The 120,916-nt window shown below is 41.9% G+C and overlaps 8 protein-coding genes and 1 pseudogene across 19 annotated transcripts in view; 5 read left to right on the top strand and 4 right to left on the bottom strand.

Annotated features, from left to right (window-relative positions):
- Nucleotides 1-3,516: 3,516 nt before the first annotated feature.
- On the top strand, nt 3,517-13,916 carry il2rb (interleukin 2 receptor, beta). Its single transcript, XM_069149630.1, has 10 exons — nt 3,517-3,847; nt 4,640-4,737; nt 4,886-5,018; nt 5,243-5,309; nt 5,434-5,527; nt 5,766-5,911; nt 6,726-6,906; nt 7,185-7,284; nt 7,996-8,074; nt 11,395-13,916. The coding sequence occupies exons 2-10, from the start codon at nt 4,653-4,655 to the stop codon at nt 12,130-12,132; spliced, it is 1,623 nt and encodes a 540-aa protein (XP_069005731.1). The 5' UTR covers nt 3,517-3,847; nt 4,640-4,652; the 3' UTR covers nt 12,133-13,916.
- A 3,067-nt stretch (nt 13,917-16,983) lies between these two features.
- Nucleotides 16,984-25,782, top strand: c1qtnf6a (C1q and TNF related 6a). Of its 2 annotated transcripts, XM_069149628.1 has the most exons (3): nt 16,984-17,359; nt 20,071-20,274; nt 21,984-25,782. In XM_069149628.1, the coding sequence occupies exons 1-3, from the start codon at nt 17,155-17,157 to the stop codon at nt 22,535-22,537; spliced, it is 963 nt and encodes a 320-aa protein (XP_069005729.1). In that variant the 5' UTR covers nt 16,984-17,154; the 3' UTR covers nt 22,538-25,782. The 2 variants fall into 2 exon arrangements, with proteins under 2 accessions (XP_069005729.1, XP_069005730.1); XM_069149629.1 differs by lacking the exon at nt 16,984-17,359 and having other exon boundaries at nt 19,894-20,274.
- chst12a (carbohydrate (chondroitin 4) sulfotransferase 12a) lies at nt 25,779-35,521 on the bottom strand. 3 transcript variants are annotated; one of them, XM_069149625.1, is made up of 5 exons: nt 35,448-35,521; nt 32,178-32,871; nt 31,263-31,415; nt 30,796-30,975; nt 25,779-30,094 (listed from the first exon to the last, which is right to left on the bottom strand). In XM_069149625.1, the coding sequence occupies exons 2-5, from the start codon at nt 32,541-32,543 to the stop codon at nt 29,546-29,548; spliced, it is 1,248 nt and encodes a 415-aa protein (XP_069005726.1). In that variant the 5' UTR covers nt 32,544-32,871; nt 35,448-35,521; the 3' UTR covers nt 25,779-29,545. The 3 variants fall into 3 exon arrangements, with proteins under 3 accessions (XP_069005726.1, XP_069005727.1, XP_069005728.1); XM_069149626.1 differs by having other exon boundaries at nt 35,440-35,464; XM_069149627.1 differs by lacking the exon at nt 35,448-35,521 and adding an exon at nt 35,021-35,346.
- A 2,052-nt stretch (nt 35,522-37,573) lies between these two features.
- Nucleotides 37,574-54,513, bottom strand: card11 (caspase recruitment domain family, member 11). Of its 4 annotated transcripts, none has more exons than XM_069149621.1 (25): nt 54,290-54,513; nt 49,952-50,151; nt 49,541-49,678; nt 49,019-49,195; nt 47,172-47,320; nt 46,779-46,958; nt 45,949-46,095; nt 45,392-45,517; nt 45,044-45,253; nt 44,711-44,869; nt 44,388-44,457; nt 44,086-44,291; nt 43,842-43,948; nt 43,657-43,697; nt 43,427-43,550; nt 43,099-43,300; nt 42,606-42,732; nt 42,282-42,525; nt 41,862-41,946; nt 41,292-41,387; nt 40,970-41,087; nt 39,886-40,071; nt 39,140-39,261; nt 38,544-38,659; nt 37,574-37,989 (listed from the first exon to the last, which is right to left on the bottom strand). In XM_069149621.1, exons 2-25 carry the CDS (start codon nt 50,139-50,141, stop codon nt 37,785-37,787), a joined length of 3,525 nt encoding a protein of 1,174 aa, XP_069005722.1. In that variant the 5' UTR covers nt 50,142-50,151; nt 54,290-54,513; the 3' UTR covers nt 37,574-37,784. The 4 variants fall into 4 exon arrangements, with proteins under 4 accessions (XP_069005722.1, XP_069005723.1, XP_069005724.1 ...); XM_069149622.1 differs by having other exon boundaries at nt 44,726-44,869; XM_069149623.1 differs by having other exon boundaries at nt 45,059-45,253.
- A 1,359-nt stretch (nt 54,514-55,872) lies between these two features.
- ap5z1 (adaptor related protein complex 5 subunit zeta 1) lies at nt 55,873-65,281 on the top strand. Of its 2 annotated transcripts, XM_069149617.1 has the most exons (18): nt 55,873-55,970; nt 56,241-56,378; nt 57,801-57,981; nt 58,307-58,457; nt 58,737-58,849; nt 58,984-59,158; nt 59,656-59,715; nt 60,981-61,121; nt 61,265-61,302; nt 61,872-62,034; nt 62,215-62,393; nt 62,498-62,640; nt 62,727-62,839; nt 63,780-63,907; nt 64,028-64,125; nt 64,227-64,359; nt 64,578-64,792; nt 64,871-65,281. In XM_069149617.1, exons 1-18 carry the CDS (start codon nt 55,930-55,932, stop codon nt 65,121-65,123), a joined length of 2,463 nt encoding a protein of 820 aa, XP_069005718.1. In that variant the 5' UTR covers nt 55,873-55,929; the 3' UTR covers nt 65,124-65,281. The 2 variants fall into 2 exon arrangements, with proteins under 2 accessions (XP_069005718.1, XP_069005720.1); XM_069149619.1 differs by lacking the exon at nt 59,656-59,715.
- A 59-nt stretch (nt 65,282-65,340) lies between these two features.
- Nucleotides 65,341-77,100, bottom strand: mmd2a (monocyte to macrophage differentiation-associated 2a). The gene is made up of 7 exons (XM_069149620.1): nt 76,810-77,100; nt 71,376-71,457; nt 70,354-70,514; nt 68,796-68,870; nt 68,589-68,690; nt 68,407-68,476; nt 65,341-67,214 (listed from the first exon to the last, which is right to left on the bottom strand). Exons 1-7 carry the CDS (start codon nt 76,836-76,838, stop codon nt 67,014-67,016), a joined length of 720 nt encoding a protein of 239 aa, XP_069005721.1. The 5' UTR covers nt 76,839-77,100; the 3' UTR covers nt 65,341-67,013.
- Nucleotides 77,101-82,351: 5,251 nt separating this feature from the next.
- Nucleotides 82,352-90,799, top strand: wipi2 (WD repeat domain, phosphoinositide interacting 2). Of its 3 annotated transcripts, none has more exons than XM_069149615.1 (12): nt 82,352-82,584; nt 83,464-83,546; nt 84,614-84,783; nt 85,727-85,823; nt 86,293-86,390; nt 86,630-86,722; nt 86,868-86,938; nt 87,115-87,222; nt 87,348-87,512; nt 88,547-88,654; nt 88,762-88,859; nt 89,363-90,799. In XM_069149615.1, the coding sequence occupies exons 1-12, from the start codon at nt 82,511-82,513 to the stop codon at nt 89,473-89,475; spliced, it is 1,278 nt and encodes a 425-aa protein (XP_069005716.1). In that variant the 5' UTR covers nt 82,352-82,510; the 3' UTR covers nt 89,476-90,799. The 3 variants fall into 3 exon arrangements, with proteins under 3 accessions (XP_069005716.1, XP_069005715.1, XP_069005717.1); XM_069149614.1 differs by having other exon boundaries at nt 82,353-82,584; nt 87,115-87,228; XM_069149616.1 differs by lacking the exon at nt 82,352-82,584 and adding an exon at nt 83,068-83,131 and having other exon boundaries at nt 87,115-87,228.
- Nucleotides 90,800-92,206: 1,407 nt separating this feature from the next.
- LOC138197855 (myosin-16-like) lies at nt 92,207-104,271 on the bottom strand (annotated as a pseudogene).
- Nucleotides 104,272-108,630: 4,359 nt separating this feature from the next.
- Nucleotides 108,631-120,916, top strand: part of smurf1 (SMAD specific E3 ubiquitin protein ligase 1) — a 13,976-nt gene continuing 1,690 nt past the window's right edge. For 2 of the 3 annotated variants that reach the window (XM_069149612.1, XM_069149611.1), the window contains exons 1-18: nt 108,631-108,952; nt 114,167-114,205; nt 114,786-114,894; nt 115,168-115,301; nt 115,484-115,549; nt 115,697-115,772; nt 116,004-116,215; nt 116,314-116,398; nt 116,960-117,106; nt 117,601-117,838; nt 117,941-118,044; nt 118,782-118,896; nt 119,037-119,215; nt 119,376-119,513; nt 119,607-119,727; nt 119,864-120,065; nt 120,712-120,796; nt 120,885-120,916. The exon at nt 120,885-120,916 is cut by the window's right edge. In XM_069149612.1, coding sequence (XP_069005713.1) covers nt 108,898-108,952; nt 114,167-114,205; nt 114,786-114,894; nt 115,168-115,301; nt 115,484-115,549; nt 115,697-115,772; nt 116,004-116,215; nt 116,314-116,398; nt 116,960-117,106; nt 117,601-117,838; nt 117,941-118,044; nt 118,782-118,896; nt 119,037-119,215; nt 119,376-119,513; nt 119,607-119,727; nt 119,864-120,065; nt 120,712-120,796; nt 120,885-120,916 — 2,137 coding nt within the window. In that variant the 5' untranslated portion in view covers nt 108,631-108,897. The remainder of the gene's footprint in view (nt 108,953-114,166; nt 114,206-114,785; nt 114,895-115,167; nt 115,302-115,483; nt 115,550-115,696; nt 115,773-116,003; nt 116,216-116,313; nt 116,399-116,959; nt 117,107-117,600; nt 117,839-117,940; nt 118,045-118,781; nt 118,897-119,036; nt 119,216-119,375; nt 119,514-119,606; nt 119,728-119,863; nt 120,066-120,711; nt 120,797-120,884) is intronic. The other variant, XM_069149613.1, reaches the window with a different exon arrangement.

Raw genomic sequence — 120,916 nt, 5'->3', positions numbered from 1 at the left:
GTAGAATTTTGAGGAAAAAAATGAATTAAATCCATTTTGGAATAACATAACAAAATGTGGAAAAACTGAAGCGCTGTGAATACTTTCCGGATGCACTGTAACTTATGTTGAGTGTGGTCAATTTAAAGCAGGTCAAAAAGAACCATCAAGTCACTTTCTCAATTACAAATCATGTTGTTAATGTGCCTGTTAGCCTGGGAATGCTTGTTGGAGTGCTAATTTCACTCTTACACAATATACAATCTCAGTATGGTTCAGCTCAGTGGTTCTGAACTAGTCTACCCTCAGGACTCACATTTTTCCTTTGTCATGATGCCGTGACCTCAAATTTTGCCTGAACACAGCCTCACAGTGCTGCTAGCATGGCTGACTCTTAATTTAGTTCAGCTATCTTTTGACCTCACATATGACTGGTGAGATCAATGTCAACTATTACAACAGGACCATATTTTTTTTTTGATTTATTTTGATTTTATACACTTTATTAATCCCCGAGGGGAAATTTCTTCACTACAGCAGGGGGGCTCTCAGGGGGGAGCTGCTGCAGCAGGCTGCCACGAGCGCGGCGCCAGGTAACCTGACCTGAGGTGCATGTTTTTTTTGGATGATGGGAGGAAGCCGGAGAACCCGGAGAGAACCCACGCAAGCACAGGGAGAACATGCAAACTCCGCACAGAAAGGCCCAGGACCGGATTCGAACCCGGAACCTTTTTGCTGTGAGGTGACAGTGCTAACCACTGCACCACCGTGCCGCCCTTAATATTTGATATTAATATTTGTTCATGTTAATAAGCAGGCTGGTGCATCACAGGATATTAAACTCAGTCAGCCCTGGTAATACTTACAGGAATTGTATATAGTTAATTGTTTACTTCTCCATTAGATGAGTCAATAAATCTTTCATGACTTTTTCTTATAGCGCTGCAGGATATGCACTACGAGTGCACTAACCCTTGTTATTGTTCTCACCTTCTCTCCACTGAGCCCCCCCCCCCTCCAACCACCCACCCACACACACACACACACACACACACACACACACACACACACACACACACACACCTCCACCCCCCTGCATCTTTGTGGTATGTTGATTTGAGAGATGTTTTCTGGTTGCGAACATCACCATAGTCTTCTTAGCAGGCAGTAGCGGACTTTGACCTTTCGATGTGTGCCGTCTGCTCTTCCTCCCCCCCTGCACACTGAAACCCTCCCCGGCCGTTGTGTCTCGTGCTGTCTCGTCTAGCTGCTGATGACAACTAGAAGTAACTGCAGGAGCTGGTAGCGGCTGCATCAGATCACCCTCTGGCCTACTGCAGGCCTGAACCCACTCAGGAAGACAAACTCGGTAGCTGCTGACATCTCACTTCAAACACATTGTGTCACAACAGTTGTAATGCGTGAATGCTATGTGGTTTGCAGGCCTATATGTGCAGTATGGAGGCATTTTGCGCAACATGGCCCATCGTTGAACTTTAAGACGGAAGAGGAAGACTGCTAGATACTCAAGCATTTTCCAAACTTGCATTGATCTGATCATATCTGTTCGCAATAATCACAGCACTCACACGTTGGCATTTCACTGCGAAATGATCGTACACGATTGGGTGAAAATATATTCTTACAAATGCTTCTTTTATCTTATCTCCCTCCCTCTCCCTGCTTTTGCATCATGACTTTATGATTGATATTTAGCTTGATTGGCACACATGCAAGGATTCTTTTTATGTTTCATATACCACTGTATCACAGAGGTGCCCGAATGATGAACAAGAGTTGTTGCTTGTTACGGACAGGTGACTTGTAATGCCCTCCTCCCTATCTTGTCAACTTAGCAAAGACGTCAAGCTTAATGTTAATGGAATTATATTTTTTACAAAAGCCCAAACTGTACATTAGAAGTGGAAAATAAAATCATCGTGTGGCTTTTTGACCAATAGGTTTGCACATTCTCCCACTTATTAGTGCAACACAACATATGTGTAAAAGTCAGTGCTGATTATCACCCTGATGAAGGCCTTTGTTGGTCGCAACACTTTGGTCATTCTAAATCAAGCAGCAACCAACAGTGACCTAACCCGCTGGTTTGTGAACTGCTTTTCTGAAGCCGCGAGTTCGGATTTTGTCCGTCGCCATCTTGCTTTTTTGGAGCCAGAAGTGACCATATTTGGACAAGGTGGGGAGGAGCAAGTGGTGAATCTGACCTGATCTGATTGTGAATCTGACGACACTACGCTCTGCTCATCTGTAGCAGAAACCTGATCGCACCACTGGCCTATCAATCAAACAGACATGCCCCAAAAAATGCCACTTTTTGAGGCCTAATATCTAATAAATGACGGGATTATTTTCAAATGGACCATCAGGAAACTAATAAGCAGTGACTTTAGCAAACAACACCAAATTGACTCATGGAGGAAAAATTATTGACTTTATATTTAATGAGAAGTTGAATGGCAGTCTATGGAGCCAGAGCCTTTTTGGAGCCTTCCCCTAACGGCCCTCGGTGTTATTACACTTTAAGGGACTTCCACATTGGCCTCATTTTTCAGACCAGGAAGCTACTTCCACTTTAGTATACGATCTATGTTCTAAATACATATTGCAATGTAAAATCACTGCATTTTAATTTTACACAGAACCAACAGTGACCCTTGGATTTTTTTTTTAAGGTATTTTACATTTCTGATTGATATCAAATGGTTCATATCCAGCTGCTCTCTTTCTCTCAGCTAAAATTAGCTTCTTTTTTTTCTGCAGTTACTATTCAAAATAAGACACAAAAAGACAGAACTCCATAACCCTCTTGACTTTTCTGACTCCAACTTCTCCCTCAATAATTTCCATATAGCCCTTTATGTATTAGTCCCCTCTCATGGGTGTCACAGTCAGCCTGATTAACAGATGGACGAACTCCCTTCCAGTGAGAGGAAATCTGTTGAGGCCTGCGGCTCCAGAAATGAAATGTTTGGTGACCACTGAGAGAAGTGCAGGTTGCAGCTTCAACTTTCAACCCCTCTTCCTCTTTGCCTCTACAGAAGCACTTAACGACTATATACTGCATGTGCCTGCAGTGGCTGCGGCTCTTACAGCAGTGGTTTTGACGCTGTATAACTTCTCTGTTTGTGTTTTTTGCAGTTTAAATAACTCAGTGATTCTAAATATGGTAGCTTTAGCCTCTTTAATCTTTTGAATCTTCTTTTAAAGCTGAGTTTCATTGACATAAACCCACTTCAAAGAACAACGCACAAGTTCCTTTTATATAACCTGACTTTTTGTGATTGAAACAGGATGTGGCGTTGCTTTGTATTTCTTGTTTTCAGTACAATTAGTAGAACCTTAAATGCTGTGATGGGGCCCAGGTGGTAGCTTTTGGTGGTGAGCAGGAGGAGGTGCTCTGTTCTACACAAACACACACACACACACACACACACACACACACACACGCAAACACACACGCAAACACACACACATGCGCTCCACCCCGGCCCGTCCTCTCTCACTATCACTCACCACTGCACGAAGCTTCCTGTAAAGCCCTTAAACATAGGCTGTGGTTACAAGTGGAAAATGTCACTGGGCACTTAAAAGAAAAGAGTTGGGTGAGAATGAGGAGAGAAAAGGATGGGTGTGAGTGACAGAAGAGAGAGAGAGAGAGAGAGAGAGAGAGAGAGAGAGAGAGAGAGAGAGAGAGAGAGATTGCACAACAGAATGAGACAGTGATGTGCAAGTAAAAAGACAGACGGACAGAAAGAAGCAAAGGAAATCTTCTCACCAGTCCAGACGAGGAGACGACAATGTGTTTCCTCTTGTTGACCACCTGCTACCAAGACTGGCACTGAAGGAGGTACTGAATTACTTTTTAAACTACTGCTCAAAGAATAACAATACTATCAGAATAAAAATAATAACTTTTCCTGTAATGGTAGTCTATATAGACATGTATTATAAAAGCTTAATGGTTGCTGTTATAGCTTCAAACAAGTGGTTGTGTTTCTTCCTTATATTCATGTACTACTGTAACACATATGCTTTTAAAGTCACTAATCATCCTACTCAGTTCAGACTTTGATGGAAAAACCAGCCTCTGACTCATCTGTTGACAAAAAGGATCAAATCTGTCTTCTTCAGGTCACATAATTCGTTCCCTGATGTGTTTACAGATTCAACATGAAGTCAGCCTTGTTAAACTACATTAAGTATGACATTTGAATTAGCTGATACAGGAAGCTCTTACTCTAACACACACTTAATATATTCTCTATTTCGTATTAACACAGGTGTCAGTGTTTTCAGTCAAGTTTCAATTGTGCTTGCTCGCTGCTGCCTTCTCAGGATGATTATTTTTGCTTAATGTGGATCTCGTATTCACTTAAAAGCGTACAGGTTTAGGATGATGACAGTTGGGTGATGCAGTTTCAATTTCCAGTCTTCAAAGAAGAGTTTCTGTTGAAAACAAGTTAAAGCTTTGGATGACTAGCAGTACCCGGTTTGACTTTCATATACCAAAACTGCTGCTTCTAGTTAAAACTGTTTTGTCGAATTGCTTGATCTATTGTCTTTTCTGCTGAATTTTGTTATGGTTATCTTCATTTGGATTCTCATTCTAATGTACGTGATTGATCCTCTCTGATTACAGTCATAACTCAATCATGGCCATCGGGATGTTCTGGTCCTTATACATCCTGATGGTTCTGTTCTCAGTGTGTGCAGCCCACTCTCACACAAGTTCACACGGTATGACCACATCAAGTTATACCTTGATCCTGTGTGTCTGTGTTAAAGCCTAAAGCTGAATAAACAAAATCTTTTGTAAGTGCACACAGAGATCACCGGTCTATCTCAATCTGAAGACTTCTTGTCTCTTGTGTCTCTTTCTCTCAAGGACTTGTCTGTACAAATGACTTCGTCAACAATATCAGCTGTACATGGACCAGCACTCCAGTGGCTCCTGGTGTGGACTGTTGGATCTCTGGTGTGAAGAAATACTGGATCATCAAGGGCATGACACTATTGACGTGAGATGTTACACATAATGTGCTCATTATTGTTTGCCCAAATCTTATAAAAAAAAAAAATATATATATATATGTATATATATCCATATATATATATATATGTACCTTTTTATGTAAATAATGTGAAGAACAAAAAAGTGCTCTGTTTAGGGAGATGAAAACATTGCAAGGTTAGTCACAGTTCATCAAATCTACAACATTATTGTACTTTTTTTGAACTATAGCCAAGGGTGCAAGCTGAAACAACATAGAGACTCTCTTCCAGGCTGCAGTTTTGTCTTTGAAAATAAAGTAAGTCCCCAGTATATATATTCAAAATAACACGTTAGCATATACCATGACGTTAGAAATCCATAGTATGTCCTTGTTTGATCAGTCACACCATTTCACGTTTTAATCTGTTTTGTCCCTCCAGGGGTTCTCTGACCCTGAAGTGATGCCGAACATCAGCATGAAGTGCAACGGCACGTTGATGGACACCCTCGAAAACTATAAGCCAAAAAATCACAGTGAGTTGCTCTTACTTTTTCAGTGTACTTCAAACATCCTTCAAAAATCTGCTTATTAAAGACAGTTAGTATCATGTTTTGCTTTAAAATGTTTGAAAAGTGAGGAGAAATAGAAAGGGTTTATGAGGCCACCTGAAAAAATAGGAATAATTGGTCAACCTTTTTAAATGATGGGAATTGGTCTGATGCACTTTTCTTACACGTACTGTGTGCGTGTGTCTGTGTGTGTGTGTTGCAGTTAAAATGAATCCTCCCGGTGTGCCCACTGTCAGCATCAGTGCTAATGAAACCTGGATATCATGGAGTCGGGGCAGCCCTGTCTCTGAATTTTTCAAGTCCTTTGACTTTGAAGTTGAGATCAAACAGAATAACCAACCAGGGAAGGTGAGCACGTATACACATTACACATATGAGCTATATGAGCATTAAAGCAAATATTAGGCACACAATAATGACTTTACAAACTGACAGTGTGACAAATAAATGACACGGAAAAACAAAATACTCCCCCGTGAAGATTTTACTGGCAGGGAGGTGAATTTGCAACAGTTCTTTAAAAAAAGGTTTAAATAAATTTGTGTAAGTTTATTATTCAGTAAAAAAAAATAAAATCATGGATTCAACATTATCCCGTGATGATGATCTTACCTTCCTCCTCCTCGCTTGGCAAAAGAAGGAAAGAGTTTAATACATTAGCCGACCCTGCTGTCACACTGTTTCCTACTTACTACCAACACTACTACATCCAAAAGTAAACTAAATACATTATATACTTGCAGGGCGATAGCTCAGAGAAATTTATCTCCTTCTGAGAAACAAGACAAAACATGTTGCTGCATAATACTTGAACAAAACAATGTCCCCAGTTTGTAAAGAATGTACGACTCTACCGGCCTTTGACTGTCAGGTTGTACATAAACAATTTTGACAAAGGTTTTATCACTTGTTTTTAAAGCAACAAACATTCATACCATTCATACAGCAGTGCATTGCTGAGGTATTGGGCCTAAATTCACATTACTATATTTATTTTGTTCAGTTCTCTGGTCACAGCAAATAAAACACAAGGGTCATACAAATGCAACATAACAGATCGTGCTTCTCACGTAAATCTCTGTAACAAATGACTTTAGATTGTGGTTGTTAATTTGCACCCTAATTTTTTATACTATGCTGAATTCCCATTTGTCATCACAAGGCCAGAACTTCATCCACACAAAAACAAGAGCTAAGATTACTGAGCTGGCAGCTAAAGGGGCCCTGGCAGGTCAGGGTGAGAGTCAAGCCCACGAACAGGATTAGCAGCCACTGGAGCAACTGGAGTCCGACAACATCCTTGGTGGAAGCGACTGACAGGGTGGATACATCTGATAACCAAGGTAGTGACAAGAAAAACATACATTTTCAGGTGGTTTAAGTTACAGCTCAGCTTTTCTGGTGTCAGTCTTAACAGTATTACAGTTCTAATTTTAACTGGGATAGATGCACCCTCTGGGGTCCTAAACTGATCCTGGATCAGCTAGAAAATGTAGGCATTCAATCAAGTTCAGGATCTGCAACAAGCAAAAAAAAAAAAAGTAATGTGGCTTTGTATCCTTGTCAGCTCTGGTAGGGGAAAAAAAAAAATGCATTTTACAATGTGTGCTCTGTGTTTCAGAGCGGTGGCTGGATCAGACGTCACTGGTAATCGGGGCACTGACCATCTGTTTCACCACTGTTTTAATTCTGGCCTTTTACAACAGCTGCAAGACCAAGCGGTGAGTATCCTGTAGCTATGTGCAGCAGTGGAAGAGGTATTCACATCCTTTACTTGAGTAAAAGTACCGATACAGCAATGTAAAAATACTCCATTACAAGTAAATGTCATGCATGAAACATCCTCCCTCAATAAAAGTACACAATTATTAACAGAAAAAAAATAGTTAAAGTATCAAAGTAGACTTCCTGGTTTGGCCTCTGACTGATATATTATTATATATGATATCATTAAATTATTAATACTAAAGTATCCGTGTGTAAGCAGCATGTTACTGTTGTCTTGTGGAGGTGGTTTGAACTACTTTATGTGAGAGATCGTCAGATGATTAGTGGGAGAGGAAAAGAGAAAAAAACAAAGGTCTGATCCACAAATCTGTTTTTCAGATTTTTGACTTTTTCTTTAATTTTTGATTTTTGGTGAGATATTGGATCATTTGAACATTTATTGAAATTAAACCATGTGAGATGTTTAGAGAGAAAAATCCCTATTTGGGACATCTGAAATGTGACCCCGGCTACACTCAGTGTTTTGTTCAGACGCGGCAAAAGCCAAAAAGGCTGCAAACCACTGGTATAATCTGTACCTATAAATTGCTGTTTAGAAGTTTTTATATTTCCCATTGAGTCAAATCTGTGTGTGTCTGAGTGTGTATGTGTGTTTGCACGCAGTGCTGTGTGTGTAGTCTAAAGGCTCACTCATGTTGTTTCAGGCTCCTCAAAGGAAAGCTGGTACCGAACCCTTCAGAGTACTTCTGTACTCTCCACTCTGTCCATGAAGGAAATCTGAAGGTAAAAAATAAATGTTCTCTCTGATCTTTTTGCCATTATATCCTACTACATGCAACATTTTGACACATGTGCTTTGAAGCCTGCAAGTGTTACCACAAACTTTAATGAACTATTTATAGTATATACTGTGTAACTCTGGTATTCATGCGGCTTCAAACTTTCAGTATGATGAACTGCTCACTTATTGAATTTATTTATTCATGCTGTTGCTCTATTATGACAGATAAATAAACACAATTGTTGCACACATGAATCAATATTTCAGTAAAGAACAAAGACTCAATATTTAATCAGTAATATAATAGCTGGTAACAACAACTAAATGTTACAGTAAAGAAACTTGTTAGACCTTCTAACACTCATCTGTGCTTTCAACATTTATTTGTAAATTCAGATTCAAACAAATTACAACCTACAAGTAAATATTTTTTTGCTACTGATGCACGAACCACAACTCAAGAAGGGCCTTGTAGATTAAAATATTCTATATTCTGTTACCTTTTGCCACTGAACACAGAGTCCGATGAAAATTCAAAAAGTGCTACAGCTAGATCTGGAGCAGCAATGTCAAAGTGTTGTTGTTTTCTTAACCTGCTTTACTGTAACAGAAATGTTTTAGTGAAAATTACGCAAAACCATTTGGCCTAAATTCATAAAATGTCACGAATGTTAGCTGCTCACCAAAAACTATGATTCAGGGCCACAACAAAAGTAGTAGGACATTCAACCACACTTCAGTCAATAGACTGGGGCAAATGGTTGGGTTATCAGGGACACCAGGCAGACATTGTAAAATTGGTATAAGCAAACATATTCTCTGCTGACCCACGTAGAGTTCCCCGAGGGTCACTGCTGGGTCCAGTTGTATTGTCAGTTCATACATTAACTCTGTCAGTGGCTTTAAGTTTTTGACAAAGAAGCATGAGGCTGAGGTAACACTGATGATGTCATTTATTGACGTCAAACAGGACACTATGAAGCATACACCAATACCAAAACCGAACTGAAAGCAACTGGCTGCTTTTCACATCCTCTCTGCTGCATGTAATTAGCTGGAAGAGCTTACTTACTGTAAATGGGACCGAGACCATATTAGCCACTAAATATTTACATAAAAACAACACTGCAGAAATAGAACACAAAGATTACATATTTACATAAATATATATTTTTAAATGATTTGATAACACAATCATAACATAGTTTTACAAATCAGCATTACTTCTGCCTGTCCTCCCTCCTCTCCCCATATTACAATGGTTTGCTCCTGGAGCTCTTCAGCAGGCATGGTGATGGGCCTGCATCACCCTGTTGGCCCCATGCATGGCTGAGGATGAACCCCGACGGGTGGAGGACTGCCATTATTATAATGAGAAACTAACTGCTCCTGCTAGTGTGAGAAGAATCATTTTTCAACCAAATTTATCCAGTTTATCCCGGTGGTTGCCTCCTGCTTCAGCCTCTCGGTGAGCCTCACCATCATCTGCAACTTCTTTAAAATATTTGTCATTGTAACCCCGTCGTCATAAACCTCACCCCTGCTCTTCAAAGTCCATGTTTCTGACATCACTCATCAGTTTGATTGACAGTGGGTTTAGGTTTTTGACAGAGAGGCATGAGACTGAGGTAAAGCTCTGAGCACAAATAGTGGCATCTCCTGATGTCACGCAATACATTGAGACCCACCAACATCCACAGAAAGCAGCTGGCTGCCTATTATAACCTCTCTTTTACAGGAAATTAGCTGGAAACTATTTGGATGGGATCAAGGCCGTATGAAGCATTAAATATTTATATAAAACTAGCACTATTAAAAAATAAAACAGATAGAATCAATATTTACACAAATACACACTCGTATGAATAATAAATACCACATATGCTCAACATAAATACAACTCAGCATATACTTCTGCCTCTAATGGAACCCCTGCATATCATTATACTCTCAGCTACACTATACAAACTATTAGCCTGGTTACATGGCCTCGTAATGGATGAAGTATTACGGAGCCCCTAAAGCAGGGGTGTCAAACTCATTTTAGTTAAGAGGCCACATACTGCCCACTTTGATCTCAAGTGGGCCAGACCAGTAAAATCGTAGCATAATGACGACAATATTTCTCTATGTTTAAATCATTGGTGAAGGTTTTTGGATGATAAACCCTATTTTAAGGTCTTTCTACAACAAACTAGAAACATAAAGAGCAAAAACTCAGACATCAGCCCACTGCTTATCTGCCCCGGCTCTCCTCTGCAGATGCCCTCGCTTTGTGACACGTTTGACGTCAAACGCGTCACAAAGCGAGCAGCGAGCGCTGCTGCCTCCGGAGCAGACGTCGCATTTACGCTGTTTTTGAAGCAATTATTGGATCGATTAAAAAAAAAATTACAAAACGTTTATACTCATAAACCTCCATATTCTCATAGAAATGCAATTTATGTCTTTCTGTAATTTTCACACTTAGCAAGGTCATCCGGCAGGCCGAGCTGGGCCCCCTGGCGGGCTGGATCCGGCCCGCGGGCCGTATGTTTGACACCCCTGCCCTAAAGGGTCACAGGGGAAGATTTTTTTCATGACTACTTTTGCGTTCCCTCGCAAGACTTTTCTTCTTCCATTCACTCTGAGCCATATGTCTGTTTGCATTCAGCTGCTCTGGTCCTCATGAACAGTAGTGTGTTGGTCCATGTCAGCGATATCATTCAGATACTACGGGAATTAGAGAGGATGTGACAAGTTGTGCATTTAGTGCTCATCCCCGACAGTATTCAGCTTCTTGTTGTGCTCAGAGCTGCAGCTGCTCTGGCTGCTGTGGGTGAAGCTGGGTTATATTGGTTATTGTTTGGACTTTAACTGCTGCTGTGGTTCAGGCTGTAGTGTTGTGTAGTGTCGCTACTATTGCGGGTGTAAAGCAGTGAATGACTTTATTTAAGTGTCACAACCCCACAAAATGACTTAATCAGAATTTGATCACTTCAATCCGATAACATTTGGAAAGTCTGAAACATTTGTTTTGCTCAGTCCCATAGAGAATGCCCAGTAACCATTCATCTGTCCAGTGTGGGAACGTCTCACCAGACACCACATTTTAAAAACTTTGTATACTGTGAAATACAGAGAGATGTATATGGTAGGCATAGACTCAATCAGCACTGTGAACTTGTTTGGCAAGGGCATAAATGTAATGGACGTTTATTTTTTTGTAAAAGTCCTGCACTCCAGTTTTAAATTTCAGGGTCATGCAAAGCACAGGATGATACACAATGTCATTCTTCAAGTATACTTTCTAATCTGAATCTCTCTTTTTTTTTCTCCCCAGAACTGGCTGAATCCTCTGTCAGTATCTGAATCCTTCTTCACAGCCCACCCATGCGACCAGATCTCCCCGGTGGAGGTGTGTGAGGACTGGGATGTGGTCCCCTCCACCTCTCCCTCTGCCAGCTCCACCAGCGCCCTGGTTCACTTCCAGAGCTACCCGTCTGCTGACTCAGACACCAGCGGGGTCGTTGACAGTTCGTCCTCTTCGTCTTGCTTCTCGAACTTGGGCTACTTCCTGTCCAGCTCCTCCAGAAGCTCAGCTCAAACTGACCCCAGTCCGGCCTACTTCACCTATCAGGATGACTTCACCAATCTGCACAGCAGCCACCACCTTCACCCCTCCCTCTGCCCTTCAGTCACCACTGGCCCCACCTACGAGACTTTAAAGAGGGAGCCGCAGAGTCCAGACTCTGGTTTTGCCATCAGAAAGAAAAATGAAAAGGACGTGTACATTGAAGAGGAACAGGTTTTGGATGATCAGAAAACTCTTCTCATCTTCCCTCTACATCTTCCTTCCCAGATGTGTCCCTCCTCCACCCCCCCAACCCCTCCTTCTCTTCCCACTATAATGCAGATCTCCTCTGACAGCCAGCAGGTGGACATACCTGAGACAGCTGATAGTGGCTGGCTTGTGACTGGTGCCATGTGCAGGTCTTCGTCCATGCCAGTGGAGTCCTGTAAAACTGGCTATCTGACTCTCAAAGAGCTGCAGACAACATTCAGCAATAAATCCATATGAAGACTTTCAGTTAGAATCTCTGCGCGCTCATTTTAAATTAAATCTGTTAACATAACAAGCAAGAGGATTTAATTCTAATCTGATTGTAGATGCATGCGTCGCCAACAGAATATCAGACATTTTTGCAGAGTTTTGACAAAGCAAAATTATAACTCTTAAAAATGCAATGAGCTTTCTGCGAGTTCTGAATTGATTAATTTTTTTTTTGTTGTGTGTTTGTTACCTTAAAGTGAGCCCCTCATATCTACATAGGGAGCAAGTCCTCTCCTAAAGACCATGCTGCGTTGCACCGCAATTTTTCGACAGTAGCCCAGAAAGAACAAAACAAATCAGGCTCTATAGAGGTTTTGCGTGACTCATGGGCCCGTAGATTCATGCGAGGGAAGTTCACTTGATTACAATCTGCAACGTCACCAGTAGATGCCTCTAAATCCTACATACTGCTCCTTTAAAGGCATTAATAACATTCCAGTATTAACTGTGGTGCATGTTCCCTTACAGGAAAAAAACCACATAAATTTCACATGTGCAACATGTGAACACTTGTGACCACATACTCATGGGATTGTGCCCATGTGAAACATGTATTTTGCACATTGGAAGGATTAAGTTTTGGAACATTTGCATGCTGCTGAAGCCCATGTAGATCCCCATGAGAAAAACCTTTACACATATTTTCGCCATGTTATCATATGTTGCAACATGTGGTTAACAACATCATACGAGTGATCACATGTGGAAAACATGGGGAACTTGTTTTATCTCTCAGAGTTTCTGTAATCAATCAAGTAAGAATCAAATTAATTTCGCCATAACTAAGAACAGTAACTCAGTACACTGTTTATACACATACTGACTGGTATGTTAGGACATTACTTAACTAATACAAACAGTATGTAGAATTGTGTACAGTGTAAAACCTCACCATTGACTCCTAACAGGTACTTTAAACTCACCATGCTTTCTTAATAATGAGCTTCATTTGCATTTGTGTTGAAAATATATATGCATAGTATATACACAGTATAATAACATGTAGCAAAGGATGAAACGAGACGTTACTTTAAAATAAGTGCAACCATCAGTCATTTAGAAAAACACAAAAATGTCGTTTTGGAGTTTACTTTTTATTACTTTAACTTCATTCTTCCACAGACATATATTTTGAAAGCTCTTTCAAACTAATAATTTCATTATACAATTTAATACATTGCAGTGAACCTGATTTTGAATGTGCTTTGATTATGTAAATATTAGCAAAATACTTGAAATGAAGTGTTGTGTGTTATGTGCTGCCTTAGAATCAAGCAATGAAAAGACTTTTTAGTACATGATGTTTAATTGCATGCATGATCTACACATGTATTAAAATGTATGCGAATGTAAAATGTGTATTGCAACATTTAAGCATTTAACTATGTTTCTGGTCTACACTGATCTACTGTCAAGAGAAAGGCAGCTGGTTTGCCATTTGCAGTGGTTAATAGTATTACTTTTATTTTATTATTATCATTTCTAGATCTTCTGTCTTTTGTTATTCAGAAACAGATCATTCATCCTACAATAAAACTGTCAGGAAAAAGTTTACCGTCAGTAAACATTTTTATTTGTGCCACAGATTCAGCAGAGTATTATTCAGACTTCTCACTCTAAATTCATGTTCTATAAATCATTGAGGTCAGTGATAAATGCTACTGTCTTGTCTCTACACATGCAGTATATATATTTCCGTTGCACTCAGTGACATCTGTGCAGAGACCAAACTAAATAAAAGCTCTGGTAGAAATGGGTCACCCTGTGACTTCCTGTGTCGTTGTGGAACGAGAGCTGAGGGGTGGGCATGTGCAGCGACTTGACAGAGAGTGTGGGAGGCAGCCTGAGGTGTGTCTCTGTTTGTGTGTTTCTGTTTGTGTGTGTGTGTGTGTGTGTGTGTGTGTGTGTGTGTGTGTGTGTGTGTGTGTGTGTGTGTGTGTGTGTGTGTGTGTGTGTGTGTGTGTGTGTGTGTGTGTGTGTGTGTGTGTGTGCGTGCGTGTGCAGTTTTGAGTGTTTACATGTCCTGTCAGGTGGTCCTGGTGGTGTATGTGAGAGTGAGCGTGTGTATTAGAGTGCGGTTTGACATTTAACTCTGACACAACCGGAAACATCCGCTCACCTCTCTGAGAATTTACAATATTTAGTCTTGTCAGTAAGAAACCACACAAGATGTTGCTTACCATCAGCATTTCTACAGACTTCATCTTAATTTCACAGCAACTTCGTACATCATGCTTCTTGCCTAAATTATGTCACGCATCCTCTTTAAATTATCAACAAAATTATCAACATGTGCATTAAATATGTGTATATCTAATCAATCTTCTCACTCAAAACCTATTTGGTGGCCAAACTGAGAAGTAATGTAGTTTAAGTATCTAATCTGTCCAACTCTAAATAGAATATAGAAACTACACATTCTCCAGAAATATTCACATTTATACATCTAAATAACTTCATTAATGAGTCCTAACAGAACAAGAGTTGGCATTAAAAACACATCAAAAAGAGAGAAAAAAAAATGCAGTGTGCAGTAAAAAATTTAGTCCCCAATTAAACAAATAACAACGAGTTTATTTTATAAATTTGACAGACTTGGACACAAATAATTACATTTTATCTTTAAAACTGACAAAAAAAAATAATGATTAGTTGAAATAAAAATATCTTTCGGTATGCACAATCAAAAGTACAATCCAAAACTAATATGTTTAAATACAGATCAACGGTGGACACAGGTATTTTCTACCTGCGGATATTAGGTGAAATTAACTCAGTATTGTGCACGCGTTATAAATTTTGGCCCAGTTATTTAAAACTCATTTATGTTGAAATTTTACTCTGCTCGTTGCCACGCACTGAACCAGCTTTGACCCAAAAGAGAGACAGAGAGAGAATGAAAAAACAACAACAACTAGATCCTGCAGAAAAACCACATGGTTTGTTTTGGATGCAACCCACTGGAATGGGAGGACGAGAGGTTGGCGTGACCATGAGTGTCACCCTCTTTATGTGGAGTAGAAACAGATTATTGCTGTCAGGGAGAGGAGGAGACAGCGCAGCAGTCACGCCTCCACAGGGTCCAAGGAGTTTCTCAAAAAGTCTAACTTGTACTTTAAACAAGCATCACAGCTTTACAATCCTGCTTTCAAAATGGCTTCTTTAAATTATGAAGAAAATGAAGGAAAAAAAAATCTGGCAACCAACAGGACAGAGTACACTGTGAATAGTAAATAGTCATCTTATTATGAGTCATTAGGTTCATAAAATACATGAGGTCAACAAGAATACTTGTTTAAGATTCAGAATAGCTTCTCACCAGATCTATTTATTTGGCCTGAGCTGAACCACAAGAATGCTTTGAGGTCTGCAATTTCAACTCACCGCTCATGTTCACATTTGAATGCAGGTTGGCCATAATTACTCCAGCCTCAAACAATACGTTTTGCAGGGGGAAAAAAACGAGAAAATGTTCCTGGTACCACAACATTTTTTTTCAAAAGTACACAGTAAAATACAAATGTCAAAACGGATTAGTTTCCCTCTGGGGGTTTGAGTGCGTTTTATGATTTGCAACAATGAGCAGCTCTGCTGTGGTGAGCAGTTGCCAAACCCTGGAGGGTCAGAGCAGCTGGTTCACCACTGAGGCCGAAGGTCAGGGGCTGTATTCACCACACCGGGTGTCTTCAGAGAAATAGATGTGTGCAGTCTGTTTGTGAGATGCTGTTTCTGCAGCTCATACAACAAATGATACTTCTGATTTGAGACTGCAGTGTTCCCAGATAAAATACCAGCTGAGGGAAAATCAGTGCAGGACCACTGACACTGAGGTCACACACACACACACACACACACACACACACACACACACACACACACACACACACACACACACACACACACACACACACACACACACACACACACACACACACACACACACGGAGATATGAAATGCACTGGAAAGTTAGTGTGTGACTCCTAAAGATAGCAGATATTAAATGTTTGCAGGCAGAGCTCCATCAGGTGGTTTTCAGTCTCTTAATCGTTTACGTTGGCCGGAAAAGCAGAGGAATGTTCTCCTGATCTTAAAGCATAACAGTCTACGAAACCCAGGTGCTAATGTTCAGCAGCTGTTCACGTAATATGTAACATGTGCATCAGCCTACTCTGGTTCTGGGACAGGACTGTAATCTTCATACAAACAACTGCAGCAGGGTTCATAAAACCTGGGATGTAAGTCGCAGACATCCGCCTCTTCATCGTCTGGTGATGAGGAGGTCTATTTATTTACTAAGGGCTTCCTGTTATATATGTTATATCATGTTTTATTTTGTTGGTTTAATTCCTTAAAAAGTGAAGCTTACAACAGCACATTGTTTTCTAGTCGTTATGCTAAACTAAGTTTAGTGGTGCTGTCTCTGTCTCTCCCTCTCTCTCCCTCTCCCTCTATCTCTCCCTCTGTCTCCCCCCCCCCCTCTCTCTCTCTCCCCCCTCTCTCTCTCTCTCTCCCTCTCTCTCTCTCTATCTGTCTCTCCCTCTCTCTATCTATCCTTCTCTCTCTCCCTCTCTCTCTCTATCTATCCTTCTCTCTCTCTCTCTCTCTCCCTCTATCTCTCTCTCTGTCTCTCCCTCTCTGTGTCTCTCCCTCCCCCCCCCCCCCCCCTCTCTCTCTCCCAATCCCCCTCCCCCCTCCTCCCCTCCCTCTCCCCTTGCAGCTGCAGTTAACGTGATGTTTGGAGGATTGCAGGAATTCAGCACAGCGGAAGTGCTGCCCCAGGGAGAATGACCAGAAGTTTCCTCTCCTTGTACTATTAACGTTCACCACTGAACTTTATTGCTGCTTGGTCAGATTCAGCATTTGGCAGTTAGTAAAGATAACTTTTATTAAAATGGAAAAGATTACATAACTTTAGTCTCCCTGCCTGTAGTTGGCGTCTAACTTTTTTTTTTTGCCACCGTTGCCACCGTTTCCAGCTGTTATCCCAGATGTTACTGTCACATACAGAGACAGACACTTGTTGCCATAGATTTCACGAAGGGGGGGGGGGGGATCAGAGGATTTACGGATTTCCGCTCTGGAAACACACGCAGAGATCCAGAGAGAGAGAGAGGGCTGCTAACTCAGCACTCTGCCTCTCGTCCATCCTCCGTCTCCTCGGCGTACTGAAGCGGCAGCAGAGACGTGACCGAGGTGAGAAGCATTATCCCATTCAGATCTCACGTATAAACCGGCTGAGCGCGGGTGCATGAGTGCGAAGTGATTTTGGGGGTTTAATAACTTAAACGCACCGGAGAGCACCTTGATGATACATGGCAGTCTATTCAAATGTACTTGTGCTTTCACTAAAGTTGCACTTTTAAACGTGTAGGGTGAGCTTCCGTAATGTGACACTGCAGGCTTTCCTTAAACAAATGAATGTCGATAAGATTTCAAGTTTAGCCCAAGCTGTGATATTCCAAAAATCACGTGACTTCTCAAATGTCTCATCGTTTAAAGAAACAGGAAACCCAACATGCAGACTACCCACAACTCAATGACTTAGTGTTTAGTTAAAATTGATGTGATATATTTCTTATAATAAACCCATCCTTCTATTTTTTCTTTTTTTATCAGGATGTGTTTATGACATATTTGTTCATAAAAAGTATTATTATATTGATTAAATATGCTGTATGTTTTTTATTTTAATAAAAAAAAATATTGTTGTCCCACTTTAGGAAATGTGGTTTCAGAAAGTGGGACACTATGATTCGCTCAATGTAAAAAAAAAATCAATCTAAAAGTACTTCAGTCAGGCACAAATATGTGGAGATTGTGCCATAATATTGGCTGTTTTAGTCATTGTTATAAATATTTAAAGTGAAAGAGAAATAACACATTCAATAAATGGAGTTGGCTGCATGTCTATTAAAATTGTATCTGACAACATGTGCCACTCAGTGAGGAAGTGGAATTTCCTGGTCAGGTTTTCACTGGTGGTATCCAAGCAACTGCCTAATTTTCATCCAGTGGCCTTTCACACATAGCAATTTGCCATAATTATCTTAATATTAAAATGATGTGTTCATGAATGTTTAGCTGCGCATTCAATTCAACTTGCTTAGTGCTAATCAGTGATGATCTATAATAAACTACTTATTGTCTTTTAAAACTGCATTAAAACTGTTACAGTCTATTGTTTGATATTCTCTATATAACACCCACACCTATAAGACAATGTTTTGTAACAGCTATAAGACTGTAAGTGGTCAAATTACTGAGTAGCATATTGTGTCTTGAATGTTACAAACATGAGAAGTTTTAATTCATGAATTAAGATTATTTATAGACTTTTCAGTGTCCTACATTCGGAAATGCAGCTTGTCTGAGGTAACTTATCACAAAGAGTATGACATGCCTGCCAATTCTTTTATGAGATGTGATATTTGCATTTTCTCTTTTGGTTTGATGACACATTTGCATGAAGCTTGCCTTAACCGTAAGTAATACTTGCGTATCACTCACCTACAATCTATGCTAAAATTCAACCAAGCCTTCGACTTCAAATTTTAAAGATTGACATGATGGAGACTTTTTGTTGAGGTCCCCACAGAGTGACTGAGTAAACACTTTCATGTCCTACAACGTGCGTAATACAATTTACACACACAGTTTTTGCTACTGCACACAATTTTGCTGATCTCTCCTCAGAGGTTTGATTTACTTTACAGCAAGAACTGCCCCCTTTCACTCCATCCAAGTGTTCTCTCAGACATTTGATACACCTTTTAATTTGATGCAGTCTTATAAGAACAGAATGTTTTCTACCGACTTGTTTCACTGGTTTATTGCCTTATTTCTGAACTCTCATCAGCAGCTTGACGACAGAAGCATTTCAATTGATTTTGTTGCTGCAACACCTTCACTTTTTTTCTTCTTTTTCACACCCACAACAGCAAGTTGTTTTTGAGTATGTGTGTATGTTGCCTATGTGTTCGTTTGCTGAGCGTCTACTGCATATGTCCAGCTGTGTATGACAGACCCAGCTGTCAGTATGAATCCAGCTCTACAGTCTGGTGTAAACATAGCAGTACACACTGTTCCAGTTATAGCACACAGAGGTTGGCTGATCACTGAGCATCTGGCAGAAAGCCATCACTTTCCCTGTGAATCACTGCTCTCATTTCTCCCTGAAAAAACAGTGTGGGGTCATTTTTCAAGTGATTTATGATCCTTGCGGCTCTGCCCTCCAATTATTTTACATTTTTCTCTCTTTGGTATGTGAATAAAAAACACATTATAGTTTCAATAGGGTATTTTATTGAGTTTTCAGGCCCCGTGTCAGCATTCAATTTAAACTACCAGTGAAATACCACTGTGAGTGTAGCTCATAGTCAAATATGCTGGTTTTGTTGATAGAGCTTTTACCAGATAGCTGTTTCTTCTTCTCAGGGTCATAAATGTTTTTGTTGGCTCATTCTGCAGATTCCTTTTTCTCATCTCCTCTTCTCTGGGAATTACATATTGGATAGTTATCTTACTTTCCGAGCAGCTGCTGAACAATTGATATTTAACCAGGACATATCTTTCTGAAGTTTATTTGAACTATTTTCACTTCTCCAGTTTTCCTCTTCTGTTTATGTGGACAATTTGTTTACTCTTCTGGTTTGCAGTTTAATTTAATTGTTTTGAATATCTAAATATCCAAATAATCAAAGTGTTTTTCCTTTGTTTGTATTAAAAAAGTTCAAGTCTGCATGATTTCTAGTTACTGGGTTGAACCTTGGAAATCTGTTTGATCATAATGTAAAGTCAATAAATTGCTGAGTCCCTACAGGCCGAATTGTATTAAACGACAAAGAATCCAAAACTTTGAGGCTCTTATAATAATACAATTGTATTTTTCTCTGCTCTCACTTCAGGCTCAGATATGTTGGGCGTCCTCCTCCTCCTCTCTTTCTTCTCCCTGGGGGTCCTAGTGCCTCCACCTAGTGCTCCTCCTGTCCCCTGCAGACGCTGCTGTGATGACCTGGAGCCAGCAGAGGGCAGCGGAGCCCAGCCAATTACAGAGGAGTTCAGCATGGTCCCAGAGGTCCGCACCTACATCAACATGACCATACTCAAAGGTAAACAAATCAACAATAGTATGAAGCATATCAGGTGCAGTGAGCATCATAATCCTGATATTTTCTCAGAGAACTCTTTTTGTTTTGGCTGAGGCAGTTTGTATGTTGTATCTGGCCGAGTCTTAGTTGTTGCAGGCTAACAGAAAGATTTATACCACTGAGAATTTCCAAAATAATGTTAAAAAATGTATTATGATTATATAATAATGTGATTTAGAGAAACTGTGGGATTTCAAACCTTAGGGTTCATTTGTGGAAACAATCTCTGAGGGAGTTTCATCTGCTCCCACAGATCTTTCTGTGTGCAATTTAAGAAAACAAAAAGGACGTAGCTCCTTGTTTTGACATGTTCTTGAAGCCATCCAGGTCATTGGACATCTCAGCCAAAGGCAACACACACGGCCCACTGTTTCTTCGCAGTCATGTGAAAAAAGTACATCCAATTGAAAATGTTGGCATTTTTGGACGTATTTGAGCAAACAACCATATGATCCTCTTTGAAACAGGTAAAGGTCATATAATGCATTTGAACAACACCACATGGAAAATTTTCTTTTTCAATCAGTTATTCGATAAAAGTACCAGTTTTCCACCAGTGTCTGACATCGGCTTCCTGAAATTTTTTAAACTCTTTTCCGGTGAATCGTTCTTCAACTGCAAGATGTTTGAGAATTTCATTCTTTGATGTGACACAGAATACTTGATGGAATTAATGACTGCAAGCTGCCCAGTCTATCAGGCAGTGAAGCGACCCTGAACCATAACACTGCTACCACCATGCTTCACAGTTGGTATGAGGTTCTTCTCCTGAAAAGCTGCCTTTGGTTTACACCAAACATGTATTCTGTTACTGTGGCCAAAGAACTTCATCTTTGAGTAACCTGTCCAGAACGCATTATTCCAAACAGTATGTATGCTTATTGGCAGACTGCCAAGTTTTGGTCTAATGTTATTTTTGAACAGTAAAGGCATTTTCCTGAGAGTCCTCTCATGCGGGTAAAATGTGTGTATTGTCTTTCTGATTGTGTATTTTGACACCACCAGCTACAAGAGTTACCTGCATCAGTTACCTGTGATGAAATTTCGGCGTTCTCAAAGACTTTGGTTTATATCAAACCGTTTGCTCTTGAGCTGAGTTTGCGGTTTAATATTGCTTACAGGGGAATCATTTATTTAAAAAAAAAAATATGGAGATAATTTTACTGTAGATTCCTTGACAGAGTCGTCAGCATCCACAGCCATTTTTCTGAATACCTTAAAGACCTTTTTAGATTATGGAACGATGACACCACACAGTTCAATAGCAAAGAGAATGCGATATCCTGGATGACAGAGGTTTAAATAAGACAGACTCCACCTGTCACCAACCTAAGGAGCCTCTAATTATTGGCACTTAATCTGAAACCCCTGATTCAATTTGTATTTATTTGAAGGTGCGATAAGTGTACAGCTGTATTCACAGATTCATGTAACTGATGTGTTTTTTTTCTGACTATAAAATGGAAGTATTGTGTCATTTGTTTCAGTAGGCTACATGCCCTTTATCTGTAGGCACTGTTATTGTTTGCTTGTTGAAAAAGTTAACAATTTCCAACTATTAATTTTTTCACATGAATATAGTTCTTGCTTTTATACCCAAGTATCCAACATGTCAAGAAAAGGGGAAAAAAATGACATTGCTTTCTTTCATTCTGTTATGACTCATACAGGTGATAAAGGAGACCGTGGTGACAGAGGGACCCCAGGTAAAGTTGGACTCGAGGGGCCACCAGGCTCCAAGGGGCCCGTAGGATCAAAAGGCGGTAAGGGTCAGGCGGGTCCTCCAGGAGACCCCTGCAAGGTCCAGTTCTCCGCCTTCTCCGTGGCCCGCCGCAAATCCCTCCACAGCCTGGAGTCCTACCAGGCGCTGGTGTTCGACACGGTCTTCGTCAACCTCGACGGCCACTTCAACATGTTCGAGGGCAAATTCCTCTGCCACGTCCCGGGGATCTACTTCTTCAACGTCAACATTCACACGTGGAACTTCAAGGAGACGTACCTGCACATCATGCAGAACGACACGCAGCAGGCCATCGTGTACGCCCAGCCCAGCGACCGCTCCATCATGCAGAGTCAGAGCCTGATGCTGCAGCTGCAGCCCAACGACGAGGTGTGGATCCGCCTGTATAAGAGGGAGAGGGAGAACGCAATCTACAGTGACGACGTGGACATCTATATCACTTTCAACGGATACCTCATCAAACCCAGCGAGGAGGTAAAATGAATAAGAGAGGAGGATTACAGCACACCGTTAAGCTCAAAAGCAATTCACCATGAAATTCATTTCATTTTAAGATAAAATGACACCCAAAGTGCCAGAATCCAAAGAGTAGCTGGCAGATGAGCAATACGACTTGCAGAAAAATGTGAAGTAAATTGAAAAACACTCATCACACTGATGGAAAAGTGTCAGGAATTTAAAGTATATCTATTTTCTTTCTTACCAAGAGTCTAAATAAGAAGACTGGGAACACAAATCTTCTCAATTAACTCTCAGAAAAATGTGTTTCCATAAATATCAAACAAGGCCTGCTGCTGTTTCCTTGCCAACCTCTGATGTGGAAAAGTAGACAGATCAAACACAGCAACACTTTCACAAACACAGAACCACTAAAGTAAGATTATTAACTTCATCATCATTGTCTGTTTACTTTTATTCATAGACGATAAACCTCAAAATAAAGAAACACAGCACTAATTTCTGTTATGGGTTATTAGATTAGATTAGATTTGACTTTATTAATCCCAAAATGGGGAAATTTACTATGGCAATAATATCACTGGTAATGTTAGGTGTCAGTGAGTTTTGCATAATGGTGCTGCAACATGTTGCTAACTGAACATTTGTTATTGGACTTTTGAGTTTGTGAAATTGGAAATGTAAATGAGATGTAAAGATGTTAAAATGAAATATATAATAATCAACCATCACCATTGTGACATGCATCTTGCCGTCACGGTGGGTTCTGTCAGCACGAACGAACAACAACCAGCCAAAGTACAGTTTCCGACATGTTTATTCACACACAAACAACCCCAATGACTGTGTGCTCTCCTGCCCAGCATCTGAGCACACGTCCCACGTCCTTTCCGCAGCCAACCTCCTGCTTAGTGTCCCCAGGAGTCTCCCCCCCCCCTCCCTGTCCGGTGTCCCACCAGGTGCTTTTATGTGGAGAGAGACAATCAGTGATTCACTGCAGCAGTGCTAATTAACTCTCTTCCAGGCACCGTTCCCTGAACCACTCCCCCAATCAGTCCCTCCTGCAGCTGAGCCCAAACCACACCCCACCACCACAACCATCATCAGTAAAATGTTGGTAAAACAAGAAAGAATAAAATAAATCATGATGATAATAAGTAATATGAAACCAGTGAACCAGTAGAGCGTATTGGCTGAACGCTGCATCACCAAATGTTATTTGTTCTGCTGACAGAGAAGAAGCTGGAGATCTGAGTGGCGGTCCTGATTCATAAAACCAAAAGCGTTTCTGAGAGGTCGTCTGGTGCAAGGCTGTGTGGTCCCTCATGAAAGAAGAGAGATAGTCTAAGCTCCTGGTTATAAACGTGTGCCTCAGTCTCTGTGTAACTCAGAGACAGAAATGGTCTCACTTTGTTGTTGAGATGGTAAAAGGCTGTTTTTAAGACACCTCTTACATGAGCTTTGAAATGAAATTCACAGTCAAAAATCCCTCTTTGATTTCTTGCTTCTTGCCCTGAGTGGAGTCCCAGTGTATCTCGCTGAGTCTCTGAACCAATGATCAGCACCTCTGTGTGGTCCTGGTTGAGCTGTAAAAATAAAGGCAGTGACATATTTATATCTAAAATGGAGTTCACAAGGGAGTCAAAGGTGAACCTAAACTGTGTATTGTACATGTATTGAATGTAATAAAAGGCAGTATTAAGCTATGAGATTAAACAAATGTTAAACTGAATACATTTATAGTTGATATTGGATTTAGGTATACAGTAGGCTATATGGCATTTCCAAATAAAAGTGTCTACATAAATACACTATATGCCAACTGTCAGGCCACAATTACATGTTATTGATGCAGATGTTATTCAAATATGACTATTGATGCAATTATTAATAGGTTGTATGAAACAATAATAAAAATAAATACCTGCTTATGCTTGTAATGATCATTGATACCATAACTAAACAATAGACCTAATGCGTATAAGTATCTGTACCGGAGTTATGTAACGGTGAATAGTGAATACAATCCTTTTGTTTATTCATTATTTCTGGTTGCTTTAGTTCAGTAGCTCAGATTTGATTTGAAAGTATTGACCGTAAGCGTCCGGATGTTATTACTTCCATCCTGACGTGTTTGTTTTGATGTAGTGTCTGACTGCGACCACCGGAGGGCAGATAACGCTCATGATTCAGTTTTGGGGAAAAAAAAACTTAGCATAAAAATGCGTTAATTCTTAAATTATGACAATAACATAAAATTGTGGTAATAACGAACATATTTTTATATTTTTACTCACGACAATTACTGTGGTATTAACATTGTGTTTTATAATTGAATGTAGTTTCTCACTGTGACCACCGGAGGGCAGTGAATACTCATTGCATATTCTTTTTTATCAACACTGACACGGGCAAACTATCTTTAACAATTTTGAGGGCTTCAATTGTTGTGAACACCATCATGGATACATTTAAATGCATCATGGATTTAAAATGTGTCATCATTTTTTGATGATGTCGACATCATTTCTGATTGTTTAAGGTACAATTTTTGTCAGTTTAGCTCAAATTGAAGGTGCGATTATCAAAGTCTTTTAGGGTGTCTTGAGGATTTAGCCTCCCAGGTGATGCAGGAAGAAAATGTGACTCCAAGAGGCCTTTGGCTGCGATGGCAGTGAGGGATCACATCAGTGTCTTGCAGCTCTACGTTGATTAAAAAGTATTTTAAGATTGTTATAGATATGAACAGTGACACCTTGAGGATACCAGGAAGAGTTGCTGAGTAATTTACTGGTTGCCCTGACAAAATTCATTGTTTTTTTTGTTTTTTTTTTGTGCTTTAGAGAAGTGTTTTCCTACTTTTTCAGACCGTTCTTGATGACTAAAATAATTGTTTTAACCATAAAATTCATTGCATGTGGTCAGTGGACATGTAATACACACAAAAATCCACAGGTTGCCTTGTTAATACTGAAATTGTCAGCATTTCCTCTTCACATTTTTGTGGGCTGAAGTGGGGTGGCTTTCCTTTCCTGTTGTTCTGACAAAGAACAACCTCAGTCCTCACTACACAAAGGGACGATTTTGCTATTCTGCTTTTTGTTATTGTGATGAAATCAGCCAACATTTTGAGAATATGTAATAAACTAGGTCAAGAATAGTTTTGTGCCAATACCATCTATGTATTGCATAGTATTATTACTAATACACTGAAGCAGGGTGGACAACTCTTTCTTCAATTCACTCGCAATAAATGATTTGCACATAAATCTTTATGTCCACAACCTTTATTCCTTTTGTATAAATATCAGATGATGTATGACACCATAACACGGATAAAACTGAATTAATATTTGTACATATTTATGAAAACATCAATCTCAAAAATATATTTTTGTGTAGCCTGTCTGACACAATTTTATGTTTATTTGAGATGAGATCAAAATGTAGGACATGTTTGGTGCTGCAGCTTAAACAAACCTTTAATCTGTCGCTGCGGCGTCAGGTCACTGTGGACAAAAATATGCACATCTGCAGTCAGACTCCAGGCTTAATAAAAGCCTACTAACCCGCTAAGATTTATTCAGCCTTTGTAAAAGCAGCATTTACTCGTGGTTTTTATTTTGCCAATAAATAAACCGTTTCTTTTTGCCTTACAAAATGATTCCATCTTACAGGCTGTTTTTTTTGCACTTCGACAAGAAGAAAAAAAACAGCCAAAAGAACACAGCTGCTGTAATGAAAATACAACCAAAGAACATTAATACAAAAACGATATGAAAATACAGTTGCATCACAATGCAAACATTGGAGAGGTGGGAGGGCAGGTGTTTTCCCTCACCTGCTCTCCTTTGTGTATATTCAGACCGATGTGGTGATGCGATGATGACAAAATGCAGTTGGACCCTTTTCCACCGACACCGTGCCCCATAGTTATACAAAACAAAAGAACCAAAGGCATCGAGACAACGCTGACTCAATAGTGCGTGTCCATCTTAGTGACCTGTGGCACGGAGCACATCTATGACATCACATACACGTCTGGACCACACAGAAACCCTGCACGGCGGCGAATGATGCAATCCACCGAAGGGCTCAGTTGTTTCCTATTTGTCCCAAAATATAGCCAGACAAGATAAACAAGGCCCAGTATATCAAATATACCTTGCCGTGGCTTCATACAGATCTCACTGTATCATGATTTAAGTAAAAATTAAGTCCTTCTATAAAAATACTTTTTTTTGCTGTGTAAACTTTTGCAACCAAAAGGCACTATCTTCTCTTCCCGCTCGTCTTATATAAACCATGTATCCCAGTCCATCAGCTCATTATGTCACTAATCCTAACTAGCCATGATCAAACCTTTACTTCAACTAACACTGATCACAGCCTCGTCTTGCGCTTACGTTATTTTATTTGTGAGCATCAAACTAACTTGCCGTATCTTCACAGCAGTGCAGGAGCATCGTACACAGTGAAAAACACTCCTTGTTCGCGTCATGTGTTGTGCTCGGCTCTTGGCTACAAAAACAATGCACCCCATGATAATACTGCCCTCAAAGAGTAAAAACAATGTTCATGTATTTCGGTGGAAACGACAGCGCTGTTGCAGTCTCCAGGGTTACACGATGTAGGTCAGTGATAAAAAAAAACTGCAGCTTGATTATTAAAAACACAAAGATGATCATATGCCGATGGTGACGCCAAGAAGAAAATGTTCCCTTTGTGAATACACAGAAGCACACCTGTGCAGGTACAGCCGAGAGGAAATCAAAAGAATGCTGAAACTCCAGTTTTATGTCTCAAAGACAAGCCGAGACCGATCAGCCGCCCGCAGGAGCGGCTGTGCTTCTGTATGACGAGGCTACATTATGGCATGGACATCATGTTTTGAAGCAGCTGAAATATCCTAATAATTCCTATTAATATGAAACGGAGTTCTGAAAAAGCAGTTGAGTATGTTCTGTAACATGAATATACTCTTCATGTCTGCGTATGAGGTATAAAAGAAATCGACGTGTTTCCGGTGTTGACAGCAGTCGTTAGTATTCTCATAAAAATCCCTTTCATGCTTACCATAAACATTGCACTTAAACTATGTGAAATAAATTAAGCTGACAACTACCTCTCTGGTGCAAACACGTTTAAAACTAATCTACCAACACCTGCCCACATTTCAAAACTACAGTAACTGTGTTAGCATCACAACCAAAGTCACCAACATAGAGTAGCTATGGCTCTGTGGCGTGGTTCCTTTCAAACAGCGTGCGGCCGCAGCTTGTGTGATCATCAACAGTTAGTCGCAACACAACTGTGGCCACAAGTGGCATCGCGTGACATCAAAGTTGGGAGTGATAAACACTCAGCGTGGAGTTTGGAGTTAAAGGTAAAGTCTGCGATTCTGGTCCAATCCGCTCCCTGCCAAATCCATCACGGTCCGCTGGTCTGTTCTGTTTGTACACAGCCCAGGCTCTGTAAATAGGAAACAACTATTCCAGCCAATCAGCAACGGGGGGGGGGGAGGGGGGGGCGGCTCATGCTCGTGCACAGGACAGGGGGAGGGGAAGGGGGAGACGGGGGAAATGGCACATTTGATTTGCACATGCTTAATGTGCTCAACTCAACAAGAGAATCATATCGGCAAGAAAAAGGAGAAAGTGAGACAAACAAAAAGTGAAAAAGAAGAGCAGCCGTAACACGAGTGAGGCTTTCCAAAGATGGAGATTCCTCAGAGCTGAAAGGGAAGAAGATGGATGCGGAGGTTGCTCTGTGTCAGCTTGACAGGTGGACAACATTAGCTCATGCGAACTCAGTGTGCCTATAAACACTGAACCTCTTCTAGCGTGTTTTCAGTGAGTCAAATATTCTCCGTGTTTATGTTTGCACACTGTTCTTTATATTTAGAGTATTTGCAGAGTTTGTTGTTGTTGTTGTTGTTGTGTGTTTACATGTCGTGATTCAGAGCGAGTCTGACCGAGTTGGGTTGCTGCTTTCTGCTATTTCCTGTTTCTGTGCATTTCAGTCACGATTTTCAGTTATTTTTAACCCTTTTCCACCGAATGCTCGTCGATTAGTCACCGTGACAGCGACTGTCATTCATTATGCTGTTCACCTTGTTTGTTTATCTCGCACACTGCAGTAGTACGAGGTTTCTGTGGAGCCGGTGTTCTGGCTCCGAGAAGCTGTTTGATCCTCTCTGCTGCACATTACTTGCTGTGTCGACTCTATTTATGGTGTTTGTCCATGCAATGTTTGCAACGGGTTTGAAAAGCCACTAAAATCCTATAAACACAGCTTTGTCAGCACAGTAGGATTGTTTGGATGGAAGCATATTTCAAGGTGCTGTGCTAGGTAACGTTACTTTCCTTGTTAGGTTAGCTACAAACCTTTGCTCCTCTTCGGTCACTGTAGTTTTGTAAAAACAATCTAAACTACTGCCTCTTTCTAGTTTTTACTCCACCGGGTTGTGGTGTGTGTTTGTTTTATATTATAATGTCAGCTTTAAGAAACAGATATCAACTTCAACACTGCATAAGGCTGGAACGTCTAGCTCAGTTGTTAGCAGCTTGATAATGCGCGCTCATGAATTGGGGGGAGGAGGGGGGGAGCTTCTGAAGGGAGGGGTTTGTTTGTTTGTTTGTTTGGCTGTTGACTTCAAATATCCCAAATCTCTCTCCAGAATCATAGACTGCCCCTTTAAGGAATACACTGAATGTACAACATTGTAGGATCACCATATCTTGAACTGTCCACTCTACACTGGGTGCTTCTTGTTATCTTTGTGGTTCAACAAAGATAAACAACAATGGATAAAGGCTTCACCTCTTAAGTGTGCCTTCTTAAAGGACTGCGTGTCCTCCATAATGTGCACATTCATTGTAGCATAAACAGACTGCAGAACACATCTGGAAAAGCCCAGAACAAAGGGATGTGTCGACGTTGTTTGTGTGTCTCATTATTCCACTACATTAAAAAAAAAAAAAAAAAAAAAACGTAGTCAGGCTGGCTGTGTCAGCTCTGTAGAAACATGAATCACTCATTGAGGATTGAATCCGGTCTCTCGTAGCCAAAGAGCCTGAAGTCAGGTTCATACAGCTTGTACAGTTCCCTGCGGGCCTCCACGGGTACTGTGCTGAACCAATCAGACTCCCAGCTGCTGGCCGTAAGGTTCCTATGGGAGGTGGGGAATTCCACCACGTTGTCCACCCGCAGCTGCCGTAGCAGGTGCTCGGCATCCTCCTCTGCCGTCTCCAAGTGGCCCACAAAGTCATACTGAATCTGACACGGATGGCAGAGTCGATACACTTGCCGCCAGTGCTCGTTAAAGGGCATGTCCTTCTCTGTCTGGGGGTCCAGGAGGTACTGGATGAAGTGTGAGAAAGAGGGGTGGACACCCACAGAGAACGCCTCGTCCACAGAGGCGGGAGGTGTCGGCTGGTTGGCATAGCGACGCAGCATGATCTGTGCAAAGCGGCGGTAGAAGTCCTCGTTGCGGAGCTCAAATTTATTCCGGTAGGCAGAGATGAGACGCACAAAGGGGTCACGCACAAAAAGGAACTTGGTATACTTCTTCAGCTTCACCTTCAAAAATAATTCAAAAATAAATGTTTTCATATTAAACATTAGTATCACACATATTTAATCAAATCACAACTGTGAAAATAATTGACGCTCAATGCACTGACATACATAGCTTCGACAGCTTCATGATTGAGAGAACAATGTGGAAAAGTTGTCATCAAGAGGGAATTATATCTGGCAGATGTAATCGTATAATAATATCATGATATGACAGAGCTGCAGTAGGTTTAAAAAAAAAAAAAAAAAAAATGCACCAAATGAAACGAGTGTGTGTGGCGATCACAGGGAGGAGCTTTGCTGGGAGGGTCTGCATCATAAATGTCTGTGTGAGTAAAGTAGCTGTGTGAGCTCAGGGTCAAAGGGACACCGAGGACTGATGCATCGTCATAAAGTTGGTAATAATTTAGTTTGGATGGTGCGGCCGATAAAACATCGATCGAAAGCAGAATGAGGGGAGTTAGTGCCCGTCACACTGCAGATGTCACTGTCACTTTGGCAGTCAAGATCACAACAATTCACCCCGGAGGTGCAGCTACAGAGCACTGCACATGATGAAAGTCCACCATCCGACAGCCTCACCATGAATCATCCAAAAATAATCCACACCACATTTAGCAATTGCACTCCACTGTTTGTTTTTCGTCTTTTTCTATTCTCATCACCACACAGCGAACGGTAAAGTGTGTAAGATTTGAACAGACCTTCATGAGGTGCCTTGCAAATTTGCCGTAACGTTTCCAGAACTTGCTGAAGGTAAAGTGCATGCTGCTGTTGTGGACCAGGTCTCTGGGGATAGCCAGCGGGTCTCTCTGGGGAACGCCGTCCTGCAGCAGGCTCTCGCTGAGAACGATCATGAGGCGCTTCCAGTTACTGCATGCTACCTGAGGGGGAGGGAGGAAGGGGGGGGAATAAAGGTTTTTCAGTCTGGCGTGAAAACTAAAGTCCTCACTTATTGCAATGCAACAGATGGAAACTGGTGAACACATGTTGGCATAAAATCAATAGCTGTGTAGGACTGTTGTGTGAGTGCGTGTGCACTGTTTGGGCAGAATAAAGGCATGCTGTAGCTGCGTGTGGTTTTATCGTGTAAAAAAAAAAAAAAAAAAAAAAAAAAACTTCAACCCACAATGGACTCAAGCAAAGCAGTGGAAGAAAGGCATTTGCCTACCTTGGGAACATAGCAGTAGATAATGCCGTGCCTGTCGTCCACTATAAGGTGATCCAGCTCCTTGTTGGGAATGTCGTCAAAAGAGCGGTTTTTGCCTGGAAACACCACGCTGTCATTGGCGCACATCTCCTGAAGTAACCTGCGCCGCTGCTCCTGGTTATTCCATCAGGTAAGGCAAAGGAAAATGTATTATTTGCAACTACAAAGGTAAAAAGTTCATTATCACACATTCCTCTGGTAGAGGAGACTTTACTCCTTTATGTATGTGTAAAGAAATATGAATTGGCGTTGAATCTTTTCGATCAACGAGTTTTCAGCACTGAAACTTTCGAGGATCAAATGTCTGTTGCGATGCATCAAGTGGTTTTAAACACAGTGTTTGCTCCTGACTTTAAAGCTCTGCACGCGTACACTGGTGTTTCCACTTAATCTAACTGATTAGACTCGGGGGGGGAAGCTGGGATGTTTCCAAACTTCACAAACCAAACTAACAGAGGGTCACAGAGATGTGTTGTGGGTGTTTTTTTTTTTTTTTTAGGCTTCCACCTGTTAATACATCACAAATGATTTCAGTCTTGATTGGCTCCTTTTACTTAATGTTGGGTAAAATCTTTACAAAGTCCTCAAATGGCCCTTTTTCAGGACAGACATTTGTACTTGTCATCCAAAAAGAAGTGCACATGGATCTACCACAACAAATCCTCTGTTAGGTATCCTGTTCAGCTACGTCTGTGAACCACCATCAAACTGGGGACTGCAATTAATATAATGTGGCCATTATTCCTTCTATCAATTACATTTTCCTTCTACGACACGTCAAACTGTCAGCATGGAAAAAGCTTATCCAACACACTCAGCCCACCCTAACAATTAAACATTTACTACTAAAGACAATAATCATAATGATGAATTAACCTGTCGTTCACGGAGCTCCGCTGCCAACGGAGTCAGGTGAATCTTCCACTCCCGCCGCGGTATATACCGTTCCTCTGCTTTCTCTGATTGGTTGCTGGTGTCAGCCGGGGCGGGGTCAGTGGGCTCACCGGTTCCTGGCTCTAGGAACTGGTTAACGAAGGCATCGATATCGGACAGGAAGGACAGTGTTCGAGGGGTCTGGGGCTTCTGCTGGGGGGGGGGATGCGGGATTTTGGGGCCCGGTGAGACAGGAGTGTGCAGATAGAGATGGGAGGCTCCGACGTCATCCCAGTAGATGATGATGAGGAGGATCATGAAGGCAGAGCCCAGGACTACAAAAATGCGGAACATCCTGGACGTTCCCATGGTGACTGTTCCTTGCTACAGAATCACCATAGCAACTGATTTATGACTTCACAAGGCGTCTCCGCAACATCGCCATGGCAATAGATTGAAATAGTTTCCTGGGTCTTTTTATATGACAACCAGAGCAACAGACGGGAGTTACCGGGTTCTCGCTAGGAGGTCACCATGGCAACAGAGTCACGGTCCAGGAGCTATCTCTCACCGTGGCGATAGAAACACAGCAGCTTTAGCAGAGTCTGTGGTAGGGTCGGGCTTATCATGGTGCACTGCAGGAGTGGAGCCGGTCAACCATGAATGAACTCTCACCTCTGCTCCATACCTGCAGCACCTGCATACAGAGGCAGAAAACACTGTTATGTGGTCCATCTTTCTCAGAGCTGGACAACTTCTTATATTTATAAAATTGATTGTGTGCCTGTCGCATCACTTATTCACGTATCAACACACACCAAAAAAAAAAAAAATCCTCTTTATTTGCTTTCTTTATTACGTGATAAGAACGCTGAATTGTATTTTAAGCAAGCTAATTCAAACAGGACCACACACTGACACAAGGTCGGCAAAAAAGGGGAATTCAGCAGCATTGACAGCAACAATGATAGTTTATGGAAAGTGAATATCAAATTGACAGACATTTCATCAAAAACTCTTCTTTTTTGTTTCCAGAATGAATGTCAAACCTTTCCTGCTTCTTTTTGCAGGTTGAAGCATACCTAACAGATCAAGGCTAAAACAACAACACAGGAAAATGTAGTGAGGCATTCTTGCTTTACTGTTAGTAAAAAAAAAAAAAAAAAAAAAAGAAGAAAGAGCATGAAAAGTAGAGCAAAGTCGAGCAGTGTGACAGCTTACTGGGTTCAGTTTTTGACAAGGCATGCACTAAATTTCTCCTTCAGCTCTCGGGAGTTGACCTAACTCCCACTCCCAGCAGTAAAATTACAAGTGGTTGGCAAATATCTCCCCGTCTGGGTGCTCCGCACACCACAAAGCGATGCGTTTTCCGCTACACAAGTATCCTGCTGTACCCATACCGGCCTTGCTATGGATTATGGTACAGCATGGGCAGGTTTTACTGTAGGCAACCCTGAGGCAATAAAAGCCCCGTGTTAGAAACCTTAGAAAGAGAGCCAATATATTCCACACACCTCACCGTGATGCATTCTGCACATCCAAAACACACAGTAAAGCTCACTGCTAGGCAACCACTAACTACAGCAAAAAAAAAAATAGCGCTCTAGGGTACATACAGAGCCCGAGCTACCTGTGACGTGTCTCAATCACAATTCATGCATCTTAATTTCTCTCTCCAGCCTATTTTCTCCTTCCTGTTCTAATTAAAAGTCACAGGGCGTCGCTTTTCCACTCCGACGCACTTCTAAATTTGGAGCTCTCGTGCAACAGTCCTCGTTTTCATTTCTTCCCAGAAGAGGGTCCCATTGACATGGAAAATCATCATTCCCCTCTTCAGAGGCTATAGAGAATCCACTCTTCTTCCTCTCTACACCCCAACGAATTAACTGCTGTCCTAAAATGTCTACCATATCATATTTATTTAAGATACATGTACTTTAGCAGAAAAAAAAAAAATCTACTCCACTACATTTCTGAGGTAAACATTGTACTTTTCGACTCAACAGCTTATGTTATTCGTTACTTCGCAAATTAAGACTTTACATACAAAACATATGATGGCTTTATAAAATGCAATGAGATACTGATTAAGCTTAACAAGAGTAGGTCACAATCAACCAAAAGACAGCTTCCATTTTAACACATATAATACACAATAATAGAGTAATGTACAACATCAGAAAGGCTGCAAATAATTATCTTATTGTTATAGGTTCATTTGTCAATTATTTGCTCGATGAAAAATTTGAATGAATATAAAACTGCAGAAAGTATTGTTATTACCTTGTAGCCCAAAGTGGTATTATTACATGCCATCCTTTCTTTCAACTAGTCAGGAATGTACAATTAAATTGTTAAATATTGTCAAGAAAGAGACTGAGAAAAGCAGCAAGCTTTGCAAATTTGAAACCATCACATTTGGCATTTGTACTTATAATATTTATTCTACAACCGTATTATAGAATAGGATAGAAATAATAATATAGCACAACGGTCATGTTTGTGCACTTTAATTCATTCATCTGTTGCTAAATAGAATTAGCTATCCTATATTGTTTTAGTTTAGTCAGACATTATTAATATTTAGGTTGATGCCTTAAATCAGTTTTTTAATGATACTGAGGACAAACAATTCATGTTGACACGTTTTTAAAGTCATGTTAACGCGTGTCAGTTATTCTTCATTAGTGGTATTGTTCCTGTCCACATTTGATATGTTGACCAACCACGTCCCCGCGGGTGCAAACCTCCCGACATAAACAGTTGATAGAGAAGCGATAAAAAAAAAAAAAATCATTTTTTAATAAAAAGCAGCCTGAGCTCGGTGAACGGCAGATAAAGCTCACCGTGCTGTCCGCAGCAGCCGCCAGCGGATGCCAGACCGGACATACAATGTAGCCTTTGACGGGAGGGCAGCGCCGCGGGAACGGACTGTTCCTCACCGGGAGGAGGAGGAGGGGGACTCGGTTCATTAAAGCGTCGCGAGCAGCTGTTATCCTAATTTACGTGAAAAAAAAAAAAAAATAACGAGAAGTAGCAAAAGAAAGCGACGAGCTGTGTGGTTGTTGTTTTTTTGGATCAATAAACGCCGTCAGCGTGCGGAGCAGTGTCCGAGGAGTCAGAGTGGTCATCAACACTGGAGCAAAAGGTGCAAGCAAAAGTGTTCTTATAACCCGGGGGCTGACATGACAGAAGATTTCTCGGTAGTTAAAATAAAGACGTGTTAAATAAAAAACAACAACAACAACAACAACAACAACATCACCTTCTCACCTCCGTTTGAGACCACCAGCTCCCAGCGCCGCGTCAGCTGAGCTTTGCCTGACGCCAGAGATGGGAGCCGCTTTTTCACCGGGAGATGGAGCGGGAATACGCGAAGCACCGCGAGAGTTCGCGGCTGAGGTTTCTGCAGTGAGCTCATGAAGGGAAAAATTCACTTTTCTGGGTCAGCTCCATCATAACATGGCTCTGCTCCGGGATGATTTATGTAGACAGTCTCTTCTCTCCCCCACCCCCTCCCCTTGGAGCACCAGCTGAAAACAACCTATTGTACCTGCAAAAACACATGTCACCCCCTCACTCAAAAATTAGACCAAAGATTGATCAGACGGAAATGTGACTGTGGGTGTTTGCGACTATTTCTGCTGCCTTCGGCTGATGCGGTTAAAATTCTGTTATTTGTGAACTCGTTTCATCCTGTGACATCAAACGGAGCAACGAGCCCCCACAGAGCAGCTGATTCACTCTGCAACACACACACACGCACACGCGCGCGCGCTCACACGCACGCACACACCGTCATCTGTTTTCAATCAGCATCACATATTTCACCCCCACTCCCGGTTTTACTCATGAATTTGCTTAATATAGCTTTGTACCCTGGCAGTCATCCTTTGAACACACACACACACACACACACACACACACACACACACACACACACGCACAGATTATTTGTAACATCCCCTCTAAGTACTGAGAGGATGATGAAAACCTGGGCATGTAGTCATGTATTTCCACATACTAAATATTCTATCATATTTTGTGTTTTTATTATCATCCATTACACCAAACTGTGAGTACAAATCAAAAGTAGAATCCATATTATTCTTTGCATTATCCGAGGCTACATAATGCAGGGGAAGTGGTACACTGTATTGAGTTTCTAAAAGTATACGCGTGCCTGATATAAGCATGATTGTGAGCACGAGCATAGTGGTGTGTTCACGTCTTTTCACACAAATGAGGAGATTATTTTTCGCTCTTATGAAAGAGGTTACTCTAATCCCCTTCTGGCCTGCCCATTTTTGTCAGATTGAAAAAAATACCCTGTCTAAACACTGAATTATAAGCTGTAGAAATCAACACAGTGACCAGAGTCTGAGCTGGTTCACTGAGTTACAGATAGCAAGAGGAAGGCTCATTACATGGGCCCATGTACCAAAGTGGGTTTTTAACTCAGCAAAGTCATCAAGCCAGCAAACAGCAGAGGTTTGCAGTCACTGAGTTTCATCACAACCAGCCCATCAAACTTAAAGTTCTGAGTTTGAAATATTTTCAAGAGATTCAGTATCTTGCAATCTGTCAACACAAAGAGTATCAGAAATAGACATAAAAGGCACAATTCGCAATCTAATAACATTGAAGGACTAATAGCAAAAACTCACATGATGCCAGTTGTGCGCTGCCAACATGAGGGTCTGCACACCGACAAGGGTTCATGAGATAATTATCCAGGGAGAAAAATCAGGGGGAATAAGAACTGAATTCTACCCAAAACGATGTTTGATCTGTAAATTATTTAAAGGAAACAATCTAGAAAGATAGGTTAGGTCAGGTAGTTACTTTGTTAATCCCCGAGGGGAAAATCACACTTTAGCTGAATTTGTTGACACCTTTGGAGAGGTATCACAGGCATATCAAGGGGTCACACGCAAAGAAAGGTTGACAGCAACTGATTTATTTAACTGTTTTCCTTTATGAAAAAAGTCCAGATCCGTCCGTTGAAACCTTTCTATTCAAAGCTGTCAGTCACATTGTGTTGTTGTCACATGTTAGATCATAAATTAGGCTACAAGTTTATATAAGGTGTTCAGTTTGGTTCTTTTTAGTTGTATTAAAGTAATCACCATTGATTTATTAGATTTTGTTTTGCATGAAGCAGGGTATTTTAGCATAAAGGTCCTCTATGAATGAGTACAACTGCTTAAACACTTGTGACTCGAGTATTTACAGCGATAAAAAACCTGACATTAGCCACTAGAGGGCAGTATAATGTAGGTCAAGAAAAATCGGACTCTAAATGAAAATAAAGGTCGAAGGAGTATTTTTCTAAAACCAGTTTTTTTTTCAGTACTTTTAAACAAAAACAAAAAAAGCATAGTCTTGGATGTTTTTAATGTGTTTATTTTTCTAAATCAAAAACACACATTACAAAATATAAAATGTATTTATTTAAGTCTAACAATTTCAGAGTCCAAACGTGTTTTTGAGTCTGAGCATAAATATAAATGCAGATGTACGAGGGGTATTTTTTGTTTGTGTGTGTTTTATTGTGCTTAGCGACACGTGTATTCTTGAGTACAGACTACGCTGTGTTTCTGTGTGAGTCTACAGGAGGTCCTGCTCCACCCAGACGATCTTCTTCTGCTCCTCCAGTATTCGTTCTTTGATGACCTTGATGAGGTCCTCCGTCCCTGCCCAGGCTTCGGGCTCCACGGTGGCGTAGAGGCAGGGGATGCCCTCCAGCTCCTTCTCTTTTGCCCTAAACGACCTCACAAACTCCTCCTCCGACTCCACACGCTGAGGCAACTTCCTGTGGGGACAGGAAACAGGAAGGAAGCAGCACTGTGGTGGTGAGTGTGGTAGCGTTAGGAACCCAGTACCTGCGATGAGATCCTGTAGATGCTTTGCAACAGTGGTCTGAGTGCTTTGTTCCATTCCTCAGAATCACAGTAATGGGTTCATACTGGAGGGCTATTTAAAGGCACAATCCACCAGAAGATAGGTCAAGCGTCAGGATTTGTTGACACCAACAGTTATGGTGATCATACATGGAGAAATAGAGGGGTGCATCTCTACTGACGTTACCAACAACAGACTGAAATACAGCCAGGGAACATGTTGTACTTTGACTAAGGGAAGGTGCCTGTTCATCTGGTCCTATAAGAATTACAGGGTCAAATACATCACAACATCAAGTAACAGACTTGCCGTTTAGCAGGTTCAATCTCACCTCCTGCCTGCAGTCAAAATATCACGAAAGCACTGACGTGTACTCGCATTTGGAAAAAGAAATGTGGTTTTCAGCTGTGTGGTTTGAGTCACTGCGTAAAACAGGTGAGAATGAGTGATGTCTGTTGGACCTACCGTAACTTCTTGACATTTTTCTCACAAATCTTGACGTAGATGAGGATCGGGTAGATTTCCCTCCGCAGAAGGTCCTTGACGCAGCTCAGCTCCGCCTCCAGCAGGCAGTGTTTGCCCTGGTGACAGGTGGCAAAAATAAATAAATATGTAAAACTCTAAGAAGTAAAGATTTGTCTGATAATTTTAAAGGATTTAGTGGTACTTTTCACAAACAAAAAAAAGTTTTCCATCTGCTGGCCAGAGACAGACAATAATTGAATGCATACATGAATATGTGTACAATTCAACAGCAACCAAGACAAAAGTGAGAATATGGTGACACACAAAACTTCAGGATTAAAGGAACAGTTTGGCATTTTGGTGAGAACAGAGGATTGGCTAGAAACACATAGCTTAGCTTAGTTGATTTTTTGTTTTGTTTAGAATACACAAAGAAGACATGACCTGTCAGTTAGTGAGCTTTAGAGATGTTGGTAGGTGGATTTTGTTGGCTTGGGACAGAGCCGGGCATCAATCTCCTCATTCAAACTCTCAGCAAATGTCCAAACGTATTCCTTTACATGCAGAAGTTTCCAAAGTTGTCAACAAAAGTCTACCTTGGCAGCGACAGCCTCTATGTTTTCTCGGGTGATGCATTCGAACGTGGCTTGTTTCTCTTTGTAGTGAATGAAAGGCTCCACGTTCTGTTTGAGATGAAACTCCTCTTTGGACAGGGTATCTACACAACAGAGGAAGATGAGGTTGATAGTGAGATTTTGGCCCGAAAAAAAAGGCTGTGTTCAATTGGAAACATTACCGCACCACATTTATCACAAGGAACAGAAACGGTTGAGGTTTTCGGCCCCGTGGGAATCTGCACGTCCCTAAGATATCGCTCAGTCTCTTGGCTTGCCAGATGTTCAACGCTCTACCAGTGAGCTGTCCGGACCCCCTCTAATGGGAGCAGCTTATTTGTCATTGGGCAGGAGTGTTAATTCTCTAAGGGTTTGACAGTCCTCTCTACAGTCTCAAATTACAGCTTGTCAGCTGATTTAAATAACTGTGTCATTGTCATCATCTGCATAATTATCCTAATTATCTACGACACCATCTTCCATCCTGCCTCTGCTGTCTCTCTGGTTACACTTCTTCACATTTACACCACAGTGTAGCACAATGCCTGACCTCAATCCCAAGAGCAGCTTCTTTTTCTCTCACTTTTCCCTCCTCAACTACTTGTTATCCACATATTTTATCTTTCATTCATAGTAGTGAATACACTGGGATTATGCCAACAAGGTGGAAATATTCCTTATGAAGACATATCGTGCTCTAAGCGGGCTTATTCCTATCACAGGCTGACCTGGTTTGCAGATATTAAAGTCCATGGCTCCCCCCAGGTTCAGTATTTTCTGGATAATGGTTTTGGCTAAAACGGTAGGAGTGAAAAGGACGGGTCTTCTCCTCTGTGTCCGCTGGAGAGTGACGGGACTGTAGGGAATCAGGTTCAAACTCCTGCTCAGCTCGCTGTCTGGTTCAGCAGCAGCATCTGTTTACAGCACAAGGCACACACACAAAGAGAGGTGCACACGATTATACACCGACTGTCAGAAAGACGAGGAGCTTCATGGCCCGTGAGGCTGATAATTAACCAGATCATAAATGTAAATCACACGATCAAGGACTGTAAAGCTTGAGTCAATTGCTTTTTGTATGAGATAACCATTTTAGAGATTTACACATTAAACCTATGTATACCTTATAAATGCGGAATTAGACTTATTATATAATTACACACATTGGTTTTTATGCCTTCCGGCCGGCGACAGCAGTGACAGAGTTAGGGGTTAGGGTTACATTTTGTTCCTGAGATAACATGTTATCTCAGGAACGCCTTGGCGGAATTTGAAGGTCACCGCGACCTCACGTCTCTCCCATCCATCTGTCCAACTCTCGTTATCTCAGCAACGCTTTGTGGGAATTTCTTCAAATTTGGCCCAAACATTCACTTAGACTCAAGGATAAACTGATCAGATTTTAGTAGTTAAAGGTCACACATTTGCAGTCATAACTCAATAATTCATATGCTTATGACATTTAAGTTTCATATAAATGCTTCATGTACACAGATTTTACCTCATAATTCCTCTACCTTTAGTATTTGTGCTTTTGCTACCTTAAATGCAACTTCAATTGTTTTAACTGTGAATCTTCAGCAGCGGGTACGTGGACATTTTCTTTTGATAACTTAGTCATTCCTAGTTGTTTCTTGTGGCTAATTGTGTTGAGTTTTAGTTGGATGTCATTGATTGCGGAGAAATCTGTGTTTCTTTACATCTTGTTTCCTGGTCTAAACCGCTCCGTCCAGGTGTCCTGAGAAAGGACTTGTAACACCAGACACGTTCCCTCACCCACATTAAGCCTGCTCTGCAACAATTTGTACTCACCTTCTGGTCTGAGCGTCTCAAGTCCTTGTCTCGGTAGTGTTGTGCTGCCTGCGTTGATGATCCTTACACGTTCATTGCTGTTCATTCGTTTGTACTTGATATCCACCCTGCTCACAAACTAGATGGAAAATGGAAAAGTACCAAATAACTAGAGGAAATTTAATTCACAGCTTTGTTTAGTGCTGCATATTTAAGGAAAAGAGCTTTTTTTGAGCTCTGAATAATTTAACTGATCTAATCCTGAATGATTTCCCTGTAGGCTGTAACACTGGACGTTCACCATTGCACTGAACAGACAGAGGTTTTGTTTGCACTTGGTTACCTGCAGTATCTGAGTGAGGAAGATGCTGGCTCTGGACATACGTGGGCTGGCTTTGGGGTCAGGAGAGTGACTGACTTCTTCTGGCTGCAAATTGCTCTAGAAAGACATGTCCAGTGTACACAAGTTATAATTAAAACAGTCAGACACAGTTAAACAACACAGGGAAAAACAGAATACATAAAGAAATGAAGATATTTTTAAGGCTATGAAAAGAAATTTAAAAGATAAAAAGGCTCAAGAGTGACAAATAAAATTGACACTGAATGATTGGATGATAGTTGGATGTCATTGATTGCGGAGAAATCTGTGTTTCTTTACATCTTGTTTCCTGGTCTAAACCGCTCCGTCCAGGTGTCCTGAGAAAGGACTTGTAACACCAGACACGTTCCCTCACCCACATTAAACCTGCCCACTCCAAACTCACAATGGGCCTCAGAGGAGTTGTTGCAGCATTCTTGCTCGAGCCAAATGGGACTGTGTTAGTACATTAATGCCATGTATATTCAAATAATCATATATTGTTTTTTTAATAATAAAAAGAGAGAGAAAGTAGTTGAGGAAGTTTCTTACCCTGCTGTTGCGGTGGATTTCATTTTCTTCTTTCCCCCCTCGACACACTAACTTCTGAATCTTTACCAGGAGCAGCTGCTGGGCTCTACATTCGCACACATTTACAAACACACACACAAACATTCACATAACATTTGTGAATACAGGATTTTTACATTACAAAAGTAAAAAGATGTTTCATCATTTAATAACCCTTCCTCCCTCAAGCTGGTCTCTCTGCGTGACAACAACCAACTGTGATCTGAAAATGTGAAGAGGTGACAGTGTGTACGTGTGTCTTACTGGAAAATACATGTGTCATCGGGAAAGTGCAACATGCTCAGGAGAGACTAGCAGAATAGCCGCATGGCTCTCAACTACTTGTGGCATTTAAATAAGCTGAGGCGTCACAACTAAGAAGGACAAAGAACTGCTCTGTACCGTGAGTTGCTGGGTAAAGTGCCGTGGTCGGCCTGGTCGGAGCCGGTGTAGGGGTCCACACGGGCGCACAGCCACTCACAGCGGGCCTGGTGCCGGGTGTCCAACACGTGCACCACCTCATCGCAGCGCACGCTCAAGGAGCAGCTGTCCGATTGTCCAGAGATGTTGAGGTTCACCCGTATGTAGAACGAGTCTCCAGAGGCTAACGTGCCGTCTGCTAGATCCCTCTGGAGACGACGATAGGCTGGAGGGAGCAAACATACACTTGAATTCATATCAAGTACAGCCATATCAAACAAACAGTATATCAAGTACACCACTTACAGTCATAGTTGGCGCGATAGTGCAGCCGGACTTGTCCAGAGCAGTGCTGCAGCGTCCAGTGGGCTTCTTCCTGAGTGCTGGTGTCCAATGATATGCTTTGGATCTCTCCACGAATACACCCCTCGAGCTGTTCGGCCAATCACAGCATAAAGCAGAGGGTTAAAAGCAAATTGTCATTGGGCTAGTAAAACAAATGGTCATCAAGTTGAAAATGTACGTTATTTTCAAGTTTTTGCAAGTTTCTACTAGTTCAATTCTATTTGTACAGTCAGTGTTTTTAACAGTCATTATGAAGATATTTTTGTGTTTTTATAAGCAAGCAAAAAATACAGTTTTCAGAGCAAATTTCTCACGCTGCAGGTTTTGCTTCATTAACAAATTTCTGAATTCTGTGACCAAAACTAACAAAACTGAGAGCAAATTTGTTTGCAATGCAAATCATTTTATATAACGATACAAGCCTGTCTGAACCTCCAGTGATTGACCTACATACCAGCAGTAGGTGGTGCCCCTCTCGAAGCCCCGCCTTCTCAGCGCTGGAGCCTGATTGGACACATGAAACAAAAATCCCGGTTTCGTTGCCGCCAACCAGCGTGATGTCCTTCAGCAGGTTGTCCCCTGGCAACGACAGATCCTGCACAGGCTTCAGGGATGAACTAGTTCTCGATAAGGAGGACAGAGACGGGCGGAAAGGCCTGCACGCACACATACATACACAAATTACCACTCACACACCCCACAAACAAGTGGAAGGTGTTTGTAAGTAAACTTGAATTGCAGTTATTCTTGTGTGTGCCAGTGTGTGAATGTCTGCACTGTACCTCTCCAGAGAGAGTTTCCTGAAGATATTGTTGACCTGCTCCAGGTCATAAGTGTCCATCCCTTCTGACTGATGGGAGGAGGAAGATGAGTGCACAGATGGGGGACCACGCTGTACTTCATCCTCTAAGGAAAGAGGCACGGAGAACTCATTCAAGAGAATAGACATGAGATAAATAAAGTCACTCAGACAAAAGACATCATTAGTGAGAAATGTGTAAAAGTAAATTACCAAACTCCATTTCCATGTTGTCACTGTCAAAGTCAGAGAGGCTAAAACAGACAAAACATCACACTATTTTGAAGCCACTCACCAGGACAAAAAAGTTAATTCAAACCAGCATGAGATTAATTTAAGAAAAAGGTGACATTAATGTGTCCTGTTGTATAATCCTCTACATGACATTTACACAGTACCTGCGAGGCTGAAAGTCATTTTCGTTCTCTCTCTCTCGGCGGTACAGCGATCTTTTCTCAGGTGGCTCGGGGAGTATGGACTGGATGCTGTCGTTACGGTAACGGAGCTGGAGATTTTACAAATGAAGACAGCAGAAGTTGTCTTTACAGACTCGGCCAGTGAAATAAACTAAACAAGGAGCAGAGCGATGCAATTGTGTAATTTTACTGGAAATAAACTCAAGCACAAACGACTTGGTCTCACCATGTTTGCCCTGTTGGGATGCTCCATCGGGATGAAAGGGAGTGAGGAGGGGAAAGGGGAAGGGGAGGAGCAGAGTAGGGGAGCTGAAGAGGGCGGATACGTGGGGGACATCGGGAAGCTGGGCGACGCGGGGAGCGAGGTGCTGTTGCCACGCGAGTTTGGCATCTGGATCCCCAAAAACTCTCCACCGTTGACTGGGGCTGAAGCTGGGAGGTGGAGACCAGTGTGGATAAAGTTACACAGAGGGAGTGCCATTGTTACGGTAGAATAAACTGTACGAATGAACTACATGATAGTGTTACCTGCAGGTTGACTGGCCTCCGAGTTGATTTGGAGCTCTTTGAGTACACAGACTGGAGACTTAACTCTGTTCTAAAAAGTGAAAAAGAAAGCATTTTATTTACATTTTAACATCCTCCGTTTATAACTAATGACTCTAAACAGAGACCTATCTATCAATCTGCTGGTGAAGTTGAGTAAATGTTAGCAAACACTGTGTGTATCATTTAGAATAGTATATTAGATTGCAGTTAATAAAAAATGAAATTAAGATATGTTTTTGCAGAAAAAACATCACAGTGAAAGGAGTTGGTTTTTTTTTTAATTTTTTTTTTTTACGTCTAACCTGGTATTTACAAACCCCTTTAAGGTTGAGTCTGCGTCTGAGTCGAGGCTGCTCAGATAAGAGCTTGTCCTCGGGGGACTCATCACTGGACCACTCTTGTGGGCCCTGCAACTTCTTCTCCTGAGGGATGATGGTTGGAGGAAGGTCCCTTGGTAGACTCTGCAAAAACAGTAAAAAAAAAAAAAAAAAAAGGAATGTGTTATGAAAACATCAGTAAAATTCTTAAATCAGACAATAGAACAAAAGAAACAAATGGTAGCTGAGACAGTAAATTCGACAGATTCAATATGACAGTATATCCTTAACAAGAACCATTAATGTCTCTTCATTTACTCTACTGTGTTGGACCTGGTCTGGGATGATGTCTTTGGACAGACGTCGTAGGCGGGACTCGAGTGTGACCAGTTTGGCTTCTTTGCGTACAATCTCAATATGGAGTTCATCACTCTTCTCCTCCAGCTCTCTGATCTGCTTGCGATATTTGTCTTTGTCGATGAGGCTCTGGGAGAAGTGGTGCTGAGCCTCGTCTCTGGCTCGAAATGCCTGCAGCAACGCGATGACAGCAAAAATGTGACTGATCATAACGCACTTTGGCCAACATCTATATGTGTGTGTGTGTGTGTGTGTGTGTGTGTGTGTGTGTGTGTGTGTGTGTGTGTGTGTGTGTGTGTGTGTTTTCACCTGGTCCCTCTCCTTCTCCACCTCGTCCAGCTGTACGGTGATGGTGTCCATGCGGTTGCGATACATCTCACAGTCCTTCTGCAGTGTGGAGGACTTCAGCTCCAGATCCTCCTTCTCCTCCAGGTACTACACACACACACACACACACACACACACACACACACACACACACACACACACACACACACACACACACAGACAGAGACATAACACCGGTGGTGTTAATTATAGTTTACCAGAAAATGACAGACAGATACAGGAAGAGAAACACAGAGGGAGAAAGAAGACAGAACAGGTTATGTAGAGACGGGACTTTCTTCGATGGGTGTGTTTCACTGATGGTCTCATGGGCATTGGGCTCTCTGGTCATGGGTTTGTGTTTCTAGGGTGTGTTATTGTAAACTGTTTTCCCCTCCGTGCCACACTCTGCTTCACATTCACACACTCAAAGATTCAAACAAGGAACCATGTAGCCACAAGACCACTTGTCTAACTCCAACATAACTCCCCTCCAATGGGAATGTGTACTTTCTTGTGTGTGTGTGTGTAGTTGCAACCTTATCTCGTAGCTCCTCTGCCTGTCTGACTTCTTCGCGCAGGTTGTACAGGCGGTTGACCAGATCCTGTCTGTCTTCCAGTGCTTCCTGTCTGTCATGCTCCAAAATGTCAAGGATGGCCTTGTCGGAAGCAGGTAAGGGGCCAGGCTGGGTACAAAACACACACACACACACACACACACACGGTTAGGTGTGAAACTGTATGAGCAGCTGTTAGAGTGGAGGTAGCAGGAGGACTTCAACTCTGACAATGGAAAAAAAAAAAAAGTAATGACAAACCCAATTATCCCCACAGACTCCTCAGTCCCCCACATCTTTGCAGAATGTTTTAGCCTCTTTCAGTTCCCTATTTTGGTTTTCAGCTACAGCTTTTGGTTGCAGCAGCCAGCAGACACACAGTTGGTGGCTAGGTGGTGAACACTGGAGCATTTAGCTGCTAAAGAGCCAGGTATTTTTCTGAGGACTTGGTGGAGACCAAACATAGAGCTAAAAGGAGAGTTAGCCTGAAACGGACTCTGAATGAATGCTGATGCAGTCTGCTGAATGCGTAAATAGATAACTGTGTGATTTCGGATTAGCCTTACAATTATCAACGTGTGAGCATCTTGTTGCACTGAGATAAACTGGCCAAATAAACTGATGAATTAAAGCAGGTTTAAGTTGTAATAGCAATATAAGTAGGAAAAGTGCAAAGGTTCTTCAGGAAGTGTAAGTGATTGTGGCTCAGAAGTGCTGTGTGATGATGTGGACCATGGACTACTTCTTGGAGGACATTTTCTGTTGCAGTTGAACCTCTGTGTAAGCACATGTGTGTGTACATCTGTCATTACCTGTATGATGGACTGTAGCTCCTGCAGTTTGATCTTGAGCATTTCGTTCTCTCTTTCCAGCTCAAAGATCTGCTCTCTCTTTGGTCGATTCTCAATGTCGTTCTTCAGTTTGAGACTCTGCCTCCTCTCCATCTTACACTCTTCCTCCAACTTGTTCAGCCTGTGCTTCAGCTGATCAATCTAGGATACAGAAAGAGCACAAAATGAAATTTGAGGCATAGAGACTGCCATGGAGCTGAGGATGAAGTTGAACACTCCCTCAATATTATTCTCAAATTGCTACATTTCCCCTGAAGTCACTCATTATCATTTGTTACACTATTTTTTTTAGTACAAAAGGTGATGACAGTGCATATCTGTTTGTGTTAACACACTCATGTGTCCATCATTCACCTCCAGCTGCAGGTCTCGGCTCCTCGTCACAGCCATGTTCTTCTCCTCGCTCAGCGTGGCGTACCTCATGGCCAATTTGTAGTTTTCATCCTTTACTCTCAGCAGCTCATCACTGTAGGTGTTTCTCTCTTCTCTCAACTTATTGTACCCTAGAGAACCAATCACAAATCTGAATATTAAACACTTATTTATCTGTAAGCTTTTGCAAATAAATTGTTGCATCTACAAGGTATCATGCATGTATCATGTAAAGTTGTATTTAGTATTTTTAATAACTTCTTTTATTACCAGCTCTTAAGAGTTAAAGTTTAGTTCATTGTGCTGTTGTGCAATATTTTATACCAGTCATGCAATTTCAGGACACTCGTGTGTCAATTAAGCTAAAATACAAGTAATACAGGATTTTAAAGTGTTTACATGATCCTTTGAAGTTCTAGTCCTGTTTTCTTACATCAAATTCCACATTTGTTTGCAAGTTTTAAATTACCTTGAGACACTCTTTATAAGCATGATACTTGAATGATATATATCTAAAGTAGATAACATTTCTCAGCTTCTTGCAGCCACAGTTAAAATCAAAATTTTTGCATTTTCTCAAATGTTACCAAGACTTTAAAGGAATTTGGTGAATAAAAGTGATTCTGATGCAACAAAAACTTTTAACAATGACAGTAGACAAAGCTTCAAACGTGGATGTTATTGCTCAGAAGCTATAAATTCTAAAACATGGATGCTTTACACATATCTTTAACCTGACAGCACAGCACAGTTTCAAGGTGGACACCCAAGCTTAGTGTCATCAATACAGTATCTGACTAAATGTGAAATGTGGTCACAATCTATCCCTCTGTTTTGGAGTTATTGTGTTGGATAATGGCCAGAAAAGAGGTTTTGCAGAATATTATAATGCCACATTGACGTTGAGCTTTGACATTTTAGATATAGAATGTAATAAAGTAACTACCTAACCTAATCACTTCATCATTTTATTCTATTACACGTGTCTAAAATTTTGTCATAATTAGTGCATTCATTCTTGAGGTTCACAAACGTGTTTAACCAACCAGACTTTAATCAGGTCGTCCTGAAAACCAAATGAGAATTTGTGCCAAATGTGAAGCAATTCTCTCGAGGTCTTCCTCAGACATAGCGTTCATGAGCATGGGACAGACGTACAAACAGACGGATGGACAACCTGAATAAGATAACGCCTCCAGCTGTGGCTTTCGCCAGCGCTGAGGCATAAAAATGTGGCAGCAGCATTGACAAACACATGGCCGAGTAAATTTCTCTAAAAGCAATTAAACCTTTAAACGAGACCTTCATAAAATGTCCTTTAGTGCATCAATTCATTAAGAAGCTGCACATCAAAAATCATTTAGGTAATATTCGCTGACTTCTGACGGAGTTGCCATGCCAACTATGTTTTCCTCATTTCAGCGTGGAGCGAAAGTCTTTGAGATGCAGTAAATGTGTGTTGACCAAACCTAAACAGTGTTCTCACATTATTTTTAGCATTTGCTAAGTGAGAATGTGCTCTTTGTATCAACTGCGGTGTTAAACTACACAGGACATGATTACCACAGCATCCTGGTTTCATTAATAACGTTTGGTTATAGTAATTTATTCCTATTAAACCCAACTGTGGTGTACCAAACAGGGTCAACCACGCATGTGTGGTGGGGTAGCACTTTTAGCAGTTTTGAGACACTATAATCTCTATAGTATATAATTATGGTTTGTAGCATTTTTTGACTTTTCTTGTTGATAAATTCAGTGGAAAAACACAGATGGTGGGAAGCTTGTGAATCCTATCATATTTAATAATAATAATAATGTATTTTTACTCTGTTGGAAGGCCTGAAGCTCCTGGTTGGCCAGCTGCATCTTCTTTTGCTCGTCTTCCAGCGTACAGTTCTTCCTGCTGAGCTCGACCTGCTGCAGGGTCTTCACTTTGGACTGCTGCTGCAGTTTCACCACTTCGTTCATCAGAAACTGGGTCAGACCCTCATGACCCTCCTCCACTGCAGTGAGGAAACAGGTTGAAAGGAGGAAGAGGGGAAAAAAAAGACACATTACAGGAGATATTATATCCTGTATAACACACCATCGGGTGTGTAGTGGAACAGGCTCGCACTGTGAGCTGATTTGGAGAAATAAATTAAAATCTAAACTAGCAGAACAAGATCTAGGAAAGGTGTGGGTGGCTTACACTGTGTAAGTGATATGACTGTTCCTGTCTGACCAGAGCAACAAAACCAGTCAGTATTCAGGCAGTGTATTGTCCATTAAGACCTCTATCTGTGCCAGTTAGTAGAAGTTGTGAGCCCATGCATGCATGTGTCTGCATCCCAAGTTGTGAGCCTCACCTACGATGGTGGAGAAACGGCGTGTGAGCTCTTTCCCTGTGACCAGCTTGTACAGGTCAGGGTAGTAAAACTCCAGACTCTCCAGAAATGCCACATATCCCCGCTCTCCTTTAGTGTGGAGGATGTCAAGTAGACGGCCTGAAAGAGGAGTGATTAACAAACTTTTAAATTCAGCCCACATAAACACAGAGCTGCTTTTCCCAATTTTCCTACATCATATTTCAGTGCACAATTTTAGAGAAAGAGGAACAAAGTAGTTGTATGATCCACATTTTAGATTAACAGAGAATCAAATCACTCATGGACAATTCCTCCACAGACAATTATGCATCAAAGAAAAAGAAGCTCTGCATTTACAAACCAACACACGTAGACACACACACACACACACACACACACGTCTCCACTCACTTGTGCGGTTTGCTTTGGAGACCAGCAGCATAGAATTGAGGACCTCATCCTCGTCCTGTTCATCCAGGACTTTGCACTGACGCAGGTAGGGGGTGAGCTTTGCTGGAGAGATGATGCGACACAGTTCGTAGCGTTTGCACTCCACCTTCTCCCACAAGACCTCCACATCATCAGACGTCCCGTTCTCCATCTCCTACACCCTGAGAAGCAGCACAACCAACACGGGCTGTGTAATGTGTTTTATACATATTGAAACGTATGTGTCTGTCTGTGACTATGACAATGCCTCTTACTCAAAAAGGACTCAGCACAGGTTGTGTACATATACATACATATATATATGGTATATATATATATATATATACCACCATATGTTGGTGGAGAAACTGACATCTGTGGATGCTCCCTGAGTGATTTCCTGTGAGAGTGAAATTTCCACACAAAATGTTGGATAGAAAGAAACAAAGAACAAAGAGGACATCTTTTTTGGGATCTAAGAGACAACAAGGTAAACCATGTTTCTTTCTTCTTAATCACTTAATCATTAAAAACACTGAAAAAACGTAGCTGATGTGCGCTGGTTAACTGAATAAATAGACAACATTAACAAAGTTTGCCTCGCACTCTGGTAACAATGCGAATGTTTTTTTTTAAATAATAAAAAATGACACCGCAGAATCAGAGATACTTTGTTCCATCCGCTCTTCTTCCTTGTCAAAATACATGACCCACATTGCAACTTGGTCAGACATTCAGGTGTGTTACACTGGTAGAAGCTAATGCCGCTGCAGCCTCAGGGAACATAAAAGGGTTACAAAGGTATGGTAAGCTCATTTCTTTCATAACATTCATTTCCTTCAGTTTCACGGTCTTCAGGCACACCTGACACTGCCTCTGGTTACATCACTTCAGGCAATATATCAGATTTCTCCCGCTGGAGCCTAAGAGGCTACATACAACTTTTGAATGGAGTAGTACTCCCAAAAGAAATCCTTCCAATGTTCCCAGGATTTTGTTCACCAGAAATATATATATATCGCAAATAATGGGAACCTGAAAAAGATGCTCACCAGCTCTGCATTTGCTGAAGATGACGTGGCCTATGGTGGGTTGGGGTTACATGGATAGTTGAACTAAGGTAGCCTACATAGGACTCTAGGATCATAGGTTCCTGGGAACTTAGGGCTCTGGGTAACTTAGGGTATGAGGCTTCATTAAGAATAATAGGACAAACCCAGAGTGCAACTTTGCTTGTTTGGGTCCCACACACTCTCCACTTCACTCAGAAACATTAACTTTAACCAACTGACGTCTTTCCATTTGTGTCTCCTGTCTCTTTTTACTTTTCCAGAGACAAATTTGTTCTCTCTATCTTCTTCTTACTCCCACTTGATTTCCTCTCTCCATCATATTACTCTCTGCACAAACGCAAACACACACACACACACACACACACACACACACACACACACACACACACACACACACACACACACACACACACACACGCACACACCGTCCATGCATCTCTGGCATTTGCATGCTGTCTGTTAGTGGGTGTCATCCTACAATCCTGCTTTGTGACTTGTAGCCAACAGTTAGGCAAATCAAGTCTATCTGATGCCATTGCACATGTAAACACACAAAATCACACATACTTTTGCATATTCTCATCGACTCTGCGCATGTAAAATGTAGAGCTCATGTTTTTGTACTGCATAGAAATGATGTATAGAGGTCAAATTGTAGACAAATCAAGCCAGAGAAGCATCTGATTTGCTCAATTTCAACATTATTTTCAATGTGTGTATAAATAAAAGGTGAAATTAAGCTTCTTTCAGTAACTTTAACTCTGTTATTTTATTACCTTTTAAGATATTTGAACACTCAGAAAGTCAGCGACCAAAATCATGATATGCTACTTTTTAAATGCAACCTGAGGCAGACAGAAATATCACACCTAAACACTTGAAGATATTATTTGTATCTGCAGCGTACATGTACTGCCACCATCACAGCAGATAACGACACACAAACCACAAACACTCAGTGCAACACACACCCATGCATTCATGCAAAAGTACACAGTGCATGCAGACACATGTTGAGTACACACGCACAGACCCCTGAATTAACCGCACACATGTTTCCTCTTCTCTTATTTTGGAGCTCGTTACCGAGAAGGCTCTTCCTTGCTTCCTCCTTTTCAAACCAGATGTGAGTACTAGGTCTCGGTTTATTTTAGTTATTTCAGTCGACGACATTTGTTTATAATATTGTGGTCAGAGGAGTTCATTGCTTTTTGGAGCAGTGTATGTATGTGTGCGTGTCCGTGTGACTAAACCTTTCCTATTTCCTTTTTTTTTTTTCACCAAAGGGGGACTTAAAAGAGGCTGTTACAAATAAATCAACTGTACACTGACTTGTGGGACTCAGATGTACTGAGCAACAAGGTTGTTTCCACTATCTTCTCATCCCCTGCAGTGCTGTTTACCACCACCTTGCTCTGCCTATATGTCTCCTATAGATCTCTTTAGATCTCAGGGTTATGATCTATAACACTTGTTCTGCTTTTTGCAAGTCAAGATTTGTCCTTCAAACACTTGCATTTCTATTTTGGAGAAGTTACGCAAACTGTTTTTAGATCAGCATTTTTCTCAATGCAAAACATTCAGACAGGAAATCTCGAAAAGTGATAAATGCAGCAAAGGACGTGCAGTAAAGTCTACAACCAAGGAGTCATGTCACATATTATGTAAGCATATAATATTAGATGTAAAATGGACTGAATCCATGTTAGAAAACACAAGACATCCATATTCAAACAAAAACTTGCCAGTGCTTGTAGCATCTGTAATTAAACACTGTACATAACCGATACTGTTTAAAATGTTCATTTAATTCATTGTCTGTCACATTTCATAATTTTATTGTGCTTGTTTTTACATAATTTAATTTTCAATTAACTGTTTTACTGCTTTTGCTGCTACTTTAATTCTTAAAACAAGATAATAACTAGCATAACGTTCAGTGTTTTGCGAGTCACAACAGAAGAGACATTAAGAGGTTTGAAAGGTTTGTAACACACTGTTGGTGATGAATGAGTATCCATTTTGCTTACAGGTTTTGTTCTTCTTTTTTAAAATTCCCATCACTTTATGTTAGGGAAACCAAACTGTCCATCACAATATTAATCTAATGTAAGTGTTGTACCACTGACTGATAGACTTTAAGTGTGACATCGATCAAGATGAAATGTTGTTTTGCAGAACTTGCAGAGAACATCACGCTTACCATCATATGGCATTACGGAAATATGCAAGAACATGCACACTGTATGGTGTGCATATTTCTTGCATATTTCCGTAATACATAAATGATTATGTTGCAGGGTCAAAAATAGTTTTCTAAGGCTTCACACAAATTCAGACAATTAAGTCCAATCCTTGAGCACCAGACCAGGTCTGACGATCCTGTAGTCACAGCTTACTGTGCTGCCCTCGAACTGACTGGTCAGCTCTCTGAGAGCCAGATATGATTGGTTCAGGTGCACAAACTGTCATAAAGGCTCCATTGTCCAGCTGAATAGCTGAAACCTATAGGAATTTGATATGTGGGTTCTGTCTGAGATTAAGGGAGAAGATGCACAGGGGAAAGAGGCAGAAGTCCAGCTCTAAAGTTTGCTATATGCAGTTTATAAAATGTACATAGTTTCAGTAAACAATGACATTTTTTAAAAGTTGAAATCAATGCATTTGAATGAATAAACAGAATACAGTTACATCTCAGTACCCCTCACACACGCTGTGTATTTCTGTCTCCCTGCACCTACCTGATTCTCCCTCTCACTGGATCCCATTGTCTTTTGCACCTGCTGCTGGAATCCCAAACATTTTGATAATGCCAGATAAAGGCTCAGTGATGACAGAAATTCAGCTATAGTGTTACCAAACCAATAAGTTTCAAGGTGTGAGAGCCAAGAGGAGGTCAAGGCCACCATAGACATTTATTATTATTCTGTTGATAGAAATGAAGCTTTATGATAAAGGAGAAGCTGCAAAACATATTTACTCTAATACTTAATCAGCAGATTTGATGACAAGAGAGGAAAGTTGTTTTTTCTAAAAGAATCGATGGCTGGTGTTTGTGTCTTCTATTTTTCAGTTACTGTATGACAGGTTGTGGCAGGCTGCGGTGAAATGAGGTGTCGAAATCTCTGACTTCTCGGCTTTTCCACTGAAACTGAATCAACACGTTCAGGAGCCGGTTTGGCACCTTATATTTCTGATTAATCTACCCGTCATCCGGTGTACATGTGCGACGTTGGTTATTTCTTACCTGAGATGCGGCGGATATGAAGTCCAAAGAGTCGGACGGAAATCAAACTTGGCCTGGGAGCGGTTGCCTGTTTGTTTGTGATGTTTTCAAGATTTCTTCTTTTTTTTTTAAAACAAAAAAAGACGGTTGTTCCGCCGTAAATCCTTTAATCTCAGGTTGTCTCCATTGATCCGAGAGAAAGAGAAGTTTTATAGAAAGTGGCGAGCGCATGGGAGCTCGGTGGCCCCGACTAGGTGTCTGATAGACAGAGCGAGAAGCAGAGCGACAGAGAGACAAACAGACAGCGGAGGCGGGCAGTGTGAGCTCAGATGGAAATAACAAGCTCAGTGATGTGAGGAAGAGCGCAACCCCACAGTCTGAGACCTGCCGTTGGTGTTGCTTTATGATCAATCACACTGGTCCTTCAGAGGAATTATTACAAGTTCAGGAGGATTATTAGGCTACTTATCTCCAAAACATATTGTTAACACCCCACAGATATCAACAGAACAGTCTTATTTCAACACCAAAATAGATATATAAATAAATATTTAATTTGAATATTTCCATCGGGCTACTTTAGTCCCACCTCACTTGGCTGCATTTAGGGACATATTATTGCATTGTTGAAGATAAAGTTTGACCAATCACAAAATTAAAATGCTGCCTATGCAGTTAATGCGTGGGTAACAATAATCCAATATAGTTGGCTACATGAGGCTCACTGGACCATTTGTCTGAATCATGAATAATTGTTATCACTTTAAGTATATTTTGTTGATAATTATACTTTTATCTTACTGACATTTTCACTTTTTTCATAGGCCTAAATAAAAGTAGCAATATTACAACACCTCTGATAGACTGCATACATCATCCACTTTTCTTTTCTTTTTTACCTGTCATACTTAAAAGTATTTTGTTGCCAAATTTCTGTAAGCTTTTCTTTTGTTTTGAATGCACATTTTGTAGTGAATTATGCAGCTACAAGGCTAGATGCTGCTGTGTATATCTCAATTCTTCTTATTCGTGAACTCCAGTCCTTATCGCCATCAAGTAAAATGTAGATAAACAGTATATTTCTTTTAAAAAGTGCGGTAGCTATCAAGTGTCAAAAACAAGCAGATGAAGAAATCCCTGAAATTGTGCAATATATTGCCTAAATTGGATTACGATCAAAACAACAACAACAACAACAACAACAAAACGTATAACTTCTGGCCGTTATTAGTATGAGGAATATAACCAATTAAAGGAGCCAGTTTGAAAGAAAATTAGGTAATTTATCGAAAATGATAGACTAGCTGATAGGATAATGAGAAAAGAAAAAAAACACATGGTTTTCTAATAATTGATTAAGGCTTGGCCTATATTTTACTGGTTTGTTGCTGTTTAATTGGGTCTGAGTGGGTTCTCGGATGCTGTACAGATTGTAAGATTTCTTGAGGCAGATTTGTGATATTTGTGTTGTATGAATAAAATGGGACTTGAATTGGGTTGACTGGGTTTCAGTGAGATCCGCACAGTGCGCCTCCTTCAGCGCAGCGAAAGCGGAACTATAGTCACGTCATGTGATTTCAGTCAGGACTCGATTAGCAACTGCACTGTTTACCTTCCGCTGCAGACAGACGTAGCAGACTAATACCTGGGCTTCTCTTAAAATGTACTCTCACGGTTCAGAGAGTTTAATCAAACAAGCAAGGTAAGAAAATACAGAAGAAGAACTTTCTATGCACCTTCAGCTCTTCTCTTATTTTGCTTTCATTTAAGCAGGCCAAACCAGCTGTTCTCCGATGAGATGTTTATTACTTTTTACTTGGTAAATGCCCGGAAGGGTTAATGACTGATCAAATGTGTAATTAATACAAAGTCATCGTTCAGGTGGCAAATTTTTTTTTTTTGACAGTATAAAGTCACTTGATGGTGTTTATAGAGATCAAACCTGGTGTTCGGTGTTTCTTGTATCTCCAAGAGAGATTCAGGAGCCCGAGCTGCAGAAGTTTTACAGCCAACTGGTGAAGCTGCTTCACGGGAAGGAACTCGGACACAACGCGGTCGACTCCCTGCAGAGGCTGCAGCTCATCCTCTCTGCCACCAAGTACACCAGATCGTAAGCGCTCCCTCCCACTGGGTTTGAATTCACCACCGAGCTCTGGGACAGCCTCTCGCCCCCCCAAAAAAAGTTTAGAATTATAATTGAATACGTATTTATCTGAAAGATCATCTTAAACCCAGCACTGACGAAGATGTAGGTGTCCGGGCTCCGACATGACTCGTTCATCACTTTCATGGCATGGTAAACTTGTCATAGCAAATCCCACGGGTTTATTATTCACTAAACGGTTTTTTTTTCATTTACCGTTCTTCATGATTAGATCCTTGTTGTTGTTTTTTTCTCCCCACGGTCCCTGAAAATGTTTAACTCAAATAATCAACACATTTACTGTTTTCTCGGGTGCACATGTTCATGACAAAAACAAAAAAAACATATTTAACCTCGAATTCCATCGCGCGTCCACGAAAACAGTCTATGAAATGTCTGTTTGAGGTAATGCAACTTATTGTTTCTCTGGAAATAACCGCAGGGAAATGGTTTGTGGCGCTTCAGTGCTGCACTTCTTTGGGAGTGTTGTTTGTAAGCTTGCATCAATGCAGACTTGGTGGTGGAGGGCTTTATAACGCTCTCCCACTTTAGGGTAATTGGTTTGAAATGACACTCAGTGTGGCGGACCCTCCATGCGAATGTGCAAACAGAATGAGTGTGTAGGGCGTATTGGAATCTTCCTCCTCGTGCTTTTCTTCCTACACACCTCATTAATGTCAGTGGTTCAGAAAGAATATCAGTTGAAAGCTTTGACCTTTCAGTTTTTCCATAACGGTTTCCACTCAGTTTCAAACTCAATAGCAACTATAATTTATTTTACGACCTCCCCTTAAACACATCGATATTTAATTAAAAAAGAAGTTAAGAAAAGAGTGCTGGCCCTGTAGTCATGTGGGACAAATAAGTAGATGATATTTTATGCTCTAAAGCAGAGGTCTTCAACAGGGGGTCTGCAACCCCTTGGGGGTCCGCGGTGGTACTGAGGGGGTCCGTGAAATTTTTGGTTGATTAGACAATTTCACTTTTTTTTTTTTACTTTTTTTTTTTTTCCACAAATTCAAATGTCTTTAAATACACATCAACATGAATCCAACATATTGTAGCGAATGGATAAATGGAGGCAGAAGATGTTATCTTTCAGTCAGAAATGCACACATTCAGCAGGAGCTCTCTCAAGCTGGGCCACCGGTTCACTCACAGCACGAGACTAGCCTGAACCCGTCCCTCCAAGCCTCCTCCAGTTTAATATAAAACACAATTTTATACAATATATATAGTAGGGGGTCCCTGCTCCATCTCTCTATCAGTTTGGGGGTCCTTGGCCTGAAAAACGTTGAAGACCCCTGCTCTAAAGTATTTAATACCCAGTATGAGCTTTTATTCAACTTCCTGCTTCAATCTGAGGTTTCCTCTGTCGTCCAACCAAAGGCTGCCTTCAGAGCTTCAGAAGAGGCTTTCATTGCTCCTCTCTTCACCTGCGGAGCAGCTGCAGGTGCTGAGCTCTGCTGTGCTCAGGGAGACGCTGCCCCTCTCTGGTGAGGAGTTGAACGACACCCAGCAGAACGTTGGTCAGCTGAACAGCCACGCTGCTGCTCTGCTGCTCTCACAGGTGAGATGGAAATTAAATGTCTTGTTTGGCCTCATTCATCATCGTTCTGAGACATTTGTAAACTACTAAATGGTTCTTTGTTGCCTCGTACAGTTTGGGTGTTTCTTTTTTTTTTCTCAGTTAATTAAATAGTCGTTTTGCTATTCTTCTTAAATAGCACGAAAAGGTTCTTCAACAATTTAAGAATATCGAATTTAGAAAAAACTTGTATGGTGCCATTTTAAAAATAGACACTGTTTGGTAACATGTTAACAGCTAAAGGAGCAGGTTTTGTTTTCACAGATGGCATCACATCTTTGTCTCTCTCCCACTTTGACTCCAACAGGCTGGATCCAGGGATGATCTGTCATCTCTCTGCGCTCAGCTCCTTCGCAGTCTGGAGAGTCGAGCGTCTGAGGCGCCCGCTCACTCGCTTATGCACACGCTGCCGGTCCTCAACACCGTCCTCACACACAGCCCAGAGTGCCTCACTGATGGTAACGCACAGATAGTTGGTTAAAGCTTACAAAGCCAAAACAGACAGTTTGGGCTTCTTAACAGAGTCAGTTAGGCGGTCTTCAGTCTAAAGTATGATCAATACTCATGTTGGACAGTTGGTTCATGAGGTTGGGGTGTCCTTACGTGACCTTTACTCCACATCCAGGCAATCAGAGACGTCCCAGAGTATGTCAGGCCTGAACAGCAGAATTTCCCAGACAGGCATCTATTGTTCTGTTAAGTTGTGTGCACCTTTCTCCACATCTGACTGTCTCTAGATCAAGTGACCCTCCTGTGTAAAAAGCTTGTCGATTGGCTGCGGTATGCTAGCATAATACAGGGAGGCGGGGCTTCCTCAGGGGGATTCTTCACAGGGCCCAGGTCCCGTCAGGTGAGCAATACTCTTGATTACATTTAACTATCAGCTCTGTTTGCAGTGTACAAAAGTAGAGAACATACAGACATTGGTGTCAGTTTGTCTCAGCTTTGTTTAATGTAAAGTTTTGCTGTGTGTGTTGTGAACAGCCGGTGCCTATAGTGGAGCTGGATGGGACGGTGTCAGGAGATTTCTTCACTGTGCTTTGTGTGGGTCAGGGCTTCACTGATGACCAGTGGATGAACGTCTATTCCTTTTCAATGCTGCACAACTGGTTTCGCACCTACCACTCTGGTTCCAATGGCAACACCCCAGCAGATATGGGTATGACCTCACAACTCATTGAGCCTTTTGCTTTCCTGTGCTCAAGAATGTAATTTTATGACTGAATGACTCCACAATTCTTATTATTTGACCCCTTATTGTGTCTGCAGACTTAAACCAGCAGGTGCTCAGGATCCTTTTCCAACATGGATGACAATTAAAACCAATTCTAAGAAAATGAATTGCATCAAATTAGTGAATTTTGGTCTTTTACGCAATCACCGCCTCAAAGTTTGAATCATAAAGGCTGTTATAGCATATCACAGCATAGCATAGCAGAACATATTCTTTATGATATGCTAACATATTATATCATATCATGTCTCACATATCAAATCTCATGTCGTCCAACATTATGCTGTATCACATCACATCACATCACATCACATCACATCACATCACATCACATCACATCACATCACATCACATCACATCACATCACATCACATCACATCACCCTTCTCAGACGACCTGCTCTTTGTTTCCACCATTTCCAGTGAACAGGCTACAGCTCTCCCTCTCCCTCTCCCACCCCCTCTCCCACTCCTTTTCTAATGGTAAGACATGACAGTTTATGGACCTTCCCTGCATGCGCCTGCATCTAAGCAGCAATATTTAAGCTGAACTCCTGCATCATCTGTTTATCTCGGGGCTGGCACAGGTCATCTCACAACAACTGACATGATCATGACTCACAACCACGCTTGATCTAATAATCACTCTCTAACAGGAAATCTTGACACACACCTCCATGTTCTCTGGTGTATGCATTGTTTGCCTCCTAATCAGTTTAAATAAATCATTGAATCACTGTGGTGAATGAGCTGCTCCGACAGCGACCGCTTTCACAATCAAATACTAAACGTACTACATTTGCTGAAGAGCTACTTGTTGCATGTGATGTGTAAACAGATTAATTTAAGACTTCTGAGTGTTTCCTCTTGGCTCATCTGTGGTTTTGATGTTAGTGGGCTTCACTTTTCCTGTTATAACTACATGCAATAATCTGTTTAGAGTCAATGATGAAAGTCAGTGTCTCAAATTTCTCTAACAATCTCATCTAACCCTTAATGGCGAACTATTTTTTTTTTTTTACTAAAAAACACATCTAGGAACAGATCTTATTAAAAGATACTTGTGGTTGAATCTGTGGCATTCACATATGTTTTTATACTTAACATTTTCTCAAAGTTACAAACAAAATTCAAGTTGTGTCCCTGTTGAAGTAGTCATGCGGAGGGCAAAAACACTCAATCAATCATAATCCCTTAATTGGAATGATTTTTTTTTAAATACAGTATGACACCAAAAAGATTGAAATAAATCCCAAAAATGAAATTCATATTCCGATCATCATATCATTATATTGATGATAAAAGTTTGATTTTTTTTTTTTTCCTCCACCACAAACAAACAGGGACCTCTTAAAAACATGACTTCATAGTACTACTAATGTTGAAAAAAAACATTAAAGTTGTAACTATTCATTTTACTGTACTCTCTTCTCTCCCGCTCTGTACATAAAAAACTGTGAAGTAACTTTGATTGCGCTGACTAACAAAACAACTTTCTCTACATCTGTGGTTGTACATCATCCTACACGCCTGCTGGCAGGTGAAGTCAGAAGTTGCTGCAGTGAGATGTAAATGAAGGCATGAAGCAGCATAGTAACGACCTCCAATAATCAAAAGTATCTTTAATAATTATGACTTGATACACGTTGGGATTTGTCAGTAAGCAGTCGCGATGACCAACACTTATCATCATTTCATCAGTAAGGAGTTTGAGCGTGACCTCTGATTCCTGACCCTCCCTGTTCCAGACGACCGCTCAGAAGTGGACGGGTCGGTGGTTTCTATGGTTTCAGCGACTTCTTCCTCCAGCCGACTGCTGCCTCCAAAGGAGCGTCTGAGAGAGAAGGCCTTCCAGTACTGCCAGCGCCTCATCGAACAGTGCGATCGCAGTGAGTGTGTTGTGTGCATTAACTTGCATGTGTGTGAGAGAAAAGCAGGCCGTAGTGTAGGATTACTCATGGACGATGTGTTTTTTTGTATCTGTACATTATGCAAGTGTGAACTCTGATGTGTTTTCTTCTTTTTCCCTCAGAGGCACAGAAGAGGACGGATACAGAGCTACAGAAAGCGGTCAGTCTGTGTATAAACACTCGGTCAAAGCTCCAGCAACAACTCTATTATTATATCAATGCATTTCAGCCGGTGGCCTTCATCAGGGTCAACGTGAAACACACTGCAACAAATACTTAAATAGGGTGGGTTTGACACGACTGAAAAAAATCAAAAGGTAAGAAAATGAAGGACAACCAATCATATAAACTCGCACATAACAGCCAATAAGGTGCCAGAGGTGGGATGGGTATACGGTCATGTGGCTCCAGGTTGTTTGGCTTCTAGATTTATCTAGAAAGTTTCGGCACATTTGTGTGTAAAGTGCAATGTCACCGATATTCTTAATTTGTGGAGTGATATTGCTCTTTTCTGTTTTTGTGCTACTATTCTTTAACACTACACCTACTCACATAAGAGCTTAATACAAATGTAGCAAATAGTTCATCAAAAGCATCCATTAAAAGAAACGGATGAGACTGATGGAATGAAAGTTGTTACAGAAACACAGCCGACGCCATTTGTTTGTTACCCAAACTGAACAGTAAAGCAGGTTTTATGTTTCTCCTCTGGCCTGATTCGTTCCTCAGTGCCTGGTGGAGGCGGTGTCCATCCTGGACTGTGTGTGTGTTGAGGACGCCTCGCTGGTCTACCGAACATTCCCATGCATCAAGGCGCTCTTTGGTCGACTCAGCTCCGAGCTGTCGTTTGCCCGAGTCCTGCTCTCCGTAGCGCAGTTCTACCTCAACCACGGTGTGTACACACAGCAGCATGTGCTGCCACAGGCTTCCACTGCAGCATGAGGATGACAGGACAGCACGGGGACACTTTTGAATACCGTTAAATGGTTGTTTGTTGATGGGGACTTCACGTAAGTCTCTTTCTTTTCTCCCAATCTCATGCTGACATGATGTGTGATGTGTATTTATGTAGGCGAGATGGCAGCAGTGGATTGTGAGAGTGTGTGGAAGCTGGTGTTTGTCCGGTTCCCTGCCGAGCTCTTCAATGACCCCTTCCTGGCGCACGAGCTTCTACGCTTCCTTCGACTGAACCTCGAGAGCATCCAGCTTCGAGTTCCACAGTACACGTGCTTCTTCCCAAACCTGTTGAAGGTGATAACCAGAGAAAATGTGCCGACTGTATACTCTACACACAAGTACTGTGGACTATTGTGGGATACACAGCCTTCCTTCTTTTATTGCCTCTCTGTGTGTAGTTTTTAGCGTGGGACAGTCCAGCAGTGGTGGATGACTTTGTGGATCTGCTGCCCTCCCTGGTGACAGCTGGAACTGCAGTGGAGCTGCTCCACACTCTGCTGGACCTGCCCTGTCTGTCTGCCACGCTGATGCTGCAGCTGAGGTTGAAGGACCCATCTGAGCAACACCATCCACTACCTACCACACTGATTTGAACTCTTTCTCACTGAGTCTGCGTGTGTGTTGCAGGTCAGCGTGTTTGCCGATCTCTGAGCCTGGCGGTCGTGGCATCCCGGATGCATTTCGAAACCCCTCTTTCCGAGGGCTTTTCCTCTTTCTGCTTCGAGGGGAAGCAGGTTCAGGTACAGACAGTCACAGAACTAAAGGAATAGTTCGACATTTTGGGAAGTCCTCTCTCACGGACTGAAGCCTCATACAGATATGGGAGTGGTATCAGTCTTGTCATCTACCAGGGAGAAGGAAAATAAGAATATTTCCCAAAATGTCAAACTTTTGAAGACTGGTTTAAAAATATGCTTAGAGCTGAGATTATAAGTTTTCATTCATAGCATGGGGAATAATTATTAGAAACAAAAATATTTTGATGTATGACATGACAAAATGTTTCACTTCCTTTTTGCTGATAACAATGGGAACAGTAATAATTTTCTCAAGAAATGGTAACCATGATTGTTAAGACTGGATCATCATCATTTTTCACAGGTTGTTCTTGTTCCTACTAGCTGGCGACAGACGGAGGCATTGTGTTTTCGGGCTGTCCGTCCGTACATACGTCTGTCCCCTGCTGTTTGACACAATATGTCACCAACGCCTTTAGGAATTTCTATAAATTTGGCAGAAACATTCACTTTGATTTAAGGATGAACTGATTAAAATGTGGTGATCAAAGGTCACCGTTACGCACAAAACACTGATTTGGTATCACTACTCTTGTGTGTCCACGTTAAACTGTGCTGATTGTACAGATCTTCTGTGTTGTCAGGTTGATGATGTGTGTGAAGCTCTCGTTTTGGAATTGGTAGCTTCTTCGCAGCATCATCTCTATTTGAAGCTTTGTCTACTGTAAATCAGCTTTGTTGGCAAAACATGTGAACACATATAAGGATTTCTTCAGAGTCTTCACTACCTATATTATATGAGTCCGAACAGGCAAACTGACATTTGATTGGTTGACGGAGGTATACATCCAACACAGAGGTTATTCTAGTCACTGGGGAAAGCAGCAAGTAATATACTGGAAAAATAGATGGAATCATTGTAATCTTGTGTCTCCCTCTTTAGGTGACACAATCGACCGACTGAGTACGCTCCACGAGCTGCTAGCTGAGGCTGCTGACTGGCCCCGAGTCGTTCATTGTGCTCAGACTGTGCCCGTGCTGCTGCATATCTTTTTCAACACAATTTTTACGGTGATAAGATTAAACATTCTTTACCAAGTCATCACAGCTGTACCTGCTGTATGTTGATTTAAAGGCACAGTTGAGGTTAAATACTGAATGTTTGGTCTCGTTTGTGTCTTTTTTTTCCAGGTGGCTGATGATAAGCTTTTAGCCCATTTGATTCTGGTGATGCTGGAGAGAAGCAGCCTCCTCCTCAACAGCCCTACATATATCAAAGAGATACACAGGTACACAGCAACTCATCCAGTGGAAGTAAAGGGCTGTTGTCTGTCCTTTTAAAGGCTCTGTCTCAGTTTCACCATGATCACCGTCCTCACTGTGTCTGCAGGGTATTCAGCTGCCACCTGCTGAACTTTTGCAAGCTCCACCCCTCTCTGGTGGTGGACCAGTCTCACGAGCTGCTGGAGTTTGCAGGAAGCACAGCCAACGTCTACAGCAAAGAAGAAATCTATACACATGTGGTAATGAAGCTGTGTGAGAGTGACTGAGAGTGACTGAGAGTGAGAGTGAGAGTGAGAGTGAGTGTTCACGCTGACTTGAAGATGATACATTTTCCTTTTTGTGTATTTTGGATCTTCCACAAAACCCACTACATCTCCAGTCTCAGCATCATTTCCTGTGTAATAACGTGGTATAAAATGAGCCAAAAAACCTGACACTGATGTTTTCTCCGTTTCAGGTGTGGGTGCTGGGGGAGTACTTCTCTGTGTCATGTGACTCTCGCTGCTCTGTGAGGCTCATCACTTCCTGTTTTGAAGCTTTGGAGGCAGTACTGTTTGAGATCACTTCATCTGCACCTCCGCCCGGAGCAGTTTGCCCCGCCCCTAGAGTCATCACCACTTTAATGAGTGCTCTTGCTAAGCTGGCGTCACGATCACATGACCTCATACCCAGGTAACCAACATTTTTTATGTGTTTCTTTTCATACAGACATTCGCAGCATCATGTAATTGAGTGCTTCTCTCTCTTTAGGGTGTCTCTGTTTTTCTCCAAGCTGAGAACGGTAACCAGAGGCGGATCAGTTGCCTGGTGCTCTGATGATGAGGACCTTGTTGCTATAGTAACACGAGGGGAGGAGTTGTGGTCACTGCTGAAGGTACCTGGTGTGGCTCAGAGCGTCCTGACCCCACCTCATCACGTCACCAAACCACGGTGGCACAGAGACACGAATGTGGCCATGCCACTTCAACTGCGAGCCCTTACCACTCTCACACACTCACAGTAACACACACAATCACACACACCACACATCATCACACATCATCACACTGACACTTGCAGATGAATCAGTCAAAAAATGATATGTCCATCAAAAAATGGGCATCCTGATAAACCTTGTTTGATTTTTGCACATTAATGTTGTAAATAAATGACATTATTCAATTCAAACTTGATGAGATATATGATTTTCAGAAAATACACAGAACCCTTAGAGTGTAATAGCATGTCTCTTCTTTAATAGAGTGATTTCACATCATTTTACAAAATAGATCATTTGATTTTTTTTTTTTTCACAAGATAGAAATGCTCACTTCCTGAGTAAGTGTTCTGTTTTCTTAAAGTTAAAACGGAAACAGTTTAACAACTACAATGTAGGAAAATCCTGAAGTTGTGTTTAGTACAGTGTTTGTGGAAATACAAAAATTGAATCTATAAAAAAATAGAAATTGAGATTTGCATAGATAAACTACATGTCCGTGTGTTAGTTGTGTCACGTTCAGAGTATTTCAGGTAATTTGACATCATACACACTGCTGCTGACAGAAAAGCACTCGTGGTTCAGAGTGCGACACATAAAACAACTGGCAGTCAGAGTCCAAGAACCAAGACACATAATGCATTAAACCTTCTCGTGTTTTTGTGAATTTCCATTTCTCCCGGTCACTGTCAAGTGTTTCTAAAATGATCTTATATTGGACTGTTTACAGTAAATCAGGGGAACTGACTTGGAGCCCGATTCACAACAAATAAAAGTCATAACAGAATCACAACCAGGGCACATCAACCGACGCCTTTAACTTCGCAGCTGACCTTCAAGTCAACTGCAGTCTGTTTTCAGAGTAACTGTTGATCCATATCAGTGTGTCACTGGGAGATATGATCTTAAGTCTGTCTGCAGGTCTCTTGAGAGTTTAATCTTCGAATACTCTCAGAGAAACATAATTTATTGGCATAAAACTGTGACAGCAGAAAAGAATGGTTGCTTGATGAACTTTTTCTTTGTGAGAAGTTTGTGGCTGACTCTACTTTCATATTTAACAGCTGTGCAAAATAATAGGACAATAGTAATAGGAAAGGAAAGTAGTTTCATTACATAAATGTGGCTGTCAGCGCCAACATAAAGGAATGTCTCTTGTCAGTTTTGGCACATCACTTTTGGCCGGATTACTGAAAGGATGGAGTCTACAAGCCCCCGACAGCTCAGGAGGTGTAGTCACACAGACTATGATTAAAAAAAATTGTTCGTCATTTTGGGAAATGTATGTATTCACTTTCTTTGGTTGAGTAGATTAGCAGCATTAATATGCTGGTGTCTCCATAGGCTGCCTAACAGCAACCTCACGATGATGATGATGATGATGATGGTAAACTTTAGAGACGCTGGTTAACAGATTCCCTCATTTTTGGACTCACCATACAGTATTTGGCATACAGATATGGGAGTGTTATCACTCTTCCCCCTCTAAGTCTGCAGGAAAACAAGCACATTTCCCAAAATGTCAAACTCTTCCTTTAACTTTCTGTACTAACAGCACCGATAAAGATGAACGCAGTTTCCTACTCAGGGCCGTTACTCAAATCTCTCCTCTGTTACTATAAGCAGTCCCTGTGGCAGTCAAACTAGTGTGATTGTCTGTAAAAATGATTCAAACAGCAGAATTTGAATCATATTATTTGTGTAAGTTTGATCCAGTGAGGCTGGATGTGGAATAAAAGTGTTTGGTTCCAGCGGGGGAGAATTTCACCTGATCCTCAGCAGTCTGTTTTGAGGGTCTGATTATCAGCACCTTCCCTGCAGGTGTAGCCTCGTGCATCAAAACAGTGATGACATGACTAAAATACACTTTTGTCAGTCAGTCTCTCGGTATGGAAACGTAAAACATGCAGCAGCCGGTCACCTGGATGTCTGCAGGAGCGGCCCGGATAAGTAAAGGTACCTCCAGATTGCGTAGTAATGAACGCAGGCTCCAACGGCAACAAACAGATGCCAGATCGCGTGGGCAAATGGGACCAGGCCATCGCTCTTAAAGAAGACCACGCCCACCACGTAGAAGACGCCTCCCACGGCCAGCTCACACACACCTGCACGCTCCACCTGTAAAATATCAGAAAAACCTATAACTGAAGAGATAAAGCCATCCACAGCTCCAACAGATCAGGCCAAATATTCTGATAAAGCATGTTTAACCATACTTATTTCAAAATGCCGGACTACAACAAATAAATCCAATAATCGAAGAAATAGAGCGGGGGTAAATAAACTTGTAGATTTTGGACTTCACACAAAACCTCTATCAAAAGTTTGTGGTTTTTTTTTTAATGTTCGCTAACCATTTTTCAAAACATACAGTTTCTGGTTAAATGTGCAAATTGTGAATTCATGTGCAGCAGCAAATAGTCCCCAACAAAATATAGCTTTGACCCTCTTCACGCCTGTTTAAGTGAAGTTTGAAAAAACAATAACATAAAAGTAAATTAATCTCGTCGTTTTGAAAAAATATAATTATATTTTTCTGTTTCATTCGAAACATTTACATCTGCAGTGAATGAAGGGGCTTTGAGCTCAGAGCCACAATGTAAAAAAAAAAATCACTGAGATTCAGACTGTCAACACATTAGTGTAGCCCCTTTCAAGGGATTTGACAGTAAGAAAAATACAGAAAAATGCCAACTTTATCTTTTATAAAGTCATAAAGAACAGTAAAAAAAAAGTTTTTGTAAAAGTTGTTTAAAGTATCAAACCAAAACACTGGCCATATTTCGATGGAGCAGGAGGAAAACAGGTTGGTTGAGAGGGTCATTAATGTAGATATCAAATTTCAGTCTTTTCAAAATGTATCAATACCTTTCACTCAAAACCATGAGAGATAACCCTCATGGCGGTGTTTAAGTCGGGGAATCACGATAGGATTAATTCTATAGGGGACATGGTGAATGTACCACATTTAATGTCAATATATTCAATAGCTGTTGAGATATTTCAATAGAGAACCAAGGGGCCCAAATATCATGTCTAAAAAAGGTAAATGGAAGATAATTTGAAGCTGGATTTTATAGCACCAAGTGGAAGAGAGGCAGTCAGTGTAAAACATTGCATGGATGCATTGGAAAGTAGTCAGCCCTTACGTTACAGCGACCTGATGTGTTTGTAGGTAATGGGCTAAAACCAACAAAGCTGACGGTCTGATTCTCTCACAATGGAAGGAAGTCTGCTGCAGTGGTTTACAAGAGAAATCTTTTTTTAGAGGCTGAGAGACAACATGTAGGCCTTTGTTGTTTGTGCTTACCATAGACAGAATGACCATAGCAGGAACAGTCCCCATGGCCACATATCCTAGCAACTCCACCAGCTTGTACCTGCAGGTAGAAAACTGGGGCATGAAAAAAAACACCTCCGTGGCTGTTTCTGCTTCAAACAGCAGGTCCGAGTTTGGTTTCAGCTTATTGTCACAAAGAGTGACTGTGTTACCTCTCATGGAAAAAGAAGACATATGTGGATCCTACACAAGCCATGACCCAGATCAGCCAGCGCATGTGGCATGCCCAGGGCCCCAGCTCCCTCAGCATCAACCTGAGGAAACACATCACACATACATCATTACGCTGTAATATAGTTAACCAGCTGCGTCGCCCATCAGACTGCAAATGATTTGTTGGCGGCAGTCACATGACCCACCAGGGAGAGTAGGAGGAGGCGATGAAGAAGTAGATGGCCATTCTGTCACACATGTGGAAACGCTGCTCCACCTTCCTACATAGGGACAAAGAGAAGAAGAGACACACGCTCATTCCTAAAACATCACAATTTTTTATCCTTTCAGCATTGATAATTCCATAAAATATACTGAAGTTATACCGAAGTTTGTTTTAGAACAGGGCAGGAAAAACAACACACCCATGACGCGATCCTTCAACATAGAAAGCTGTGTTTGTTGTGCCTTTTTTGGACTATCATGTGTGTGAAAGGCCAGAGGAGTTGAAAATGGTTGGAAGAGTAAATACATTCTTGGATGAATATGTCAATGTGATCTGCTCACGTCATAATAACCACTCACACCAAGTTTTACACCTAGTATGGCTTTTCACTGTACGCACAGCTATGAACTAAACAGCTGTGTTGTAGAAGAATTAAGATCCGTGTTGCCCTGAGCTCTGTTTCTCCCAAATAGATAAGTGAGTTAGTTTAATCAGCTTTTAGTGTTGGTTTTCAAGCCCAAACCTGCAAAAACACTGGCCTGTTCCCTCTATACTGTATGTATACACATTAGGTATGATGGAAAGTGTAATGCATACAATGATTTTAAATGGTCTGCACTCATGAAACACTTTATCACCTTAGCGGTTTCATAGAGCTTTACAGTTTGTGTCCCATTCACCCACTTATACACACATTTACACACCAGTGGCGGCAGACCTGCCATGCAAGGTGTTCGTCCGCCATCGGGAGTCTCAGCCTGTTGTAGAGGAGGTCGCTGGGATCAAACCACCAACCTTATGATTAGTGGAAAGCCACTTCATCATTTGTGCTACAGCCGCCCCATTTTAGATGACAACACGCTCTGATAATTAGTTAATGTCATTTTTTAAAAGAGAGAGTTGAATATCGGGCCAGCAATACGTCATTAATGAAATGCATTTAAAATACCAATATAATACCAATAGAAATGAATAATTCCCCCTCGTCTCAAACCAAATCAAGTTTGGAAACCGATACTTAAACCGATAAAAGAATTAATAGGATCATTTTAGCCTGGATTGGTTAAGCTGTATTTGAAGAACTTTCTGAGATCGATAGAGAAGATTTACATTTTGTGTTTTTGTGTAACATAACAGGAAAAATAAACTAAACCCATCATTGAAAAGTTTGTTCCAATATGAGTGTATTTGTCAAATCGAGTCATTTTGTATTTATACATATCACAGATCACTAATTTGTCTCCCTTAATTTGAATTAGTAGAAACAGCCAGAAAAAGCCCGTCATCTGTTAATATGTGAGTGGTCTGTTTTCTGAGGATCTGAGCTGAGGTTGATGTGAAATATTTTCATTACCGTGCCACATCTGTTGTTTGATGCCCGGCCTTCTGGCTGCATTCATTAACAAACTGTATACCTGACTGGGTTGTAAATCCACCGGAGCAGCATGTAAACACGCGCACATCTGCCAAATCCCTACCAGCAATTCGGCTACATGCACACGCACAACACACACACACACACACAAACACACACACACCGCAGGTGGCTGATTTTCCAGGCGGCAGTGTGGAAGAGCGTTGAGGTGATGAACAGGCCGGTGAGGCCGCTCCCATAGAGCCAGGCAGCCACGCGATGCCATTGGTCCACAGATGAAAAGTAGAGCACAGACCCGCCCACAAGACTGGGCAGGATCCACAACTAGAAAAGATCAGAAAGTCACAAATTAATGTTGACAATTCCTCACAGTGCAAGTGTAACTCTGTGCTGTCCCTCATACTCGTACAATTGTTAAATAATGTGCTTTAGGTTAACTTCCGCTGATAAAGTTCCAAACACAAAAGATTTGTGCTCCTTCAAAAGAGCTCCTTCCACAGTTCCACGCTTTTTTCTTACATTTTTTTTATTATGAAGCAGGTGAGTACTTTCACTTTGTTAACTTTTTTTTACCAGCCTAAAATGAGTCCTTCCTCTAAATCCACAAAAAACAGTGAAAAGAAATAGTTTGACATTTTGGCAAGAAAGCAAGTCCGTATATTTCCCCAAATCTTAAACAATTCCACTAACTGATCCTGCATGTAACAAAAGGTAAAGACGATGTTTGTGGGATACACTGCCCTACAAAATGGCACCTTTGTTGCCACAGGAATGAATGGATGAGTGAATGAATGGATGTATCAGGAACAGAACTGACTACAGAAAACTCCCCATTTTAAGGCTTTACAGTCATTATGGCCATGTTGTCTTCTGTCTCTATCTGTCTGTTTCATTCACTCTCTCTGAGGCAGAAGCACACAGGGATTACAGCAGATTAGAGAAAACTACAGGCCAACTCACAGATTATAGCCAGCGGCCTCTATCACACAGCCAAAAATCCTCCTCAGTCCGCCTCATTCTCACAATCCTCTCCATCTTTTCAGAGGCTTCTCTGAACTGACAAACTCGTTGCACAGGGACAGTGCGGGGAGTAAACCGAGAACCCCCCCCCCAAAAAAAAAAAAAGCTACGAGCCTTTATTCTGAAAGTGTGTACATGTTCCTCTTGTGTGTTTGCTTGACTCACCCCGTGCGTGGCACAGTTTGCAGCATGTTCATATTCAGTGGGCTGGTATCTCTTACTGGCCGGCACCCTGCAGTTCATGAACCTGAGAGAGCAGTGACAGAGGAGGAAGACAGAGGAGGGAGAAAGTATGTGTTGAAGGAATGAACATTGATCTGGAGGCCTTACTGCTTTATTAGTTAATACATTAACAGTGTGTTAAACCCATGAAAGCCAGGCCAGTGTGTGTGTGTGTGTGTGTGTGTGTGTGTGTGTGTGTGTGTGTGTGTGTGTGTGTGTGTGTGTGTGTGTGTGTGTGAGAACTGAACTGAACTGAAAGGAAGAGACAGTGATTTACCGACTGATCAGAGAGGACATTATTGTCACCATTAGCACACTGCGATTCAGTGCGTGTGTTTGCGTGTGCATTGGTGTGATGATCATTCTTGGAGGATTTATAGGTCTCTAATCCAGACCACGTTGTCTGAATTTTAGTGTCGTTACTGGGGCAACTGTGTGCATTGCCATGGTCACCAGTGATGTCACTGTCTGTAGTACCACAATGAGATACCACTGAACCATGAACTAGAGAGAGAGAGAGAGAGAGTTGTGTATTCTATTTAATCAGCAGTAAATCTCTCAATCCCAGTTCACAGGAAAAAACACATCTGGAGATGTTACAAAACCACATTTCATACAAGATGAACACACACACACGCACACGCACACACACACACACACACACACACACACACATCTGAATGAGGCTCCCTGTGCAGGGTCACAGGTGTATCTGTGTTGATTACACATGTAGGCCAACCGCTCCTCATCACATGTGCATACCTCTTACTGCTGTTTGTCAGTTCAGTGAAATGAGCAATCAGGAGGAAGTGAAGCAGACAAATGAAGCTGCTCCGTCTGATCAAGCTACGGCACCGTGACTTATCACACTCCTCACCTCAAAGTCTATCAAACACCTGATTACTAAAACGTCCCTGTAAATATTACTGGGAAACCAGATATTACCAGACATCGGGCAAAGAAAACCCCTAATTCTCACAATCTGAACCATTTAAGCTGCATAAATCCAGTCATGTGAATCATTTGAAAGTTACCAGCTTTGAAAAATTATCTTTTACCACAAAGGAAACCAAGCAGGGAATTTAACATGTGACAAAGGACCCACTTTCCAAATTCAATGTTACATATCTGATTTAAAAAAAGACCAACTGCATTTTATAGTGCTGCACCTATGACAAGAAGGTATTCTGTTGTAAAGTTATTCCCATAAAATATACATAGCTTTGTGGAAAAGTTAAGTAAAGTATTGGAACAGGCAAAACAACTGTATTGATCACTGATTTTATTTAGAAAATATTGTGTTTTGGTGGACAGACAGCACAGAGAATGAGATGCAGTAGAGGAAAATTTGTGTGTTTTACATTTCAGCTTGAGTGAGTCTTCAGCCTCTCTATGAGCTCCAAGTCTTTAGTGAGTGTTTCTGCATGCAGCCTCCTCTCATTTCATCCTCTAGTTCTCCTTTGAGATGAAGTTGGAAGTTTTGATGATTTTGCATGATGTCAGGAGTCCTGTTTTCCTCTGTTTCCTTTGTTTTACCCCCGATCACCTCTCTCACCTCACGTCGACACCCCGCCTCCGGCTCCGTCCTCCGGTGCGGTCACCCCAGTCCGTCCCGCCCTGCGGTCGTCCTCCGGAGCGGTCACCCCAGTCCGTCCCACCCTGCGGTCGTCCTCCAGAGCGGTCACCCCAGTCCGTCACGCCCCATGGCCGTCCTCCGGAGCGGTCATCCCTATCCGTCCTGCCCCGTGGCCGTCCTCCGGAGCGGTCACCCCAATCCGTCCTGCCCCGTGGCCGTCCTCCGGAGCGGTCACCCCAGTCCGTCCTGCCCCATGGCCGTCCTCCGTCCACCTAGGTTTCCCTTCTCGTGTCCTATGTTGTTGTGGTCCTCCATCCCTCCTCCGGTCCCCCTTCCTCCTACCCGGTCCGGTCCGGGTCGCCGAGAGGCTCCCTTTGACGGGGGGTACTGTCAGGAGTCCTGTTTTCCTCTGTTTCCTCCGTTTTACCCCGATCACCTCTCCTCCTGTGTCCCCTCAGTCCCCTGTCTGCTTGTTCTGTGTCCTCCTCTCCTCACCTCCCATGGCCACGCCCCTCACCGGTCCCAGCAGCTGCAGCCACTCACCCCAGATCACCACCTCCAGGTGTGCTGCATCTCCATGATCACCTCCCTGGACTACATGTACCCTGCCCCTGCACTCCTCTGGTTGTCGGTGCATTAGTACTCCTACTACTAGCAACAGCTAGATGACGGCGAGTTACTGCGAGTGCGAGTTGTTCACCGCAAGGACCGCCAGTCACCCGTCCGTCACCCGTCCGTCCTGTTCCCGTTCCTGTTCCTGTTCCCGTTCCCGTTCCCGTTCCTCCTGCTCCTGCTGCAGCTCCTGCCCCTGTTCCTGCAGCAGAGCTACCAGTCGGCGCCACCAGTCGGTTGAGTTGCCCTCCCGACTAGGAAGGAAATGGACTCTGGTATACCTGCGGTTCTGCCCGATGTCCTGCCGGCTGCGTCTCCCCGGATCAGTCGGTTGAGTTACCCTCCCGACTTGGAAGCAAGTGGACGCTGTAGGTGCCACCGTTTGTTTGTTTGTTTGTTTGTTTGTTTGTTTGTTTGTTTGTTTGTTTGTTTGTTTTTGTTTAGTGGAATAAAGACTGTATTTTGGAACTAAAACCCGAGTCTGTGAGCCTGCATTTGGGTCCTGGTAAAACACCACCTCATAACACATGAAGGTCCGTTTCATACTTCAATTGCCTGTCACTCACCTGCTGCATAATAAATTCAGTATAGATTACATATTAACTCACCTGCTGCATCATAAATTCAGTATAGATTACATATTAGGCGTTAAAGAGATGTATGTTTAGGGGCAAGTCTGGCAGGCCTGGGGAGCAGTCAGGCTGTTCGTATGTGTGGGCGGGGCATAGCGTCCTCAGGTCGTAGGTCTGATTCACAATTTCACCAGCTCTTGCAAATATGGTTACTTCTGGCTCCAAAAAAATCCAAGATGGAGACAGTTAAAATGCCAGACTGGAGCCCTCAAACCGGCAACTCTCTAACCAAAATGTGACGTTACAGTGGGTTGGATCCAAAAACACAGCTGTACCGCTTATCGCCACCAAAAAGAAAGAAACAGATATTTTTGAGATTGTAACTTTATCTTGCTGTCATTGTAAGAACGTGTCTGTGCCCTCCATGTCCTGCTTCAGATTATTTTTGTTCTTATTTGTCCAGCTCAGAGTGAGTGAACCTGCAGCTTGTTGGAGGATTTTTTTTTTTTTTACAAACAATAAAACCTAACCCTAAACTGACCAAACGGTCATTACATTTCACTTTAAATTCACCCTGATGCCAACTTCTGTGTTTGGGTTCAGGGGGATTTTGGTTTCTCTCCCTCCCAACTTGTCTGTGTCCGCCAACACAGAGTGGTGGTCGAAGCTTATTTCACGTTAGGAGTCTTAATCAACAACAAACAAGTCATTTCCAGAGCAGTTGATTATAGGTGAACTTACAATATGTACCTCTTTATATATTCAGCCAAATAATTTGTCTGTCTATCCCCCAATGTATGCTGGGATCCAGTTGACTATGAACACAATCATTTATTTAAAATGGATAAATGGGTGCAACTCGCATGACACATTGACAACTATATACTTTTGTATTTGAAATTCAATAAATGGAAAATGGTTATAGATGAATAACAATGCATTCCCCAGCATTTAACCCCAGGCTCATTACTTGCCACCACAACCCTCATAACAAGAATGTCAGTGTTTTTCTGTTGTTGGTGTGGTTGGAAGAAGGCATCAGGGCTCTCAAAACACCTCACTTTGTCTCCCACTTACATTTACACACATTTTCTCTATTTTTTTTTTTTTTTTTTTTTTTTAAAGGATATCAGGAGTCCTTGCTCCACTCTTTGTTTTTTTTTATAATTTTTTCTGGACTTCTATCACTTTGGTTTTAAGTCATGGTGACCCTGGTGATCACACTTGAAAACCAGGAGGAGTCCTATTACTAAAAACATCAAATAAATAAATACTCTCACTATTAAGCTTGTGTCATATGTTCTGTCTTCTTCAAGCTGCAGAAAACAATATTTAGTGAGACAACCGATTCTTGTACGGCTGCCATTCCTCCATTCTTTGCGCTGCATCTCGTCAGGCTCTGCCAAGCGCATAACAACAGAACAGTAGTTTTCTGAGCACTGTTGCCGTAGTGTAGATCTATGTGGACCTGAATGTGGCCCTCTGATGCCCCCTAATCAGTCATGACAGAACTATACGTGTGTGTGTGTGTGTGTGTGTGTGTGTGTGTGTGTGTGTGTGTGTGTGTGTGTGTGTGTGTGTGTGTGTGTGTGAAATGAACTGAACTGAACTGAAAGGAAGAGATAGCGATTTACCGACTGATCAGAGAGGACATGTCGCAATTAGCACACTGCGATTCAGAGTCTCTCTTTCCACACATTTCCTTCTTCTTTCCTTCTTTGCTGCACACAGACGTGTGTCATATGTTAGTTACATGTTTCTGAGTGCATAATGTGCAGCCCTCAATTTCACCTCGCCAAAGCCCATTACAACACATTCCATATACATTAATAGGATCGGTTGCATCTAATAGGATTAAAACCTTTCGATCCTTATAGGATACTGTACACAATAGGAATCTGTAGTGTGTGTGTGTGTGTGTGTGTGTGTGTGTTTTTGTACACAATCCGTGTAACTCCACAGCTATTCCTTTTACAGCAAAGACCAAGTTAATCTCCTCTGGGACTCAAACTCCGGGTTCTCACGATTATCGCCATCTCCCGTTTACGGACACAAGTACACACACACATACACAAGTACACACACACATACACAAACACACACAGACACACACACACACACACACACACACACACACACACACATACTTACTAAATGACACACAGAGACATACATGCAAACTGAGGAATGAATGCCCAGAAGCAGAATTCAACTTTATGAAGTATAAACATCTGTCTCAAACGAACTGCCGTTGAACTTTGACCTACAAGACAAGACTGATGGGAAAACAGATGAAGAAGTAACTTGATCCATGAATAATGATCCTGACAGAAAGGTTGAAAATTCAACTGATCATCTGTTTTGGCATGTAAATAAAAATAACTTGTCTCCAAGCTCATTGCCTCTTTCTCTCTCTCTCTCTCTCTCTCTCTCTCTATCCACACGAACACACGCTCACACACACACACACACACACACACGCTCACAAACTAATCTATAACATCACTCTGATTGTCCCTGTCCGTGCGCGTCAGTGCGCATGGATGCACAGGATCTCCACATGAAAAATAAGCTGCCAAATATCAGAGCTCAAACTTTTCTAAGGAAATAAAAATACCTGCCAAATTTTGTCTTCTTAAAGTCCATCTCGTGCGTGGGCTGTTCGGTCGTGCGAGTCCGTGCGCTCTATCTACCAACAATGAGCCAACCAGCGTCGTCCTCCTACGGATTCCCCATTCCGGATAGCCCGCCGCCGTGCGTCCAAACACAAACACATAAGTCCAGCAGGGGCAACGACCTGCAGAGTCGGTCAGCTGCAAAACAACAACTGCACGGCTTCAGCTAAAGTGTTGCGACTTCTCCGGGATCAAACAACGAATCATCCCCCCCGGCGATGCGCAGCGAGGGGAAACTGTGCTGAGTTTTGTTCCGAGTCTCAGATGTGTTTGCAGGATGTTCCGCGGGACTAACCCCTCCCCTCCCTCTTCATCCCTCCCCTTTCACTTTCCTGGTTGATGATAACCCAGCGGCAAACAGCAACCCCTTCCCAAACCACACCAACTCTCTGCTTCGTCCTTTTTTGTGTGTTTTCCACTGACTGTTAGAATATAATCAAGGACAACACAGGGAGAGAGGCACTGCGGGGATGATTGAACACGACCAAAAGATTGAAAGGAATTTAAGACGTTTGTGCCTGTCACTATCTCCATATGAGAACGAGTGCTATTGCGTGCTACTCTACTATATTTCAGAGAGAAATATATATATATATATATTTTTATTCCACTACATTTATGTGACAGATTCTCAAACTTCTGGGCTTCTGAGACCATTGAAAAATTTAGATGGGGCACTTTTGCACATTTCAGGTGTCCCTAAGTTGTTCGAAGGGATTCCTCTCTGAAAGTTATTTAAATAACAAAATTTTAAAATTTTAAACTTTAAAAATTACACAAATGTGTTTATCTGAACTTTACTTATTTTTTCTACTACTGTTAATCATCTCATCAGTTTAATATTGTGAGCTGTTGGAAGGGGGTCCAACCAAAACGTAAACTAAACTTTTCAACTTCATAGCCTATCAAGTGTAAAAGTTGAATCCACAGGTCAACTACAACAATTAAATGCAGCTCACACAATGATGCATGACAGGTTAAATACATTTTGCCGCTTTATACTTCTGCACTTAGAGTAGTGCTTTGTATTCTTAAATGAATGTCTTGATAATTCTGAAATACCTATAAATTGCTGAGGATGCAGATTTCTAACAAGCTCATATTTCCAGAAAAAAAGAACATTGTAATTGGTAATCTTCACTGTCATGGGAGTTGTTTTTGGTTTGCTTTTTTTTTTTTTTTTTAATACAAAACTGCAATTAAGCTCCTTAAAGGCTAACTAACAGTCAGCTGAACTACAGGTGCATCAGGCAAATTATTAAAAAGGAACATGAGGCCACAGCAAACAGACTTCAGCAGAGATGAGTTCCGTTCTTAACTGTTTCAACGACTCCACACGTGTGCTGCCTCTGCTGTTCATTTATCTCCTGAGTGTATGTGTCTAAACTTCAGTTTGCAGATCCTCTCATGTTTCCCTTCAAACACCCACCCACACACACACACACACTGAAACTGAATAGAAACTTAAATATTATCCAACAATAACAGTGACCAGCAGCAGACCTCTGTGGCACTGTGCAGCAGCTGTGTGAGACAGAACAGACACATTATGCAAACACACCGACATCCAAACAAGTTTCCACACAGCAAGCAAAGCACGTTACACATTTACTCCCGGCTGTGTTTGGAGATAAGATTCAGTATCAATGACAGCGGTTGGACAACCATGTTTGTACAGATAAATAATCGTCCCAAATATACACCATAAATCCACCTAACAGTGTGTGTGTGTGTGTGTGTGTGTGTGTGTGTGTGTGTGTGTGTGTGTGTGTGTGTGTGTGTGTGTGTGTGTGTGTGTGTGTGTTTGTGTGTGTGTATGTAAATGTTTTGTGTAATTACAAATGTTGACACAGACATGGTGACAAACTGTGTCATCTGTGTATTTTTTTATGCAGTTGTTGACAATATCAGTTTGAAATCTAGAAACATACCAGTGAGCTACACTATGTTGACTATTTATCGGTTAAAATTATCACCATCATAATAAACCTGTATTGTTGCCTCCAATGCAATCTGAAGCTAGGAAACCAGTTTTGCTTTCTGTCTCACTGTGAGCCTCTGCTCATCATGTTTGTTTGAAAGCTGGGGTTTGGGCCTGTGCCTGAGCTGACAGACCTCTGCAGGAGAGGCAGCCACTCGGTCAGTCCCTGGAAACTGTAAACTGGACCAAAGGACACAGCTGACTTACAATTAGAACGGCACTGGAGCAAACAAAGGTGTTAAATGCTCTAGATGGAGTTGCTGCTGTAGAAATTTAAGAATTGATGCAGGTGTGATACGCCACAGCAGATCTTTTGTGAAGAATCATCATCATCAATGTGCTAAATAGCGCTCTAATAGTTTAATAATACTTTCAAATTTAATCAAACACGCAATAATGCTTACTTTTTGATGAGGGTGACTTGTGAATTGATACAGGGATTGTTTTAATGTCACAGCTGTCATCACTGTGGATTGAGTTCTCATTAATGTGGCCTTTGGTTTTCTCAGTTTTGCAGACTTTTCTTTGCTCCTTTTCCTTTTTATACTTGTGCCAACTCGTTGATAGTGTTTCTCCTTATCCTTCATTTGTTTTGTGAGATCCTCATCCTGGATGTGCAGCTCTCAGCAGAGTCTGTACCAGTGTGCCAATTCACTTTACCTGTAGGATTCATGTCGGTTTCCAGTGACTACTTTGCATCAGTCACAATCACTTTCCGACATGCTCAGACTTAACCCTGAAACCGTAATGAAACTAATACAAATGGACAAATGCTGTGACTCACACCCCAAATTATATTTCAGTCAATGCATCGCAGTTTCCTTCTCACGCCTCACACCTCGTCACTCCAACCACCGGGGTCTGGTTGTCTGTGGTGGTTGGATTACTATTTGTGAACAAGGTGTGACATTCTCAGATCACAGACAACTCTGAAGAAAACACATGCCAAAGAGAAAATAAACTTAAACTTAGACTTGGAATTTATTAATCACACAGTGGGGAAAATCAGTTATTACAGCAGCAAAGAAACACAAAAAAGGTGCACACAATAAGACTAAATTTACAAATACGTATGTACATAAAGTAGATCAAAAGAATTATTTTAGAAAAAAAATAAGAGCAGTGAATAAATAAATACACACACACACAAACTATATATACAAAAAAAATCAAATAAATATAAAATTAAATAAAAACTGGAAGCAGTGATATGCGGGCCCTCATACGCTGCACGTCGGGGATCCAGCGGGTCGGGGCCGCCGGCTCCCCGACGTGCAACACGCGAGAGTCCGCATATTCCCCCTTACAGTTTTAATTCTTTTCTCGATCTCGTTCCTTATTGTTCTTTAAAAAAAAAAAAAAAAAACTTTTTTTGGCGGCTTTAACATCTTCAAAAACTCATGAAAGTTTCGTGAGGTTTGGAGCATCGTTTGACCTTAAACATCAACTTCCTGTGTCGCGGCAAAACATCAAACTTAGTCGCATCACCCTGGCTATACTATATACCATATAATATATACAAAAATGACTTTTTTTTTTATTCATTTTTTTATTTTTATTTTGTATTCGGGTTTTGTTTTGTATTGTTGTTGATCTTTGGTTTGGTATTAGTATGACTGCCTTTACAATGCAAACCCGAAACCGGCAAACCTGCAACCCTGTGGCTTACCCTTAGGGGGACTCACCCTCCGTGAACCTTGTGGCTTACTCGCCCTCCGTGAACAAGCAGAAATTAAATTGTTTTGTTGAAAATTTTTAAGATATAGGCTACATGTATTTCTAAGAAAACTAAATTCACCGCCTTGCGGTTGCCTGCCTCCGCCAACAAGTCAAGTTCCTGTTTACATCTATGTCTATCCAGACTCATGTAATATCGAATGACTTTAGCCAAAAAATCTGATAGACAGTAGACAATACTCCATTATGGATGTTCCTTCAAAGATGCAACAAATTGTAAAATGTGGACGCTTCACATAACTTCAACACAACAGCACAGAAGATCTTTACAATTTAAGTGACAATGTGTATATTGCTGACTTACAAATAAGGCTCTTGTACAAACTTATTTTTAAAATGCACATTTGTATGATTTTTACCTTTATTTGGCCTTAGGAGCATCCCTTTTTGGTGTCCAGCAATTGTCAACCAAGATAGAGGGGAAGCTTCTCTGTGCCCATGTGAATATACTGGTATATTAATGATAATATATCAAGGATTAGAGGACTTATGTCTCAACAGGATCTGGAAAAACTTGTCCATGCATTCATCTTCAGTAGACTCGACTATTGCAACGGTGTGTTCACAGGTCTCTCTAAAAAGTCAATCAGAACACTGCAGCTCGAGTCCTCACTAAGACCAGGAAAGTGGATCCCATCACTCCAGTTCTGAAGTCTTTACACTGGCTTCCTGTCCAACAAAGAATTGACTTTAAAATTCTGCTGTTGGTTTATAAAGCACTGAATGGTTTAGGGCCAAAATACATTTGTGATCTGCTGCAACTTGATGAACCATCCCGACCCCTCAGATCGTCTGGGACGGGTCTCCTTTCTGTTCCCAGAGTCAGAAAAAAACACGGAGAAGCAACGGTTCAGGTTTTCTGCTCCACATATCTGGAACAAACTCCCAGAAAGCTGCAGGTCTGCTGAAACTCTCAGCTGCTTCAAATCAAGATTGAAGACTTTTCTGTTTGCTGCTGCCTTCAACTGAACCAGACTCAAGGATGTTGATCAATTTCCTGCATTTCTGCATTTTATTACTGTATTTTATTTCTTAAACTGCACTGCAACTTTCATTCTATTTTTAGCTTGTTTAATGTTTTAATGACTGTTTTTAATGTTTCAATCAATGTTCTTAATTGTTTTTAAATTTGCTTTTCCTTTGCCTGATGTTTTGATGCTTTTAATGGTTTTATATGAAGCAGTTTGAAATACCTTGTTGTTGAAATGTGCTCTACAAATAAACTTGCCTTGCCTATTATAACATGGTTTTCGTTTTTTTTTTTTTTTTTTTTTGCATGGGATAAAGTCTTTGTCAACAAGTCGGAAGATCACATACGACTAAAAGACTATTTCTAATTGAGTGGTCAAGAGCTTTACAATCAAGATGACACATTTTTTTTAATCGCTCCATTTTTATGCCAAATAAATAACTTTACGTTTAACACACTGATCAGGGCAGCACATTCAGTTTAGATGTTGTTTGCACATATTGACAGCAGGGTGCACTGGTGCATAATGTCATGTACAGTTACTGGACAGGAGACAGCAGGAGAGTGTTTGTTCCTGTTTTCAGCCGAGGCAAACAGAAATACTATTTACAGTTATATCGGATTATATATATATATATACATATATATATGTATATATATATATATTGTTTACTATCATCAGGACTGTACCACTTTGGGAAAACTGCTCTGGCCCTTTAAAGGTGCTGCACGCGGTGTGCTTCGAGCATGCGCAGTGAGGGTGAGCAACAGCCCCCCCCCCCCCCCCACCGCTCCCCTCCCCATATGAAACAACAACAACAATCTGTCCACCAGACTGAGGAGACACGGAGACACGGAGACATGGAGACATTGACTCCGTGAAGCTTTCCGGCCTTTTCGTAATCTCGCTGCTGTCAATCCTCCCGCAGCTTTGTGTGTCGATGGTGCCGAGCTCATGAATTTGGCCAGTCAGAGCGGGGACGCCGGCGGAAGCCAGCTCCTCTTCGCCAACTTTAACCAGGACAACACGTAAGACAGGGCCCCGGAGGAGGGGAGAGAGAGAGGGAGGGGGGGGACAGTGTCCTAGGGGAGGGGAGGGGGGGACAGACAGTGTCCCGGGGATCCGATGGCCTGCGCTGACGAGCTAGCTGCTGTTAGCTAGCTATGTGCGGGCTCACAACAGTGGAGGAGGGAGGGAGGGGAGGGGGGGGGGGCGAAATATCCTTGGATGTGTTTTTGTCATATTATAAAAGTACTACCGGTACACGCCGGTTTCAACCAGCTTTTATTTATTTATTTTATTTTATTTCTTTATTTTAGACGACATTAGCGTAGCTTTCTTAGCTAACGTGATGCTGGGTGGTCCGAAGCTAACTTTAGCATAACCCGTGAAAAGGTCGAGGTTCGTGTAACTCGTCACGTTTCACGACTCAAGTTTGTTCATTTGTTCTCATCTCGGACCGAAGTGAAATTGATTGTCTGGTTTAGACGCCGCGGTGTTAAATAGCTGGTCCTTTTTTATTTTAGGGACGTGGAGTTGGAGGACTGACGGATATTGTCCAAAGTCTCAAACTGGGTCAGTCTGTCTCTGTTTGACATGAGTTAGTGAGACATGTAGTCGAGTCCTTTTTCTTTTTTTTTTAAACTCACGGTAGGTTTATTATTGCGTTGGATTTACTGCTGCTGACCACGGAGGCCTGGTGGAGGTGGAGGTGGAGGTGGTGGTGGTGGTGTTGCAAAACAGCTGCAGTCCTGTGACCACCGTCACAAAAACCTGCTTACTGGATCCAGTGTGTGTACATGGTGGAGGAGGGTGGAGGAGGGTGGGGGGACCGAGATGTGTGTTGGACTGTCAAACATCAAGCTGATGCTAAAATGCTCTCATTTCTGGTTCTGGTATTTTAACAGGTCCTTAGCTGTTGGCACCAAACCGGGATACAAGTTTTTCTCCCTGTCCTCCGTGGACAAATTGGAGCAGATATATGAATGTAGTAAGTGTTGTATAAGCTCTGTTCTTGCTTTCCCGATGCCATCTACTACCCACTTGTGTGCACTCTTTCGCCGTCCAGAGAGTGAGCAGGCTGAAACGCACAGTGAACATTAAAGCCGGTTGCTCTCCAAAACCAGTGACACTGCTCTTCATGGTATTGCTGGATGGTTTTTGAGTGACGACCGTGTATCATGCATGCCTGGATAAGGTATGGCATAATCACTGTCCCATTACAGCAATACTTTTTGCTTTAAATATTAATAACATCTGTCAGCACTTTTCTCACACTCCTGTACTTTAAAATTCAGTTTCCCCGTTGTTATTGGATTTACATGAGGTATAGTACGATCTCTGCAACATCCTTAATCCTTATCCGTAAGCTAAAGTGTCTCTTTTTCTATACCATTCGATGTGAATAGCCAATGCAAAGTAGGTTGAAGGAGATTCAAGTTGTGTTGTCAGAGGAAGATGAGGGGGGGGGAAGTCTGGTATCTGCTGCTCAAACCATTCACCAAACATACAGTGTGCTTCAGGGCTGCAAATAACCATTATTTTCATTGTAGATTGATCTGTTGATTATCAATGATTGATCAATTATCTGTTTGGGCTTTAAAATATCGACCCGTGTTTTTTAAAGCCCAAAGTGCAGCCTAAAGTGTCTTATTTGGTCCCGGCCAACAGTCCACAACCAAGACACATTCAGTCTCTTTTCATGAAGGTCTCAAAAGACCACAAAATACTCATATTGGTGAAGCAGGAATCAGAGAATTTTAGAATAATATTCTGCCGATCAAGTAATTGTTGCAGCTCTACAAACATGTTTAGGAACGACAAATCTCAAGATGAAGGCTACAGCAGCACAATTCACTGCATCCATTCCTTCACAAATCAGCTCATTGGCTTCATGTGATTTCTGTGTTTTCCCTTCATTTGCACTGCGTCACATCACCATGTCTAATCTTTTCATCCAATAAATAATCAGAAAATGCCCCTGAGCAACCACTGCAAAGTAATGTTTTTTTTTTGTCTACCTTTGTGTGTGTGTGTGTGTGTGTTGTGTTGCTGCAGCTGACACGGAGGATGTGTGTATCGTGGAGCGTCTGTTCTCCAGCAGCCTGGTGGCCATCGTGAGCCTGAAGGCCCCCAGGAAGCTCAAAGTCTGTCACTTCAAGAAAGGAACTGAGATCTGCAACTACTCCTATTCAAACACCATACTGGCTGTCAAACTCAACAGACAGGTAGGATGACGAGGGGGAAGAGTTCCTCCCTTAAATTACAATACACAGTATTCATGAAGCAACCAGGTGCTTGTATGTCTTGAAACAATGACTTCGCTGGATAATGAAACAGTACGAGGCGCAACCAGATGGTTCAGACGCTGTTCTTGATGCCCAAAAGAGGAGCACAGTGATGTGAACAGAGTTATGTCGCTTGATCAACATCAGCATCTGAGTTGCAGCTGTTTTTCTGATTACTGGTGCGCATTTGCAATTTCACCATGGACTTCAGCAGACATACAATTTTGAGTCAAACTTGAAAAGTCAGCAATGGAGACCCTTGAAATGTTTCAGATTTTATACAGCAGTGAAGCAGTGAGCCCGGTGAGATGTTTTGAGTGGTATTTGCATTAAAAGAGGGGCAGAACTTCACTGTCCAAGACCGAAGAAAGTGCATCAGGTCAGGAGCCCAAGCAGGTTTTTTTTTTTTTTTTAATCATTCGCAGGTTGTTCACTGTGAATTTGTCCCCCAGGATCCGAATGTCAACGCTGAGTTCCACTGTGATGTTCTGAGGTGTCCGAGGGAAAATACTGGCGTGATAGCAGATAGGTTCTCTCAGACACTCAGGTCTCTCACCCGCAGCAACCCGTAACTCTCTACCACCGCTTATCCACAGATTTGTCTCCCTGCAACTTCCCATTTCACACAAAATTGTCCGTTTGCTCGCTACTCAAGTTTCAGGTCCGAGGTGAAATTCCAAATGTGCACGTACCACAGTAATACAGGTCCTATATACAAGTTAATACATGATAATCAAGCAACGTGACTTGGAATACGTACTCACAGAAGTCACAGCTTCCATCGGCTCTATGCTCACTGTGCTGCGCTCAGTTAGAGCACGACAGGAACACGTCTATAACCTTGGTTTGCCAGCAGTGTTGATGTTCTGTGGTTCCTCTGCAGAGGCTGATAGTTTGTCTGGAGGAGTCGCTTTACATTCACAACATCCGAGACATGAAAGTGCTGCACACTATCAGAGAGACTCCACCCAACCCCTCAGGTGAGTCTGAAGACGTGACAAAAACAGTGTAAATGGAGATAATTTGAAGTGAAAATGTTCAAAAGAATGAAACTGAGTGGGAAGGCGTGTTTTTTCTTGCATAGTGTATTTGCTCATGTTGAAACCAGGCATGCGACGTCTCAGTTTTTCAGGATTTCAGTTTCTCTTTCACTTTTGAGATTATTTTCAGCAGTGTTGTTTTCCAGCCTCTTCATCATCATCTCCATTTTGTCTGCTGCCTTCAACACTGAAAAACTGTTACTGTTGAGTTCTATGAAACCCACAGAACAAAGAAAAAAACCCACTCATGCTGTCAGAACTGTTATAAACACAGATTACTGCAGTCTCACAATGTTTCATGAGTCATTGTTTTAGTTTCAGTTGCGCTGACTGTCAGATTCAGATAAATGTGGTTCTGTTGTCTTTTGTTTCTCTGTCTTTGTTAAGTGGTTTGTGTTTGTTTCTCCAGGCTTGTGTGCCCTTTCCATCAGCAATGATAACTGTTATCTGGCGTACCCAGGCAGTGCTACGATAGGAGAAGTGCAGGTGTTTGACACAGTCAACCTGGTAGGTGAACACAGTAAAACCTTCTGCACTACACTGTCCTCACTTAATAATGCCTTTACGCGTATCCATATTTCATTACTTGGCACTCTTCTATCAGGGCACACAAACACTTGATGTATAGCTGAGGTCTGTTTCTTGTCGTACTTATTATTCAGTCAGCCAATGTGTCCGTCCATCAATCCTTCATGAATCATTGTGAAGTTCAACGTCTCTCACCGTCGGCTCGTCTTGTTTTCCAGCGAGCAGCAAACATGATTCCAGCCCACGACAGCCCACTAGCGGCTCTGGCTTTCGACGCCAGCGGAACCAAGCTGGCCACGGCCTCAGAGAAGGTAGGGCAGCCACTGCGCAGCGTCTGCGCGGCTCGCTTCTGTGCGATCTTGTTTTCCGCCTGAGGAAATAGGGTTCCTTGTTTCTGCTTCTTTGTTCAAGCGTTGTAATTCCCCGTGTCTCTTGTGTTTCCCATTTCCTCCACAGGGCACGGTCATCCGTGTCTTCTCAATCCCGGAGGGACAGAAGCTCTTCGAGTTTCGGCGAGGAGTCAAGAGGTAGAAGACTTGATGATTGTTGAACCACAGTTCCGATTTTTCAGAGATGAAAGCGCTCTCACTGGGAGGGAACAGTAGCCGTCCTCATGAATAAAGTGTGCGTGTGTTTGTAGGTGGTGTACACTGGCATTCACCAGCTCCTCTGCAAACCTGTGTTTGTGTACTTCTTATCTTAGGTGTGTGAGCATCTGTTCGTTGGCGTTCAGTATGGAAGGCCTGTACCTTTCTGCCTCCAGCAACACAGAGACGGTCCACATCTTCAAATTAGAGACGCAGAAGGAGAAGTACGTGTACGTACCTCCCTTTGTTTAAAAAGACTTCTTCTCTCCTACACGTTGACCTCCAGCAGAAACACGGGCGTCTCACATTCTGCGTGTGTGTGTGTGTGTGTGTGTGTGTGTGTGTTCAGGCCGGCGGAGGAGCCCACCACATGGGGAGGGTACCTGGGGAAGGTCCTGATGGCGTCCACCACCTACTTGCCTTCCCAGGTGACAGAAATGTTCACCCAGGGACGAGCCTTCGCCACCGTCCGTCTGCCCTTCTGCGGACACAAGAACATCTGCGCCTTAGCTGTGTGAGTACAGACGCACCGACAGACAGCGAATACAAATGTACACGCCAGAAAGAATTGTGACGAAATGACGAATGAAATCCGAACTAATCAGCTTGACTTAATGCCAGTCGGCTCTCTGGGTCAGACACTTCTTTGTTGCTTGGAATTAGCATCTGTTTAATAAGATTTATTGATTTTAACGTGTGATTTTTAAAGACTTATTAATCCTCCGTGATTGGGGTCTAAAATTAACACCAGCCTGGTGCCAAATGCCGGTAGACTTTCCGTTTGGCAAATTAATCTCGGATGGCTATTTGCATTAAATGCTCTTATGAAGAAACACCAGCTACTGGCGTTTTCGGTTCTTCTTTCATGGTACTGTTCACCATACGGGACATGAAATACTTTGCTAAACTGTCACTTCCTGCAGGTCTGCGGCTAACCTGATGATTAAGTAGCTCGCAGGAGGAGGCCAGACTTCATGGACTGCATAGATGGTGATTGCAGTAGAAAGGGAGAAGTCTGATGAGGAAGTTTAAGCAGCCGATGGGTCAACAATGCCTTTACATTTACTTTACTTTACTACCTCAAGTGCATTTAATAGCAAATACCAAAGTGAAAGTTTGAGATCAACCCTTCTGGAGCTGTTTGCTGGCTTGAATTAATTAACTGTTGAACAATAAACTAATGAGTCAATTTGCCTCTAATTTTGTTCTGGCCTCTTCTTTAAGTTTGTATTTAACACAGTGCTTTATTAGCTCATATAATGTGCTGAAACAAATATATACCTTACACAAAAAGAGAGTTTTATTACTGGTAAAATATATGCTCGGTTCCTGGATTTAAAAAAAATCTATCAGTCCCCTTGGCTTGTGAGCCAAAAGATGAATTTCACACACTGGTTGTAATTGTCACATTACTGTTCCCCGTTTTTTTTGTTCTTTTTTTCTTCCAGTTTTGGTTTCTAATGAACACATCATTGAATATGACGCTGCTGTTCTCGACTTAATCATTAAATGTGTACTAAGATCTCCATTTGCTCTGTTTGAAATCAGGATTCAGAAGATTCCCAGGTTGTTGGTTGCAGCTGCTGATGGTTACCTGTATCTTTACAACCTGGATCCACAAGAGGGTGGGGAGTGCACACTTATGAAGCAGCACAGGTAACATACACAGTAACGACACACTGTCATCATGATGCACAGCTCAATACAAACGGGTATCTCGAGCTTCAGGCTGCATTCATGAGAGTTTCTGTCGCTGACTTCAGGTTGGACGGCAGTGCTGAGCCTCCCAACGAGATCCTTGAGCAGGGGACACATGATCGCCCACTTGTGGCCCAAACCTACAGTGCTGCTGTCACTAAAGGTAAGTTACACTTTATCTCGCAGGCCCTTAGTGTCTTCATAATGCTTTTAGAATGTCTCTTATTATAACTTAGGATAATAGACAAGGAACTTTCTGAAGAGAATGAAGTCATTGCAGGAGAAACGGATAAAGAGTTCTGAGACCGTTACGTATATTTAATGTGTTGACTTTACAAGGAAGCGGTGATTTCCAGAGGTATTTTTAGCTGCATTTAAAGCCTTGTAAATATTAAGTTCTGGTTCATTTGTTACTGGAACCATTCAGCTGTATGCTTGTAATTATCCATGCTAGCACATGTTTGTGTTTTTTTTTATCAGCATAATAACGATGTTTTCTCTCGGAAATGTCAGAGAAAATTGGGAGCAAATATTTTGATAAAGTGTCCCCATGTTTTTTACCGTCATGGTGTGATAAATAATAATAATAATGAAAAAAAACAACATTTAACGTCGTTTCAGAACGTAAGAGTTGTTTATTTCAATGTTTGAACTCGTGTTTCCTAGGTTACTGCGAAGAACAGGGGGCGGTGGGAGGGGCGGGGCTAGAAGACGACCTCAACGACTTGCGTTTAGAAGAAGAGAACGAGCAGCCGCCGCTCATCCTCGAAACTGACTGACTTAACGGACGGCCGTTCCCACCAATCAGAGGGCTCCTCTGGTGCTGCTACAAACATGTGACACGAGGGGGGCAGGGACAGGATCGACGATGGGGGCTGTTTTTAAACACTCGAGGTGTTCAGGAGCCTGTCTGTGAGTCTATGTGTGCGTCTGTCTGTTCACATACATGTCTATCTCTTTCTTCCCTCCTTTGTTTCCTTCACCCTCCGTTTGGGCTGCGCAGGCCAAACTGAAGCTTTGCATGTACATGTGCCAACCGCTAAAAAACATGCTCCAATGTGATAAAACGCGCATCCGTGAGTGTTGAGTGCGCTCGACAAAATGTAGCCGCGTCTCCTCCTTAAGACATAAACACACAGGCGCAAGCACTGTGGAAAAAAAGGACGTGATGGTGTAAGTGCCTCTCTGCCCCGGTGTCATGGTTTCTTCTGTCCGAGAGGGGGGCCTCTTTGCATTGGCTTAATAAAATCTATTTTCAGTTGTCGGATCTTATTGCAGGGTGTGTGCTATCTTTTCTGACCCGCTCCTCTCACACGCAGTCACACACTGTCCTGTGGCATCAGTCACGTTTACCCTAAAAGCAACGACGAGGCAGAGGTGTTTGCGAATCAGAGTGTGTTTGTGCGCTTGTGCCGAGACCTCATTTGCGTGTGCGCGTGTGCTGGCCATGCATATTAGCAACACATCTAGTAATTAGCCTCCACTTGTCTCCGCTCACTTTTTGCTCATCCAAACAGAGGCTCAGTGGACAACACGCCCTCCCCCCACCCCCTTCCCTCCCCTCTTCAGGCCTGCAGTCATTGGTTGATTTTACACTCTGATATTAATGATATTTAAAAAAAGAAAATCGACATAAACTAATCATACCCAATGATGTGTCAAGCGTGTGAAAGCATCCATGGTGTTGTTGACGTGGTAATGTATCCATACATCGAAGACACGGGTGGTGAGGATCAGTTGAGAACGCAGCAGGCCTCCTCGTGCTCCTCATCCTTCTGTATCTCTACTCTGTACATTACTAGATGTGGCAAGATATCACTGTACCATAATGTCAGGTCATGACTTTACGCTCTGGGATAGCGGCTGTTTTGGCCATCGGGTGAACTGTGGATTGTAATTTGCTTGATGTGGAGGTCGGGCTGAGCCTCATCAACCGGTCCAGGATGCTGCATGATTCCCCGTTAATCCTTTTGGTGTCTGACGCCGCTAAACGAGGATTAGCCGTGGGATTTTGGAGTGTCAGGCATTTTCTAATGATTTTGTATAAAATGTGAAACATTCATCTGAAACTAAAATGAAAATAAATTCCATGTTGATGTATTATATAGGTGCCTTCTGTTCTTGTTACGCTGGTATTTTGCTTTTATTTTGAAAATCATTAGGGACAACTGAATGGGAGAGCAGTTACCCTGCATTACAAATGTGATCTTACCTTATACCAGATATACCAAATAGGGGACATTTTCAGATCATGATGTTGGAGCTTACAGTGATGCACAATAAGCAGCACTTCATTCATTTTTATACTTTTACTGACATTCAAAATGTAACAAACAAGCGCTTTGTCTGTACCAATATATTTTTGTGAATGAATGACTCACTCCTTTGACAGGCAGGTCAAAGCACCCGAGTGACACTGTAATCTTCACACTTGTCATTGCCTTGCAGTAGTTTGCTTAATTGCATATTTGTTCAGTAATATATATGCCTTTGATGATACCTGATTAAAAACATGAAATTATTATATTTTTTTTTGCCACTTCCACTTCACCTTTTAAGTTGATACTGTTAGCAAAGAGTTGAGATGTCTATTAAGTCACTCAGCTGATGCAGAGTAACATTAGTCCTCATTTATGTGTTTCTGGTGATCAGCAGCCAAATGCAAGTCCAATACGCACTCTCATTTTTACAGATTTTACCGTCTACCAACGTCAGAGGGAAATATCTGTCTCTCTATGTTCCGCTATATTGGTCAGCTTCATCTATCTGCTGTCTGTGGCTTCCTCACTGAAAAGCACGACTGTTAATAGCAGCAAGACGGAACTAAAACAGTTCACCTGCAGACACTAAAACTCTCCTTAAAACTGAGGGAAACTGGGATTGATAATTCTTTGTGGGTTCATGACCTGCTTCACATTACACATACAAATTAGATTTATTGCCAGTAAAGAAATATTAATTGTTGCAGCTTTAATGCAATATTGATACCTCTCTGCAGGTATCAATCCTCTACCTCTGTCCTACAATGATAAACGACTCTGCCACTGGCTTCTTTGCAGTTTATTAAGACTGCAACCGGACACACACATACATGCAGGAGCGACACGCACCGGCGGGCTCTCGATCGTTGACGTGAGAACACAGCTTCACCCGCTCATCCCTCCAGTGCAAAGACAGAAACAGTGAGATGATACAAGGCACAGACTCCTATATACACACAATACAGGCACATTGGAAAAATCCATTCACACATTACTAATAAACAAAATATGAACCTTACAGAGCTGTTGGAGCAAAGGTCCAACGCAAGCAACAACACATAATAGTACCTGCAGGCACGTACTGTACATTTAAGACTACCTTAGCGTGCAGGCTATAACTGACTGGCACAGATTAAGTGACCACCCCTAAGACGACTGATTAAGACTGTCGGTGATGTTATAGACTCCTTTAATTATTTAAGACTTTAAAGAGCTCCGTCTGGGCCCTTTTAAGACTTTCTTCTGGTTGTCTCAGCTCATACTGGCTCTGTCCAGCGTCCTCCACAGGGCTGAGTGGGTGTGTGTCACTGCGGGAAAGACAAAACAGACCGTTTCAAAGTGTACACTCAGATGGATGCTCTTCCTTCTGTGTGTGTGCTTTCCCCTCTAGCCTTCCTGTCCTCCGCTGGAAGGCTTGGTGACCTGGACTATCTATTGTGACACACAAATAGTAACAGACGTAATAACTTTAAGTTCAGCATGTGCTTTAATATTTCTGCCTTCGAGTGACGTATTGTTGGGTTTCACTGGGCTTTAATAAGGATTCATTAACATCATTAAAAGTGGCTCATAATTATTCAGTTACTCTTCTTTTCAGTTTCTGGTAAAAAGTGGTTTAGCTTAGTTTATGATTGGGTATTTTACAATGACTGAGAAACGTAGTCTAGAACACATAAAGCATCAGATTGTTGTTTGTTTTTTTTGTACAAATTGAACAAGCAGAATATAATGTGTCAATATAGGGACCATTAGAAGTGCTGGTTGGTGGATTTAGTTTCTTTCAGAGTGAGCCAGGTTATCTGTTTCCCTGCTTCGAACCTGCTGCTGTAACTAATTAACTAAAGATTTGAGATTTGTATAAAAGTTCCCATCCAACTATGCAAATCCTATCCTCCTTTAAGAAATGTTTTTGAACCTTTTCCTTTTTAAAACTAGGCCAAAAATAGGAAGACATAAAAAAATAATAATAATAATTTTAGGACTCACAGCATCTTCTATCTGTCGTTTGTAGGACTTGAGCTTGTTCTGGAGTTTCTCCACCAGCTCCTGCATGCGCTGATTGGTCTTGTGGTCCTCCTCCGTCTGGAAGATCAGCAGGTTTTTCACCGTCTTCACACGGCGCTTCTGCTCCTGGTCCAGCTCGTTCTCCAGCTTCTTGATCTGGTCGCAGTTTAGGGGAGGAATTGACATGATGTGTGGATGAGAGGACTGAGCCGGGTGTAGTAACTGTATAGGTGTGTAACCTGTTTAAGGTAAGGCTAGTGGCCACCATCCCTCAATAAATTCAGCTCCTCACCCCGGTTTCCAGTTTCCGGATGGTGTGTTTGCTGGCCTTCAGAGCCTGCTGCTCGGCCTCCTCCAGCTTCAGTGTGGTTCTTCTTCACCTTCTCCAGGTGGGAGTACCGGTCCTGCTCCTGCCGAAGCTCCTCACAGAGTCGCGTCGCCTGGAGGCCGACACACATTTCACTTTGAACTCAACACAAATCTGACCAGTGTAACAGAATGATTGGCTACAAGGAGCATGAGTACTCATTTGTATTCATAAAATAATTTTTGTTTGATTTATTTCATAGCTCCAAAATGACATTTTTGGTTACTCACATCAGTCACAGCCTTCTTGGCTCTTATCAGCGGACCGAAACTCTGAGACCAGCTCTTCATTCTCACTGGACAGTCAAGCGAGGTCAGCCTCCAGTTTTCTCTTCAGGATGGTCAGGCTTTGGTTCTACAGCTTGAAAAAAAAAGACAGCAGCAACAAGTCAGCATTGAGCTGACATCCTTGGTGCATCAGTTCTTTGCTTAAACAAATGCCCACTGGTCTACATGCATTTATGGGACTTCCTGGGCTTCCTATGCAGTCACCGTCCAGCATTGTGATCTCACTGAACCTCTCTGTGGTGTCCACCAGTTCCTGCTCGATTTGTTTGTGAGCTCTCTTGGACGTTTCCCGGCCTCCTCTCAGCTCCTCCATCTCGCCTTGCATGAGGCACAAATGGCGCTCCAGCAGGCTGTACTTCTCCCTCAGCTCATCGTGCTGACGGGCGTCCTCATCCATCTGCACCTGCAGATCCTGGAAGAAGGGTGGGACACAAGAATTCATGCTGTCGTATTTCTCAGCAGTTCCATATTCTGCCTCTAGGACGCAGATCAAACAGAAAAATCATACTTTGATCTGCTGCTGCAGCTTCTTGAGGGTTTTGACCAGCTCGACATTGTTCCTGTTAGCGTGCTCCGGCTGAATCTCCATCTCATTCAAGTCACCCTCCATCTTCTTCATCCTCAGAGCCTCGGCTCGACCTTTGGCCTCTGCAGCGATTCAACTGCACGAGCATGGTTCTTCCTAGATACCACAAACAACACAGCTTGATCTTAAGGACTTTGTTGTTAGAGTTGAAGGTGGCACTTACAAATTCCCTTATTGTTGAAAATGGTGTACTGTCAATACAACTTTTAATGAAATTATACTTCAATAGTTGTTTATAGAATGAATGATTTACATTAAAATGAAGCATGAGGTGAGAACCAAAAACAGGGATAAATATATTACTGAAAAAAGCGTTAAATAGTTAATGGCATGAAAAAACATTCACACTCATATCTCTTTATAGGGATTTAATCTCTAAACGATGGCAGCACCAATATGGAAGTTGGAAGATGTGTTTGTAATCATAAATCAGCTTCTTTATAGTTATGAAAATGAAATAATTTTGAAATCAATGAGTGCATCATTTCTCTGTCATGCGTGTTCACACACACACACACATACACACACACACACACACACACACACACACACACACACACACAAAAACCACTATTTCACACCCGAAACCCGAAACTAAAGCAAAAGTCCCCTGTTTGCTCCCAGCATTCAATTTTACCAATCAAATCCATCTTTAGATGTTTAGTAGATGACCTTCTGTGTTTAGATGTGACTGCCAAACATTAGAAAAATGAAAAATGCCCTCACAGTTTTCTGGTACTGTTCGACAGTCAAAAAGTCACAGAAGCCCAGATCTTTTCGCAACAAAAGAAACTTTTTTGCACCTCCAGTGACGTTTCGGTCTCCTCCAGAGCCATCTGAAGCTCTTTTTTTCTCCACTTCCAGCTTCTTCTTGTCCTTCTGTGGCCTCCTTCCCCGAGCTGGTCAACCAACTCTTTGATCTCCTCTCAGAGGAGGGGATACATGATCAAGATAAGATCGGCCGCCAGCTTGTTGAAGACACGGTGCTTCTTATCGAGAGCTGCTGCTGTGTTGGGCTCGTCATACAAACACTAGTCATACAAACACAGACATAAGCAGAAAAAAACTTTAGACACATCTACAAAAATCTTTTTTTTTGATTGGCTGGTGCCTTTATAGAGTCCAGCTTAGTCAGGTTAATTTCTACTTATAAATAGGTCCTGATATATTGATACTGGACAAAAACAACAAAAAAACAATTAATATAGTCGGACATTAGTTCTGCATACTCTCATACAAAAGCTGTGAGTCTATCAACGAATACAGAATTGGTTGGTTTCCAAGTGAAGCATAAAGCATCCTCATATTTTTTTTTGGAGTTTACTGACAATGGCCTGTAGCAGCAACCTTTCCATGGCCAGGCAGCCTGAGAGGTTACAGGACAATAGAACAGTTTGCCAATAGCATGCAAAAGCCCAATTTTACCTTTGATGATTTTATATCATCAGGAAAGAACACCAAGCTACAGTGGTAGAGCTAAAAAAAAACAACAACATTATTATCTAACCCATGACTGGTTTAATGTCAGGTTAAAATATAGCTGCAGGTTACAGGTTCACATATGCTCAAATTTGCAGCTGCTCACTAACAGCAAGAACCTTTGAGAAGTCCTTTCGGGCTCTTAACTTTTGATTGACCTTTTGTTTTTACAGCTAAATGACCAAATCAAATTAAAAAATAAATGAATAGTGCTGCGATTACAGAACTATGAGAGCATACACTTTGATGGCAGTTGAAACCCGAACTCAGTTTTACAAACTGAGTTACAGACGCTCATTTGTCTGTCTCTGTATATGCACCTTCTCCAGGTCGATGGTGAGGTCCTCCACCTCCCCCTGCAGCCTCTGCTTGACCTTCTCCAGGCTGGCAGCTCTGGCTTGGGCCGCCTCTGCTGCCTCCTCAGCCTCCTGGAGACGCACAGCAAGTTTGCGCCTGGTAGAGAGTGGGAGGAGAGAGAGAGACAGAGACAAGACCGTGGGATTAAATTAAAAAGTATAAAGACTATCGCCACTATGATTCACTTAAAAAACTGATTTTTGAGCAGCAGTAGATTGAGTATTTTAGAACTTCTATTTACTTGGTCTCCTCGAGCTCCTCGGTGCGGTGGATGGCGTCCGTCTGATACTTGCTCCTCCAGGAGGTGCCGTCGGCATTGAGTTTAGACACGGGGCGCTGGAGCTCCCTGCGGGCTTCAGACTCCTCCAGCTGCTCCTTCAGGAGGGGGAGGTCATGGCGGGCGTTGGCCAGGGCCACCACTGCTGTGTTACAGCCCTGCAGAGAGAGTGGGGGGGGGGAGGCCACAGGTTTGATCTTTATTAGAGATCCAATCATGATTTAAAAGCAACAAAAGGAAGCTTACAGAGACAAAAAAGGACAGTAAGAAGAAGTTAATTTGCTTCAGCCAGGTGGAAAATGTTTTCAGGTAAACTTAATGCACGATGCTTTGGTCCCGCACAACAAACTTGCAAGGAACTAGAGATTGACACTGTAATGTTTAGATAGTACACATTCCTTGTCTTTATTAAAGGTGAAACAGACAGAACTGGATACCTGGGCTGGCAGTGTGCGTCTGTGGTGCTACTTACCTTGTTCTCCTCGTCCACCTGTCGCTTGAGCTCGTCAATCTGCGAGGTGAGCGAAGCCTTCAGCCTAGTCACCTGGGTCAGCTTACTCTGCACGTCCTCCAGCTCCCTGCTCAGATTATTCATTATTCTCCGCTACACACACACACACACGTATATAAAAGGACAGAGGATCAAACCAAACCGCACACAGACCTACAAACTGCAGTGTTTCTGTGTGTGTGTGTGTGTGTGTGTGTGTGTGTGTGTGTGTGTGTGTGTGTGTGTGTGTGCGCGCGCGCGTGTGTGTTTATTCAGCTCAGATTCATGCAGACAAACAAAACAATACTTGATGTCTTTCTGTGAAGGTTAAAGGTCACCTCATTCACTTGGGTGTTGAGCTTGCTGTTGCTCTTGGTTAGATGGTTAACTTTGTCCTCTTCAGTTTGGAGATCCTCCAGGGTTTTCTGTTCAAAATATAAGAAACATATAACTTTGTCACTGTTAAACTCATAAAAAATATGTTTTTAAATGTGCAAATGTGCATGTGTGTGTTTGTCTACCTGTTGCAGTTCCTCTAGGACCCTCTTTTCTTTCTGCAGCTTGGCAATATGGTCATCTCTCTGACTCAGGTCACCTGTCAGAGTCCGCACCTTGAAATCCAGACCCTAAACACACCATTGAAGAAGAAATGAGTGGTAACCTTTAATTATGTGTCTGGCTTCAAGTCTGTTAATCCAGGTGTCTGGAACCAGAAAATACTAAGATTTTAATCCATTTCCTTCCCCCTCAACCTGTTTCTCCTTCTCCGTCTTGGCCAGCGTCAACTCCAGAGCCTCCAGGTCTCTCTTTAGCTCAGTCAGTTCCCCCTCCAGCTGCCTTCTCTGGCTGTGGAGAGAGGCCGCGTTGCCTTCTTCTTCCTCCAGCCGCTCACACAGATCTTAAATTCCTATTTATTGCAGTCGACAAAAAAGAGGTTTCCAAGACATAAAACTCTCCATGAATTCATGGATTCTTCATGAGTACTTTTGATAGTTGAATTAACCGTACTTATCTAGTTGAGTACCATTTTGAATGCAGGACTTCTAGTTGTAATTGAATATTTTTTCAGTGTGTTACTGCCACTTAACCCTCCCATTTTATTTTTATAGGAAGCTGTGAGGGTTTCTTTAAAGAAGGCCCTCACAGCCTCCTATAAAAATTTAAAAAAAAAATATTAAAATAAAATAAAATAAAATAGAACTTGGTTGAACACAGCTGCGGGTCATTTTGACCCTAGGACAATGGGCGGGTTAAATAAAAGATCTGAGTACTCCCTCCACCACTGACAATGTTAATGTTGAAAACATTTCGCCTTTTGCTTGTTTGTCGCTGCGTTACTACAATTTCACTAAAATTGCATAAAGTGTGAAATAACTGTTTCAGTTAATGAATGACATACCTGGACTGACTCCTCCAGATGAACCTTTTGGTGCATCAGCTGAGTGCAGCGCTCCTCAGCATCACCCAGCGTGTCCTGCTCCTGTTGGGAGACAAAGTCACAAGAGAGACAATGAGTTGAAGAATGAAAAGAGTGAGTAGAGGATTTTGCTGCAACTATACAAAGAAAGGTACACCTCTGACTTTGGCTTAAGAATAGTTTTATCTGCACTTTCAGGAAGATGGTGCATCATTACAGGCCAACTGGTGCAGGATCAAGTGGTTATCTGTCACACCTTTATAACACAGAGATACAGCATTTGATCATCATTACCAATAATTTTATTCGAAGAATATCTTGTAAAATATTTCACCAACATCTCAAAAAAAAATATCTTCGGTAAGATCACACTCCGATTTTGCCCACTAACCTGACTTCTTGAACTCATTAGGGACAATGCAGTGGACAAAGTGGGGAGCATTGCTTCGCAGGGAGCTCATCAGCTTGTTAAGTTGTTCCTGTGGTGCATTAACGGTGTCCTGTGAGATTTGCATTACTGTAATACTACAAGATTTGTTATGCAATTTATATGATTCCTGGGTCTTTTATTAGTGTCTGTTACTTTAAGAGATAGTGTTTGAAGATGTGCATGTGCTCTTGTGTGCATATGTGTGTGTATGTGTCCCTGTGTGTCTGTGTGAGTTACCCTGTAGAAGTTAGAGATGGTTTGGAAGGAAGAGCCTTTCTTCTGTTTCTTGGTTCCCACAGCAGCCTCCTCCTCGTTGAAGAGTAGGGCCAGCAGGTGCATGGAGGACTTCTGGAAGAGTCCCATCACCGTCTCATTCAGAGGGTCTTTGTTCTTCTCCAGCTAGCCCAGTTGTAGCCCACCTGGAAGAACTACAAACAGCTTAACTGCACCCAGGCTCACAAGTTCTCCTACACATTCAGAGTTATTAGTGACTTTATTGAGAGAGGTGGATGGAGCTGGACAACCATTTTAAACACAAATATATTTGTCTCCATCACTATGGAAGTGTTTTTTGTATCGACCTGCCTCTAACACAGGATAAATTCCCACAGTAATGAAGTACTCACAGTGCTGGCATAGTGCACTGGTTACCTAACCTAACCTAACCTAATCTAGTTCAAAGTTGCCCTCAGCTCCTTTCTTCCCTCCTTTTGGCTTGAGGAAGTTGGAGGACTTGCCCAAGTGGTTGTCATACAGAGCTGCTTTGAAGGTCACATCTGTTGCCTTTGGAAAGACATACTGCTCCTCCAGGATGGACAAAATCCCCATCGGCTGGAGAGGGGACAGAGGCATTAAGGTTGAAAGAATGAGCCTTGAAATTTATGCTTAACATTTGCGAGTGTGTGTGTGTGTGTGTGTGTGTGTGTGTGTGTGTGTGTGTGTGTGTGTGTGCGTGTGTGTGTGTGTGTGTTTTACCTTCTCCAGCAGGTCGATGCAGGCCTGCAGGTCCAGGCCAAAGTCATTGAAGACCCAGTCGATTCCCTCCGTCCTGTTTCAGCACGAACATGTGGTGGTTAAAGAGCTGCTGAAGCTTCTCGTTGGTGAAGTTGATGCATAGCTGTTCAAAGCTGTTGAACTGCAGACAGAGGAGGATCATGTGAGGTAAAACGATGAGATCATAATGTCGTAGACAAAACATGATCGAATCTTACAGTTAATTCTCACATCAACGATCTCAAAGCCGGCAATGTCCAACACTCCTATGAAGTACTGCCGCTGCATTTAGGTGTCCAGCATCTTATTGATGTCGGTCACCATCCACTTGAACATGCGGTCATAGATGGCTTTTGCCAGAGCACGGATGGAGTAGACACACTGGTCCTGACCTGAAATTGCAAGTTCAAATCCTGTGTAGCTGATCTTTAAAAGGTTGGTGAGTGCATTATTATCTTCGTTAAATGATCAGTATTTACAAGCCTTGAAATAATGTCTTTGCAATACCTTTGGTCACAAACTCATTGCCGACCTTGACACGGGGCCGTGTCATGCCCTTCTGCAGCTCCCCAGAGATGATGGCTGTGAAGTGGGTGACTTTGTCAGCCACTTTAGGAAGGACAAGAGACAAAGAGTTCATGAAATTATTCTAATAATGTCTTGTAACATGTTAAAAATAGGTAACAGATGAGATAGTAGTTAATGAAAGTAAAGGAAAATATACAGACAAAAAAAATATGAGCTGGGACACCCGAATAAAAGGGTCGGCTTCAAGAGAACTGTGAACAGAGCAGAAGAGAGGTCAAAAGAAGAGATCAAGGCAAGATGGACAGACTAGAGAGAACGAGGCAGGCTTTGTATACCCTCAGTGGAGTCCACATCAGCCTGCTCCTCTCTCGACTTCCGTTTGAACTTCATGTTTCCAAAGTGCATTATGCCTCCAGTCAGCTTGTACACGCTCATCTTCTCCTCAAGAGTGAAGCCCAAGACATCAAAGACTTCCTGTGGACAGACAAGAATAGAAAGAGCGAGAGGACTGTACAGAAGACATCAGTGCTGCACAGTAGAGTTACACAAAAGGATGCAGCAGCATTATCAACAGGCAAATGTATTGACATAACCAAGTGTCATATTAGGCACGCAAAGAAGTAATTTAGTTTTTATTCTAGATTTCAAATCAAAGCTCTGCACGAGTCATTCAGCACACAGAAAAGCTCTGAATCCAAATGTGAGAGTGAACAAATGTTGACTGACATCGGTGAGCAGCAGCTCCTCGCCGTCGTCCACGTTGTCCACCACAGTGACACCCTGACCCACCCACACATACTGTTTGGGGTCTGTGCTCAGCAGCAGCGCCTCTGGGAAACACACAACTACACCGTTTCATAGATCATGTATAAACTCAAGTAGCTCTTTATCAACATTATGTTCAACATGTGTTCATCTGAACTGTTTTTCATGAATACTATTCAACTTCACTACTTGCACATTTCAATATGTTTTCTCTCAGCTGAACTGTTAATATTAAATTTAGGTTTGTAATGCTTTATTTACACAACTAGTGGCAGAACCAGACATACTTGTTATTTTTTTCAACTTTACATCCATGACTTTTAGGTATCTTAATCAGTTGTTGACTACTTCACAATTTTTCAGTTGCTTTTAGTGGACTATTGCAGGTTCCCTATTTAGTTTACTGTTTTATTTGTTATCAGCTTTTTTGCCATTTTTCATAATCTTCAGCTAATTGATTATTGTAACAGTTTATCCATAGTATTTTTGGCTAGATTAATGTTTTTGTCTTTCAACTATTTATCCTCCACATTTGGTAAACATTCTCAGCTGTTTATATTAATACTATCCATCTCGGTCATTTATCCCCAACTTTTAGTTTCCTCATCATGTATTCATACTCTGAGCTAACTTCTTTACTCGCATCCAGACTACTTTCCAGGGACTCTTAATCACACAGTAAGTGATGTTCAGGTATTACATCTTATAGGCTACAGTATGTGGAATTTTAAATAAAAGCTTTATTCCCTCAAATTAGTTGTGCTTTTAAAGGAGCAGTGTGATAGGATTTCTCCCAACAAATCCCCCTAAATGCTCACACTGAACCATTAACACAATTTTATAAAGTTGATAGTAAAACAACTGACATCTCCAGCAATGAAAAAAATCTCTAGTTTGTCATTTCTACTTCCATTCATTTAAAGTCCAGTCAACAGCTTCATCTGTCTCGCCTATGAGTTCTGGCTTCCTTCCAGACAGCAGTTGGCAGAATATGTGATATCCTCTCTATTATTTTACCAAGATCCCCTGATAATGCCCCAACAGTGCCCAAAGTAATAAAAGAACAAAATCCACTCAGGTTTCAATGTCGGCACTAGCCAGTTTAGCTGTTGGCCCAACATGGATACGGATGAACTTCCCCTGAAACAAAAATGTAATATTTGTACAGAGGACAATTTGCATTTCATTGTTAAAGTAGAACAAATATTTCCATATCTGTTCCTACAAAACGTGAGGAGTTGTTGTTCCTGATGGTCTTGGCGTTGCCGAATGCCTCCAGCACCGGGTTAGCCTGAATGATCTGGTCCTCCATAGAGCCCTGAGAAGAGAAGAAGATAAGACATGACCAGATAAATTATTACAACAAATTGAATCATGTCTATCCACAAACAGACACTTGCTTTGGAGTCTGAGGCTTTGCTCTCAGATGCTCCAACACTGGCGAAGTACTGGATAACCTTCTGAGTGTTTTCAGTCTTGCCAGCACCGGATTCTCCACTGTTGGAAAAGTCCCAGAAACAAATAAGTTAATAACAGTAAGACGTGCATGTTATACATGACATGAAACGAGAAAATCACGTTGTCCTCATGTGATCAGCATGGACTGGTTCTCATGCTCTGCGATGGCAGGACATGGAGACAGAAACAGAGAGAGGGTGAGAGAGATGAGAATAATTGCTGCTGATTTCCCTCAGAGCAGATCAGAGGACTGTTGATGTTCTCTGTCAGCACTATGAACAACACAGACAGCTGTCCACTCTCCCCCGATGCCATAGTGGCTTCAAAGTATTCCTCTGCTCCCTGAACAAATCATCACAAGCCGCACTGATTACACACACGTATAACTGTGTGACGACTTTTAAGCAACTCGTCCCCTGGGTGTTACGCCAGATCACCACATACCACTTGCGTGCTTACGTCTCCTCTTTGCCAACTTCACCCCCCCTCTCCTCACCCCTCAAAAACCTCTGACAGATTTAAATCTCCTCCTTCCCCCTGCTCTCCAAAGCCCCTTCCTCCTAATCATCCATCCATAGCGCTTTTATCCGCAACGCTGCATCCCTGTCTCCTCACCCGTCATCATGTCGTGGTCGGCGTTGTCAGAGATGGAGAAGAGGTGAGGAGGAACTTTGTTGCGTTTCTTCTCCTTGTACTGTATATCTGGGCCACCCTGGCGCCATAGATAGAAAGCCATTTGTACGGGTCGTCACACAGAAGAGGCCTGAGTAGATCTGGGAGAGGGAGGAAACAAACAAGAAGAGGTTTGAGGGTTGCTTGGGAAAATTTCCAGTTTCCAATATGGACAAAAAGTTTGCTCACAGGCACCTTTACACAGCACTACTGTCTCTAGCCTCTATTTTATTGTATTGAAAAGACAAAAAGCTCATAGTTTTATATCTAAATATGAGAATCTCTAATACAGCTTACTTTGGAGATAAATTTGTATTTATCATTTTCCATTTTAAACCAGCCTAAAGGTTTGGAATACTTCTTCAGTTACTGATCTACATTTCTCAGAATGCTTTTCACTGATTTAGCATTTGATCTCCATGTAGATGGGGCACATTTAATGAGTAGATTGTTTATCAAAATGATCAAAATCAAAGCAACAGATACCCTGACTTTTAGCCCCTGATAAATATTAGATCCTACATTTCCCATAATGCACCTGATAACATTTTCAATGAGTTTGTAATGCAGGTTTCTTTTATAAATTTTGTCTCCAAATCCAAGCTGACATAAGCCAGATCACATCATCAGAGCATTTTTTTTCAGACTTGGCAAATCTCCTCTGGAGTCATAGATAACATTACTGAACTGTTTTCACAGATTTTTCCGTGTTTGGCAACTTACATAGCTCCTCATGCTGACGTAACGACTGCACAGGTTCTCCAATACACTGGCTTCTTTGAGGAAGGTGAGGTTGGACATGTCAATGGCTTGGAAGAACTTGGGAGGATTCATCTGCTGGACGTCATCCTTCTTCACGGTTACCGTCTGATCGGAGAAGACAGTGATCAAACTGAGATTATTTACATTATTCTTAACATAAACTGACATTCACATCAGAAATGTCAAAGTATCCTGAATCTTCAAAACAAAATAGCATCATTGTTTGTCTTACAGTGTTCTTGGTGGTCTTGATGGTGACTTTGTCCCCATCTTCAGACTCAATGTCCCCAGCAACAAAAGCCTCCTTGTCATCTTTGACCCAGCAGGAGCGCTTGATGTCGTATGGTTTATTTGCAGCGTCCAGGTGCTCCTTCTCTGTGGGAACCAGGAGCGGCATGGGGTCCACATCGTCCCCACAGTCCCCTTTATACCCACCAGCCATGGCTGCTGCTGCTGCTGCTGCCATCAACAAACATAAACCAAGTGATTGACCTGCTCACACACCAACTGGCTGCTGAAGAGAGATGCTGAGAAACAGAGAGACAGCAGAAATTTAAGTGAGACAGAAGGACACTGTTGACTCAACAAGATTTAACATTTGATACTCACCTATGCAGGAGGACGCTCAGGAGGACTGTGGTTGTGTGTGGTGAGGCCATGCGATTATATATCAGGCCCTCTGCTTCCTCATATGGTCACAACTCTAAAACCAGCCATCGCCTTGAGGTCTCATCCTAACTGATCTGGCTGGCAGCGCAGGATTTGGGAATTCTTCAATCTGCCTCACTCCATTTAGGGTTTCCCTGGAAGGCCATCACTCCTGTCCTCACCCCATCATTTTATCTATCTTCTGCCTCCCTCCTGCTTTCCATCCCTCCATTTTCATCCCACTGTGGCTCTGCTCTGACGCTTACGTTATCTTTCTGTTTCCTGAGTGAGTTAGGATAAGTAAGGCATCTTAAATTGAAACCACAGGTGTGCCATTGGGTCATTTTCATCTTTCAACTTTTAAAATATCTTTATCTATGTTCTGAACTTTAAACACTTTAAAACCCTCACCTCAAAAATAATAAAATATAATGGACCCGTAATGCTTTTCTGGTGAATAAAACCAATTATTTTGTTTGTGTGTCATTTATTTTCCTCTTGTAGAAACATGAGCAGATTGCTGACGCAGAGCTCTGTTTGGTTCTGGGCTGAGGATAAAGGGGCTGAGTGGAATTTCACCCAAGTAACTAACATGATGAGAAGAACATTTGTTGTGTCTACCAAAGGTTGTTGTGATCACACTCTAAAACTTCACTCTTTTTAGCATCACCTTCTTGTTTTTATTCAGTGCGTAATCACAATCTCAACTAGATTCCCCAGCAACTAAAGCAGCTGTTGCTCCAATTTCCCAAAGGAGGCCCTAACACTGACTGACTGAGACTGACACTGATCACACACACACACACACACACACACACACACACACACACGCACACACACACACACACAGACACATGCTGAATCAGCCTCTGGAGAGTGAATGGTTTGACTCAGTCCAAACTTTCCATCTGTCTTCCTCACAAGTCTATATTTTTTCAGCTTTCTAAAACATGATTTTTAGAGTTTGAAATTACTTCTATATGTGCCTTTTTTTTGTAAATTTCTTGCTATGACAGATTCTGAGAAGCAAACATTTTCTATTGTGTGTTTCCTCTCTTTTATTGTCACTTACTCCTCTCGTAAGATAATTTATTCTTTGCTCTTGTTTTCATCTGTCTCAATCTTTTATTTGTATTGCACATTTGGCCACCAGTAGGATTAACCAACTGTTCTTTGTAAAGAATGACTTCATATTCATTAACCGTGTGTGTGTGTGTCCCTGAGGTATTTCTAAGTCGACCTCTATGACTGGAATTATAGTTGTGAACACACTCAGTTGGTCTCGGGGGCTGTTGAAGCCCCTGAGACCAATTGAATAAAAGCCGCACACACACATAATCACATAATCACACCAACAGCTGTACATGATGGTTTTCGAGGGACAGACTAATTTCTGTGTGAGAGTTTGTGTGCGCGTGTGTGTCTGGCGCTACTACAACCACCTGTGGAGTGTTGACACAGTTAAACATATAAATACATAGAAACCCGACTGGTAATTAGACGTTGAGAGGCAGCGGGAAAGTGGGGAAGACATGTTAAGAAGAGGGTCGAGCTGAAACAAAAACATCAATGCATATAAGAAGAGGAGCAACGATTTTGACATGTCAAAATCATTATTTCCACCTGTGCAATTATAAGGCTATGTATGTCTGCATGTGTGAAATAAGGAGAGAGAGAGAGTGTGTGTGTGTGTGTGTGTGTGTGTGTGTGTCTGTCTGTCTGTCTGTCTGTCTGTCTGCATTCAGGAGGGTGTGGTCAGACTCAGACAGATCAACAGACAGAAATATTGATAAAATGTTGAAACTGCACATGCTTGTGGAGACAAAGTGTGTGTGTGAGCCGTTTCATTGCTTATGTGGATTTACTATGTCATATAAACAGGCTGGTGAGAGGGTCCATTGTTCCTTCAGCTAATACTGCAGCCGTGCGGCTAACTCGCTGCTGCTAAAGAATCAAACCCCACAACTCATAATCCCTGATCACCAGCTTCCGCATTTCGCCGCTGTTTTTGCTTACAATACGTTACATACCTGATAAACATTTTTAAAGCATATCAGATAACTTTAGATAAAGTAACTCATCCATTTGATTTGATAAAATGTCTGAATTCTTGGGTGATAATCAAAATTTTACTCTGACTAAAATCTTAACTGTGCACAAACTCCAACATCGGAGACATAGCAGCTGTTGAGGCTCACTCTCAACTGTCTCTCAATTTATTTAGAAATTTCCCCCTGCAAAAATATCCAATTATAGTCAGGAACTGCTCCACAAATTTGAACAACCTTGATCTCTATGGATCAGAGACATCTGGGAGACCTTTGAAATACAATCAGTCAAAGTGAAATCAGAAAAATGTAATTTTTTTTTTACCTCTGCTTCTACAAAATTCTCAAATAAAAGGATGAGTCAGTAAATACTGCAGTTGAAGCTGTTTAAAAAAAAAAATTCTCAACTGCAACTAATAAATTTGGTGCTACAGAAATGAAGCACAACAATGCTACATCCATTTTAATCCTAGCAGTATGAGGCAGCCTCTCTGTTGAGTGTGACACCCTGAGCAACCCTGCATTTTAATGACAGACACCTGGTCTGGGCTCAGCGACCACCAGGGTGGAAGAGGTTATCCTTTTTAGCCATGCAAGAAGCACGTCTCTGAAAGCTACTGTTTGGATTGCCAAAAAAAATGTGTACAGATGGCACCGAGAGGGGGCGGCACAGTGGTTAGCACTGTTGCCACACAGGAAGTAGGTTCTAGATTCAAACCTGCTGGTGGATTAAGGCCTCTCTTTGTGGAGTTTGCATGTTCTTTCTGTCCCTGAGTGTGTTGTCACCGGGTGCTCCAGCCTTCCCCCACAGTCTTAAAATATGCATTTTAAATTAACTGCCTATTTTAAATGGGCTGTAGGTGTGAATGTGAGCGTGAATGGTTGTCTGTCTTTCTGTGATGCCCCTTTGAGGAACCTGTGACCTGCCTGGATTTTTCGACATGTGCCCCGGTTTAATTAAAATACTAACACTGCCAAACACAACTCTTTTTAATCTATAAGGCAATTCAAATCACATTTATCTTCTAATGTTTTTGTGGTGTTATTTTTTTTTCTCTGTTTTGATGCCAAACCTGCTGGAAGACACTCACAGCTTGTGAGTTCCTTCCCTCTTGAGAACGGATTATAAAGGCAGTGTGTTGGAGGTTTCCACAGACAGAATACATTAATGAAAGATTGTTCATTTTGCAAAAAGCATTGCTGTATTGGTTCAATTTTAATATTGATGACGCATCAAAGCTTTAAAAAAAGGTGAGTATTTCAAGTGCTTACTCCGATGCTGTCGGGGAACAAAGAGATCTTTTTGTTTTTTTTTACTGAGGGAATCCATCTATTTTACTTCAACTACTATTGACTATTGGCCTTGAGCAGTTATATAATGGAAAACTCTCAATACAAATAACAAATGTAAAGCTGAGTTGTGGGAGGGTTAATGTAGGCGACAATGAAAAACAACAAGCTCTTGTGAAAAAAGCAATTACTGATGAGAAGCTACACACATGAAATTGGATTGTTGGATATAATGTTGGATGAGAGAATAACCATAAAAAAAATATTTATATTGTAAATATTTATCTTTTTATCTTTTTAAATATATATATATATTTAATTATATATGTAATATTATATATTATATATAATATATTATTATATTATATATAATATATATATAATATAATATATAATATAATAATATTATAATAATATATATAATATATATTTTATATATATATTATAATATTTAAAGATATTAAATATTTATATATTTTTTTTAAATATATAACTATATATTGTAGTTTATATTTATTAAATATAAACTACTTTTAAAGCTGTTATTAGTAGACTGCATGAAAGGAGAAATTCCCAGTTTAAGTAGTTGGTAAATGTCCAGTTATTTAAAAAAAAAAAAAAAAAAAATCGTTTTTTATAAAACCTCAAAAATGTAAATTCATTATAGAAGCAAAAGCAAAAGCAAAAAAAAAAAAAGCAAAACAAAGAGTGTCTGAAGATTTCATTGGAGGAAGCGGAGCCTCGCGGGCGCGCCCACGCTTCCCGGAGCGAGCACGTCACGTTTCACCCGTTGAGAACATGACGTCAGTACGTGCTTGAGCCTGCCCGAAAATGTTCTCCCGTGTTGTTGGATTTCGAAGGAGCGCAGGACTTTGCGGTGAAATAATCCATTTTTACCGGTGAAGAAAACACACAAACAAACCGCATGTTTTTCAACTTAAGTTAGTCGCAGTCCCATTATTTGGTGAAACTGTGATTTCGGTCGCGACTCCCAACGGGAAGTTTTGTGTGTGCTCGTGTGTTGTTTTTTTTTTTGTGTGTTTTTTTTTTTTTTTTTTTCCTCCTCTCTCTCCCCCGGAGTGATGTCGAACCCTGGGAGTCGGAGGAACGGGTCGAGCATCAAGATCCGACTGACAGGTAACAACAACAATAATAATAATAAATAAATAAACAAATAAACGAGACCGAAAGAAAGCGCTTTACGGTGCATGTTTCAACCGGGAGGCGAAATGCGAGTCTCTGCAAACCGCTAGTGTAACGTGTTGATACCAGCAAACCTTGAACGAGACATCCCGGGGTGTCTCCGAGGGACTCTTGTCTCTTGTCTCTGCTGTTGGACCAAACATCCGGTTTTTTTTTTTTTTTTGGTGTGTGGCAAACAAGAAGCACCAAGTGCTAGCCTGTTAGCCGAGATGCTAACCAAAATGAACCGACGAGGACAGTGAAGAAGCAGTCCCGCTGTCCTGTGGTGGGGGGGGGGGGGGGGGTTGTTGTTTTTTTTTTTACAGCCGAGACGAGCGACTGTTTTCGGGGTCATTGGAAACACCGACGCTTTAAAAACGCGTTCAGGAACTTTACCAACTGATTAACACTCGCGTATTAGCCGGCTAGCGTTAGCTTCTAGGAACATTGTAGTTAATGTTGACCGCTAGCGCTTGCTAGCTACACCCATTTTTTTTGGGGGGGGGGGGGGGGGGGTGGTGGAGGAAGAGGAGGTGGAGGAGGAGGAGGAGGGGGGGTCTGACCACCGGCCGAACCCATCGCCTCAAAGTGAATGCGACGAGGAAGGAAGCAAATGTCGACCACGCGCCTGTCTGAGCATCGATCCGCCGGATTTGACGCGGTAGCCTCGATCACACCGACGAGCCTCGATCAGCGTGTCGCTGCTTGTGTCCGCTGCAGACAGACAGACAGACAGACGTCTGACTCGATGAACTTATCCCCTGGCCTGAGAAGTTTGACACGTTTGCACTTAAGGGATCACGTAGTCGGCTGAACTGAAATATGTTCATGGGTTCATCGGTCAGAGTCTCCGAGCAAGTGTGTCTGTCTCTCTGTCTGTCTGTCTCTCTCACGGACACAGCTGGGACAATGGTTTTACTGTAGCTCACGTCGCCCCATTGGACTTCCAGGGGCTCCTATTCAAATGGAAATGACCCCTCTGTGCCGCTGGGCAAGACGCCTTGTCCCCTCTCTGCTGATTCAAAATGAGCAAGCACACCCCCAAAATGTGCTTCCTGGCAGACTAAATATTTCTTTGTGTGGTTTGTATGGATCAGTGCTGGAGGACACAGCGAGTGGATGATTGTGATGGATGTTTTTTTTTAAGAAAAAGTGCTGCCCTAAACACCAAATGAAGCAAAGTGGTGTCTAAAAATGGCCAAAATGTGCTGTTTTATTTTTCTCTCACTCTTCTTTTGCAACTGGATATAAAGAGCAAAAAGTCAGAATCAATTTTGATAAAAGCTCAACTCACAGATCTTATTCCTCCGTTTTCACATTTTAGTTTGTGTTTATTCGGGGCTGGCCATTGCCAGATGATGTCTCATTTAGATACATTAATACATTAATAGAGCAGTACAACAACCTCCTTTGTTGTTTAAGTAATAAACAACGATGATGGAAGCACCAGTGGACAAACTTTAAAAGAGAAGTCAGGGATCGTAACAGAAAAGGGAGTTGTACTCGTTACAAATACAGCTTATATAAGGTCAACCAATTCATAATGATAATTGTATAATCATAATAGCTTGAAAAAGTAATTGTCATTTCTTAAAATAGAAAAAAAAATACTGATTCCTGCTTCGGATGTAATTTGTTTTTTCCCTGTTTGATATCATTGTAGTTTCCATTATTTGCTGACATTTTGTAGACCAGTTAATCATAAAATGATCGATAGATGTACTCAAAAATTAAAATAATTGCGAGTGACAGCCTTTGTTAGACGAATCATGATAACCATTAATGCTACTATAATCACGGTCCCGTGGTTGTACGGCCAATATAAGAACTCCTGTAAAAAAAAAAAAAAAAAAAATCAACAAGTACATTATCACAAAGTTATGCTTCAGATGAGTTGAGATGAATGAAAGCAGAGAAAGCCTGTGTGTAAACCAGTCACTCATTATTTGCCCCTGACTGTGCCCCGCCCCCACAGGTATGAGTGGAATTCTAATTGGGTGAGGAATGTGTGATGAGCCAATGGGAGTGCAATGCTGCCTGGCTGGCCAGCTCTGTTTAGTCTGTCAGAGAGAGCCGGTTGTTTGGCCTACATCAGAAAGGCCTGTGTGTCTGTGGCAGGGACACGGGCGAGATTGACACCGGGTCAGATTTCAGAGACCGGGTTGTGTTTATGTAGACATCTTTTAGCTAGACAAGACCTGATTGTTGTGTCTTTCTGTCTAGTTTATTATTTAACATGGTATTGTTCACTTTAAGTCCTAATTCTGTTTATTTTATACTTTATTGTTTGGAAATATTTGTTGTTCAGCTGTTTTGAGCAGACATTTGTAGCAATATGTTGACGTTGCCACCAAACATTCGGTACTTGCACTATATATATCTATACTATCTTATTATCGTTATAAATGTTAAGATTGTGAATGTAAGGATTGAATGCAGGGACGTGATAAATCAAAGGCAAAATGCAGGAAATAAATGGGTCAAACGGTAAAGACAAGTGTGTTTTTGTTTGTAAATGAATGGAGTTTATTGTGAAAAACGCCATGAATGGAAGAACCAGTGATTGGGCAGGATAATGTTAATTTGCCCAAGGAAGCAACACGTGATGCTCAGGTTTGTGTGCCAGGTAGTCAGATTGAACACTGACTTACCTAAGCATCGATACGGGGTGGCGACAGGACAACAGGTGACTTAGGGTACTCACGAGAGGGAGGGAAAGAAGGCAGAGACGTGAAAGAAGAACCAACGTTAAAAAAAAAGAGCAAAAGAATAATAAAAGGGAAAGGGCACAAAAGGCAGCTTAAGTGTGTGTGTGTGAGAGATAGAGAGGGGAATCATGCTTACTTAGGAAGCAGCCTAAGCACTTCTAATCCTCTCTCGTACTGAGCTTCCACTATTTGCAGAAACACATTCACTCAGTAGCACAGAAAATAAATGTAGAAATATGGATGAATGTGATTGACAATGTGACACAATTGTTCATAAAAAGCACATTGATGAGGCAGAACAAATTAATTCCGTTTTTTGTTCACAATTGGCTTAAAACCTACTTTTTGCGTTTGTTTACTAGTGAGCATAGAAACCCCTTCATCATCCTGTGTGTGTGTTTGGATGTTAGTGCAGGTCCTGTGTTATTAAGTAGGTGAGATATTTGCTCACGTGTAGACCAGACGCTGTTTTTTCATGGAGCTGAGAGGAGAAGGTCACACAGGAAATGACAACGACGTCAGCTCACATGGGTCATTCTACGTCTGCTGAAAGTATAGCTCAGTCAGCATTTATCCTTCTTTTTTTTTTATTAGAGTAGAAATAGATCACATCGCCTCGACATCATCACCAAAGCACTTGACCATTGTCTGTGATCTAAGAAGTTTTAAGGAGCCTCTACATTTGCATGGTTCCAGTCAGTCTGAACAATATCAAGTGTTCTCCTTGGCTAAAGTGCAAGAGTGGATTAAACTTACAAACCGCTAAAAAAACAACAACCTGTGAGATGTTTGATTGTGCTGCAAACATGATGTGACTTCAAATTCCTAGAGGAGCGCATAGCCTGGTTCAGAAGTAGCTCCGTTTTTCATCATCTCCCTCAAACTGTTTCTCCTTGTTCCCTCAAGACTGGATGAATAGGATTCTCCCCCTCCTGCTGCCTCTCTCCAGCTCTCAGGTTTTAAAAAAAAAAAAAGACCATAATTGCCAAAATAAAGGACATGGCAGTGGGGAAGTTGAGAACCAGCTGAGTCGTTGTTGCATGTGTCTTTAGCAGCCATGACCTTGGCAGAGTGAGGAATTTCCCGAGATGCTGCGAAAGGGCCTGTCACACATTCAGTGCCACACAAGAGGTAGAAGAAAAAAAGAAGAGAAATAAAACTGATGGGGGGGTGAAATCAGAAGTGTCTTCTGTTTCTGGAAAGAGGGTGGATAGCTCAGCAGGGACGGAGACAGAGACGGACAGAGTCTTCGTCTACCGCGTGTCTGAATGAGGAGGCATAGATTAGAAACTTGACTCTCTGCTTCTCATGCTGTGTTTCCTTCATTGTGTCTGTAGAAAAGATGATGTCTCAGTGTGGAATGTGTGAGTCAGAAGGAGGACGGATGGAAGGGGTTGACAGGGAAGAGGGAAGGATATCCTGCAGTGATTCTCCATGGGTTAATCACAGGAAATGGAGCAGGCTACACCAGACACATCCACGCCACCGCAGTCACCACATCCCAAACCACCGGCTGCCTGACTAACTTCCTAGATTGCTGTCTGGGCCAAGACTATGGGCTAGACTTTAATTGGACCTCAAAGGATGGTTTTAGGGGGTGTAGCCAATCAATTAGGACCAGCTTTAAAGCACTTTGCTCCCCTGAGTCGAGACAATATCTGCAGTCTTCATCCTGAAAATGGATCTGTTACCCCACTATTAATAATAATAATTTGTATACGTTGTATTTAGGGTTAGGGTTGGTTACTTTTATTGGATCAACAGTGTGAAGCTCAAATATATGAAAAATAATGTTGTTCATGTTAATTACACCTTACGGTATGTTGCAGTTACTTTTTAAGTGCATTACATCATCCATGAACACAAACATGCAGCTTGTTTTTGTCCAGTACCCACACTGCCTTGTAACCGAGAGCGAGTGTGTTTCTAAAAATCAGCTTTGGGTTGTTTGTTTGTTTGTTTATGTCTTTAATATTACAGCAGGTGCCAGCTGTCCAGCAAAAACAAATAACAAGAAAATGTAAACATTATGCACTCACTCAAAAGTCTTGGTCATTCTGAGATTTGCTCTCTGAATCCACAAAGATGATGTGGCAGGGAAGGCATTCTGCCACTCTTACTGTGTGTGTGTGTGTGTGTGTGTGTGTGTGTGTGTGTGTGTGTGTGTGTGTGTGTGTGTGTGTGTGTGTGTGTGTGTGTGTGTGTGTGTGTGTGTGTGTGTGTGTGTGATTCTTACACTAGCCTATACTTTACTTCTCGTTCTGCCTGCATGTCGCATAAGTTTTCCTGCTCATTACCATCCTCTGGCATTCATATATTATCCTAACCATCTTTCTTCCTCTTCAGATGTTTGTTTTTTTCTACACACCAGCATCCATTGTTGAACCTACCCACTGAGATCAGTTACATATTTGTGTGTGTGTGTGGCATTTTGTTGATAATTCGTTTTTTTCTTTTGCAGTATTATGTGCCAAGAACCTCGCAAAGAAAGACTTCTTTCGTAAGTACTTTGATTGTGATCTTTTCACGTGGATAATGCTTGCGTTATAATGATCGGTATACACAATGAGGTGATGTGTTTCAGTGAGTCAGTCAGAGGCTACGCTGTAAACAGAGTAGCGTTGGTGTTGCTCATTTGTTGTGGTGAGGGATAACTGTCGACCTGTGATAACGTCGTAATACCGTAAAACGTCTGACTGTGTGTCCCACAATCAGAGGTTTGTTCAAAGGTACAAAGCTTCTCCGAACATGCCCAATTTGATTTTTGTTTGGAATTTGTCAAAGACATCCAGGATTAGAGTCTTCAATTCCTGCAGTGCAGCCATTCAGAGATTAAATGATGAACTTCCTGTACTGTTAATAACAAATAGAATAAACCTTTATTGGTTTTCAAACTTCCGTAAAGGTACAGATAAGAAGAAACATTCTGCTTGATATCTAAAGTAAATGGATTTTGTTGTGGACACCATGTAATGAGCAGTACTCGGGCCAGTTTGAACATTTCTGAGACTTAAATATGATCTTTTTTTGTGATTTTCTTGACTGGAAGCAAACTCTTAATTAGAATTGTGCACATGCAGGCCTTCCAGATCCATTTGCCAAGGTTGTGGTGGACGGATCAGGTCAATGCCACTCTACAGACACAGTCAAGAGCACACTGGACCCCAAATGGAATCAGCACTATGACCTGTGAGTCTCCTCCACAACCATCACAAATACTCATCTAGTTAATGCTTAATCTACAGGAAAGGGCCATTTTAGTTTTATGTAAATGTAACAGTGTATTTAACAAAATGTATATATCTTATTTGTTATCTCCATCTACAAAACAGTTATTTTACGATGAGCGTGGCAAGACATTAAATGTTTCCTTGGACATTCAGATCGCCCTCCTTGATTCCAGACAGCATTTAATAACCAGAAGTAAAGAGACGGCAATCTGATGATTTGTCTCTCTTTCAGCTACATCGGAAAGACAGACTCCATCACCATCAGTATATGGAACCACAAGAAGATCCATAAACGACAGGGGGCAGGTTTTCTGGGCTGCATACGACTGCTTTCCAATGCCATCAGCAGGCTAAAAGACACAGGATGTAAGTCTGTCTTTTGTGTGTGTGTGTGTGTGTGTGTGTGTGTGTGTGTGTGTGTGTGTGTGTGTGTGTGTGTGTGTGTGTGTGTGTTTAGCCTTCTGATTTAAAATGTACACATTTCCACTGTGATACACCATTTATTTACAGTTGTGTCAAGTAAAACACGTGTTTACTTCCTCTTCCAGACCAGCGTTTAGATCTATGTAAGCTGAATCCTTCTGACAGTGATGCAGTGCGGGGGCAGATTGTAGGTAATGTTGGCCACTGATAGATTATCTGCACAAATTACTCACATTGTCACTCTCCCTGTGTGGCTTTTCTTTCCCTGTGTACATATTCTGCCCTCCTGCCCTGTCAACCGGTCAACCCTCTGACCTCTGCCTCCTGCTCATTTACAGTAAGCTTACAGACACGAGACCGCATTGGCAGCGGAGGCCCTGTAGTGGACTGTAGAGGACTGTTGGAAAATGATGGGTGAGTGTGTCATAAGATGTTTCGCCGGCCAAAGTCATACATCAACTTTTAAATGCAGTCTCAGGCCACTGTCTAGGCTCTTGTTTGTTCCGTCGGGTTGCCATGGGATGTTGGACTGTTGTGTTGCGGGATCAGTTTAGTCATAATCATCTGACCTACCATGTGATTCCACTAAAACATGAGAGAGTAGGACTTCAGTTGTGTTTTTTTTTTTTTTTTGCGTGTGTGTAGGCCGGTGTTTGAGGGATGTTTCAGTGAAGAGCCGCTTCCCTACTCGGACACCACCGGTGCAGCGGGGGGCGGGAACTGCCGGCTCGACTCACCCAGTCAGGAGAACCGTCTTCAGACGCAGCGAATCAGAGGGCAAGACTCCAGAGGTCACGGCCACACCCCTCAGAACCGACCTCATGGGCACCAACCGCCTGACCTGCCAGAGGGATACGGTCAGTCAAATGTTGTCGTTACACCTGATATTTAGCCGATCTAAACCTCGTGTCACATTTTGACATCATGTACTATCTTTCTCGTCTTTTTGAAACAGAGCAGCGAACAACGGTGCAGGGCCAGGTGTACTTCCTTCACACACAGACAGGCGTCAGCACCTGGCACGACCCTCGGATACCACGGTATGATCGCACCCCACTTCACTTTGGGCTGCTCCAAACATAACCTGAAAACAGGTGGAATCCCATCAAGAAACGATCATTTCAGCAGCAGGAGGAGTTAAAACAGAAGAATATAACCTCATATAGGTCAAATATGTTGAAGCTTAATAATGTTATGTTATTTAAAAGATTTTTCTGTGTTTACGAGTGAGTATTAAAGTTGAGAAATTAAAAAAAGAGAATGTATAAAAATAGGCCCTTATTCCATTTTAGCATCACCTCATGCACTACTAATAGGCAGACAAGCAAGATAATCAAACACTGTTCCCTGATGACAAAACACTCCTTCTGCTGTCTTCAGAGAGTGAAAATCTGTGTTGCTCTTAATTTCTTCTGAATAATTATGCCGACAGATTAAGAGAAAATCTCAGGTTATTTCCTGGGGCCCCAGAGTCTGAGTTTAGGTCAGTACAAGGACTTAATATAATAATGTAAGAAAATACAGTATGTAGGCTCAGAGCAGTTGGAGGGTGCTGATTGAGAGCACAGTCGTCTCAGTGTGATGACTTGTCACCGGTGCAGGGACCTGGCCAGTGTGAGCTGCGAGGAACTCGGTCCGCTACCAGTGGGCTGGGAGGTCCGAAGCACCGTGTCTGGCCGGATCTACTTCGTGGACCACAACAACCGAACCACACAGTTCACAGACCCGCGCCTACACACCATTATCAGGTACATGCATGCACGCGCTCTTGAAATACGTTCAATCATCCTCAATAGCATGCTCAGTCTACACCTGGGTGGCAGACACATAAATGGTTGGAACATAAATGGTTCCAAGACTAATCTGTGGTTAATCTAATATGTCACTGCTGTAATGCTGAACTCCGGCTGGATCCGTGACCCACTAACACTCATCAGATCTGTTAATAGTGCTGAATCGTGTGATTTACAGAAATGTGGGTTTATGGTAGATTTAACTGCTCTGGGTGAATTCACAGTGTGTGTAATCCCGCCTGCTCTTCCCCCTCTCTGTTCAACTATATATATATCATCCTTTTGCTCTATATATGTTTATTTATGTCTGTTTTTGTGCATGTACATTAAGAGCAAGTTACAATTGGAGTTAAATTCCTTGTATGTGTGAAGACACCTGGCCAATAAAGCTGATCCTGATTAATGGATTCTCTTCTTGGTACTCTTCCTCTCCTCCTTCCCACCTCCAGCCAGCAATCCCAAGCGAAGGAATCCTCCCAGGCCCCCCAGATGGACGTGGGGGGCGAGGAGGGGGGAGGTGGGGGAGTGAGCGGCGGCGGCGGAGGAGGAGGAGGAGACGGAGATGTGGCGGCGCGCTACGAGAGAGACTTGGTGCATAAGTTGAAGCTGCTCCGCCATGAACTGTCACTGCAGCAGCCTCAAGCGGGACACTGTCGCATAGAGGTGTCCCGAGAGGAGATCTTTGAGGTGAGTGCACATGTGAAACCGGGGCGGAACAATGGAGCACGAGTTGCACATAATGATGTGCACGCATTTGATGTATGTGTTAACCCTGTGCGTGTTTCACAGGAGTCATATCGGCAGATAATGAAGATGAGGCCCAAAGACCTGAAGAAACGTCTGATGGTGAAGTTCAGGGGAGAGGAGGGGCTGGATTACGGGGGCGTGGCCAGGTGATTTGCTCTTCACATGTCTGAGCAGTTGTGCTTCTTTGTGCTGTATTTGTTATGTGCTCTCCATTTCTGCCAGCAAACTTCTGCGAACATCACGGGTTGCTTTTTCACATACCACGAGTCCTTCTTGTCTGATTTTATGATCGACGTTTATGTTGTCTGCTGGGAAGACGAAGGAATGAAAAGGAAAAAAATTAACATTTCCACACTCTTTATCAGCAACAAATTAAATAGAGCTAAATACTCTTTAGTCACGTACCTTCATCAGGCACAGCAACATCTGATAAAAGGTTATGACTGAAACATTGTATCTCTAACAAAAACTAAAATAAAGCTGATAGAGAACATGAAAATTGTATTAATAAGTGCTAAAAGTAATGTTGGATTTTGGATTCTTCTCATTTAGATTCAAATATATTTCAACATATGTAAAGTTCATACTGCATCTACAGCTTATTAGCTGCCCCCTCTTCTGACTCAACTCTCACTCTCTGTGTTTTGTTTCTATTCCTTTGTTATCAGCTTCGCATTATTAAAATTAACTGGAAATTTTTACTCCCTCACAAAAAACACTGCTAACTGGCAACTGAATTCTTTAGGAGCAGTAAGAAAGAAAAATAGACAGCCTGAGTGGATACAAAGAAGGCATCGAGTGTTTCCTCTTTGTTTCCTGTAGATGATTGTTTGTACCAAGGGGACTTTTGAAACCTTGTTAACAATGTGGTTCTTGTCTGTAGGGAGTGGCTGTACCTGCTTTGTCATGAAATGTTGAACCCCTACTACGGCCTGTTCCAGTACTCCACAGACAACATCTACACACTACAGATAAACCCCGACTCCTCCATCAATCCTGTGAGTACACACCGAGAAACACACACTTTATGCTTGAGCTCAATAAGGGCATCCCTTTGACTGTGTGTGTGTGTGTGTGTGTGTGTGTGTGTGTGTGTGTGTGTGTGCGTGCGTGCGTGCGTGCGTGTCTGTTTTTTTAGGACCACCTGTCATATTTTCACTTTGTGGGTCGTGTCATGGGCCTGGCAGTTTTCCACGGCCACTACATCAACGGGAGCTTCACGCTGCCCTTCTACAAACAACTGCTAGGCAAACCCATCCAGCTCAATGACCTGGAGACCACCGACCCCGAGTTGCACAAGAGCCTCGTCTGGATACTGTGAGCAAATGACTTCTGTGCATAAATCAATTCAACAGAAAGCTTTTTTTTTTTTTTTTTTCTTTATCCTAAACTACTCCTTAGTTTATGTACCGCGCTGCTCCCTCTTATACATGGGCAGACTTCTCATTTCAGTGTTGCTTTAATGTTCTGTTTGTAGAGAGAACGACATCACTTCAGTCCTCGACCACACGTTCTGCGTGGAGCACAATGCCTTCGGGAAGTTCTTACAACACGAACTCAAACCTAACGGCCGCAATATCCCCGTCACTGAGGATAACAAGAAGGAATACGTAAGGTGTGTCCCACATGGTGTAAATATGACTTGAACAGTTTTGCCAGTTTATTATTACAGTACATTTATTTGGCTCATGTTGCTGGTGTTTTTCAGGCTTTATGTGAACTGGAGATTTATGCGTGGAATCGAAGCCCAGTTTCTGGCTCTACAGAAGGGATTCAGTGAGCTCATCCCGCAGCACCTCCTCAAACCTTTCGACCATAAAGAACTTGAGGTACATGTCTCGTCTGTCAGCAATATAAACCTGTATTTATAATAAACTAAAAAAGATTACATTTTAGCACATCAGTTTATTGGATTAGTCATTTTAAAGTCTTGAATTCCCCCCCCCCCCTTTTAAATCTCTCCAGTTGATCATTGGTGGACTAGGAAAGATAGACCTTGCAGACTGGAAGACAAACACCCGCTTGAAACACTGCACAAGTGAAAGCAACGTGGTGCGGTGGTTCTGGCAGGCCGTGGAGGCCTTCAGCGAGGAGAGGAGAGGACGCCTCCTGCAGTTCGTCACAGGCTCCACCAGGGTTCCCCTACAAGGGTTCAAGGCACTGCAGGGTGGGTCATGCACTGGTTCAAAGACCACCACACCTACTAAACACACATCAGTTACTAAATTCATCGGTTCAACATTTCTTCACTTACACAAGAAGCAAACACAATTTTAGAATACTCTCATTTCTAAAATGAGCAGTTGTAATTATTTATATTACATTTGTAATCAGTGTTTCTCAACTGGGACCCAAAAGTGGCCATTTTGAGTGGGTCACAGATGTGAGTGTGTGGAGAAAAGAAGTCGAGAGAAATGAAGTCAAACTTAAATATGGAAGTCTACAAAATTCCGGATTGCTGCACTTTTATTTTGAAAGACACGTTTCCCATATTGGTGCAGTTGCCATGAGCAGCCAGTGTTGTCATGACAATAACGACCAAAACTGATGTCCTATAGTTACTTTTTCCAGTTCTACTTTTTTTTTGGTTTATTATTTGGTTTTGCAAAATTAATTTAAGTGACTCAAATATTGAAATGACCGTGATTTAATACCTGAGGAAAAATATGGTTCCTGTGGCTTGACCAGTTGAGATCCACTGACCTAAATCATCTGGTAAACTTTGAGATTTGATGAGAGCTTGTTGTTTAAAGACTGATGAGTGATGTGTTCACCAGAGTAGAGCAGTGATGACTAGAATGTATGTGTGTAAGGCTCTACAGGTTCTGCAGGACCAAGGCTCTTCACCATCCATTTGATAGACGCCAACACAGACAACCTGCCCAAGGCTCACACGTGGTGAGGACATATACATGATGAGGTTTCTCTTATTATATCTGCATTCACGTCAGATTGTGGGTAACTAATTGTTCTCGTCCATCTCTAGTTTCAACAGGATAGACATCCCTCCCTACGAGT

This window comes from Embiotoca jacksoni, unplaced genomic scaffold (assembly GCF_022577435.1).
Source record: "Embiotoca jacksoni isolate LCO1_2020_lvr unplaced genomic scaffold, fEmbJac1.0.p SCAF_15, whole genome shotgun sequence".
NCBI classification, from domain to species: Eukaryota; Metazoa; Chordata; class Actinopteri; family Embiotocidae; genus Embiotoca; species Embiotoca jacksoni.
Note: the sequence above shows the minus strand (reverse complement) of the source record. Positions and strands in the feature narration are given on the sequence as shown.

Bases quoted from the DNA above. Each gene is read 5' to 3' on its own strand.
- il2rb (XM_069149630.1), top strand. From the start codon at position 4,653: ATGGCCATCGGGATGTTCTGGTCCTTATACATCCTGATGGTTCTGTTC. The intron at 4,738-4,885 runs GTATGACCACAT...CTTTCTCTCAAG, and splicing joins CTCTCACACAAGTTCACACG to GACTTGTCTGTACAAATGAC. The intron at 5,019-5,242 runs GTGAGATGTTAC...TTTGAACTATAG, and splicing joins AAGGGCATGACACTATTGAC to CCAAGGGTGCAAGCTGAAAC.
- c1qtnf6a (XM_069149628.1), top strand. From the start codon at position 17,155: ATGTTACTGTCACATACAGAGACAGACACTTGTTGCCATAGATTTCAC. The intron at 17,360-20,070 runs GTGAGAAGCATT...CTCTCACTTCAG, and splicing joins GCAGCAGAGACGTGACCGAG to GCTCAGATATGTTGGGCGTC. The intron at 20,275-21,983 runs GTAAACAAATCA...TGACTCATACAG, and splicing joins CAACATGACCATACTCAAAG to GTGATAAAGGAGACCGTGGT.
- chst12a (XM_069149625.1), bottom strand. From the start codon at position 32,543: ATGGGAACGTCCAGGATGTTCCGCATTTTTGTAGTCCTGGGCTCTGCC. The intron at 30,976-31,262 runs GTAGGCAAATGC...CCTCCCCCTCAG, and splicing joins TCTACTGCTATGTTCCCAAG to GTAGCATGCAGTAACTGGAA. The intron at 30,095-30,795 runs GTCTGTTCAAAT...TTATTTTTGAAG, and splicing joins TTGCAAGGCACCTCATGAAG to GTGAAGCTGAAGAAGTATAC.
- card11 (XM_069149621.1), bottom strand. From the start codon at position 50,141: ATGGAGAACGGGACGTCTGATGATGTGGAGGTCTTGTGGGAGAAGGTG. The intron at 42,733-43,098 runs GTATGTAGGTCA...TTGGCCGAACAG, and splicing joins AGGGGCACCACCTACTGCTG to CTCGAGGGGTGTATTCGTGG. The intron at 41,088-41,291 runs GTAACCAAGTGC...TTTTCCATCTAG, and splicing joins TCCTCACTCAGATACTGCAG to TTTGTGAGCAGGGTGGATAT.
- ap5z1 (XM_069149617.1), top strand. From the start codon at position 55,930: ATGTACTCTCACGGTTCAGAGAGTTTAATCAAACAAGCAAG. The intron at 57,982-58,306 runs GTGAGATGGAAA...TGACTCCAACAG, and splicing joins CTGCTCTGCTGCTCTCACAG to GCTGGATCCAGGGATGATCT. The intron at 59,159-59,655 runs GTATGACCTCAC...CACCATTTCCAG, and splicing joins CAACACCCCAGCAGATATGG to TGAACAGGCTACAGCTCTCC.
- mmd2a (XM_069149620.1), bottom strand. From the start codon at position 76,838: ATGGACTTTAAGAAGACAAAATTTGGCAG. The intron at 71,458-76,809 runs GTATTTTTATTT...CTGCTCTCTCAG, and splicing joins AAGAAGACAAAATTTGGCAG to GTTCATGAACTGCAGGGTGC. The intron at 68,691-68,795 runs GTGGGTCATGTG...GTGTTTCCTCAG, and splicing joins GCCTCCTCCTACTCTCCCTG to GTTGATGCTGAGGGAGCTGG.
- wipi2 (XM_069149614.1), top strand. From the start codon at position 82,511: ATGAATTTGGCCAGTCAGAGCGGGGACGCCGGCGGAAGCCAGCTCCTC. The intron at 82,585-83,463 runs GTAAGACAGGGC...GTATTTTAACAG, and splicing joins AACTTTAACCAGGACAACAC to GTCCTTAGCTGTTGGCACCA. The intron at 85,824-86,292 runs GTGAGTCTGAAG...TTGTTTCTCCAG, and splicing joins GACTCCACCCAACCCCTCAG to GCTTGTGTGCCCTTTCCATC.